The sequence below is a fragment of the Diospyros lotus genome, chromosome 12, assembly GCF_014633365.1.
Source record: "Diospyros lotus cultivar Yz01 chromosome 12, ASM1463336v1, whole genome shotgun sequence".
NCBI lineage: Eukaryota > Viridiplantae > Streptophyta > Magnoliopsida > Ericales > Ebenaceae > Diospyros > Diospyros lotus.
Genome location: NC_068349.1, coordinates 957,161 through 1,101,339, shown reverse-complemented (window position 1 = coordinate 1,101,339; position 144,179 = coordinate 957,161). Strand labels below are relative to the sequence as shown.

Below are 144,179 nucleotides of genomic sequence, written 5' to 3'. Positions count from 1 at the left end.
TCAGTTGAAAAAGTCAGACTAAAGGATATTGTTGTTGAATTCTTGATTGAGGATGTCGTATCGTTTCCATGTTCCCATGGAGCGTAAGTACGTGGCAGGTTCTGGTCACGTTATCGAGTACTAGCTTCTCGACATGCAAGGAGGTGGCTCTACTCCTGTCACTATCAGTTGTATCCGGAATTAGCTGCGTTCGCATTAAGCCTAGTGGTGCGAGTCAGTTTATCATTGGGATTGAATATCGCTGAATTTCGAGTTGTCTTTAGGTTTACATGTGGTTGAGAGAGTACCAAATGAAAGTGCGAAGAGCACACGGGATAGCTTGGGTACACGGTGAGGTTATGATATTATAATAGAAGAACATTGTAGTTGTATGTAATATGATTGCCGACGTTCCTTAAGTTGATTAAGGTATTAGTGGTCATATCGTGGTCCAATAGAGGTGATGGATTTGGGAGATGTGTTAGTGTGTTAAGACAAGTGGGATATATAGTGGACGCAAACTTGTGGGAACTGGAAAATGATGATATGGAATATTCTAGAGATGTTGATGAGTAATATCATGAGAATTGTGAGTGTATTTTGAGGACACGGACTGAGTGCGAATTTTGAGGACGAAATTCTATTAAGGAGGGGAGAATTGTAATATCCAAAAAAAATAATAATAATAAAATAAAAGAATAAACTAAATTACTTTAAATTAAATTAAATTTAGTTAAGTAAAATGTGTTAAAATGTGTGCGTGGAAGCCATGGAATGGCCAGGGGCCATGTTTTTCAAAGTGAGCAAAGGAGAGACAGGGGGAGGGCGAGAAGAGAGTGAGCAAAGAGTGAGAGAGAGAAATCGAATGAGGGAGATCGAGAGAGTGAGATCGGGGTTGATAGGGAAGGAGAGCAGCATGAGATAGAAAGCTTGAGAGGGAGAGAAGCTGGCCGAGGTAGCGGCTGGGGTAGCATCGGCCATGGCCGCAACGCGCGACAGAAGCAGGGAAGGCGGCGCGGAAAAGAAGAAGAAAGGGAAGAAGAAAAAGAAGGAGAAGAAGAGGAAGAAAGGAAGAAGAAGGAGAAGGAGAAAGGAAGAAGAAGAATAAGAGAAGAAGAAGAAGAAAGGTGCGCAGGAAGAAGCCGTGGGAAGAAGAAGAAGAAGAAGAAAAAAAGGAAAGAAAAGGTAAGAAAGAAAAGAAAAATAAGGAAAAAATAATAGGATTTTGGAATTATTTCGGCATGGAAAGTGACCAGGTACGTGGGTAAAAATTAATAGAAGCATGTTATATTTAAATTATAAATTTTTCGTGATTAAAATTAATTAATTTGAGTCTCGGTTGTATTATTTGCTAGGAAATGATTTAATTTACCTCGGGTGCTTGAGAGAGGTCGGAATCAGCTAGTTTCAGGCAAGTTCCTAATGCTTTCCTCGTATTCTTTAATTCCCGTGAGAAACCCTGTGATTTCTCATATTTTATACCCTCCCTTCGTCTGTTTCGGCTCGTTTATTAATTATAGACTTTTGAGTTGTTTGATTTAAATTTAATTTATTAAGCTGGCTTCGAGGATTTTATTAGCGTGATTTAATTTAAAATAAATATGAGACTTGTTGAGATTTTAATTATGGTGCGCTTATATGGGATTTTAAACGGCTAAATTAATTATATTACACGGTAGATTTATTTAATTAAAGCCGCGATTTTATTTATTGCCAGCGAACGTTTTACTTCGCAGCGGGTGCGCAAGAAAAGTAAGGAACGGCCGTGTAAAGGCAAGCTCTCAACCCTCTCTTCCTGATCTTTAATTCCCGTGAAAGACCTCGTGATTTCTTGTATTTTATCACCTCCCTTACTCTAATTCGACACCTAACCTTATTTGTTAAACTATTATTCATTTGTTTTAATTTAAATTAAAACCGAAACTTCGAGAGTTTTATTTGTTGAGCGCTTACGGGGGTTTGTACCCCCTACTCCTTTTGGGAATGATGCCAGACCCAACTTGGGAACTAGGGTCCTAGACATGCGGGTTTATTTACGATTTTATTAGGTTTATTTATAGTTTTTCCTGGATTTATATATGGTTCGGTTAGAGCTATCGAGCAGTAGGGCAGGGGTCGGTTGTTGGTGACAGTGGGGTAGACTATTGTATGGCCCTAAAGTGGACCGTCGGGTGGACACTCTTAGTCACTGGCCGTTGACCGGTGCCGGGCACTGCTGACTAGCTCTGCCGGTATGTGATTTATTGCATGATTAGATACCTTGTATTACTGTTCATGATTTGATATGCACATGGGTACGGGATGCATGTTGGGATATTCATTTATTGAGTATGCTTGGACACGGACATTCTAGCTTGGTTAGGTTGCATCTAGCGCGCCATATGCATGGCGTGTGGTTTACTATGTGGGCGAAGCATGGTCTGATGCCTGGATGTATGGGCGCCTTGTATCACGTTGATGCTCACTACGCCATTGCATTTCTATGTGCATTGCATGGATACTGGTAGTTTTTAGTTCTCGGACGAGAGTATCGTTCCGAGGGAGCCTATGGCTCGGTTGTCGGGAGTACAGACGGATACGAGTGACGGGAGTACCGACCCGGGATTGCGCGCATAGGTTTGTGGAGATATTTGTTGCCTTTCAGGGCAGCGGCAGGTTGGTATGGGACTTGGGTGCCAAGTGTCTTATGTGGGCCCCAAGGACCAGTATGTGCTTTTATTTTGTTATGCTATTGAGCTGTTGTGTTGTAGCGTCTCATGGATTGTGTGTACTTGGGGGTTTATTCTGGGGTGAGATTTCTGGTTTTGTGTAGCCTTCAGCCTTTTCTTCCCTATGCTTGCTGAGTCTCTCGACTCACCTTGCTTTCCATCATTCCAGGTAGTGGCGGCGTGGGCCATAGCAAGGGAGTCAGCTTTAATGGCAGAGTCGGTGTGGTGTACAGGCAGTCTCGTCAATTCCTATCCACTCTGATGTCTAAGTAGAATTTACTCTATTATTTCGTACTGTGCCAGGTGTTTTCTCGAATCTTGTGTATGTCGGCACATAAGTTTGTGTTTGTTTATTTATCTTGTGACCGCTGTGTTAGCGGGGTACCCATAGTGCATGCATGTCTTGAGCTTTGCTTCCGCTGTTTTTATCTTCGCGTATGCATGCCGGGGTGATCTTTGTCTCGTGTCTCATTATTTTACCCTCCCGTAGGCGCTCTCGTTCGGGTAGTCTGGGCGATTGGGAATATCTGGGCGGGGGTGCTTACATAATGTTAGGTAGTAGTTTAGATATTTTCTTGTATATTTTATTTTTTATTTTAGTTATAAAGTTTGAGGTATACCTTATCTTCAAGCTGTAGACAGTTGTTGGTTTGTTTCCAATCAAATTCTTATTTCGCCTCCATGTTGGACTGGGTGTGCAGCCACTCTGCCAAAATTCAAAATAATTGCTTCAACTATTTTCCTTCTAATGCTTGAATTCTTTTATATTTAATATTTATAAAAACATAGTGAAAGCCATTTAAATTAGTGCATTAAAAATAAAAAAATTCTATTAAAACAAAACCTAATTACAGAAATTATTATATAATTTTTTTATACTGTTGAAAATGGCATTTAATTGAATATTGTTCATTTAGGATGGGGGATGATTGGCTTGTTGTGTTTGGAGCGAGGAGGAAAAGGACGGCGGAACTGGAAGAGGAGGCGGCGGGGAGTGTGGCCTGTAGGCTGGGCCCAACACGAGCGTGAAGGGAACAAAACTGCAGTCCAGCCTTAACTTTGAGGCGGCTGCCGTTTCTTTGTCGTGATACCAATTGCATGGCTACACAAACAAACACGCCCTTTGACGAGTGGGTAATATTAATTCTCCCACCCCCGTCGCTATCCCAACCTTGCCAAAGTCATTGAGTGGCTCCCAGTTTTGAAAATATTTTCAAAATTGAGACAACAATTTTGAAAATATTTTAGATAATTTTAATTTTTGAATTTACAAACTTAAAAAAAATACGAATTTATTCTAATTATTACAAGACTCTTCATCAATTTTAATATAGATATATACTAGGAATAACCAGTGCTTAAAAGCACGGTGTAACTAAAACAAATCAAACATTGAATTTAAACGCAAAATAATCAAGCACTAAACTCGGATTCGTACCCCTCCACCTCAAAGAGCACTGTCATCTACTGTCGCCCCACCATCGCCACTCCCGATTCGCACTCGTCCCATCAGTCGCTCCGATCCATCGACCCCCCGCCGTTTGCACCGCCTGCTGTCGCCCCCCGCCGCCACACCACTGGACCAAATCTGCCATCGCGCCCGTCCCTTCATCTCATCCGCCATCCCCCATTCTCTCTCTCTCTCTCTCTCTCTTTCTCTCTCTCTCTCTCTCCACACACGTACTCTCTGTCTAAAACAACTCACTGCCCAAAGAGCACTATTCGCTAACCGTCGCTCTCCTCGCCCCACCACCACAGCGAGCATCGTCCATCGTCGCCCCGCCGCGAGCACCGGTCTGTCGCCCCTCCCTCTATGCTCGCACCTCCCTGTCCCCACCACCTCAAAGAGCACCGCCATCGCCCCCTCGTCTAGCCATTCCCGCTAGCATCGTCGGCCGTCAACCGCCCCTCCGATTCGCACCCCTCCCTCCGCTATCACCTCCTAGCCTTTTGCCCCTACCATTCGGCCCCCTGTCGTTCACACCGCCTGTTGTCACCCCCCGCAGGATGTCTGTAACACCCGAGAATAATCTTGAGGATAAAAATGATATCTGATGAAGGGCATAATTGAAATTTTGGGAAAAATAAGACTATAGGGCACACTAACACAGCTTTGGACGACTGAATTAATCAGAGGGAGTACCTCGGACCCTAGATAGCCAAGGAAAATGGTATAGTATCGACGAGAAATTAAAATTATGATTTTTAGTGATAAAAGAAATGAGATCGGGAACAGTTTTCGGTACAGCAAAAATACAGCTGCCAATTAGGTCGTATTACTGAATTGTTATAAACGATGTCCAAAAAGTCAACGGAGGGTATCAAGGACTAGTATTCGATGTATAGAACAACCCTTAAGTGGTTTCAGGTTAAATCGAGTAAATTTAAGGTCAAATAAATCAGTCGGGCCTAAGTGTAATTTCCAAAAAATGCCCGAGGGGGGTCTAAACGGCAATTTTTCAAAAGTTTCAAGGGAGAAATGAGAAGTACTAATCTTGAGGGTCTTAGTGAGGGTGTTAGAAAGATCAGGGGCTTGGGGTTAAGGGCCAAAATGCAAAAGAGAAATTTCAAAGGGCCAAAGTGCAATTTTTAGAAAATTGTACAAGCATGGCCGATTTGGCCAGAAAATCCGGCCATTTGGCAGCCTAGGATCATCAGGGCATGGCCAAGGACTGTCCTGGTGGCGTGTAGGAGGAGTTTTGGCCAGAAATTGGCCACGTGGGGGTCGAATTTTGGCTATAAATAGCCAAGGTTTCGGCCAAATGTAAATCATCAAATCGCTCAACTTTGAGAGCGAATCGAGGGAAACCAATAAGGGCTTTTGATCCTTGAGGGAAGAGTATTATTTCTGGAGATTTTGGGAATTTTTGGGGTAGTATAGAGGGTGTTTTCGCATATATATACATTCGGCCGTATATATATATATATGCATTTTGCGTGAAATACCAAATCGGGTTGTAGAGTGATCAATCAAGCGATCTAATAAGGGGATTTTGTTCGCAAGGTGATGGGTAACTGATCTGGAAAGTTTCCTGCCAATCGGAATTCGAATCGAAGGCCAATTTGATTCGCCGGAGTTCTGTGGCGGGATAGTTTCGGCCGACTGTTTTCGGCCAAATCGGAAGGCTTACGGTGATCTTTTCCGAGCAAGATGGGTACCATTGGGATCGACTAAGGGAGAGGAACAGCCTGGTGTCGTCGCTTCAATTTTCCGGTGTACCGTCGCCCGAGAAGATGACCGGAGGTATTTTTTGTGTTTTTTTAAATATTGAAAATATAGAAAATTCGATAAAAAATAGAATTAAAGGAATTAAAATTCTGGAAAAATATCCAGAAATTCAAGAATGATGAATAGTTTATTTTGATGAATTTTTATCTTAGAAATTTCTTGGGGAAATAATTATTTTTGATTTTTGAAAGGAAATGAAAATAGAAAATAAATAGGAGGAATTTTTAGAAAATTCTGAAAAAATTTCAGAAGGATAAGGAATTTATTTTATGAATTTTGGTGATTTTTCTTTAAGTATATTCGAATGAAATCAATGAGAAATAAATTTTCTCAAGGAAAAGTAATTATGGAAATTTGAGAAAATAGGAGAAAAATCTGGAAAATTTCCAGAAAATCCCAGAGGCTTATAAATATTGTTTTATGAATTATTATGTAAAAATATTTTATAAAATAGTTGTGTAGATATTTATTTTGGATTATTAGAGAAGAAAATGAGAGAAAAATAGGAAAATTGTGAGAAAATTAAGGAAAATTATAATTGTTGGATAAATGTGATGATTAGGGTGCCTTGAGGGTTTAGATGAAGTGACTCGTGCCCAGTTCGAAGAAAGCACGCAAATCGAGGCGTACCGCGCTTGTCGAGAAGAATTTGAAATTTCGCCAAAGGTGAGTGTTCGCCCCCAACTTTGTTTTGACTTGTGAGTGGTTCTACCCGAAAGGACCTTGAGTGACATATGAATGGTTTACTGTGAATGTTCATCCCTATGGCTTGGTTTATTATGGTTGTCCAAACAATTATTTACACATGCATTGAATTTCGTACGATAAATTGCATACATTGAGATGCTGATTTTATGCATGTTATGATTTTTCGGCATTGGCATATTGTGTTGTCCACGTGAGACGTGGGTTGGTAACCTGTGACGTAGCCCAGAGTGATAGCACTTGGGATGCGTACCTAGGATTAATGCTAGGTGACCCACTTGGGACGAGGCTGAGACGGACTTCACCCTACGGGACCCAAGTGGCGGGGCTGAGAGTGGACACCACCCCGGTTGTTGGCTCAAGTGGCGGGGCTGCGAGTGGACACCACCCCAGGTTCCTTTGAGCAATAGCATTAATGCCGAGGTGACGTCGATTCCGATGATAGTGCTGATGTGACACTCTTGGGGCTAGGGTTGCGTTGGGTTTTGGAATGCTTTTGAGTGGGAGCGTAAAGCCTAACAATGACAATGGAGTGATTCCCGGGTTCATGTGTCAAGGTTGTCCCTCTTAAGCATGATTGTATTTGCCAATGGGCCGATGGGGTTGTGTCGCCTTTAGAGAGATTGCATTTTTCCCGATTAGGGTTAAGTGCTAGGTGGGATTCTCTTAGGTTGGTGCATGTCGGGATTTATCGATTATGTATATGATTTTTCATATCTGCATGAAAACGTTTTTGAGCTCTCACTTAGATGATTCAGCATCTAATTTGGACTATGTCCCTGGAATATTCAAACGTTCCAGATGAAAGCAGTGGCGCCAAGGGAAAGAATGTCATCGAGATGTAGCTGCTATGTTTAGTTTTCGTAGGTTTTGTCTATGAATACGATGTTCAGAGGTTATGTAATATTTTGATATTTTCATGTGAAACATCGATTTGGTTATTATAAAGGAATTGTCGGTTATATATCATTGAGGTTTCGATCTTACTTCCACTGATGTGATTGTTAATACCTGTCTTAGTTCATTATTATTAAATTTTGATATGCTAAGAAGGTACGATCGAGATTGTCGGGAAATATCTATGATGAGAGGCTTATGTTGTGTGTATGATGATGAAAAAAAAAAAATATTCTCAAAATCTCGAGATAATGCTCGTTGTGGGAAAACGGGGCATTACATTGTCCCTCCCACTGTCGGCATGGGTGGGTGGGTCTGAGAGAGAGAGAGAAAAAAAAAAAGAGAGGTAGTGAGAGAGAAGGCACGGTGTAAATAATATTAAAATTAAAATTGAATAATGTTCATTAATATTGCAAAATAAATTGTAAATACTGAACAAAAAAACAGAAATTAAAGTTATTATATATACTTATTAACGTTTTATAATAAAAAAAATAATTAAATCTATATAATAAAGCACATCAGTAAGTGCTCTAAATTTGAATAAATTAAATTAAAGTTAAATATCAAACAATATATATCAACTGCCACCAACCATTGATATATATTTAAAATTCATCTCAGCCATTGATATATATTTAAAAAAGAGTAAGTGCCCTAAAGGCACGATGTAAATAATATTAAGATTAAAATACAGTTATAATTTATACGTATTATGTTGTAATAATTTTACTTGTATTAAACGCTCTATAAAACTCAAATAAAAAAACAAACATATAAGATTTATAATGTTTACTAATTTTGCAAATCAAAATATAAGAGCAAGTAAAAAAAAATATAAACACTCAACAAAAAAATAAAAATTAAACTTATTGTATACTTATTAACGTTTTATAATAAAAAAAAATATTAAGTACTTTACAATCTAAATAAATTAAATTAAAAATTAAATATCAAACAATATATACCACTGCTGCCGGTCGCCATGGTCACCACCATCAATGGGGGGAACCCCGGTTCGGGGTCAGAGAATCTTGAATTCCTGACCGTGAGTGGTCGGGAACTCTTGTATTCCTGAACCATGGATTCTCCAACCACGTAGGAACTCTTTGATTTTTATATTATTTTAATAAAAAATTATCGTGTCTAAAATAAAAAATAGAATTAATAAAATAAAAATAGAATTTAAAAAAATAATTTCTTTATGAATATTTGCATATTTAAGTAACTCAATAGCATAGATTAACCAAAGATAAATATTTAAGTATCAAAGATTCAATACCTAGATAAAAATATTAAATTTTGAATTAAACTTCCTATGTATTTTGATATCATTATTTAAATAAAGTTTTACACTAATACTAGTATTTGATCATCAAGTTTTACACAACATTGACATTTCTTTATTGAAGAAATCAAGATTATACATGTAAATACTTTAGAGTGATAAATAAAACTTGATACACATAAATAAAAAAAATTAGTAAACGGAGTCAATATTACGGTTCGGTATAAGTCTCCATCCACCTGTAAAGTATAAGAAAAAAAGTATTTTATTAGAAAAAAATTAGATATGATAAGTATTTTTTTAAAAAAACAAAATAGGCCTTACATTAAATTTATATGAAGAAAAAAAAAACTTACTTGACCAAAAATGGTAATATTGTCCATAACTGTTGCACTTCAACCTAAAAAACAAATCAGTTGCTACTAAATTAGATAATAAAATTTAATATTTTATTTAAATAAATAACTGCCATGGATAGAATAGATAATGAGAAGATGAAAAAAAATAAATAAAACAAAATGATAAATGGCGAACCTAATGTTTAGAATAGATATATTTTAATAATCATATTAAAATAATAAAATTAAAATCTAAGCACAATTTTATAGAAATCAGAGCATAATTTTTCTAGAGAGACTTAAATAAATTATAATTTTTCAATTTGAGAGTGGACCTATATAAACACATATCTTTGGAATCTAAGTATAGACACATAAAATTAAAAAATAAAATTATATAAATACAAAATTTTTACACATATAATAATTGTATAAACACATAATTTTATAAGAGTGGGATCTATATAAACACATATGAAAAAAATAAAAAATAAAATTATAGCTCATTTTCATCCCATAAAATTTTAAAAAATAAAATTATATATTTGGGTCCAACTTAATCGTACTAAATGTTAGAAATTGAATAAATTTTTTTGAGAAAATGTTTGGAGAGATTGTTTGAACAGTGGGTCCAACTCATAATTTTTTTTTTCTTTTTTTATGCTTCCAATACTAAATGTAAAAAATGAACAACACACAAAATGTAAAACATCTATACACATACACACCACACACACTGTTTGCAATGAATATATACATAAAATATATTATCATTCACCGTGTGTATTTGTAAGATTACATAAACACAATTTTATAAGAGTGGGACCTATATAAATACATGAAAAAAATAAAAAATAAAATTGTATATATACAAAATAAAAAATAAAATTTGTAAGATTACATAAACACATATAATTGTATAAACACATAATTTTATAAGAGTGAGACCTATATAAACACATATGAAAAAAATAAAAAATAAAATTATAGCTTATTTTCGTTCTATAAAATTTTAAAAAATAAAATTATATATTTGGATCCAACTTAATTGTACCAAATGTTAGAAATTGAATAAAATTTTTAAGAAAATGTTTGAACAGATTGTTTGAACAGTGGGACTAACTCATAATTTTTTTTCTTTTGTTATATTTTTTAGTACTTCCAATACTAAATGTAAAAAATCTACACACACGCACACACACTATTCACATCTTAGTGAAGGAATGAATCATTCACATTATATATTCATTGCAAATACATATATTCATATACACTGTTTTCAATACATATATTCCATATACATACACACGCACACATACTGTTTCCTATATATATATATATTCATTGCAAATACTTCACATCATTACATACGCACACACTGTGGGCTATCTCCTGTGTGTATGTATCATTCATTGCTGCAACTTCACTAAAAAATCCCATAGCAGAAACGATCCAAAAGCAGAGGTTTGAGACCAAAGAAAAGAAAACCCCAACCACCTAAACACAAAACCTTGTTAAGCATTAAAAACAAAAACCCAGAAACTCAAGGAGTTATATGCTTGCCATCAGAGTAGAGGTGTCAAAAGGGCCAGGCCAAAGAAATTGGGCCCACAGCCCAGCCCGGCCCAACCCGTCTAAGAGCCTGGCCCGTGGCCCGTTGGGCCTTTTTGGGGCGCGCCCATGAGGCCCTTATGGGCCAATTAGTTTGCCCTTTCTCATTTTTTTAAATTTTATTATTCTTTAATAATTATTGATATTGGATAGTCAAAAATATAATTTCGCAATATATATAAATAATAACCATCAATTTATTTAAAATTTTTAAATTAAATTTTTTATATATTTAAATTATAAATAAACATTCTCTTTTGTATATGTACATTATTTTTCATATCAATTCATAAAAAAATTTATAAGGCATATAGAATTTTGAAATATAAAATAATGAAATAATATTTAAAACTTAAGAATTAAGATGAAAAATATTTTAAAAATAAAAAAAAATTAATTTTTATATATGTATTATTTTGATATTTATATATGTATATATTATATGTATTATTTTTAAAAAAAATATTTTAAAAAAAAGAATAAAAGGGTCGGGCCCATCGGGCCCTGCCCGCTAGGCCCTGTGGGCTAAGGGCCCGGCCCGACCCTCTAACCCACGGGCTGGCCCGGCCCAGCCCCCTTGTAGGGGGGCCGTGGGCCGGGCCGGGCCCTATCCATGGCAAAAGGGCTTGGGCCCGGCCCTGCCCTTTTAAAAAGCCCGTGGGCCGACTCGGGCCGACCCTTTTGACATCTCTACATCAAAACTGGAAAACAAAGCAAAATACATACACACATAGATACATACACGCACGCACACTTCTACCTCTATTTTCAACAAATAGATCATGGACACACACAAAATACATACACGCTCGGAGGCAATGGAGCTGGAGGTAGTGCGGCAGCGAAGAGGTGGCGATGGAGAGATTCAGGCGGGTCGGCCACGATAGAGAGCTACCTGCTGCCTAATAGAGAGTTGCTTGTGGGTGGGTGGGTGGGTGGGAGAGAGAGGCAGTGAGTGAGGGAGGCAGGTGGGTGGGAGAAAGAGAGAGAAAGAGGAAGGAAGAGAGACAGAAAGAGATAAACAGATGGAAAGTAACTGGGCAGAAGATAATCGTAGGGGAAATTCTATTCGCAGCAAGCTTTTTACTTTTCTCAACCATTTTTTAATATACCTAAAATACCCTTAAACAAAAATTCAATTTTACCCTTATCTTCAATACTCAACCACCACCTGACATGTAACACCCGAGAATAATTTTGAGGATAAAAATGATGTTTGATAAAGGGCATAATTGGAATTTTGGGAAAAATAAGACTATAGGGCACACTAACACAGCTTTGGACGACCGAATTAATCAGAGGGAGTACCTCGGACCCTAGATAGACAAGGAAAATGGTATAGTATCGACGAGCAATTAAAATTATGATTTTTAGTGATGAAAGAAATGAGATCGGGAACAGTTTTCGGTACAGCAAAAATACAACTGCCAATTAGGTCGTATTACCGAATTGTTATAAACGATGTCCAAAAAGTCAAAGGAGGGTATCAAGGACTAGTATTTGTTGTATAGAACAACCCTTAAGAGGTTTCAGGTTGAATCGAGTGGATTTGAGGTCAAATAAATTAGTCGGACCTAAGTGTAATTTTCTAAAAATGCCCGAGGGAGGTCAAAACGGTAAATTTTTGAAAATTTCAAGGGATAAATGAGAAGTTATAATCTTGTGGGTCTTAGTGGTATAGTTGGATAATTAAGGGGCTTGAGAATAAGGGCCAAAATGTAAAAGGAAATTCAAAGGGGGCCAAATCGCAATTTTTGAAAATCTGCCAAAGCATGGCAGATTTGGCCGAGATTTTGGCCTGATTTTCCGGCGATTTGGGCAGCCTAGGGTCGTCAGGGAGTGGCCTAGGGTGGTCTAGGAAGCGTGGGGAAGAAGTCTTGGCCGGAAATCAACCACGTGGAGGTCGAATTTGGCTATAAATAGCCAAGGGTTTCGGCCGAAAATGAAGCATCAAATTGCTCGGTTTTGAGAGCAAATCGAGGGAAACCAATAAGGGGCATTTGATCCTTGAGGGAAGAGGATCATTTCTGGAGATTTTGGGATTTTTTGGGGTAGTTTAGAGAGTGTTTTCGCGTATATATACATTCGGCCGTATATATATATATATATATATATTTTGCGTGAAATACCAAATCGGGTTGTAGAGTGATCGATCGAGCGATCTAATAAGGGGCTTTTGTTCGCAAGGTGATGGGTAACTGATCTGGAAAGTTTCGTGCCAATCGGAGTTCGAATCGAGGGTCAATTTGATTCGCCGGAGTTCGGTGGCGGGATAGCTTCAGCCGACTGTTTTTGGCCAAATAGGAAGGCTTCCGGTGGTCTTTTCCGAGCAAGATTGGTACCATTGGGATCGACTAAGGGAGGGGAACATCCTGGTGTCGTCGCTTCAATTTTCCGGTGTGCCATCGCCGGAGAAGATAACCGGAGGTATTTTTCTATTTTTTTTAAATTTTGAAAATAAAGAAAATTAGAGTAAAAATAGAATTAAAGGAATTAAAATTCTGGAAAAATATCCATAAATTCTAGAAAGATGAATAGTTTATTTTGATGAATTTTTATCTTGGAAATTTCTTGATAAAATAATTATTTTTGATTTTTGAAAGGAAATGTAAATAGAAAATAAATAGGAGGAATTTTTATAAAATTCTGAAAATATTCCAGAAGTATAAGGAATTTATTTTATGAATTTTGGTGATTTTTATTGAAGTATATTCGAAGTAAATCGATGAGAAATAAATTTTCTCAAGGAAAAGTAATTATGGAAATTGAGAAAATAGGAGAAAAATCTGGAAAATTTCCAGAAAATCCCAGAGGCTTATAAATATTGTTTTATGAATTATTATGTAAAAATATTTGATAAAATAGTTGTGTAGATATTTATTTTGGATTCTTAGAGAAGAAAATGGGAGAAAAATAGGAAAATTGTAATTGTTGGATAAATGTGATGATTAGGGTGCCTTGAGGCTTGAGACGAAGTGACTCGTGCGAAGTTCGAAGAAGGCACGCAAATCGAGGTAGGCACGCAAATCGAGGCATACCGAAATATCGCCAAAGGTTAGTGTTCGCCCCCAACTTTGTTTTGACTTATGAGTGGTTCTACCCGAAGGAACCTTGAGTGACATGTGAATGGTTTACTGTGAATGCTCATCCCTATGGCTTGGTGTATTATGGTTGTCCAAACAGTTATTTACACATGCATTGAATTTCGTACAGTAAATTGCATACATTGAGATGTTGATTTTTATGCATGTTATGATTTTTCGGCATTGGCTTGTTTTGTGTCGTCCATGTGGGACGTGGGTTGGTAATCTGTGACGTAGCCCAGAGTGACAGCACTCGGGATGCGTACCTAGGATTAATGCTAGGTGACCCACTTGGGACGGGGCTGAGACGGACTTCACCCTACGGGACCTAAGTGGCGGGGCTGAGAGTGGACACCACCCCGGTTGTTGGCTCAAGTGGCGGGGCTGCGAGTGGACACCACCCCAGGTTCCTTTGAGCAATAGCATTAATGCCGAGGTGACGTTGATTCCGAGGATAGTGCTGATGTGACACTCTTGGGGCTATGGTTGCGTTGGGTTTTGGAATGCTTTTGAGTTGGAGCGTAAAGCCTACAATGACAATGGGATGATTCCCGGGTTCATATGTCGAGGTTGTCCCTCTTAAGCAGGATTGTTATGCCAATGGGCCGAAGTGGTTGTGTCGCCTTTAGAGAGATTGCATTTTCCCCGGTTAGGGTTAAGTGCTATGTGGGATTCTCTTAGGCTGGTGCATGTCGGGATTTATCGATTTTGTATATGATTTTTCATATCTGCATAAAAACGTTTTTGAACTCTCACTTAGATGATTCAGCATCTAATTTGGACTATGTCCCTGGAATATTCAAACGTTCCAGGTGAAAGCAGTGGCGCCAAGGGAAAGAATATCATCGAGATGTAGCGGCTATGTTTAGTTTTCGTAGGTTTTGTCCATGATTACGATGTTCAGAGGTTATGTAATATTTTGATATTTTCATGTGAAACATCGATTTGGTTATTGTAAAGGAATTGTCGGTTATATATCATTGAGGTTTCGATCTTGCTTTCGCTGATGTGATTGTTAATACCTGTCTTAGTTTATTATTAAATTTTGATATGCTAAGAAGGTACGATCGGGATTGACGGGAAATGATTATGATGAAGGTATATGTATTGAGAGACTTATGTTGTGTGTTCGATGTTGAAAAAAAGAAAAAAAAAATATTCCCGAAATCTTGAGTTAACGCTCGTTGTGGGAAAATGGGGCGTTACATGACATGCCATCTTTTGCCGACGAAATTTTGTAATTTCTTCTTGACACAGTAGTTCATATCCCAAGTAAACCTATTTTCTCATCAAATCTCTCATCCCTCTTATTTCAGATTCACACCCATATTAATCTATTTTCTCTCAAATCTTTCTTGTCGACGCAGCAAGATGCTCTTGAGACGAAGAAAACTGGCGAGATGAAGAAGTTTCACCTCTTCTACCACGTACCATACCTACAAAATAACACAAAAATATTAACAAAAATTATGAAGAAGCCATCGAACCATCGCGCCTCCGAACTCTAGAGTTCAGAGGCATTCTATGCCTCCGAACCCTGGAGTTCGAAGGGAGCGCATGCCTCCGAACTCTAGATTTCGGAGGCAGCCAGTGCCTCCAAATCCTAGAATTCATGGGGTTTATCTTTATTTATTTATTTATTTATTTTGAATTTTATGTATTGTACAAATACACACACAGACATCATCACTTACTTCTCCTACACACTACTCCTACTGCCACATCACTTCCATTGCATTCTCCCACTAGAATTCTTGATAACCTTTAAGAAAAAAAAATACTTTTCCACCATTATCTTCTGTGATGTCATTCTTGACAATCTTTCACAAGTAATTATTTAGTCATGAATGAATCTAAACTCTTTGGCCTTAGACTCAAATATTCAAATAATGTATGGACATTTTAAGCCCAATTAAACAGTTGATCTTGTGTACCCATCTTATTAGTTCAACTACATATTTATATATTTATATATATATTAATATTGATCAAGAACTCTTTTAAGTAAAGACTTTTTTGGTAGCATTTGTTTATTATAATTTAAGTATGATAAAAGATCATATAAATTTAAAACTTTATACATAGTTTTTATCTGATTAATGTCTCTTGCTATTCAAGTTCATGCCTGTGACATCACTCAATCATCATTTTTATGAATAAGCTTTTTATAAATATATTAATTTTCTTTCATTACTTATGAGAGTGAGGTATAAGAAAAAATTAATATACTTACGAAACAAATGGATGAAATGAATAAAATTTATAAAAACTAAAAATAAAAAGACCACAGAAAACTTAACATGAGATATGATTATCTTCAAAAGAAAAAAAATTATAAATAAAAATAATTAAAAATCTAAAATTTATATATAATTGATTGTATGCAGTGAAACTAAAATTAATGAATGTGGTGGTAGCCATGAGAGTGACGGAAAACCGGACTTGTGTATTGGTCGTTGCCACTTGAAGTTTTGAAGTTGAGGTTGAGGTTGCTTGTTAAATTATTTTAATATTTTGTTTGGATGGATTTATATAATCCAGAGTTTCGGAGGTGTTGGGCGCCTCTGAAACCTGGGTTTTTGAGGCGTTGGGCACCTCCGAACCCAGTTCGGAGACGCAGGCTGCCTCCCACTGCCTCCCTTCGATGGCGGTGACTGATCTAAACTCAGGGTTTGAAGGCCGCCATCACCACCTCCGAACCCAGGCAGCCATCACCTTCGCCTATCCAACCTCTCCCCTTCTAGCCTTTAAGTTAAAATCTTCTAACCCAAAAAATGTAAGAAAAAATTACCTCACCAAGCACACAGCAAAGAGACACAGTTGTAGGGAAGGCGACGGCGGCAAATTGCGATAGAGAAAGGGATGGCGCAATGTATGAATATATGAGGGCAATTTTGGAATATAGGTGGCTACAACAAGTAATAATTGTGGGTGTGAAGAGTAATTACTAAATTTATTTTAATTATGGTTGTGAAGAGTAAAAAGCTCGCTGTGAATAGAATTTCTCTAACCATAGAGGGAGAAGGAGAGAAAGAGAAGGGAAATGACTGGACGGGAATCAAATTGATCTGAACCATTAATCGGAAGAAAATTAATCTTAGCCATAGAAATGTATACATTTTAAAAAATAGTTGTGTTTTATTATATAGATATATATATTTGACATAATAGCGTCCTTGCATGATTGCATCCCACATGCCAGGAAGCCGCCGTCCTTTCTGCATGGAAGCTACTTATTTTATTTTATGGGCTAATCCGGAAATGAAACAATCCACCAATTTGTAACTTTATTAAAATTTTTAATTTTAGTAATTAGGTTTAAATTAGTTAATTTAGATATAATTTTATTTAATATATAAAATTAATTTGAAAAGAGTGTATTCATATTAACTTAACGTATCAAGTATTATATAATAACAATATTTACAGGATCTGCATGTATACATAAGTAAAAAAAAGAAAAATATAATTTGTAAAAATAAAAAAATAAAAGAAAATAATTGTTTTTAAAAGAAAAAAAATAATTATGGTCAATAAGTATATTTTTTATTTTTTTAAAAAAATTGAAGAGTGTTCAATCCATCCTGATCAACCCTAAATTAAATTAGAATTGATCGATAATGATGTTTTTAAGAATTTTAAATCAAAAATTGGATATCGATAACTAATTTTTAAATAATAATTAACTTTAAAGATAATTGTATTACTATACTAAAACTCTTTTTATTTAAAATTTTATCTAAACAATTACTATCAAACGCCAAAGAAGAAACGCTAACCAACAGTTTAACTAATGTAAGACCCCGTTTCGGCATAAGGTTGCCTCGTAATTTAAGTAAGGTTTGAATATCGAAAAATGAGCTTGACAACAGTTGTAAGTACCGAATCGATTGTAGGGAGTGTCTTGGAGTGAAATTATCTAAGGAAAATGATATGGTCTCGATGAGCGTTCTAAGATAAAATTTATGGTATCGAAAAAAATCGGATCAGAAACGATTTTCGGTACAACTAAAATACAACTGTCATTTAGGTTGCAAAATCGAATTGTCGTAGAGGACTTCCAAGAAGTCAACGAAAGTTTGAGGGGGTTTCGATTTTTCGTAATGAGCAACTCATCAGTGGTTTCAGAATGAAATGATACACCTGTGAGGACACTGGGGCAAAATCATCCAAATCAAATAACCTTAAAGTTATTAATTTTGCTTTTTCAGTATTGTAATGTAAATTAATTTGAAGTTTAAGGGCATAATTGCAATAAGGGAATTTTTCAAGTGATATTATGATAAAATTGTGTAATTTGAGGTTCGCCGGTCGTCGGCCATTTTTTCAACGATCAGAGACTACCCGGAGGTGCGCAGCACCAAGGAAAACAACATGCCCAAAAATGAGAAAGATCGGACGACTAGATCTTCATAGATTTAGAGTCGAACTCTCGGCCAAAAAGGGACAACCACACTGCCAACATCGCCGGCCACCGTGGTTGGTAATTTCCTGTGATCCAAGACCACCATCCAACTCTCTCAAGCAAACTGACCAACATATTCAAAAATCAAAAAAATCCAATGAAGATCTGACCTTAGACATCCGGCCATAAAACCCACATCGCGCCTATACATTCATCTCGCGAAAACAGCAATAAAAATCGACAAAATCGAGCCAAAACGCTTACCTCTTTGTAAATCGGAGGCGCTTTAACGGTGGAAATGAAGTCGGATCGAAGATTAAACGGCTCGATCACTTGAAATCAACAAAAATCTGAGAGATAGCAAAAGAGGAAAATAAGAGAGAGAGAGAGAGAGATTAATTCTGTTGGGGGGCTGCTCGAGCGCCTCCCCTTTTCTTTTATATTTTTGTTTTTTTATTATATATAAAATTTAATTTAATTATTATTTATTTATTTATTTATTTATTTATTTTTTTGTTTTCAGATCTTTACACCCTCCCTGCCACCCATATCCATTTCCCTTACAGTCGTTTGACTCTTATTACTCTTAACACTATCGCTTGAATTGCAACCCCAACCCTTTGAGGTAAAACTTTATTCCACATTTTTATTTTTTTATATTTAATTTTAATTAAACTAATGAATATAGTATATTTAGTTAATTCTTAATTCTAGGATTAATTTTGAAATTTAATATATATATGCATATATTACATAATACAAAATTATGTATATATGTTTTTTTTTTTTTTTTTACAAAATTACTGACGCCGAGATTCTTGCACTAGTAACAGATTCTATCAACCACAAACAACTCGTACATTGATCCTCATCAGTTCGCAATCTTCATTAAATTCAATATTTTCGAAGATGATCCTATATATAATTTCTTTTATTATATATAGATAATGTTAACTATTGTTCTAAAGTTAATGGTTAATTAGAAATAAATATAAATTTTTTTAAATAATAAATATTTATTATATGTTATTTTTAATATCTAATTAATTTTATTGATTGATTAAATGGTTCAAAATATGATGCATTTATAATCAAATAATATAATCATTTAAAAGTAAAAAACAGAATAAAATAAATACACTTTATCTCATTATATATATATTTTAGAAAAAAATAGAATACAACAAATTTTAATTGAATTTTAATAATTAATATATATTAAACTAACAAAAATATGATACGTGATTTTGACGTTACTGAATTTTTAAATCTAATAAATCTACTCATATTGTCATGTATCAGAATTGATCTCTTAATCACGTCGAGCATTCTTATGTTGCTTGACATGGCCCCCTCCCCCACATCACCCCTTTCCCCCAATAGAGGCCATCCACCCATACATACATGCATACATATATATAATTTTATATTTGTTTTAAATATTATTATAAATTATTATTTACATAAATTATTAATTCGATTTTGTTAGTTAAAATTATAATTACTTTAATAATTACAATTATAATCATAATTAATAATTTATTTATTTTTTTAATCATAACATAATTTATACATATTATATATATTTTTTAATTATATTTATTAAATAGGAGTGTACTCAAATCGATCAAATTACTCAAAGGAGATTTACGTAATTTAATTGGGGAGGGGGGCAAAATAGGGCGTCTAATTGGATAGGGGTTTTAAGTCTGTTATTGACTGGACTATGTCAGTGTCAAGTAACATAAACAGTTCGATATTTTTCATTTTTTAATCTATTTGATTCAAACTTCTATTCGATTGAGTTGATTTAGTTTTAGAAAAGAAATTGGTCTATTCAATTTTTTGATTACACTCTTATCTGATAGATACAGTTAAAAAAGACATAAAATATGTGTAAATTTTGTTATGATTAAAAAATAAATAAATTATTAATTATAGTTATAATTGTAATTATTAAAATAACTATAATTTTAACTGAACAAAATAGAATTAATAATTTATTTAAATAATAATTTATAATAATATTCACAAAAATATAAAATTATATGTATATATGCATGTATGTGGGGTGGGGGAGGAGTCCGGCAACATAAGAATGTTTGACACGGGCAGGAGATCAATACTATGTCATACATATATGTTAACCAACTTAATTAGGTCTTGGGATTTGGGAATAAATGCAAAGCCATAAAGAACTTTAAGTGCTACATGCGATGATGCAAAATAAACATTTTGAGGATATTGTTTCAGTATTTTTTAAATATAAAAAAAGCTAAAAAATATTTTTAAATCATTTTTATAATTTTGAAAAAGTTTCAAAATTGTTAAAAATGTGTTTCTATCAATAAAGAGGCTAAAGGTGAAAAAAATTCAGTCTTTTAGAGACAAAGTTCCATCTCGAACTCAAAATCTTTAATTTTTTTTTAAAATTTATTTGAATGTATTATGAAATTTATGTTTATTTTTAGATTGAATAACTATTTTTATAATCTTTATATTAAAAATTACATTAATAAAAAATTCTTATATATTTTTTTTTATTTCCCATTTTTGTTTCGTGTGATATTCATTTCCTATTTCTATTTTTGTGGAACCTAGCTTATATGGATGGGAGGTATAAATCCAAAACCCATGTGGAACAACCAAATTTATTAACTCAATACAGACATATGTAGATAGGTAGACATGTAGATCAGCATCAAGAACAATTGAATCATTCATAGGTCGACCAAATTGAAAGTAATTAATAAGAGACGGCAAAACCGGGGGAAATGTAAGATGTAAAGATGGGAAATTATAATAGCCATTCTTTTTTGGTAGAATTTGCGTATGGTCATGCTTTGTCTTTATTTGATTGATAGAGGGATTCATTGAAATTAAATATTTTCGGTTCAATTAATATCTTGTGCTCTTTGAAATTGGGTGAGATCTCTCAAGAATGATCAAAGAAATTGAGGAAAAGCTTGGGCAATTAACCATCATTATTTTTCTTTTACACACACACACACACGCACACATGTAGTATATGAGAGCGAGCCGTTGAAAGAACAAGATTAAAGTAATTAACAAAAAAACCAACTGTTATTCAAGCTGTGGCGAAGGTAAACATGTGTTTAAGCGGCACCGAACAATTAGAGTTGTGTTTGTGAATTGACGACGACAAAGAGTAGCGACGATTCGTATTGCATGTAAATTGTTGTATCGAGAAATTGTAGTTGTGAATCAATTTGTGTTACACAAAAATGACAGTATCGAGAATAGAATTGTCGATTTATGTTTGTGAATCGATGACACCGCAACACTAAGTAATCAGAGTTGTGAATTGATGATAGCATTGGGTAATCGAACAACGAAAGGAAACGATGATAAGGGAATTGCTAAAGTGATAAATAGTAGCTATAAACTGTGACAAAACAATGATAAGGGCTCGCAAAGGGAAACCTTCAACTCAGAATACACTGGTTTAATCCTTGTTGAAGAATAAGAAGACAAAAAATACAAGATGATCCAATCACATTTAAACACAAGAGATTTTACGTGAAAAATCCTAAAAAGGAAAAATCATGATCGTCAGGACGACAAAGAAAAATATCACTATGTAATAAAATTTACAACTATAAAGTCCAATATTCTCTCTCTAAACCCAAGTCCCAATTACACCCAATTCCTAACTCTCACTGGTCTCTCACAAGTGATTTGCTCTACTTGACTAACAATCCAACCATCTTATTTATAGGCTAGTTTTCTTGTTCAACAAAGTTAAGATTTCCTTGTCTACTAAGACTAAGGTTTGTTTACCTAAAAATAATTTTCAATTGGCTATAAAATAGGATTACAAATTAAACAAAAAATCAATTAGGAATAGAAAATAATCTTCAAGACTAATTAGGATTTCTCGCTAAAAATCCCAGCAAATCACCACCTCAGTGAGAATTCCTAAAAACATCCATCCATTCTCCAACAACAACCATGACTATCTGTTATCGATAATCATCATGATCTTTATTACCAAGATCACTGTACCTCACCATAAAAGGTACAACCAACTAAGCATATATAGCCTAAGATTTTCACAACACAATGTCGAAAAATGCATTGCTGAAAAACTATGGTGCAACCCCCATGCTTGATTTCCTTGGGAGCTCTTCAACCATCGACATCCTTTCCACCACATAGCTTGCATCATTGCCAAGCCAATACTCATGTGCAAACTTTGTGGACCTACTAAAAGTATCACATCCTCTTTCATGACAACTTTGGTGATCTAGTGGCATGTCATGAGGATGTATTCATCTTTTTAGATAACATCTTCATCTTCTACAAAATTAAGAGATGAACTTTCAACGTCATAATCTTTGGAGCCATTTGCTAGACTTGCTCTACCAAATTTTTTAGAGCTTTTAGGAGTTGGTTTGCTTTTCAACACCTTGTGTAACCTGCATTGAATCAAAATATCCTTCACTTGTATTTGCCACAAGCCAAAATTGATCTTCCCATCGAAGTTTTTAAAATCAAACTTCATCATGCTTAGTATATCTTTTGTATATTAGGCGACCGATAACCAAATCTCTAATACCACTTATTGAAGAATAAGAAGAAAAAAATACAAGATGATCTAATCACACTCAAATATAAGAGATTTTACGTGAAAAACCCTAAAAGGGAAAAATCACAGCCGTTAGGACAACAGAGAAAAATATTACTATGTAGTAAAGTTTACAACTACAAAACCCAATATTCTTTCTCTAAACTCAAATCTCAATTATACCCAATTCCTAATTCTCATTGGTCTCTCACAAGTGATTTGCCCCACTTGATTAACAAGCCAACCATTCTATTTATAGACTAGTTTCCTTGTTCAACAAAGTTAAGGTTTCATTGTCCACCAAGATTAAGGTTTCCTTACTTAATAACAGTTTTCAACTGACTATAAAATAGAATTACAGACTAAACAAAAAATCAATTAAGAATAGGAAATAATCTTTAAGACTAATTAAGATTTCTCATTAAAACTCCCAACAATCCTTATCCCATTTTATTCAGTATTTATTATTTTATGTATATCAAAAATAAAAAATAAAAAAACCCATATTCCATGTCCTTTATATTATGGCCAAGACCCAACCCAACTCCTTAAACTTTAATATATTTTAAAATTAGGACACCCTGTCACATCTCATATTTTTCTATCATATAAATACTTCAAAATCTCAAATTATTTCTGATATATACAAAAAGTTAAATAATGCAACAAGGCATTGACAATAAAATAATTTTGAAGATTTAATGAAATAATAAGACTACATTCTTTTTATTTTTTTAATTTTTAGTTTTTAATTTTAAATTTATTTTTAATTTTCTATTTTCTATTTTGATAGTCTGTTTTTAGAAAATTGAAAGCACATTCTTTTTGTTATTTTAAAAAATTATTTCTTAAAATAAAAAATTAGAAAACACGTTCTCTTTAAAATTTTGAAAATAAATTTTTAATGATATTTTATTCAATAAATTTGATTATTCAATAAATTAAAAATATTTAATGTTAATATATTATTAAAGAAATATATATTTTTTAAAGTTAATAAATTTTATAATATTTTTTTCATTACAATAATAAAATATGCATAAATAAATAAATAAATGTGTTTTGAATTTTGAGTTTGTTTTGGATGAAAATACTCAAAACAATTTTTTGTTGTTCTGAGTTTTTTTTATAATTTTTTTTATTTTTAAAAATATATTTTTAAAAATAAAAAAGAACGCGTTTCATTATTTTAGAAAATCAAAAACTTAAAAAGAGTTGAAAATAACAAAGAAAATGTAACCTAAATGTTTTAAAAATAAAATATCAATAGTAAAGTATCATAAAATTAAATTTGACAATGGGATGAGCTCAATTAAAGATTAAATTTTTATTTGAAAAAATATATATTGAGATAAGAAAATAATATTTTGTGTAATAAAATAAAATAAAACGATTCAAAAATTACATGAAACCATTCCTTTTTTCACCTTATTCAAAGTTATTTTTATTTTTTTAATTTGTGTACATTAAATCGAGAAAATTTAAGACTACGTTCTCTTTATATTTTTAATTTTTAATTTTAAATTTATTTTTAATTTTCTATTTTGATAGTCTATTTTTAGAAAACTAAAATGTGTTTTTTTTGTCTTTTTAAAAAACTATTTCTTAAAACAGAAATTTAAAAAATGCTTTTATTTTAGAATTTGGGAAAAATTATTTTATGATATTTTATTCAATGTATTTGATTATTAAATGATAAAATTAACTCTTTTAAATGAAATTTTACTATTAAAATAAAATAATAAATTTGATTAATAAATTATTGACATCTAAGTGATAATTTATATTAAATATTATTATACATAATATATATAATATACTTAATAATATGCTATATGTTATCCTATATTTTTAATTATAATATAGATATGCTATATTTTTTAAATTTTAAATAAATATAATTTTATTTTTAAAATTTAAGAATAATTTTTTCCTTTTCTTTTTTAGAGTCAAAATATAAAAAATGAATTGTGTTTTCCATGTTTTGGATTTAGAGATTGTTTTGACTAAAAACAACCAAAACAACATTTGGTTCTCTTTATATTTTTTTTTATTCTTAAAAATGACAAAGTAAACTCATTTTTATTATTTTAAAAAATTAAAAATTAAAAATAATCTAAAAACACCAAATAGAACGCAACTTAAAATTTTCAAATCTACCCATTTGAGTTGAGTTTGGGTTAGCTCATATCCATTATGGAATATAGAATTTTTTTTCTTTATTGTTAATATATTGATTACTGTAATTTACGTTGTGCTTGATTTTGAGAATATTTTGATAATGAGAATTTAAATGTAAAATTTTAATACACTTACAGTTTAATCAACTAACATTTAAATTTAGTAGAGTAATATTTTTTTAATCAAATAAGGAAATGTTTTAGTTGAATAACAAAGGTTGTACTTGACTAATCGTTATTTTAATCAACTAAAACCTAAAAACTTAAGGGATTAATTGATTATACACTTATATTACTTGATTATGTGATGAAATAACATTAATCAAATAATTAAAAAATTAATCAACTGAATGATAAACTAATCAAATAATTACATTCTTCAATAGTGTAATAAATTTGAGAACAAATTACAAGTTTCTATACTTATTTTATTAATCTACTAAAACAAAATTGTAATAAATACAAAATTACAAGTCTCTATACTTATTTTTTATGACACCTATAATGATATTCTATATTAATGTTTTATATTTTATGTTACACTAATTAAAATATCACACTTAGATATTTAAATAGCATTTAATCTTAGAAGCACCTTCCTTTATATGACGTCATAGTGAAATGATTATGTTACGTAAAGGATTCTATTTATTTTCTATTAAAAGATAATTATTATGTCTAAATAATTAATTTATTAAAGATATTATTTAAATATCTAAATTTTATATTTATTATAATATTTTACATTGATATCTTATATTATAACGTGTCAAATTTAAGGATACAAATAATATTTTAAATTAAAAGAATTAGATTCTAATTCAAACTACACTAAAAAAGAAATTAAACTAATCATTTTATTTCAAATCAATTCTCAATTTAGCCAAATGAAGGAACGCAGCTAAACCTGGACTGGTAAATATTTATGTTCGCACTCCAATGGCCTAAATCCATAATTTAACTTCTGTAGTTTCACAATTTTTTTATGCGATCATATTAATTTTTTTTGTTATTTCAATAATATTTTTAGATAATATATTTTTTTGATAATTTAATCTTTTATTTTTTTATATAATAATTTAAACTTCTGGTTATTTCAATTACAGTCTTAGACTATACATTTTAGAGTAAATTGCACATCTCACCAATACATGGTCTAATTGCATTTTTGTTCTTTCAATTGCATTTTTGAATTATGTAATTGACTCAAAAATACATGATCAAATGGTATAATTGAAATAACAAAAAATTTAAATTGTCACAAAAAAAAAAATTAAAGTCTATGAGTTAAATTATTCAAAAATGTATTGTCCAAAAGTATAATCAAATTAATAAAAAAATTAAGTGACCATATGAAAGAAAACGTGAAAGTGCATAAATAAAAATATGAATTTGACCCACTAGAAAGCTAGTGATGTAAACCCAATATGTTTGAAACAGCCGGTTAGCAACTTTAGCCAAATAAAACAATTTTTAAGAGAGGGGGATAAATTCAAATTATTTGAAATGTTTATTTTCTTCTGCTTTGGCTGGGAGTTAGATTGGGTTGTTTCATTTTAAAAATTATTAAATAAAGTATTATATTTTTAAATTTAAGATCAAATTAATCATTATATTTAAAAAAGATTATAAATTATTGTTTTCTTAAATTTGATATCACATTAACCATTATGGTATATGTGATCTTAATGTTTTTATCGATGTTTTAAAATCCTAAATTGAACAAAAATCTAGATAAAGCCCAAATTCAAATTTGAAGAATTTACGTAACAGTAAACAACCTCAAGACTTAAGATCCTAAATCACAACAATTGTTGTTCTGTTAACCAAGCAAAGCAGAGCGCGGCTGTTATTACTAGTGATGGCTTATTAAATCAATTACTAGCTAATTCTATGGTGACATGTGAATTAGTTTTAAAACTCTTACATAGAAGATACTTAGAGAGAGTATTCGAATCACCATGTGTCATTACCCCTCTTCTATGACCATTAGGAGCATGGTGATCAAGATGGCCCGAGGTATAAGAGTTTGGTATCACTCTTAAACCATACACTAGTCATATTACAAATAAGGGTTCTAGCATAAATTTTGCTCATGACATCTTAAATCGGGCCATATAAACTCTAAATTTCTTAAAGGTAAACAAGCTTTCGGATCTTACTCAACTTGTTAGAGAATTAAATTGTTCCGTATGCAATAATCAAAATACTTGACTATGACCACGATACTCTTATGGTAAGTTTTGAAATTAGAAAATATACACTTCAATAAGAGACCAAAATAATTATATCTAGGTAAAGTAGTGTTCAAATTTTGACATGAATTAGAAAATTGGTCCAAACCAACCAATTTGGTTTTTGTCTCACATTTTTACGTGAACTAGTTTTTGATCCAGTCTTGTTCGAGATCAGTCCAAGAGTCAATTGGTTCAAAATAATTAATATTATTTATTAATAATAAAATAATATGATATACATATAATGTAAGCTAGTTGATTTTTGTTTAGATTTTTTAAAGAAAAATTTTGTTTGAGTGATATATATAAAAAAATGTGTAAGAAAAAATTATTCATAAACGGCTAGGATTGGCCCAAATCAAACTAGTCTAGTTTTCGATTTGAGATTTTTAGAAATTTCAATCCCAATCTGGTTTAGTCCCGAGTTAACTCAAACTGAATAAATACCTTATCTATTAGTGCATTTAAGTAAAAAAAACATGAGATACAAACGTAAATATCTATCAATTAGAATAAAAAATAGAAAAGTGAAACTCCCTCGAGATTTTATTGCACTTCCTGATTGGACAATTAATTTATGGACATATTATTTAGACATTAATTATGATATTTTTAATAATACTCATACATTAATCTATTATATATTCATATAAATGTCATTAAAATTTTACAAATAGCACTTCAAATTAATTTAGGATGGTGAAGATAGTTTGCACCGCAGTAAGAGAGAGGAGAAGGAAGGCTGCGATGACAGAAATAATTGCCCACGGGTTTCTGAAATAAGTTTGAGTTAGATTGGCGCGCCATTTATGCCAACGCCTGTTGCAGTAGTGGATGAGATCCGTGTACATCTGGCCAAGGTTTTCGTTCAAATCCAAGACTAAACCCTTGGACATTGTGTTGAACAAATCGGCTGCCTCCTTGTCAGTCCCAATGATGTTGTCGATAATTCCTTTCGAGCTCAAAAGCTTGATATCTAGACTGTCGTCGATGATGCAGTCCATGAATGCGACGAAGGAAGTGATGTAGCTGCCAGCAGGATTGTGGCAACGCTCGAAGGCTATGAGATTCAAGAAAATTGATTCAGTAGAATCAGAAATCATGAAATTGGGAAGTTTCAAGGTGCCTTCGCCGAAGGTGATGTCCAAGAGACTTTTGCTTTCGCTTTTAACGAAGCGGACACCGGCCTCGTGGAGCTCTGTGGCTGGGCGAACGACGTTGTGGCCGACCCCCTTATTCTTTCTAACTCCTTGATTTGAAGATTGGGGGGCTGCATCTCCAGGCGTGTGTTGTGTGTGGACCAGGCGCCGGTAGCAGAGCTCAAGCTCGTGAAAACATTTTCCCATCTTTGGGTAGAAGCCTTCTCTTTCATTTGCAGATTGGGGGGCTGCATCTCCAGGTGTGTGTTGTGTGTGGACCAGGCGCTGGTAGCGGAGCTTAAGCTGGTAAAAACATTTGCCCATCTTTGGGTAGAAGCCTTCTCCTTCATTTGCAGATTGGGAGGCTGCATTTCTATCTTCGTTGTGTGTGTGGAGTAGGCCTTTGCGGTAGAGGTCAAGCACGTGTAAACATGTGCCCATCTCAGAGTACTTGCTAATGTCATAGAAGAGAAAAAAAAGTATGCTTTTGTTCAATTCTTCAATGTCAGACTGCACAATATTTGTGGAGCCGAGATCTAATGTCCCAATTGGTTGTCCCCTCTGTCCATCCAATAAAAATCAACCATATACTCAATTAACACACATCATTAAATAGTAATTAATTCAAAAAAAAATATAAAATCAAACAAAAAAATTATAAAATGGCATCACCTAGTTAACATACATCATCAAACAGTAATTAATCCAAAAAAATTATAAAATCAAACAAAAAAAATTATAAAATGGCATCACCTAGTTAACACACATCATCAAATAGTAATTAATCCAAAAAAATTATAAAATCAAATAAAAAAATTATAAAATTATACATATATGTAGCTGATTTTTATTAGATGAACAAGAAAGGAGACAACAAACTCAAATAACAGAACTCCATAATGTGAGGGGTAAGCAAGTATGAAACCTTGGACATGGATTCAGGACACGAGAACACACGAGATAAGCTACTTAAGTAAGACATGACATTGTGGAGAAATGTTAATTAATAAAATATTATTTTATATTTTAAAACATAGCAAAGTCTCAAAAGATTTCGAAATTATATTTTGAAGTGGTAAATATACATTTAAAATTCAAAAGTTAAAATTCTAAATGAATAACTTCAACATTTTAATTAACAATCACATATCTAGTCGAGGTTCTGGAGAATAAAAGCATGGAGATTATGAAAACCGAACAATCATGCAACCAAAACATGAAAAAATAAATAATTATGTAATTCCAAATTAATAAAAATGAAGAGTAGAAAATAAATAACACGTGTCTTACAAGTGTCCCTCCCATGCCCTTATGAAAAATTTTAAGTATTAGACAAGCCATGTGAGTCTGTCTTATACTTGTTATAGTATTTGATACCAATATGACAACCTATGGAAAGCGTATGTACTTTACTTTATAAGTAAACACAATAATATTTTGTTGATAATATTAAAAAAATAAGAAAATCCACATAAGATTAAATGTCAAGTCACAAAAGTTATTTTAAAAAGTCAAACTTTTTATCAACTTATGATTTGACTTTAAATACCCAATTAGCACGAGAAACCCAAATTTTGAATAAATTGTACTCCCAAATTACTTGAAGATGAATAAGGTGAAATCGCCAAAGTCATGTAGAAAATAGGCATCAAAAATATCCTCAAGGGTAAGATAAGAATAGTTGTTAGAAGCATAATTCAAACATAAGAAATTGTAACATTCTGCATCGAGCGATAAGAAGAACAAGAACAACTTACCCTGATAGACCTACACGAACTTTCCAAAAGGGTTATCTATCCTTGGATTACCCTAGGTCAAGCACGCTTAACTTACGAGTTTTTTGCCAACATTCAGCTCAAAAGATATCTAAGTAGTGTTATTTTCTTCCTTACCTATCCTCGATATATACTATTCTTCTCTGGGCTTTTGGGGTATTACAGAAATTTTCAAAATACTTATGTGTGAAGTTTTCTTCAGAGATAATAAGAAAATTCCTCAATATGAGACAATACTTAGGATTTAAGGTTCACAGATAAATCCAAGCCCAGTACAAAGAAACATAGAGCAGGCATCTCAAGATTCTTTTATGTCATATGTCCTGATAATTTCATAATTTCAATCCAAATTAATCTCAAACTCACAAAAGTAGGAGAAATCAGCTATATGGGAAGGGCCAACTAATTCCCCTTATGATCTTCATTATAAAGCTCAACTTGAAAGGTATAGAAAGATCTCGAGAGGTAAGTCAAATGTATGGTATTTTACGTTACTCTTATATGCTTATAAGCTATATATTTCCCAAATTCTTTTCTAGCTTAAGTATCAAAGTGACATCCTTATCGGTCAAGTCTTGGGATAATTAATTACTTTTGTTTGATTGTGTAAAAATCTGAAGTTTAGATTAATTCATAATGTAGTCCGAATCTCATATGAAATCTTATGAATTGAATTAGTTACTGACATTTAAATCTCATTTATATTTAGAAAATAATGAGAAAAGAGCTCAATGTATACCTTAACATTCTCTCGAATATATTTGAGGCTGAGCAGAAGCGACATTGGTAATTGATTCTCCAGCATCAACATGTCAGCCCTGACAAATGGCATGACATAGAGCTCCCCATGTCGGCTGAAGACGGGATCATTGTCAGAATAATAGTTGTCATCCTTATAGACATCTAATAATTCGAGCATGAAACACCCATCTAACATCATCAATTGCACGAAACTCTTAGTGTTATCTTGCCATTTAAAGTCGAGGGAATCGTATGATTCCTTCAACTCTTGAGCCATTTTCTCTACGAGGCGAAAGATCTCTTTCTGGGGTACCCCTAATTGATGGATATAGCGATTGAGAACGCGTTTCTTGTGAGCCTCCATCCATGCCAGTTGAGGCTCTCCATGGTGGTATGGCCCGAACGACACGACTCGGGGCTGGTAGGCTGTCTTGTTAATGTTTGAGATGAAGGGATGGACTTTGTAGATGGACTTTGTAGCTTGCATCTCCACCACCCAACTGCCCATTCCTCCGTTGGCTAGCTCTTGCTTGCAATATTTGTTTGTCAGCTTTGATAAACTATAACATTGGACAACTATAAATACACTGCAAGCTGGTTAAGTCAAGGTCAACTATAAATTAGAATATAACTACAAATGCACTGCAGATTTGTCATCTTTGATGAACTGTACCATTACAACTATAAATGCAAGGCAAGTTGGTTAAGTCGAGGTCATTTTATGGTCGTTGATGCTGCCAGTTGGTACTGTGTTTATGTTTACCGGGAGATGTTATATCCTAAAAAAAAAAAGAAAAAGAAATAGTCTGATAAATAATCTCCATAAATTGACTTAATTTTATAATAATTCCATACAAATTTATAATAGTTTTACCTAACTTCATAATAATTCTATTTAAAATTACAATATATAATTCTACTCATTACTATAAACTATTATCAATTTTAAGTAAAATTATTATGAATTGAATAAAATTATTATGAATTTACGTGTTTCATATCAAAATTTGTGAGAGTTATTTGTAACATTTTTTTATGTTTATTTATAAATTCATTTTTTATATATATTTTTTTAAAAAGTGAATCACAGGTTATCACGTATTTCACCAATTATAACATATTTTGTATTTTATAATCTAAAATGTGACATGTCACCTACTAACTCTATTATTTTATGAAGAAATGGTCTTCATAGACATGAGATATCTCCCTCATTGACCTAAATTTTGATTATTTTATGGAAAAATAATCTTCATAGACTTGAGATATCTCTGTCATTGACCTAAATTTTGTTTATTTTATAGAGAAATGGTCTTCATAGATGTGAGATATCTTCGTCATTGACTTAAATTTTGTTTATTTTATGGAGAAATGGTCTTCATAGACCTGAGATATCTTCGTCATTAACCTAAATTTTATTTATTTTATAGAGAAATGGTCTTCATAGACTTGAAATATCTACCTCATTGACCTAAATTTTATTTATTTTATGAAAAAATAGTCTTGATAGACCTGAGATATCTCAATGACGTAAATTTTGTATTGACAAATTTGGAGAAGTTAAGGCACGTGGTCACCATACTGCAAATTTATATTTATATATTAGTAGTTTATATTTTTTTTTTGTATTTTTTATTTTAGTTGTGAAGTTTGAGGTATGTCCTATGTTTAATATGTAGACGCTTATTGGTTTCTTTTCAATCAAATTCTTATTTACATAAAAAAAAAATAACTTTTGAAATTAGAAGTGCAAATATAATGTTTAAAAATTCAACAGATAACCATGTTTATTGAAAACAATAAAAAAAATTAAAAAAAGTGTTTGAAAATTCAATCAAGTTTTTGGAAATGAATTTACTTCAATGATTCAAAGATAAATTAGAAATTAATTTATTTTTTGATTCAAAGATAAAAGGGTGAATTTTTTTTAACATTATTTTTTAGACAAAAATTAAATTTACATGCCCCAAATAAAAGCCACAATGCCAAACAGAGAAAACTAGAGAAAAAGTACTATTTATTGTAAATTAATTAAACATAAATATCAAATATACTCTTAAATGGAGAAAAAAAGGCATTAATTGGTAAATTGAGAGCGAAAACTAGAGAAAAGTAGAAAAATATGTAACCATTAAGCCAAACAAGAAATAAGAGAACTTTGAAAGCCCAAATAACGCTTTGAGAAGTGTGATGGTGGATGGATTCAAACAGTAAATATTATGAAGATTTTTTTGTGACATTCGTGTGTGTGTGTGTATATATATATATATATATTCTTAATGTTAGGTAGACTGAATACATATATTAGTAGTTTAGATATTTTCTTGTATATATATATATATTTTTTATTTTAGTTATAAAGTTTGAGGTATACCTTATCTTCAAGCTGTAGACGCTTGCTGGTTTGTTTCCAATCAAATTCTTATTTAGCCTCCATGTTGGACTGGGTGTGCAGCCACTCTGCCAAAATTCAAAATAATTGCTTCAACTATTTTCCTTCTAATGCTTGAATTCTTTTATATTTAATATTTATAAAAACATAGTGAAAGCCATTTAAATTAGTGCATTAAAAATAAAAAAATTCTATTAAAACAAAACCTAATTACAGAAATTATTATATAATTTTTTTATACTGTTGAAAATGGCATTTAATTGAATATTGTTCATTTAGGATGGGGGATGATTGGCTTGTCGTGTTTGGAGCGAGGAGGAAAAGGACGGCGGAACTGGAAAAGGAGGCGGCGGGGAGTGTGGCCTGTAGGCTGGGCCCAACACGAGGGTGAAGGGAACAAAACTGCAGTCCAGCCTTAACTTTGAGGCGGCTGCCGCTTCTTTGTCGTGGTACCAATTGCATGGCCACACACACACAAACACGCCCTTTGACGAGTCGGTACTATTAATTCTCCCCCCCGTCGCTATCCCTACCTTCCCAATGTCATTGAATGGCTCCCAGTTTTGAAAATATTTTAGATAATCTTAATTCTCGATTTTACAAACTTAAAAAAAATACGAATTTATTCTAATTATTACAACACTCTTCATCAATTTTAATATATATATATATATATATATTGACGTAATAACATCCTTGCATGATTGGATCCCCACATCACGTGCCAGGAAGCCGCCTTCCTTTCTGCATGGAAGCTACTTATTTTATTTTATGGGCTAATCGGGAAATGAAACAATCCACCAATTTGTAACTTTATTAATTTTTTTTAATTTTAGTAATTAGATTTAAGTTAGTTAATTTAGATATAATTTTATCTAATATATAAAATTAATTTGAAAAAAGTATACTCATATTAACTTCAGGTGTCATAGAATAACAATGTTTACAAAATTTACATGTATACACAAGAAAAGAAAATTATAATTTGTAAAAATAAAATAAATAAATAAATAAAATGATTGTTGCTAAAAGAAAAAAAATAAATTATGGTCAATAAGTATATTTTTTATTTTTTAAAAAAAATTCAAGAGTGTTCAATCGATCTTGATCAACCCTAAATTAAAATTTAAGAATTTTAAATAAAAAATCAGATATCAATAACTAATTTTTAATAATAATTAACTTTAAAGATAATTGTATTACTATACTAAAACTCTTCTTATTTAAAATTTTATCTAAACAATTACTATCAAACGCCACCTGGGAAACGCTAACCAACAGTTTATCTAACTTCTCCAACCTTCTCTAACAATTATAATTGTTGTTGAGAGAAAGTAGACAAAAAATAAAAATAGTTTGAAAAATATTATTTGGACACTTAATTATAATATTTTTTAGTTATATTTTTACAATAATATTATATTTTATGTTATATTAATATAAATGTATAATAGACTAATATGAGTGCCTAGATAACATTTTCGATATGATTTTTACTAGCAAAAGAAATTCAGTTAGAATTTAGTAAATTTTATTTGGGTTCTAATAAATTTCAATATTTAGTAACTTTTTTTGAAAATTAATATTTAATACTTATTAAACTAATTAAAATATGACACTTAATTTTTATCTTGTTAAATTTGTGAACTCAATAAATTTATTGATTACTACTCATAAAAAAAATGACAGATTTTTTAAGATAGGAGATTAAATTCAAATTCTTTGAAATATTTATTTTCTTCAGCTTTGGTTGGGAGTTAAATTGGGTTCTTTCACTTTAAAAATTATAAAATAAAGTATTATATTTTTAGATTTAAGGTCAAATTACTTAAAAAAATGACTATAAATTATTATTTTTCTAAACTTGATGTCACGTTACCCATTATGGTATATGTGATCTTAATGTTTTTATTGGCGTTTTAAAATTTTAAATTTAACTAAAATCTAGATAATGCCCAAATTCAAATTTAGAGAAATTCATGTAGTAGTAATGTAAACACCTCCGCCTCGATATCCCAATCATCGGACTACCCAAACGGGAGCGCTTACAGAAGGAAAAAAAAAAGAAAAGAAACACAAGACAAGAACTACCCCGGCATGTATACACAAGAATTAAAACAACGAAAACAAAGCTATGTATATACATGCACTAAGAAAATATCGCTGGCATAGCGGTTACAAAATAAATAAATGAATAAAGACTCTTGTGCCGACATACATAAGACACGAGAAAAGACTTGGCACAGTAAAAATAATAGAGTAAATCATATTCAGACATCAAAGTTGATAAAGATTGACGGGACTGCCTGTACACCATACTGACTCTGCCGCTAAAAGCTGACTCACTTGCCATGGCTCACGCTACCACTACCTGAAATGATGGAAAGCAAAGTGAGTCGAGAGATTTAACAAGCATAAGGAAAGAAAGGCTTAAGGTTGTATAAATCCAATAAACTCTCCCCCAAAACACAAACCCCCAAGCACACACAAGCCATGAGACGCTACCACAGAATAGTATAGCATAATGAAAGCATGTACCGGTCATTGGTGCCCACATAAGACACACAACACATAAGTCAAATACCAACCTGCCGCTGCTCCTGAAAGGTAACATAAATCTCAAACAAATCTGCGCGCGCTATCCCGGGTCGGTGCTTCCGTCACCCGTGTGTCCGTGTTGGTACTCCCGACACCTGAGCCATAGGCTCCCTCGGAACAGTCCTCCTGTCTGAGAACTAATAACTACCAGTAATCATGCAATGCACATAAAAATGCAATGGCGTAGTGAGCATCAACGTGATACACTGGCATCCATACATCCAGGCATCAGGCCATGCTCTGCCCACATAATAAATCACACGCAATGCATATGCCCGTGCTAGATGCAACCTAACCAAACTAGAATGTCCATGTCCCAAACATACTCAATAAATGAATATCCCAACATGCAACCCGTACCCATGTGCATATCAAATCACGAACAATAATATAATGAATATAATTGTGCAGTAAATCACATACTGGTAGAGTTAGTCAGCAGCGTTTGGCACTGGTTAACAGTCAGTGAGTAGGAGTGTCCACCCAACGGTCCACTTTAGGACCGTACAATAGTCTACCCCAATGTCACAAAACAGCCGACCCCTGCCATACTGCTCGATAGCTTTAACCGAACCATAAATAAATTCGAGAAAACCATCAATAAGTCTGCACGTCTAGGAACCTAGTTCCCAAGCTGGGTTTAGCATCATTCCGAAAGGAATAGGACAGTACAAACCCCCGTAGGCTCACAATAAATAAAACTCTAGAAGTCTCAGATTTAATTTAAATTAAAACAAATGAATAATAACTCAATAAATAATACTAGGTACCGAATTAGAATAAGGGAGAAAATAAAATACGAGAAATCATGGAGTATCTCACGGGAGTTAAAGAACATGAGGAGATGGTTAGGAACTTGCCTTTACGCGGTCATTTCTTGTTTTTCTTGCATTCCCGCTGCGAAGTAAAACGTTTAATAGCGATTAATAAAACCGTGGTTCATATTAATTAAATCTAACCATGTAATATAAATAATTCAATCGTCTAAAATCCCACGTAGGCGTACCTCAAATAAAATCCCAATAAATCTCATATTTATTTTAAATTAAATCATACTAATAACATCCTTAATTTATATAATTAATATGCGATATCGAAATGAATTGAGGAAAGATGAGGGGTTTATAAAATGGAAAAAAATCGCAAGGGTAGAGGGATCTTGTATCATTTAAGCTATTTAAAATATTTTCACGCTTAAACACCATCAAATAAATACACACTGTAAAATAAATTAAACTCCCAAAATTAATAAAATGGAACCCAAAATTAATTTTCAATTGTACAGAATGATTAATACTAACTTCTCTACTTATCTAACTAATTAAATCACAATTAAACTGAATTTAATCCAAAATTCTCCATTTTCAGCGAGCTTCTTCTTCTCCTAAATTTCTCTCTGTTTCTGTCCAATTTCTCTCCAATTTTTTCTTGCAAATTGCAGCTTAAAAGGCAAAGGAATTGGCGGCCCAACACGCGCCAAGTGGCAGCCAAGGGCTGCCCACCGCATTGCCCAAAACGACGCCGTTTTGGGTAAGATTTTGGCTGAAAAATCAGCCAAAATCCCTCCAGCGCGCGCATCAGTCAAGATTCGATCCCGTGCCTACTCCATAGACCCTTCGTGCGCTTGCTACCTGCTCCACCTGCCACTCTTAAGATTTATATGCACTCACTTAATTTTAAATTAAACTCACACAGTTTCTAGAAATTACATTTAAACCCACCACTTCCAAAAACTTTCACACACCCCAATTTAAATTTTCACTTATTTCACTTCCATCCTGAAATTTTCAAAAATCACCCAATTTAATTAACTTTAATTTTTCTTTATTTCCATAAATATTCTCAAATAATTTAATTAAATACCTAAATTTCCTATTTTCTTAAAACATCATAAATTACTATTTTACTTTAAATTAACCAAATAAATAATTATTTTCCTTAAACAATAAACACTCAATAATCACCAAAATAAAAATTAAATCAATATTTCCTTTAAACCCACAAGTATTCAATAATCTCCACAAACACAATAATTAAAAATTAATATTTTTCTTAAACCTAAAAATATTTAATAATTATTAATTATTCTTGATTAAATTAATAATTATTTATTTAATTCCCCCATTTCAAGATGTTACAGGTAAACGACCTAAAAACTTATGAGTCCTAAATCACAACTATTGTTTTGTCCAATGCATGGGGGATATGATTTTGAGTACAAAATTGAAGTATAAAATGGGCAGAATTTGAAAATGAAATTTACAATTAAAGTATACAAATTATTTTTGGACTAAAATACCCTCATCCTCCATCCCTCCCTTCCACCCATATCCATTCCAATACATTCGTTTTGACTCTTAGCACTATTGCTTGAATTGCAACCCGAACCCTTTGAGGTATAACTTTATTCTAGCTTTTTATTTTATTTATATTTAATTTTACTTAAACTATTGAATATAGTATATTTAGTTAATTCTTAATTCTAGGATTAATTTTTAAATTTAATATATATATGTATATATTACATAATACAAAATTATGTATATATGTTTTTTTCTTTTTTAAAATAGTTTTTTTACTTTAATAAAATTATTATATTAAGTGTATTTTAAAAAATAAGAACAAATAAAACTTCAAAGTATGAGTTAATTCCAAATATAAATTTACAGAATTCAATTGAATTCCATATTTTAAGTTACTATATATCATTTCTGTAACATCCCGCATCGAGCGATATGAAGGACCAGAACAACTTATCCTGATGGGCCTACATGAACTTCCCAGGCGGGTCACCCATCCTTGGATTGCCCCAGGTCAAGCACGCTTAACTTGGGAGTTCTTTGCCAACATTCAGCCCAAAAGGTATCCAGCTGGTGTTGTTTCATTCCTTACACTATCCTCGATATATACTAATCTCTCTGGACTCTCGGGGTATTACATTCTTTCCCCCTTAAGCGCATGACGTCCTCGTCATGCGACCTTACAACTGGTCCCAGACCTTCTCCCCTTGGGGGCTGCCATCCTAGAAGCCTGCCAGAAGCCGCTCCTTGTACAGGCCCTCAAGCCCCGGCGCCACTCCTCGCCCTCATCGGACCGCCTTCGCCAAGGGTCGGCTCTGATACCATTTGTAACATCCCGCATCGAGCGATAGGAAGGACCAGAACAACTTATCCTGATGGGCCTACACGAACTTCCCAGGGGGGTCACCCATCCTTGGATTGCCCCAGGTCAAGCACGCTTAACTTGGGAGTTCTTTGCCAACATTCAGCCCAAAAGGTATCCAGCTGGTGTTGTTTCCTTCCTTACACTATCCTCGATATATACTAATCTCTCTGGACTCTCGGGGTATTACAATTTCAAACATAGGATTATTTACAAATGAAATGAATTATATGTATAATTCATTAAAAATGAATCCAAATTGGCGAAATTCACTCATTCCAGACAAATATTAAAGTTATTATACGCAATTTGGTTCTCCAGCTAAATACAATAATTTAGTTGATGCTTTGTCCATAATTTACTAACTATGCAACTCTCTAACAAAGTTTAAAAGTAAAATTATTTCAAAGTATTTATAATGAGATTAGATACAATAGAATTATACCACTTAACGTCTCTATAATGCCCCGATATTTTGAAAGATTAATTTCTAAATTTAAGATAATTTATTTGTAGTTGGATACGAGACTAGTGGGTTTGAGAATTTAATGGCAGAAATTATAAATTATTTTATTCCTTGAATAAGAAGATATTTGAAATATTTAGGGGTTTAAGTGTAATTTTAAAAATTAGTGCTGACATGATATAAATTTAAGAAAAATACTGCTTGTACAAATAATTAAGTTATTAAAAAAATGGTCAAATATGCCAAATAACCAAAATATTCTCATCCAATTTATCATTGCCACCTCTTGCCCAATCAGGTTTCGTTAAGCAAGCCCGATCAAACTTTATCTGAGCTTGATCGGGCTTCATGAAATCCAGAATTTTTTCGTTCATAATATTTTAATGATTGATGATGAAACTTAATCAAACTTCATCATCAAATAAAATTTGATTAAGTTATCGAATCTATCATCTTGTCAATTGTATAGAGTCCTAAATTTAAATATGACCTTAGTGACAGCCCCGTGGCCTCGCGAGCCAAGTTACGGCCTCAAAACAAGCACCTCGTGGGATTGAGTCAAGCGAAAGGTTTCACTTGTCGGAAAAGCAGATAGGCAAAACGACGTTGTTTGGCAGCATGTGCCATGGGCTGCCACACCCGCGCCTAGCGGCTTCTGCAGCTGCCGCCACCTATGTTTGTTGTTGCCACCTGTTGCGAAGTTCGGATTTTACAGCACAATTTCCCATCTATCTTTGTAAAAACTTCAGGAATCAAGAAGAGACGTGGGAGCAATTGGGCCAAGCACTTGGACTGAGGATTTTACAACTTATCTTGGGGCAAAATTGATTCTCCTTTATTTAAAAAAATTCTCAGAATTAAGGATTTGATGTGCAATTCGAGGGATTGGTGGATGCTGCTATTTGATTGCTCAATAGTTGGCAGAAGGGTGAGAATTTCATTTTAGGCAGCGCTTATGATTATTTTTGGCCCAAGGGTACGATGAAGATATGGGCCAAGGAGGTCTGAATTTTGCTATAACACCAAAACATGCTTTTGTTTTGTGGTTGAGTGTTCAAAAGAAGCTTTTTGACAAAAGATAAACTGCACTTATTGGATATGGACAGAACTTGTAGTCTGTGTGCCAGTGTGGTTCCTGTGAGAAATCTACGCAGCACTTATTCTTTCAATGTTCAATACAGAAATTTGGGGTCAGGGTGGATTAGCATTAGGAGATACATGTCTTCGATTCCTAATGCTCTCAAAGTGATTTAAGGAGGCTCATGATTCATCGTGACAATCTAAAGCCAAAAAGATTGTATTTGCTTGTGCTGTTTATTTCATTTGGACAGTAAGAAACTGTCTTATTTGTTATGATCAAATTTTTTTTGAAAATTATATTGTTAAAAAGGTTAAAACATATATATATATATAGAGTTATTTTTTCTGTACCTTGATGTTTTATCCCAATTTTTGAATCAAATTATGGATCAATAGCTTTGCTTGTTGATCGTGTTTGTCTGGATTTGTTTAGTGTGTCTGTATTATTTTTTTTTATTAATAAACATATTTATTTTTGATAAAAAAAAATTGTGAGGAGCCTAGGCTAGGGGCTAGGCCATGATGGAAATTCATAGCTATTGGGCAGCCCAATGAACCCTTAGTTTTCTGCCTAGCTACATACTTTGCTTAATTACATATATATATATATAGATATATATACACCATGGAAGGTAAATTGAGACGTAGACGGAATTGGAAAAAATTGGAACAAGCTTGAGTAAAGCCAACGCGAAACTAAAGAACCTAAGGTAAGTGAAAAAAGCTTAATTTTGGGTTGAAATTGATTATTGTAACAAGGACCGGCTCCAGGGCTTAGCGTCCTAAGCCATTATTAATTTATGGGCTCAACCTTTAATAAAAAATTAAAAATTTATTAATTATATTTTAATAATAAAATTAAAATAATTATTTATTAAACTAAAGGGGTTGAGACTATAGATAATTATTTCACCAACCTACCCCTTCAACCGATCCTGATTGTAACACCTATTTTGAAATAGTATTTTTTATTTATTTATTATGCTTAATTTTTGTTGAAGCGTAGCTTCAGTGATCTTTTTACTTTGGGGAGACTTGAAAAGAATGTCAAGAAGGATCATAAAAAGTTAAAAGCATATTTGTCAAAAGTTAATATACTTTTGTACAAATTACATGATTATGGTTTGCATGAAATTATGTAAAAATGTCTAGGTATGAAATCGTAGATTTTTGACTAAATAGATTTTGTGTCGGGTCTACTTTCAGATATGCCCGGTAGTATAGGAACATTCAAGAGAAGGTCCTTCCAAATGAGATATAAAATAAACATAATAAAAACTTCATATAATAAATATGTTCACTTCAAGTAGAAGCGATAATCAATCTTACATCATTTCTTAAGGCTTTGAAAGCCATACATTCTCAGAATAAACAAAAGGGCTAATAACATACAAAAAAAAAAAAAAAATCTTCGACACGAGCCCACTACACAAATCCCAAAACTTTTAGGTTGAGAGAGATCTCTATATATGTCTAAAATCAACTTTGAGCCCTACTAGACTCCCCTTCTATTACAAATTTGTCCTTATTTGGAATGACAAAAAATAAACAAGTGAGTCACAAAACTCAACAAGCATATAACAAACAAGGGAAATAGTAAAGAGATCGATATACAAAGGTATGCATAATATAAGAGTCAAGAAAAGAATCACTACTCGCGTATATAGAGATCATTAAAATCATGTCTTTGTCATTAAACCATGCTTCAATATATATATATATATATATCATGCTGTCTTTTCTTACAACAAATCACACACTTTACCATAAAAAATAACATTCACACACTTAGACCATAGTATAATGCCTTTTTTTCAACATAGCTCATAGTATAAAAATATATATATTATACATACAAAAATACAGACACATTATCCCTTTTTTTTAACCTTTCTTTTTTTTCGGACTAGCCGTCCTTTTTGTCATGGTAGAATTTGAAAATGAAATTTACGATTAAAGTATAAAGATTATTTTTGAACTAAAATACCCTCATCCTCCATCCCTCCCTGCCACCAATATCCATTTCCAATACATTCGTCTTGACTCTTAACACCATTGCTTGAATTGCAACCCGAACCCTATGAGGTATAACTTTATTCTACCTTTTTTATTTTATTTATATTTAATTTTACTTAAACTATTGAATATAGTATATTTAGTTAATTCTTAATTCTAGGATTAATTTTGAAATTTAATTTATATATATGTATATATTAGATAATACAAAATTATGTATATATGTTTTTTTCTTTTTTATAATAGTTTTTTTTTTTACTTTAATAAGATTATTATATTTAGTGTATTTTAGAAAATAAGAACAAGTAAAACTTCAAAGTATGAGTTAATTCCAAATATAAATTTACAGAATTCAATTGAATTCCAAATTTTAAGTTACTATATATCATTTCAAACATAGGATTATTTACAAATTAAATGAATTCTATGTATAATTCAATAAAAATGAATCCAAATTGGCAAAATTCACTCATTCCAGACAAAACATTAAAGTTATTATAAGCAATTTGGTTCTCCAGCTAAGTAGAATAATTTATTTGATGCTTTGTCCAACTAATTATTCAACTTTCTGACAAAGTTTAAAAGTAAAATTATTTCGAAGTATTTATAATGGGATTGGATACAAGATATATAGAATTATACCACTTAACGTCTCTATAATGTCCCGATATTTTGAAAGATTAATTTTTGAATTTGAGATAATTTATTTGTGGTTGGATATGAGACTAGTGGGTTTGAGGATTTAATGGCAGAAATTAGAAATTATTTTATTACTTGAATAAGGAGATAATTGAAAGATTCAGGGGTTCAAGCTCAATTCTGAAAAATTAGTGCTGGCATGGTATAAATTTAAATATGGCCATACTGATTAGTGACCGAGATCACAGCCCCGTGGCCTCGCGAGCCACGTTAGGGCCTCAAAACAAGCACCTCGCGGGATTGAGTCACGCGAAAGGTGACATTTGTCGGAAAAGCGAGACGTTGTTTGGCAGCATGTGCCATGGGCGGCCACACCCGCGCCGAGCGGCTTCTGCCAGCTGCCGCCACCTATGTTTGTTGTTGCCACCAGTTGCAAAGTTCGTTGTTTACGGCACAATTTCCCATCTATCTTTGTAAAAACTTCAGGAATCAAGAGGAGACGTGGGAGCAATTGGGCCAAGCACTTGGACTGAGAATTTTACAATTTATCTTGGAGCAAAATTGTGGCTAAATGCCAAGGAGTAGCCCAGGCTAGGGGCTGGGCCATGATGGAAATTCATAGCTATTGGTAAGCCCAAGGAACCCTTAGATTTCTGCCTAGCTACATACTTTGCTTAATTACATATATATACCATGGAAGGTAAATTGAGACGTAGACGGAATTGGAAAAAATTGGAACAAGCTTGAGTAAAACCAACGCAAGTTTAAGAACCTAAAGGTAAGTGAGAAAAGCTTAAGTTTGGGTTGAAATTGATTATAGTAACTCCTATCTTGAAATATATTTTTTTTTTTACCTATTATGCTTAATTTTTGCTAAAGGAACTTTGAAGCGTAACTTCAATGATCTTGTCACTTTGGAGAGACTTAAAAGAGTATCAAGAAAGACCATAAAAAGCTAGAAACAAATTCGTTAAGGTTTAATATGTTTTTGTGTAAATTATATGATCATTGCTTGCATGAGAATACATGAGAATGTCTAGGCATAAGACTATGAACTTTTGACTAAGTAGACCTCGTATTAAGGTTCAAAGGAATTATATGGGCCACTAAAACAGATGGATTTGGATGAGGTGGACAAGTCTATGTGCATGTTTATTTCATGTTTTCTATCTTTGTTATGAACTAAAATTTGTTATATTGCATATTACTTTTACTAACTCTTAAGACTCACCTCTTATAAATAATTATACAAAAAGATAGAGACCTAATAAGAGAAAGACAGTGATGGCGGAGTAATCATCGATGGATGCAGATGATGAGCCATGTTAGGCCAAAGAAGTATTTTGTTCTGAGCGGCCTAGCTGCTAATGAGTTTTATTTTTAATTCTTGCTTGTTTTTGGTTATTTGGAATATGAGTCAAATGGTTAAGCTTTGTAATAAATTTTAAGTACTTTATTGGAAAATGGATTTTGCTTAAAAGTTCCTTCCATCCCAAGGCCTCGTAAAACATGTGACTTGATCAAGATTGAGTGCTTTTCATTGCCTATTTACTTTTGGGACTTGAGTTTTTGATGAGTGAAGGACAGTAAAATTTGGATCACATCTAGGACGGCCAAACCTTTAGTGGCATAGCTGTCTTTCTATTCGGCCAGTGACCACGATTGTAACTGAGGGTTATGTTGGCACTCAGGATGTGGGACTAGGGGTGCCATAGCCTTTTCATAAGACCTCACCACTAGAAAATTATGTTATGCCCAACAAACACTACGAACCTCTCCACACTTAATCCATTTTGAAAAGCACACTGCCTATACTACAAATTGAATGGTGGGTTGCAGCAACGACGCCATCTGCAAAGCGATCATTTCGTGCCATGACACTTGAAAAACAACTACGGTCACCGTCCCTAGCCATTCTCGTAGCCATGCCAATTCACAGTCCCTGCTTGGTCAACAAGAAGGTAATCATCTTGGCCTATGCCACGGTCTTGATTGAGCCTATTAGTTGAAGAGATACAACCAAGAAGGCAATGGTGTTCACCAGTCACAAGACATAGTGGTTGACATCTCTTTTGGTGAATTTAGATATCGGTAATGGTTGGGACTAATTATCAGGATTTAAATTGATGTCCATATTATAAAAAGAAGTGGGATTGAATCTCTTAGTATAATTTTCAATCTCTAAGTTCATATGAATAATCACAAGTATATGGTGAACAAGATAAATTATATGTCCTTACCTGTGAAGATCATGGTTCTTATGCAGGTTGGGTGAGATTAGATACGTATTGTTTATTTTCGAGATTCTTGGGCTCGACAATAACGAGTTGATAGAGGATTTGTTCAGGTCAGATTATGATTAACAGTAAATCTCTTATATTTGTTTCAAAATTTTCAAAATTGAGATTGTGGGTCAACTAAAATGACACATGTTATTGTTTTATTATTTGGTAATAGGGACATGTGACAGGTCAAGATTCGTTGTCCACAGAGAGAATTTAATATCTCACCCCTTAAATGTTCTCTCATCAAATACTAACTTAAACATTGAATGATCATTTTATATTTGTCCCAATCAATTATAGAAAAATTCGAGCCAACTTTTAGTGGACTCAAATAATTGTGTCATTCAAACCAGGTCCAATTTGAGATTTTTTAAAATTTCAGTCCCAATTCGTCTTGATCCCAAGTAGATTAGACCGAATAAACACCATATCTACATGTTAGTGCATTTAATTTAAAAAAATGAGATACAAATGTTGATATGTATCAATTAAATACAAAAGGTTAGAATGAAAAATGGAAAAGTGAAACTCACTCAAGAGGTTTTATTGCTATTCCTGATTCAACAATTAATTTATGGACATATTATTTGGACATTAATTATGATATTTTTAATAATACTTGTACATTAATCTATTATATATTTATATGAATGTCATTAAAATTTTACAAATAACACTTCAAATTAATTTAGAATGGTGAAGATAGTTTGCACTGTAGTAAGAGAGAAGAGAAGGAAGGCTGCGCTCTCAAAGCATATGTCTAGTGGTTGGCTCACGATAAGTTGAGATTTACACCAATAGGTCATAGTTTCTACTCTTCGCCCTACGTAGTGACACAAAATCTCTACTTGCAATTTAACTTTTTTATCAAAATTGAGAGTCCGAACGACGAGAGGGCAATAATCCCAAGAGAAGAGAAGGAAGGGTGCGATGACAAAAATAATTATCCACGGACTTCTAAAGTAAGTTTGAATTAGATTGGCGCGCCATTTATGCCAAGGCCTGTTGTTGTAACCGATGAGATTCTTGTACACTTGGAGATGCTTGTCATCAGAATCAAAGGGCAAATCCTTGGACATTGTGTTGAACAACTCGGCTGTAGCCTCGTCGCTCCCAGTGAAGTTTTTGATAATCCCTTTTGAGCTTGAAAGTTTGATATCCCGACTGTCGTTGATGATGCAGTCCATGAACACGATGAAGGAAGTGATGTCTCTGCTAGCGGTGATGTGGCAACACTCGAAGGCTATGAGATTCAAGAACCTTGATTTAGTAAAGTCAGCAATTATGAATTTGGGAAGCTTCAAGACACCGCCGTCGAAGGTGATATCCAAAAGACTTTTGCTTTCGCTTTTTGAAGCGAACGCCAGCCTCTTGGAGCTCTGTGGCTGGGCGGATGACGTTGAGGCTGGCTTACCCTTTTTAATTATAATTTTTAAGTTAATTAGCGGTTAGCATAAAAGTTGTATAGTGTTTAATTTGATAACGTATTTGAATAAATGTGTTTTTAAGCTGTCAGTTAATAGTTATGTGTTTGGTTTGTAAAAGCTGATAAGTTGTCAAAACTGACAAAAAGACTAAAATAAATATGATGTTAAATAATACAAATAAAATTTATAAAAATAATATTTTTTATAAAAAATTATAAATTAATTTCTAGAGATTAATATTATACTTACATAATAATATTAAACTTACAGGTGTAATATATATATATATATATTGTATATATACTCTGGCTTCTATAGGTTGGGGACGCCACTGGCGATGGAGGAGGAGGCCGTGATTGAGGCTGGAGGCGGCACTTGATGGTGACGGCGGTAATGGAGGAAGGTTGATGGTGGTTGGTGATTTGTGGCGGCAAATTTGGAACCTGGTTATGCAACGATGGCGCGACTTGGTTGCAATGATGGAGCGACCTGGTTCTGTAGCGATAGCGCGACCAACACTTCGGCTGCTTGCAGCGGCCCAGCTAGACGACAGCGACCTGGTTATGGAGGAGAGGCGACGACGGCAGCGGCAGTAATGGCTAAAGCGAAGGGAAGATGGTGGTGTAGGGTAGGATAGTTTTTTACTTGGTCAACGTGGTAGTATTTTGTGCAAAAGTTTGGGGGTATCAACTTTTCTCAAACGCTATTATAGTAGCGTTTAAGCTAATTTGGGTTGCCAAACATTTCACTAAAAAATATTGCTTATCTTAAACGCTGCTTATGCAGCTTATAAGCAGTTAAATCGCTAAGCGAAACAGCCACGTTGTGGCCAACGCCCTTGTTCTTTCCTTCTCATTGATTTAGAGATTGGGGGGCTCCTTGGTCTGGAGACTGGGGGTCTACATCTCCGGGTTTGTCGTGCAAACATTTGCCCATCTTTAGGTAGTCGCCTTCTCCTTCATTTGTAGATTGGGGGGCTCCTTGTTCTGTGGATTGGGGGCTGCATTTCCGTGTTCGTTGTCTCTGTAGAGTAGGCTCTTGCGGTAGAGGTCAAGCACGTGCATACATTGGCCCATCTTTTCGTAGTTTCTAAAGTCATAGTTGAGAAACCAGAATATATCCCCGTTCAAGTCTTTAATGTGAAGCTTCCTCTTGTTCAGGTCTTCAATGTCAAGCTGCACAAATAATGTGAGGGATAAAACAAGTATGAAAGGCTGGACATGGATGCAGGACATGAGGACACCTGAAATGCTACTTAAGTAAGACATGGCATTGTGGAGAAATGCTAATTAATAAAATAATGTATTATATTTTATTAAACAATCACATATCTAGTAGATCAGGAGAACGAAGGATACGGAAACTAAACAGTTATGCAATTAAAACATGAAAAAGTAAAATAATCATGTAATTACCAAGTCAATAAAATTAAAGAATAAGAAATACATAACACGGTGTCTTACAAGTGTCCCTTCTCATACCCTTGTGAAAAATTTTAAGATAGTGTCGGACATGCCATGTGAGTTTGTCCTATATATGTTGGAGTGTCTACACCAATATAAAAACCCGTAGTAGTAAGTGTGTATTTTATAAGTAAGCACAATAATATCTTATTAATAATGTTAAAAAATATAAAAAAATTCACGTAAAACAAAATATCAAGTCACAAAAGCTATTCTAGGAAGTCAAACTCTTGATCAACTTATGATTTGACTTTAAATACCTAATTAGCACAAAGAACCCAAATTTCGAATAAATTGTACTCTCGAATTACTTGAAGATAAATAAGGTGAAATAGTCTAAGTCATGTAGAAAATATGCACCAAAAATATCCTAAGGGTAAGATAAGAAAAATTGTTAGAAGCATAGTTCAAGCATGAGAAAGTTTTGAAGTATTAATATGTGAAGCATTTCTTAAGAGATAATTTTAATCAGAAAATCTCTCAATATGAGGCAATACTTAGGATTTAGGGTTTATAGATAAATCAAAGTCTAGTACGAAGAAACATAGGGTAGGCATCTTAAGATCCGTTTATGTCACATGTCCTAATAATTTTGTAATTTCAATTCAAATTAATCTTGAACTCATGAAAGTAAGAGAAATCAACTACATGGGCAGGGCCAGCTAATTCCCCTTATGATCCTCGTTACAAAGCTCAACTCGAAAGATATAGAAAGATCTCGAGAGGTGAGCCAAATATATGATATTCTATGTTACTCTTACATGGAAAACACTACTTTGCTCAAAGGGAGTTACCGACGGGCTTACCGAATAGGGTCGAAAAGACCCAAATGCCTTCTCCAGCCTTCGCCTCTCTCCTCTCTCCCTTCTTTCATGGTTACGTATAAAGCCCTCGCCTCTCTTCTCTCTCCCTTCTCTCATGGTTATGCATAGAGCCCTCGCCTCTTTTCTCTTTCCCTTCTCCCATGGTTGTGTCACAGCCGACCGTCGCACCTCGCCTCGTTTCACCTCGTCGGCTGTCACTGCATCTAGGGACTGTCGGCAAGGCAAGGTGAGGCGCAGCGGTCGACGATCACGTGGCCTTGGGAGAAGGGAGAGAGGAGGGAGGCGAGGGTTCTGCGCTTGCCATGGTTGAAGGGAGAGAGGAGAAAGGTTGGGCTGTGTAGTGGCATCCTTGTAAATTTGTATTGGGGGCAAGGATATTTTGATCTTTTTGACCCTATTATGTAAGCCTCTCGGTGAGGCTGTCTGGCCCTGTAGTAGAATTCCTTTTACATACCTATAAGCTATCTCCCAAAATTTTTTCTAGCTTAAGTATTAGAGTGGCATCTTTCCGGTTAAGTCCCGAGATAATTACTTTTGTTTTGATTGTGCAAAAATCTTAAGTTTAGATCAATTCATAATGTTGTCCGAATCTCATATGAAAGTTTAAACTGTTAGAAAACCTTGATATGATCATACGCAGCGGAAAATAAAATCTGATTTTATTGGTATCACGTTTTTCAAATCTTACGGTTAAATCGAAGACATAAAACGAAAAAGTTACCTCGAAGCGAAATCTGATTTCGTTGCCTATAACCCGCCTGATATCTCCCACGCGTGAGATGCCGAGTCGGTCCACCCGAAATCGTCAAGACTTCAATAGACTTGAGAGAAAAAGGGACTCAGAAATTTTCTCTAAAATTTCCATTTTGATTCAACTAATTGATTAATTGGATTTTGGGTTTAATGTTATATTTATAAACAAGAAATCCTAAAACCCTAAATGCTATTGGGCCGGGCTTTAGGTGCTAGCAAAAAGCCCAAACCAAATTAATAATTAAATAAATAATCATATTACTTATTTAATTATTCTTATTTCTTAAATAATTGCATTTATAATTTAGTAATTCCATAATTACTAAATTTGCCCTCTTTTTCTTTTAAAAACGATTTCTATTGGGTGGGACTTTCTGGGTTCACAATTAAATTGGCAACGAGAATTATTCAATTATTAATTCTCGTAAATCACGAGTGACATCTAGCAATATGTCATGATTACCCAATTTAATGTGAAGCGGGAATGTGAACCTTGCATTACGGTGTCCTGCAATACAGTCCCTCTATCATACTATATCCCGACGAGATATGAGATCACGGTCAGTAGGTCAAATCTCTCGATCTCGTCGTATGACCAAATCCAATAATCACACTTGACTAATATGACACAACCTCTACGGAATCCAATTCCGTCGTCATATTACCTCGGCCAAGGATTTATCGTCAAGTGATCACTGGATCGCATAGAATATCTTCCTCGTATATCTCGAGATGATAGATTCCATGTCTGATGCACACATACCTCGTGTGTCACTGAACTAGGCACATAGATACGTACGGCTATCCCTGATTAGGACAACCATATAATATCGCTGATATCCTAATCCACTAACACACAGATATCCATGTCATCTCAGGTCTAAGGACTAATGCAAATCCGTAGTTAATATTAAATCATTGACCCGTGAGATAAAACCCATGTGATTCAATATTAATTGTCCCGTTCAGTGAACTCGTTCCTATAACGAGCACCCACTCGTCTTCCTTCTGTATCTTATACAGAGTGGTATGAGACCCACCAATCTTGTCTTTCGGTATCTTATACCGAACAAGAAAGAAGACGATGTGCCAGCCTTTGCGAGTTACTAATTATCCAAGTTAGGAACTCTATGGCCAGGAACATATTTATAGTATAACGTATTGTGGATTAACCGTCTCGATTATTCTTAACAATTAAGAATGGTATCCACTCCTTATTATACTAAAGGATATTTGTATGTTCAATTTAAATCATATTGCAATTTCAATTAAACATAAAACTTGCCATTAAATAAGGTTTAAAGAATTACAAGATCAAGCCCTATTGTGTCACTAGAACTGGTCTTAAGGGCTTATATCTAACAATCTCCCACTAGCCCTAAGACCATTCTGAATGGTATCTCATACCCCATCTATCTAGATGAGAATCTAGTTGCTTCTGGTTCATGGCCTTGGTCAGTGGATCTGCTGCATTCTCTGATGTATCTACTCTCTGCACATTGACATCTCATCTGCCAACAATCTCTCGAATGAGATGAAAGCGTCTCTCAATGTGTTTGGACTTTTGGTGAGACCTTGGTTCCTTGGCTTGCGCTATGGCCCCATTGTTGTCGCAAAACAAGGGCACGACAGACTCTATTGAGGGAACCACTCCAAGTTCTGTCACAAACTTCTTGATCCAGACAGCTTCCTTCGCTGCATCGGATGCCGCGATATACTCGGCTTCTGTAGTAGAATCGGCGGTAGTATCTTGTTTGGAACTTTTCCAACTAAATACTCCACCATTGCAAGTAAACACATAGCCTGAGATAGACTTTCTATCATCAATATCTGATTGGAAATCAGAATCTGTATAACCTTCCACTTTAAGTTCTCCCGTTCCATATGTAAGAATCAAATCCTTAGTTCTTCTCAAGTACTTAAGGATGTTCTTAACAGCAATCCAGTGTTGCTCACCTGGATTAGATTGATATCTGCTTGTAACACTTACAGCATGAGCGATATCAGGCCTAGTACATAACATTGCATACATTAGGCTTCCTATTGCCGAAGCATAAGGAATCCTAGACATGCGATCTCTCTCTTCTTGTGTTTTGGGACACATATCTCGAGAGAGGTGGATTCCATGTCTGAAGGGCAGCAGGCCTCTCTTGGAATCCTCCATGTTGAACCTCTTCAACACTCTTTCTATGTACTTGGTTTGGGAGAGCCCTATCAATCTCTTGGTTCTATCCCTATAGATCCGAATGCCGAGAATGTAGGCAGCTTCTCCCAAATCTTTCATGGAGAATGTACTTGACAACCATGCTTTTATTTTTGATAGCAATCCTACATCATTCCCAATGAGTAGGATGTCATCAACATATAAGACCAAAAACGCAATCGCGCTCCCACTAACCTTTTTGTATACACAGGGCTCGTCAATGTTTTGAATGAACCCAAACAATTTGACTTCATTATCAAAACGAATGTTCCAACTCCTGGATGCTTGCGTAAGACCATAAATGGATCTCTTAAGCTTGCATACCTTCCCTGTTTGATCCTTGGGTGTGAAGCCTTCAGGTTGTTCCATATAGATATCTTGATCTATATAACCATTTAGAAAAGCTGTCTTCACATCCATTTGCCAAATCTCATAATCATAATGAGCGGCAATGGCTAGTAGAATCCTAATGGATTTAAGCATGACAACTGGAGAAAAGGTTTCCTCATAGTCAACACCTTGCCTTTGACGATAACCTTTTGCCACTAGTCTTGCTTTGTAGGTCTCTACCTTTCCATCCAAACCTATCTTCTTCTTGAAGACCCATTTACATCCAATAGGTACTATGCCTCTTGGTGGATCTACAAGAGTCCAGACCTGGTTCGAATACATGGAATCCATTTCAGATTTCATAGCCTCTAGCCATCTTTGTGAGTCGATGTCTGACATCGCCTCTCGGTAAGTGGTAGGGTCATCTGAGTGATCATGGTCTCCTACTAAGAACAACTCTTGTTCACTTAGGAAACCATATCTCTCAGGTGGCCGAGGTATCCTCTCACTCCTCCTATTGGGAGGTGTAAGACTCAGCCTTGTCTCTTCACTTGGTAATTGGTCATCTTGTGGGATAGATTCAGGTTCGGCGAACTCTTCACCAAGTTCTATCTTCCTTTTTGTTCCACCTTCTTGAATAAACTCTTTTTCAAGAAAAATGGCGTTTCTGCTAACAACTACTTGTTGCAACTCAGGAATATAGAATTCATATCCTAAGGTATCCTTAGGATAACCTATGAAACTACCCTTTAAAGATCGAGTTTCAAGTTTTTCTGATTTAAGCTTTTTCACAAAAGCTGTATATCCCCCAATCTTAACATGTTTAAGACTTGGTTTCCTACCAAACCATATCTCATGTGGTGTTGTAGGAAATGACTTGGAAGGTACTCTATTTAGAAGGTATATTGCAGTAAGAAGGGCATGACCCCATAGGAACAATGGTAAGTCAGAATAACTTAACATGCTTCGGACCATATCTAATAGAGTCCGATTCCTCCTTTCTGAAACCTCGTTCAGTTGAGGTGTTCCTGGTGGAGTGCGTTGTGAAATAATACCCGAGACTTTAAGAAAATCTTCAAACTCGTGACTCAGATATTCGCCTCCACGATCTGATCGTAAGGCTTTTATCTTTTTACCAGTTTGATTTTCTACTTCAGCTTTAAAATCTTTGAACATTTCAAAAGATTCAGATTTATGTCTCATAAGATAAACATATCCATATCTAGACATATCATCTGTAAAAGTTATGAAATATTGATAACCCCATCGGGCCATTACATTAATTGGCCCACATACATCAGAATGTATGAGTCCCAACAATTCTGTAACTCTAACCCCTTGTCCAACAAAGGGTGATTTGGTCATTTTGCCTAGGATACAAGATTCACATGTTGGATAAGGTTCAGAACCCAATGGGCCAAGAAGCCCATCTTTCTCCAACCTAGTGATTCTATCATCCCCTATATGACCTAATCGATGATGCCACAGAATTTTGGGATTTGGGTTATCCCTTTGTCTCTTGTTATTATTCAATACACGCAGATTTTTATCATTATCAACAGTTACATTCAAAATGTAAAGACCATTGACAAAATTTCCAGAAGCAATCAATTTATTTCCAAAATTAATCTCACAAACATTATTTTTAAAAGAAAATTCATAATTCTCTTTCACTAAAGCAGGAATAGAAATAATGTTCTTAAAAGCTCCAGGTACACATAAACAATTGTTTAAAACTAAACTATGTCCATGCAATAAAGATAAAGTAACAGTGCCAATAGCCGTGGCTGCAACTCTTGCCCCGTTTGCCACCTTCAGCACGATCTCATCATCTCCGAGCCTTTTACTTTGCTCCAGATCCTGTACAGAAGCACAAACATGAGTTGTCGCTCCAGAATCTAGAATCCATAAAGTAGAACAATGAGCAATGGAAAAATACTCGTGAACTATCATCATACCTTCCGCTTCCTTCTTCAAGGAACTGAGGTAGTCTTTGCAGTTCCTCTTCCAGTGCCCGTCCTTGCCACAGTGGAAACATTTTCCTTTGGCAACAGCTTTTCCCTTCTTCTTACTTATTGTCTTGGCCCCCTGTGGTACTTGTGTGGCCTTTTTCTTGCCTTTCCCCTTCCTAGTCTTACTGGAAGAGGTAACAGCCATCACAGTACCTGTTTTCATGTTGTTTTGTGCCGTAATAAGCATGTTCATTAACTCAGCCGGAGTACACTCTATTTTATTCATATAGAAATTCGATATGAAATTTCCATACGAATCTGGCAAAGACTGAAGGATCAAATCAATTTGGAGGTGAGGATTCAACTCATCCCCCAAACCCTTCAACTTCTCTAACAAGGAGATCATTTTGAGAACATGTTCTCCCACTGATCCTCCCAGAGACATCTTTGCCCTAAATAGTGCCTTAGATATCTCATATCTCGCACTCCGACTTTGTTTGCCATACAACTCTTGTAGGCGTGTGATGATAGAGTACGCGTCAGGCATATTCGCATGTTGACGCTGTAATTCACTACTCATTGAAACAAGCATATAACTCCTAGCGGTGAGATCATCATCTCGCCACTTGGCAAGAGTATCTTGCTCCTCTTGAGTAATGTTTTGAGGAACACTTTCCCCTCCATCATCATTAGCATGCATGGGTACAGGAGCATCCAATACATAAGTAATTTTCTCCAAGTTCAAAATCAGTTTCAAGTTTAAGAGCCAATCATTGAAATTTGGTCCAGTTAATTGGTGCTTGTCAAGATTTCTTGTAAGTGGGTGCAATGAAGCCATTTGATGTATCTGCAGAAAATAAATAGATTATTAGATATCTTGTTTTTTCTTAACCATTTGACTTTGGTCTTTAAATCAAACAGTGCCTCCCACTAAGTTTATCAGATTCCTTACTCCCAATGAAGGAAAGTGCGAATTCACGTTGGCATGAATTCTAGTGGGTATTTGGATTCTTATCAAACTTATTATTCCTCACATAATAGATTCTTGGAATAATAAATTCAAAAAGTGGACAACTCTTGTCCAGTACATCTCATGTACGGCCCAAATATTATTTTGGCTCCCAGTCCAATGTACCTCACATAATAGTTTCTTGGCAATTGAACATGGTTAAATTATACCATCACGCTGACAAGTCTGCACAGTTGAATATCGATCCCCTCACATAATAGGTTCTTGGGTCTCAAAATTTGTGCATTCCCGTCTCATCAAATGATAAATAGAAATTAAAAAAACATTTTAACCAGTGTGCAACCCCTATGTATCCATAGCCGGTCAACACACGAATCAAAATGCCCTAATCTCTACCGTGATGGAGAGCCCCGATTAAATTGCCTTAACTCTTAAGGTCTAATCGGTTACAATTTAATTTTATAAATATGGGAGATTTTTCGGTCTAATTTTTAGGTCTCACTTTACACATGCAACGTTTTAATCATCATACATCAACTATGTAAAATAAACATTGCATAAAGTAGTCGATATAGTCATGGACTCAAACATGCATTCTAAGCACGATTCCAGCCATTGGAAACGTGCGGTGCATACATGGGTGCATAAAAAGAAAACTGCTTATAACTATTACAAGCATAACCCGTTTACATAGGGTCTTCGTTTCTTTGATTGTTTCACCTTTGATGACTCTATTCCACGTCGTGCCTCCATTAATTGAATCATCGCTTTTACATTTACTATAAACTACTTTTACAATAGAATAAAAGTAAAAATAAAATTAAACAATTAATTTTACAACCGTTATCCAAAAACGGCAAATCTCGGCACGCAGGCCATCAAATGAAATAATCCATACATCCACACAACACATACATCATCTATGTAGTGTCCTAAGTCCATGACCAATATCGAAATATGACAAGGCATTCACAACATGCTATTTAACAATTAAAAGCATATTATAAAATTTATATGATTGTCGGACATGTGTATAACATTTATACCTTAAGTGCTTTGAAAAACAATTTTTTTTTTTTGAAATTAAATTTGCTGGAAAATATTTAAAATAAATTAAAAAAAAAACAAAAATGAAAAAAGGAGGGGGGGTTGCCGCACGCGCGCGTGCAAGAGCGGCCCGCGCGCGGCAACGCGCGCCATGGGCGCACGCGGCCATGCAGGCCGCGTGGCCGGGCCCTTGGCCCGGCCCATGAACGCGGCCAAGGCAGCGCTCGCGGGCCAGGCCCGCGGCCCAGCAAAGGGAAGCGGGCCCAGCCCGCCTTGTGCCCTAGGCGGTCGCGGGCTATGCCCGCGCCGCACACCTGCACGCCACCGCCTTAGGCGGTGGCTCCCTTTCCAGGTGGCTGCCCAGCAGCCACCTCTCACCCCCGCGGCCACCGTCGCCGACCGCGACGGCGGTCGCTGCAGCGGCCATGGCCGCGCTGCCTAGCAGCGCGGCCTTCGGCCATGGGCGCCGCTGGCGGCGCCGATCGCAGCATCTGGCGCCGCCCAGCGGCACCTCTCCCTCTGGCGACGCTGCCCAGCAGGGCCGACCGGCCTGCCGGCACCGCCCAGCGGTGCCGCGGCCATCAGCGCCGCCCAGCGGCGGCGGCGGATCGAATCCGCCGCTTCCCTTTGCTGTTTCTGTTTTTTTTTTTTTTTTTTGCTGCAAATATATATATATATATATCGTATATACATACATATATTGTTTTGTATTCCCAGCAAACAATGAAAATACAATATATTTATTTGAAAATTTATTTTGTTCTTCCAGCAGAATATACATATGTATATCTCATATACATAAGTTTATTTTTGATTCAAAACACAAAATAATATCCGACAAACAAATAAATTAAAACCATAAGTTTGGAAAAACGATGGCTCTGATACCACTGTTAGAAAACCTTGATATGATCATACGCAGCGGAAAATAAAATCTGATTTTATTGGTATCACGTTTTTCAAATCTTACGGTTAAATCGAAGACATAAAACGAAAAAGTTACCTCGAAGCGAAATCTGATTTCGTTGCCTATAACCCGCCTGATATCTCCCACGCGTGAGATGCCGAGTCGGTCCACCCGAAATCGTCAAGACTTCAATAGACTTGAGAGAAAAAGGGACTCGGAAATTTTCTCTAAAATTTCCGTTTTGATTCAACTAATTGATTAATTGGATTTTGGGTTTAATGTTATATTTATAAACAAGAAACCCTAAAACCCTAAATGCTATTGGGCCGGGCTTTAGGTGCTAGCAAAAAGCCCAAACCAAATTAATAATTAAATAAATAATCATATTACTTATTTAATTATTCTTATTTCTTAAATAATTGCATTTATAATTTAGTAATTCCATAATTACTAAATTTGCCCCCTTTTTCTTTTAAAAACGATTTCTATTGGGTGGGACTTTCTGGGTTCACAATTAAATTGGCAACGAGAATTATTCAATTATTAATTCTCGTAAATCACGAGTGACATCTAGCAATATGTCATGATTACCCAATTTAATGTGAAGCGGGAATGTGAACCTTGCATTACGGTGTCCTGCAATACAGTCCCTCTATCATACTATATCCCGACGAGATATGAGATCACGGTCAGTAGGTCAAATCTCTCGATCTCGTCGTATGACCAAATCCAATAATCACACTTGACTAATATGACACAACCTCTACGGAATCCAAATTCCGTCGTCATATTACCTCGGCCAAGGATTTATCGTCAAGTGATCACTGGATCGCATAGAATATCTTCCTCGTATATCTCGAGATGATAGATTCCATGTCTGATGCACACATACCTCGTGTGTCACTGAACTAGGCCCATAGATACGTACGGCTATCCCTGATTAGGACAACCATATAATATCGCTGATATCCTAATCCACTAACACACAGATATCCATGTCATCTCAGGTCTAAGGACTAATGCAAATCCGTAGTTAATATTAAATCATTGACCCGTGAAATAAAACCCATGTGATTCAATATTAATTGTCCCGTTCAGTGAACTCGTTCCTATAACGAGCACCCACTCGTCTTCCTTCTGTATCTTATACAGAGTGGTATGAGACCCACCAATCTTGTCTTTCGGTATCTTATTCCGAACAAGAAAGAAGACGATGTGACAGCCTTTGCGAGTTACTAATTATCCAAGTTAGGAACTCTATGGCCAGGAACATATTTATAGTATAACGTATTGTGGATTAACCGTCTCGATTATTCTTAACAATTAAGAATTGTATCCACTCCTTATTATACTAAAGGATATTTGTATGTTCAATTTAAATCATATTGCAATTTCAATTAAACATAAAACTTGCCATTAAATAAGGTTTAAAGAATTACAAGATCAAGCCCTATTGTGTCACTAGAACTGGTCTTAAGGGCTTATATCTAACATAAACTGCATTCTCTTTGTTGTTTTCAATTTGTTTTGAGTTTTTAGTTTTTCAAAATATTAAAAATGCATTTATTTTGCTATTTTCAAAAACACAATTTTGAAAACCCAAAATAACATTGTTGTTTTGGGTGTTTTCAGCCAAAACACGCTGAAAACACCAAAACGCGTACCCCCCCCCCCACCAATTTTGATAGATCTCTCGTCTCTTTCTCCAATCTCTTTTCTTTTTTCTTTTTTCTTTTTTCTTTTTTCTCTTTTCTCGTCTTCCTTCTCAAGCTGCCGTCGACCGTGCTTGCCACTGCCATCACCACAGTAGCCGACTCCTATTTTCTCTTTCATTCTCCATTACCGGCGACCACATGAAGCCGACGATGATGGCTTAATGATCGATGCCGATGGCCAAGTAACATCCACTACCATGGTAATGGCAAGAAATGACGGCCATAGCAGAACAATAAAGACCGACGACCATGGCGATGTATAAGGCCATAGTTGGCGACGTGAAAAGAGGCCTCTGATTGCCGGAAACCACTGGCCACGATGGCCGGTGGTGACTGACAATGAATTTTTTAGTTTTGTCCAAAAATTAAAAATTAAATTTATGAAAATTCAACTGTTAACCACCTTAGTTTGGTGTTTCTAATGGTAGGCTATGATCGTATGAATCTTCGGCCGACGGTGGTCGCTAACGGTGGAGAAGGTGCAGGCACTTGAGAGAATAGAAGAAGAAAAATAAGAGAAAAAAAAGAAAAATTTATTCTTAAATTTTGAAAATAAAATTATATATTTATTTAAAATTTTAAAAATGTAGTATGTCTATATCTATATTATAATTAAAAATATAAGAAAACATATAGTATATTATTAAATGTATTACATATATTATGTATAATAATATTTAATATAAAATATTATATTATATTAAAAAGAGTTTGTTTTATTATTTAATAATCAAATTCATTGAATAAAATATCATAAAATATTTTTTTTCAAAATTTCAAAATAAATGAGTTTTATAGTTTTCTATTTTAAGAAACAATTTTTCAAAATTACAAAAAGAACGTGTTTTCAAAAATTTCAAAACAGACACTCAGAAAAACAAACCTAAAAATGAATTTAAATCTGAAAACTAAAATACAAAAAGAACATCACCTTATGGATTCAATTAGTGACTAACTTTTAAATCTCATTTATGTTTAGAAATAATAAGAAAAGAGCTCAATGTATACCATAGCATTCTTTTGAATATTTTAAATATGACCAAAAGCAATATTGACGACTGATTCTCTAGCAACAACATGTTGGTCTTGATTAACGACATGACATAGATTTTCCCATGTCGACTGTAGACGGGATCATCGTTAAAATAATAGTCTTCAGATTGGTACTCAACTCGTAGCAATTCAAGCATGAAACACCCATCTATGAATCCTTGAGGTCTTGCGCCGCTTTGACAATGGAGTTGAAGATTTTGTCTAGAGACACCGGCGATCTTTCAAGGAGATGGAGGAGAGCTCGAAGCTTGTGATCCTCTATGGGCATTAGGTGAGGCTTCCCGTGATGGTAGGGCTCGAACGACACCGCTTGGGGCTTGTTGTGGTCGGAGTAGGGGGGAAGGAGCATGTAGATGGACCGCTTCTTCCTGCGCTGCTGTTCTTGGCTTTGAGCATTGCGGTGGTTTTTGAGTTTAGCATTGATGTCGATCACCCAGTTGCTCATCTCTCTGCTTGCTCTAAATGTCACTCAGCTTGGAGTCTATAAAGGAAGCGGCCGCCTGGCAGTGTGTCCAGCACTTGGTGTGCAGAAGTTGGGATTATAAAGAGAGAGCCTACATTCCTCAGCAACTGAATGTTCTTTGTTTTCTTGTGGCCTAAGCCTTTCCATTAGTTTAACGGTCAAGCAGAGCAGAGAAGCCTAAGCCTTTATTCCATTAGTTATTATCCACTTAAACGGTCAAAGCCTCGCATTTTCCATTCATAGTAGAATTTTTGTTTCACTTTAACCACGAAAGCACTGATTCCTTCTCACCCACTTAAGAAACAAATAATTTTTTGTTTCTTTAGCATCCCATCCTCTCCTCGTGTTTCATGTTCACTTGCCAATAGCTTGACATCCACGCCGTAAGGCCCATGGGATTGGAAGTTCAGATCAATCTGTATCTCTAGTTAATTCTAAAATGGGCAGCCTTGGTCCATGAGCTGCACTGACCGGTCCTGAGAGCCTATGGGCTGGGCTGGTCTGTCTGCACAGCTCGTTGCCCATTTGATTACTTCAATGACCAAGCCCAATATTGAAGAGGTCCAATCACCATCCAATTACTCCCTTCGGCTAACTCTCTTGCCTACCATCCATTTGATGTTTTTTCTCTAACCCAATATATTTAGAATGTTTTCTTTTTTTGATCGTCAGTTTTTATCTCTATTTTCATGTTTCCATTTTTATAAAAAATCAAATAAAAATGAAAAATGTATTTATTTCTATTAAATATGAAATCAGTTTTAAGCTTCAAAACATAAAAGAATGTGTTCAAAATCATGCAAAAGAAGAGATATAGAGATCAACAACAAATGAAAAGGTAAATGATCAAAGCAATTTGAGAAAAAAAAGAGTTGTCGTTGTCGTTATGGTAGATAGAGACATGGCGGTGCTAGTTGAGAGATGAGAACAATAAAATGAGTGAAACAGGGCAACAGAAAAAAGGACGTCAATGGTGCTCATCGTCGCAATGATAGAGATGAAAATAGTAAGATAAGAAGGTAGTGGGGAAGAGGAGATGACGGTGTGGTTAGTGGGTGGACAGATACGAACGAAATGTTAGGAAAAAATTGTTGTTGACAGAATTTAAAATAAGGCTCAAATTAGAAAAATTATTTTCTATTTTTAACTTTAATATCATTTTAAAAATAATTTCTAATTTTTATTTAAAATATAAAATATATATTATGTACAAAATACATAATATATATTTAAAATACAGATTAATTTTTAATATATAAATTTAAAATACAAATTAATTTCTATTTAATTAACCCTAGATTGAATCGGAACAGATCGAAAATTAAAATTTTAAGAATTTCATATAAAAAATTAGATCGATAACTAACTTTTAAAAAATAACTAACCTTGAAGATGATCACTGTGCTAAAACTCTTTTTATTTAAAATTTTGTCGAAACAATTAAATTTTAAATAATTACTATCAAAAGCTACTTAATAAATGTTCCCTTAAAAACTTTTTATTTTTTTTTCACATTTGAAACACTAATCAAAAGCGTCTCAATTAAATGCCTAAATAACATTTTAGTTACAATTTTGACTAGACTAAGAAATCCAGTTAGGATTTAATAAATTTTAGTATTTAGTAATAATTTTGAACATTAATATTTAATACCTAATAAACTAATTAAAATGTGAGACGTAACTATTACCTCATTAAATTTTTGAACTCAATAAATTTATTGATCCATGCTCACAACAAAAATGGGATAATTTTCTATACAGCTGTTTATTCTGTCTTGATTGAATTGATTTTGATCTAGTCCAATTTTAATTGATTCTAAATATTTTTTTATTTTTAATATAAAATTTTAAAAAATATTCATATTATTGGTCCCTTGACACACAATGATCACTCAAGAGGAGGCGAATTGAGTGATTATAAACTTATCAATCGAATTCTTCCCTTATAAAAACTCTTGAGTTTTTCTTATACAAAGTAAATACTTATTATAAATATATATGTTGTTTAGTGTGATAACAATATAAATATGCAAACAACAATAATCAACACAAGAATATATAGTAGTTCAGTATCTCCAACACCTACTCCACTCTCTCAAGATCAACCCGACACTAGGTTTTCTCCTTAGCTCACTCCGAAAACTAATACAACGAATACACCTAGATTACTTAAACTCTAAGAGGCCACTCACAATCTACAAATACAAATAAACAATCATATGTCCAACAAACTTGGACTAATATGGATATGAATACAAGAACAAATATTACAAGGCAAATGAACAAGTATAATGATATAATTTTTACCACACTTGGAGAGAATATCTCCTTTACCTTGGGATCCAAATATTCGACTTTAAAAAGTCTTGGATTGCTTAAAATGGATGCTTGAGAACTTGGGTGTGCTTTAGGATGATGGATCTTGATAGAGTATTAGTTTTCTCCATAAATTTCTTCTTGATATATATAGTGGAGCTTCCAACGATTCTATAATGGCTAAAAAAAATTCGACCGTTGGACCCGAGGAGTTGTTTCTCTAAAACAGGAGTCGACTCCCATTTTAAGTGAGAGTCAACTCTAGTTATACAAGAGTCGCTTCTTCGAAATACACCAATACTGTCAGATCGACTCTGCATAATATGCTATTGGTTGGGTCGACTCTAACTTTTTAAGAGTCGAGTTCAGCTTAAGGGGAGTCGACTTCACTAAACCAAGAGTCGACTTTTGAGACTAATTTAATAGAAAATAAATTTTATACATATATCAATTGTTTGAAAATATAATCTATATAGCATGTACACATTACAATATATTTACATTTTTTTAGTTTAAGTAAATGTCCTCATTTTCTTTAATTTATATTTTACTTAAAATAAATAAGAAAGTACTCTCCATTTGAATTCAATAAAAATATCTTAAAAATTAAAATCCAAAACAATAAGAAAATAGAATTTTAATTTTAGTATAAATTCGGGATTTAACAATTTTACCACCCTCAAAATATATACTTTCTATTTCTTGAAAAGTTCATTAAAAATCATTTTAACAACAATGAAGGTTAGCTATCGAAATACCGGGAGATTATTTTTCAAAATAAAAATATTTTCTTATATGTTACCTTATAGTGCGCTAATCTTTCAGACTTAGAGAAATAACATTTCTTGATTCATTTTGATAAACAAAATACTATAATACATATCAAAAATTTATTAGGGATTTTAAATATATCAAAAATAATTTTATTAAAATTATATTTTATCAAATATCAAAATACTGATTGATTAGAGCAATTTGGTCAACACATATATATCAGCCAAATATTTAAAAAAAGTGTATATTATGTTATTATTTTATTAATAATAATAATTATTTAATTTCAAATAATATTAAATTAAATCTAAATTACTTAAGATTAACAAATAAACATAGGACACGTCACCACATCTGCAATGCCTGTGTGTGTGTGTGTGTGTGTGAGTGAGAGAGAGAGAGAGAGAGAGAATGAGTGAGAGGGAAAGGTTGGAGAAGCTGAGACACAAACTAGCTACATCTTGCCACCCACCAGCGGGCCTCAAATTAATTCTCTCAACGTCTCTGGCACAAATATCATTTTTTACCTATTAAATAGTATAAATAATCATGTAATTTTATATTAAAATATATAAAAATTATTAAATTTTAATTTAATATATTACTATATACTTATCTCGTTAAAATAAACTAATAGGATGTTAATATAGTTAATAACGTGAACGATTAAATAATATAAATAGTCATTAAATTTTTTTATATTAAAATAAAAAAAAACGTTAATATTTTATTAGACTCTTTTAATGATAATCAACAATAATTATGAAATTATATATAAATTTTTAATATATCATTCTATTTTTACTTGAGTGTAACAACTGGTTCGATTTAATGGTTACATTTTTTCATCTTTTTTTTCTATTTTTCCTCTCATATCATAGATGCCACTTTCCTCCCCTCAAGGATAAATTTGATATTTTTATTTTTAATTAATTTATAATAATAGAATTATGCCTAATTATTTAAAATTAATTAGAATATTATAATCATTTTATTTTTTAATATATAAACTTAAATATTTTAATTTAAAAATGATGTCAGAGGGCTCTCAGTTAATTATCCCAAACGGTAATATTTAAAATGATTTAGTAAATTTTACCCTAAAATTTAATTACACCAAAGACACATACTATAAGTAATTAATTAATTATAAAAGAACACTTAATTAACTCACCCCCCACCACCATGTGAGCCCCAGCCCCATCTTTGCTTGTGCCCACTTCATTACTGCAATCTAATATTTGCATAATCCACCCCCACTTGCCAGCCTCCTAAAATATCTCCTTTCCCACATGCATGCTTATCCATATATAAAAGTTCAGTTTAATTAAAATAATTAAATTGAATTGATTAAAATTGTGACTTTGGTTCAATTTCAACTTAGAGTCAATTTGATTTAATTATCAAATTTGACAATTTTAATTATTTTATTTTGATTTGATTTTTGTACCAAACTGACTGAAATTTTTACTTTTTTTCTATTTTTTTGGGGTTTTTTTCTATTTGTTTGGCTTTTTAGTTTTTATTTTTTATTTTTCTCAATAGGTTCAATTTTTTCATATTTGTTTGATTTTTTTTTTTTGCTTTCAATTTACTTGATTTTTTAAATTATTTGGTTGGTTAAGTTCTATTTTTTTTTTTTATATAATTTCAGTCTATTCAATTTTATTATTTCGGTTGGTCAATTTGATACTGGACCAACCAATGCTCACTCCTATTATCAACTTACACACACACACACACACACACATTATATATATATGCTGTCCATTTGGGTTACATTTAAATTAATACTTAGATGATGCAAAGTTCTTAATTTTTTTATTATATATAGATAATGTTAACTATTGTTCTAAAATTAATGGTTAAATAGTAATAAATATATCTTGTTTTCAAATAATATATATTTATTGTATCTTATTTTCAATATTCAAACAATTTTACTGATTAATTAAATGGTTAAAAATACGATATATTTATCATCAACTAATAAAAATATTAAAAAATTAAAATAAAATACAATAAATGCACTTTGTTTCATTATATATACATTTGGAAAAAAAAATAGAATGTAACTGTCTAACTAATGTGTCATAGCCAAAAACTCATTAAAAGATCAAAAAAATTCAAAACTCTGAAATAATTTTTTGGATTAAAAATATATAAAATTTCCCTTAGATCTTGAATAAAGCGTAAAAGGAATAATTATAATTTTCGAAAATCCCTCCACGTTCTTATAACGCCAATAAATTCACCCATATTGTCACGTATGCTAACCAACTCAATTAAATCTTGGGATTTGAGAATAAATGCAAAGCCATATTAAAGGACTTTGAGTGTTCCACGTACGGGAGCTATAAACCCAATGAAATGGCAATTTACTCAACACAGGGGAAGCTTTATCCAAGCCACAAAAGAGGACCCCATCAAGTAGCTAGAGACCAGTAATGCAGCGGAAGAAGCAGGAAGCTACAAGTGTAGGGTGGAGAGAGAGGCCAACATGGCTAATCCCCCCATTATCCCCCCCTAATTAATCACTTGACATCCATAGCCATTAGCCCCCACATGGGCAGCTTATATTTATATATATGAGTGTGTGCGTGAGAATAATCCAACCCCATTACCACTGAGAACCACAAGCCAACCAGCCCCCACTCACTGCCTCCCTGTCTCATCTCATCCACCCATCTCAGATCTCAGATTCCTCTCCTCAACTCCCATCTTCTCATTAAAAAAAACCCCTTCTTCTAGCTAGCTAGACAAGAATCTTTTTAGGCATCCAGACAGCACAGAAAGATCTCTTCTGGGCTGTCCATTTGACCAAATTATAACATCTTTCGCTCAAGTCCAAGTCCAAGTCCAACTTTTAGTAGCAAACCCTAACATGCAGGTGGGTTTTTTTATTTTTTTCAATTGCAATTCATTGGATCCAAGTCATAGGTGCAATCATCAATTTCTCATGTTCAATCCCATGCATATACATATATATATATATATGCATATATGACAGATACTTCAGAGGCTGTTCAAGGCAGCAGATGAACAATCAAGACAGCCCACTACTGCTACTACTAACGGTAAGAGAGATGTGTCTTAGTTGTATCTCTTTAATTCATATCAACTGATCCAGAGCCAATTATCTCAGCAATGAATTGCTTGTGTTTTGATTTCCAGATGAAAGGGCTGCCAAGTCAAAGGTAGTAGTTTGCTTCAGGAACTGCAAGGCTAACCGCAGGCTGAAGAGATCAGCGGAAGAAGCCAACTTGCACCACCCAAAAGTGAACCCATTCACCATCTTCTTGCGCAGAAGAGACATTGCCAAGACTTGCTTCTACGGCACGCTTAATTTTAAGAGGCTGGGGAGCTTCAACAGGCGGCAGAGTCGGATCTACTCCATGAAAATGAAGAAAGAAGGCATTGCCAGAGGGCTGGGGGTCGGCAACAAGGCGGATACAGCAGCTGGGAGCAAGGTGCTCCCGATCAGCGAACCGGCATTGTCGGCCCAAGGGAAGAAGGAGCAACGTGAGATAGAAGAAAAGAGAGACGAGCCCGCCACGGGTGAGAAGAGCAGAAGCAGAAGCAGTAGCAGCTCTAGAATGAAGGAGCTCTTGAGATGGGCTGCTGCTGCTAAATCTGAGAGAGGAAAGTATCTAGGTCAAATGGTAAAGTTCAAATCTTTTGATTGAATTTGTTCGCAAATGATTGATGATTTGGTCTCTGATTAATGCTTTGCCACAGATGCTGCAGTTGAGGAATAGGGCAAGCCTAAAAGCAGTGCCTGATGATGACCAGTTCAGCAATAATGAGTCTCCGAAGATCAGCTTCAGATGGGAAGTAGAGAGCTGTTCCACCCCTTCCTCTGTTTGCTCTGCGATCTCAATGGCTTCTTCTCATTCCAAGATTAACATTCTTAATGATCGGCCCATTAACCTCTCTTCTTTGAGTTCAACTCCTCTCCATGACTTAGAATTGGGCAGCTCAAGAAGAGGGAATTGGATCACCACAGACTCTGACTGTAAGCCCTTCTTCTTCTTCTTCTTCTTCTTCTCCTCCTCCTTCTTCTTCTTCTTCTTCTTCTTCTTCTTCTTCTTGTTTCAGAAGTTAACAAGTATTTGGTTCTTTGTGTCGGTACAGTTGTGGTGCTGGAGCTCTGAAGATCATCAGCCTCCAAAGATGAATTTTCGGTGTACTGCATGCAAAATTAGTTAATTGTTTTAATGGGTCTTGTTGTCCATATCCAGCTTAATTAGCTACCAGTACTGTTGAAGAAGATGCAGGAATTAGTCAAATGTAGGAATAATTCCAGGATGTGAAGTGCAGCATCCATTAAGTGTTAGACAAACTTGGCCCTTCCTGCAAGCCAATCAAAACTCACCAGTTCCCAACTAATCGTAAAACGAAAGGAGAATGTTTGTTCCGCCTCAATTTAAAAAAAAAAAAATGTACTCATGGAAAAGTCGTCAATAATAATAATAATAATAATAATAATAATAATAATAATAAAGTAAGTAACAGTATTATTCTTCTTCTAACACAATAATAAATTTATTAATTAAAAATATTATCGTCAATCTACTTATACTCTGCAAGAACAAAACCAATCAAAGGAAAGAAAAGTTACTGCGTAAACACTTTGATATTTAAGCTAAATACTAAAAATTTAAATGTTCTACTAAAACTAATATTAGAGATATATATATTTTTTAAATAAAAATTTATTTATTAATTTATAGAGTAGCATGGAGATTTTTCAAATCCCATAATATTAAGATTTTTTTAAATAATATTTTATCTTAATCTTTCAAAATTAAAAGGATTTAAGCTTTGGATCCCTGTTATTGCACAAGTTTCACACTAGTTTTATAATACAATAGTCTAGCTAATCTCCTAGTTACAGTGTGAATAAAACTCTATCCCAAAGACCAGGGATAACATCTACCCATTCAAACTATTTCAAATGTATAACACACGGCTGAATTCGGTTTGTTATCCTAATAGAAATCCACTAGGATTATAATTTTTATGGATAACATCTTTATTGATATTTTGAGATCTACTAAAATTAAGATTTTTATGAATAACATCTATTGTGACATTCTGGAATCTATTAGAATTAAATTCTTATGGATATATAATATTTAATCTAATATTTTATTATCCACTACAATTAGAATTCTTATGAATAATATCTATTTTTTTGACAAAATTCTTATGGATGATACATAATTAAGTGAAAATTTATATTTTTAGCTCAAATTATTATTTTGAGCTTTTTAATTTTTTAATAAATTTTTATCTAAGACACATCAACGACAATTTTAAAGAAAGATAATTGCTACAACTCTCTAGAGACGTAATTAACACATCAATTTATAATAGAAATAAGTATTGCTACAACTCTCTAAAGTATTTTAATTATTTATAATATACACCAAAATAAGGTGGGGATGATTGCAAGAGGAACAATTTATTTATCGAAGAAATGGCGAGAGCGATAAGGAGAAAGAGAGAGAAGTGTTTTAAAGATAATATCATTTTAGTTATTTATGAATATTTAACTAAAATTAACAAATAAAAAAATTATAACATAACATTAAATTTCAAGAATACTAATTTTTTTCCTCAAACATGCAATTATATTAATCTTCAGGGATCTGCAGGTAATTTTCTCTTGTATAATTTCATAAAATTAAATAACAAATATATATATATATATATATATATTTATAAGTAAGTAATTTAGAAATTCAAAGGCAGCAGAACTACTAATTGTTAAATACTTACTATTCAAAAGATTAACACTAATTGTGAGTGCCTTTACAAATTATGAGCACTAAGACAAATTAAGAGGTAATTATAATTACTTCTTTAGATTTTGGTAAAATTATATGTAGTACTCCTGTATTTTTAAAAATTATGAAAACCTCCATCGTTGCTAACAATTCTTGTAAATTTACCATTTTATCTCTAATTCTTATACACTTATCTCCACTCCCTTCTTTCTCTCTCTCCTCCCTTGTCTAAAATATATTTTAATGATAGAAATACATCTTAATTGCAAAAATATAATCATAAACTAAAATATATATTTTCTAGAACACAAATATAAACTAAATTATATATATACAAAAAAAATATTGTTTAATTAGAGAATCACATTTTCTATCATATGTAAATAAAAAATAAAACTTATCTAAATATAAGTTAAATATATATATATTTATATAGAATATATATGTGAAAGATATTTTCCAAAATAAATATAAATAAAAGCAATATATACATAAGGAAATATTTTCTAAAAATAAACACATTATTATGATTAACGAAGACTCTGTTAACTAATACTAGATACAATAATAAATTTATAATTGTAGATGAGTGTCTATTGCGAGATTCTAGTCTTTAGGATGTCTACACAAAATAGAAGACGATCAAGGGTTTAAAGTGTCTCTTGTGTGGGCCGTTAAATGCTTAAGTCAACTTTTGAAAGATTATGTAACGTTCAGAGATTTTGGAGACGATAATAATTATTAAATTATGATATTTGAGGTGAGTATTGAATATTCGAGAATTTAAGGTAATCAAATAATAATAAAAATAATACCATTAATAATAGAAATCATAAAAATAGTAAGAATAATACTAATAAGAGAGATAATAATGATAATAATAATAATAATGATAATAATAACAACAATAATAACAATAATAGGGATAATGCTAATAATAATAGTAAATGTGTAAATTATATTAACTTAACTTAAATTAATGAATTAATATATAAATATATATATATAGGTATAGGTGCGCAGGGGGCATTTTGGTCCAAAAGGTGAAATCGCTCACCCCGGGTGCCCCCACACCCCGGGCCGATAGAATGTGAAGGGGTTAATCATGGTGACCCATCCGGACGTAGTGGTTAGACCCGGGCTCGCTGCACACAAGGAGCCTTCCCCTTTGGAGGAAACTCCCACACTGTCGCTGACGAGACTCGATCCTCGGTCTCGGTCCAAGATTCACCACGGGAGGCACTTTGTGCCCCCCTTCTTAACCAACTAGGCTGCCCATGCGGGCTGCGCAGGTGGCATTTTGTTGTTAAAATCAAAGGAGAAAGAGAGGGAGTTCAAGCATTATATATATATGTGATATGGTGTGTGGGGGGGGGGGGGACACGTGGCATGCTGAGGGCCGCCCAAATTGCCTTGGCCACCAAGCTCCTTCGTTGTGTCATTTTTAAGGCCAATTCGGCCATTTCAGAAGCCCAATTCGGGCAAAATAAAGGTAAAAAATAGAGAAAAAATAGGAGAGGAACGAGAGAAATAAAGGAGAAGAATGAGGGGGCGCACGGCAGCTGAGGAATAGAAGAAAAAAGAGAAGAAAGGTGAAGAGGTTAAGGGGTTTTTGAGGTTATTGAGTGTTTAAAAATATTTTGATAAGTGGATTAGATTACTGGAGGTGTTATATATGCTATATACAAATCATAGATTTTTCACGGTTAGATTATGTTGATTATACGGTTAAATTTAATCAATTTGAGCCGTTAACTTGTTATTTTATGTAGAACGTTTTACTTCGCATCGGGAGCGTAGAAAAGTCAAGAATCAACCGTTTTCAGGCAAGCTCCTAACCCTCTCCTCATGTTTTTCATTTCCTACGAGAGTCTTCGTTATTTTTGATATTTTAAACCCTCCCTCACCGTGACTCGGTTCCACGTATCAATAATATTAATTCGCGTGGTAACCGCTTTATGACGTATATTTTATTAATGGGTTTATTGTTAATGGATTAAGTTAAACAGTGATATCATGGTGTCGTTCATTTCGACCGTCACGGAGTCTCGTATCGCTCTGCTTCCCTTGGGAATGATGCCGAACCTATTAGGGCTAGGTTTTTAGAAGTGTTGATTATGGTTTAATAGGGTTATGTTAATAATTTATTATGAATGTGGAGATAGCCTCCTATGTATGAGAAGAGATGAGAATAAGAACGATATAATGGTGTTTATGTTTTCATGGAGAAAGTTTGTGAAATGATAAGCTTAAAGTGACTAAGTATTGTGTTATCGACTTGTGTCTCTAAGGGTATGGGGTACAAAGTCACTGACTGTCGAACGTGGGTCGTGGCAGTTGATGGCTGGATGTATCGGTCTCAGTCATCAGCTGATACGATAAGCGTTAGACGGGCCAAAGGAGCTAGTACTTCCAGATTCCCGTCTTGATTGTGTGCATAGCATGATGTGTGTGTTGCATATAGAGATTGAGTTGCATTCATTTGGGGACATGCTTTGTGTGTGACGGGATGTGTGAGTATCTGCATGACCCGGTTGGTCTAGAGCTAACCCGGGTTTTTTAAGTGAGCCGATGCATTTAGAACATTCCGCATGTGTGTATTCCTATGTGGGCATAGCATGGCCTGATGTTTGGTTTATGAGGGTATTGTCATCACGTTTATGCTACAAAAGCCGTTGCATTTCTTAATTATTGCACTACATGGTGAGAATGTGTCGCTATAGGTGACGAGTATGGGGCGTGGACGTGGCCACGGTAAGACCTTGGGGTGAGACCCACGACGGCGTGATTCATGACGTGGCCATGGTAAGACCTTGGGGTGAGACCCACAGCGACGTGGTCCACGATAAGATCTTAGGGTGAGACCTACAGCGACAATAAGACCCTAGAGTGAGACTCACGGCAACATAAAGACCTTGGGGTGAGACCCACGACAGCAGATTATGATGTGAGCGACAGGAATGGACATGTAAAGAAAATGGTATGAAGGTAGCTTATAAAAGACTGCTAACAAGTTTGTGTGTTGGACTTGGGTGCCAGTGTGTGTTTTATGTGGACCCCAAGGACCATTTATGTGAGATTTATTATATGTTGTGTATCTAGAAATAGGATAGGTATTGGGGATGGCATGACATAGCGTTGCATTGGCATGAATTGCATGGGGTGTCATGAGAATAGTCCTATATGTATCCTCTAGCTTTCTTTCTAGAGCTTGCTGAGTCTCGAGACTCACGTTTGCTTTCCATCATTCCAGGTAAGAGAAACGCCTGTGATAGCAGGTACGTTCAGCGGGGTTTGGGTCCAGCCCGTCATGTTATGGTAGCAATTATATAGCTCTCCCAAAACTAGATCATGGGTGTCATTGTGCTTGTGTTAAGATTAATGTTTTATGTTTGAGATATATGTGTATTTTGTAAGTCTAATGGGCTCACGATAATCAGCTGTATAAAGACGATTATGAGATGTTATATAAAAAAAAGATTATGATTTAAATAAGGGTTGTTTGTGAGTTGTAGTTGTGTTATTGTTCGGTATCATTTTAGTAATAACCATCTCACGGATCCTCTATGCGAGCGAAGGCTCTGGGAGGTGAGTCGTTACAGATTATATAGAAATAATTAAAATATAATTTAAGTGAAGTTTTGCTCATATTCCAATCGAAGAAATCACTTTCTACTTATAAAGATCGAGACTATCATATGAATGACCATCCGAGTTATTTGGGATTGCCTGTTACAGATTCCCAAGCAAAGATCTTGGAGGCTAATTGATGTGTTCTTGGACTTGAAAAAGCCTCTCGGGGCACCTAGAAGGGACCTTGAGAGGATTTTTCGAGGTACTTGTGAATGGCCTCTGAGAGATTTTTCCAAATATTGTTAATCTCTTAAACTTCATTCTTTAGGATTTCTCCTCTTGAACCTATCTTAAGCATGGATCTACTTTCACGGATAGAACATGTATCTCAAACAAAACCAAAGTTTGGAGAAATCTATTGGAAACCCATTTAAGTAAAAATGTAACACCCCAATTCCTGGGAGCGTTAACGTAACGTAAGATTCCGGGGATAAATTTTTTTTCAAACAAAAACCCATCACAAAAACCATTCCCCGAAGATCCCGTTGCACCTTCTCAGTATATCAACTATGAACCATTAATAAACCAAGACAGGTTCACCAACTCAAATGCGGAAGCTAAATCGAAACCTTAACAGGTCATAACCGAAACCACTTTATTTATATATAAAGTTGCACCAACGTTTACATGACGTTTTTAAAAGTAAATAACATAGCTGAAAAGACATAATGTAAACTATCCGTTAATCGCCGTCACTCCTCGACGATTTCTTTCCCTTTTGCACCGCTGCCTTCACTTGGAACGTTTGAATATTTCAGGGACAAAGTCCAAATTAGATGATGAATCATCTAAGTGAGAGTTCAAAACACATTTTTCATGAATAATGCAAGATATGAAATAAACCAATATACCCGGTAAGCCCTAGCTTAAGAGAATTCCCACGCGCTTAACCCTACCACGGGAAAAGAGCAATCTCTCTAAAAGCTATGCCACCACACCGACTCGACGACATGACGACGCGACGCGATTCTAGCTTAAATGGGGCTGCCAACGCATCTCACAAGAATACGTTCCCACCTTAAGCATCCAGGAACCACCATACAATCCCAACTCCAAAATTTCACATGGACCACCTAGTCGTCCTAGTGCAACTTCCTTGGCCAAACGGCCTGGCACGGAAATCAAGGCGGCTATCCTGACATGCACACCTAGCATCAAATACCCCTATTATTCTGTCACGCCCTTGGAGAATTACGGCTACACTATCCAGACAACATCCTAGGCTGACATCCCACATGAACAACACAGTATGGACCACCTAGTCGTCCTAGTGCAACTTCCCTGACCAAACGGTCTGGCACAGAAACCAAGGCGGCTATCCTGACCTGCACACCAGCATCAGATACCCCTATTATTCCGTCACGCCCTTGGAGAATTATGGCTACACTATCCAGACAACATCCGAAGCTGATATTCCATACGTACACATAAAACTCAAGACAATGCCACAATTCACAATTCAATGCATCGTATAAACAACATTTATAAAATGCAATGCACAGTTCAAAACGTTTAGGGACAAACCTCCCTCATAAATCCAATCGTCACCGGTTACCATTTTAATGCACAAAATCATTTTGCATGAAATCACCATATGTTCAGATAGAACAAGCACAATAAATCAAGTTTCGGGGGCAAACACTCACAACTTAAAACCAAGTTTTTCGGTAGAACACTTATCTTGAACGAAACTCAGAACACCTCGAATCTTGTGCCTAACCTTAATTTTCGTGCAACTCCTCAAGTCTTTTAACGAAACCACCTCCTTACAGGTCCTCATGCGCTGCCTAAGTGCTCTACGCGTGTGATGCCTCGCGTATGCTTTAAAAACCCTTTATTCACTAAACCCGAAACACTCTCGTCTAGCACAAATGTATCACAACTTCGAATGAGAGAATACTTAGCCTTGAGCCCCTATTTCTATGTTTAGGAAACTTAGCCACCAAGAAATATATATTCTGCAATCATTTCAAATCTTTCAAAATCTTTTCCAATTATTCCAAATCTTCTAATATTTTCTATAATCATTCCAAATTTTTTGATATCTTTTGCAATCATTCCAAAATCTTCTAAGATTCTCTGCAATCATTGTAAATCTTCTATAATCATTCCAAATCTTCTAATATCTTTTGTAATCATTCCAAAATCTTCTAAGATTCTCTGCAATCATTGTAAATCTTCTATAATCATTCCAAATCTTCTAATATCTTTTGTAATCATTCCAAAATCTTCTAAGATTCCCTGCAATCATTGTAAATTTTCTATAATCATTCCAAATCTTCTAATATCTTTTATATAATCATTTCAAAATCTTGTAAGATCTTCTGCAATCATTGTTATCCAAATCAAATCTTTTCTTATCCAATCAAATTTTATACAAATCTTATCCTTAAAGTCATCATGAGCCTTTATCTTATCTCTAACGTCATCATGAGACTTCATCCTTATCTCTAAAGTCATTTATGAAGTTTTTTTCTGAATCTCCCAAATGCCCCTAGTAAAAAGATTTCAAGAATTACACTTTGGCCCGAACTTTTGGATAATTGCACTTAGACCCTTTTCAACATGGTCCCCGGGCTAATTTTTAATTGCATTTTAGTCCCTAAAAAATGGACTAATTGCCCTAATATCCCTAATTTTTAGGTAAATTACACTTTTACCCCAACCTCAAAAATTACGATTTTGCCCTTGGCTCAAAAACTGAACTTCTCTTTAAAGACCTTTATAACCCTTTGAAATATCCTAAAACATTCTCTTTAAAATTCCAAAAAAATATCGTTTCGATCTCCCTCTGTCAATTTCGAAAAAATTGCACTTAGGCCCGAATCTTTGTTTTAGCTACAAACCCTTTTGTTTCTTCCAAAAACTACTGAAGGGTTACTCTATATGCCAAATATGAACTTCATCGGGGTTCCATTGACTTCTCGGATGCCCCGTACGATAATTCGGTATTTCAACCTAAATCACAATTGCCTTTTTTTAGCTGTACCGGGAACCGTTCCTGATCCAACTTCTTTTGATGCCTAAAATCATAATTCGTATTACTTGTTGATACTATACCATTTTCCTTGGCTATCTAGGGTTCAGGGTACTCCCTCTGACTAATTCGATCGTCCAAAGTTGTGTTAGTGTACCCTATAGTCTTATTTTCCACAAAGTCCATTTATGCCCTTCATCAAATATTATTTATGACCTCAAATCATTCTCGGGTATTACAAAAAATATTTAATTAATTAAATTTAATATCTAATATCTTAATATTTAATAAATTAATTAAAACTTGACACATCATATAAGGCCCATTAAGCTTCAAAACACTATTCTTCATAGAATCACAAACACAACCTCGTTCAAACAGCTCGCCCTAGACCTTGGGCAACCCAATATTAGACAACACTGTATGTATACATATATATGTGTGTGTGTATATGTATACACACACTCAACACTCAAAACCATCACAATAATAAAATCATGGTTTTATTCGTAACTTAATTACTGGCTTTTTTTTAATGTAAATTTAACCATAAAAATTAAGATTGATAATAAGATCTCATTATTTTTTTCTTTTATTTTTGGGAAAAAGTTTATCTTGTTTAGGAGATATCACTCATTTACCCTTATGATAACTCATGACGGCGTAGGAAGCCTCCATTGCAGTGAGGACGAAGATGATGATGGCGGCAAGGGTAGAGATAATGGCCCACGGATGCTTCAGATAGGTTCCATATAGGATGCCCCAGCATTTGTTGACATATCTACTGCTGTACTTAACCATGGCAGCACACACCTCCTGAAGCTGTTTGTCATTCCGATCGAACGTCAAGTCCTTGGACATCCTATTAAACAATTCAGCGGCGTCGGCGTCGCTGCCAGTGAGGTTGCGCAGGATCCTTTTGTCTCTTAGGAGGCCGATGTCCTTGCCATCGTCGATGATTCGATCCATGAAACAGATGAAGGAAATGATTTCATGGCCAGCACCGACGTGGCAACACTCGAACGCTATGAGGTTGAGGAACATTGATTCGGTGTCGTCATCAATTGCGATCTCAGGGAGACTCAGGGTTCCGGGGAAGCCGAAGGATATGTCCCTAAGGCTATTGGTCTTGCTTTTCCTGAAGCGGATGCCGGCCTCACCCAGCTCCATGGCCGAGCGGAGGACACTGTAGGCGCTAGTGTTTACTCCCGAGTCATGGTTGCTGCCCTTTTCAACGTCGTGATGTTTGCCGGGTTTGTGACCAGCTGGTATGTAAATCAGGCTCTTGCGGCAAAGGTCTAGCACGTGCAGGGTATTGCCGCTAGTACTAGTAGGATCGTGTTTATAAGCATCACGTAGACAGAACTTGATTATCATCTCCTTCAACAACTTAAAGATCTCTCCCTGCGCAAGACTTGGGCGAGTTCAATTACTAACTAAGCAAACACTACTGAGCTGATGGTAATTATATGTTTATATATACCTTGGCCTTCCCCGTTGCGATGACACTGAGCTCCAGTAAAAGCTGCATCGGCAACTGATTTTCCAGTAACAGCATATCGCTGTTGATTAGCGGCATGACACAGACATTCCCATGGTCGCTGAAGATGGGGTCATCCTGGGGATAACCAAGATCACCAAATAATTGCGAAGACTTCGGGGAGGCCAGTATTTCAAGCATGAAACATCCGTCCAAGATCATCAGCTGCACGAATTCCTTGGTGTTGTCTTGGCCTTGCCATTTAGGGTCTAGTGAATCGTACGAGCCCTGCAGCTCTTGCGCCACACGCGCCACGCACTTGGAGATTTCGTCTTGAGTTTTCCGGGTTCTACTTAGGAATTGGCGGAGAGCGCGTTGCTTGTGAGCCTCCATCGGCATCAGGTCACGCTCGCCGTGATGGTACGGCCCGAACGACACCAACTTGGGCTGGAAGGCTTCTTTTTTACGCTGTAAGATGTGGGGAGGGACTCTGTAGATGGAACTCTTCTTCAAGTGCTGCTGGTCTTGGCAGCCCGGCATTGGAGTATCACGGCTTTGCTTGTTCGGAATTTCTCCCTTTGCTAGCTAGCTGAGGAGCCGAGTAACGGTGTGTCTGGACTGTGGACACCATAAGAGTTTCTGCATACAATATTAATACTACGAGGATCAGAAACCAAGAAGCACCTATTCTTTCCCACTTCGCCAAGGAACCAAAATTACTTTAGTCGATGCTCTCTCATGACTCAGGACCAACGTTAATCAGTCCCCCACCTCTCTCTCTCTCTCTCTCTCTCTCTCTCTCGTGTTTCATGCATGAAAGTGACAGTTCGATTGACGGAGAATCTGTTGGATACACTGCAATTATGTGTGCTAATCTTCTGTGACACATAATCTCAAACTTAAATATTTAAATAATATTTTTATATATAAATAATCATCGCATCAAATAAAGATATATATATTTAAAAGGAAAAATAATTCAATTCTTTTTTTGTCAATTTGTAATTTCATATCATTTTAATTTTGTCAGTGAAGTCCAAATTGGCTCAACATTATCCAATATGTAAAATTAATTTAGAGGAGATGTATTGTGTCATATAATAATAATTGTCAAACTCACATGTATATATAATTAAAAAAATATAATTTATTACACATAATCTGATTGCTATTTTTCTATTTCTCTTCTTTTTTATATATATTTTTTTCATTTTTTTACTTATGTGTACATATGAATCCCTCATATATTATTATTATATGACATCTAGTACCCTAACTCAATATGAACACATTCTCTCTAAATTAATTTTATATATTGAAAAAATTGCAATCAATTTGAACCTACTTGTAAAATTAAAAGTATTGGATAAAATTATAAATTCATGATTGGATTATTTTCATAACTAGCCCTATTTAAAATGTTATTTGGACATAAAATTTTAATAATTTATGTGTTACTCAATATTAATGATCAAAAAATTATCTATAATTATTCACTAAATGGTGATTAATCACTATGCAATTGTAATGGTAATTTTTAATTATTAATATTGAATGTGAAAAAATATCAAAATTTTATGTTCAAATAATATTTCCCCATACATACTAGATGGCAATTCAGTAGAGAATCTAAACCAAGATTAATTGCGAAAACCATTCAAATTGGGGTTCATGTGGTTGAATTTTTTAGGTATTGTGTCTCATGTCTCTTGTAACTTGGTAATATCCGATCGTATAGATGATAAATTTAATGTTTTAAGTTCTACATTCTTCTCAAAGTACCTTTTTATACAAAGGATATTTTCTAAAATTAAACTTGTTTTACGGAAGAAAAAATACAAAGAAAATCACAATAAATTATGTTCACAAAGTAACGTTTTATTTAACACAAAAAAAAAATCAATTAAAAGAAAATTAACATTATTGTCAAACAGACATGATGCATTTATCATATCTTATTTTTAACATCAAAATAATTTTATTAGTTAATTAAATGACTCAAAACACAATACATCAATTTAGTATTAATTGGACCACAATTATTTACCCATGACATCGTAGACAGTCGACACTGTAGCCAGGGCAAAGAGGACGACGGCGGCGACCACAGAAACAATCGCCCATGGGCTTCTAAAGTAAGTATGAATCAACATGGCGCGCCATTTATGCCACGGCTTCTTCCAGTACGAATTGATGCTCATAGTCACCATGTTAAGGTCGCTGGAGGAATCCATCATCAAATCCTTCGACATTGTATTGAACAAATTGGCCGCAGCCTTGTCAGTGCCGGCGACGTTGTGGATGATCCCTTTGGAGCTTAGCAGGCTGATGTCGCGATCGTGGTCGATAATGTTGTCCATGAAGCAAATGAACGAAGTAATGGCGTGGCCGGCTCCAACATGGCACCTCTCGAATGCAATGAGGTTTAGGAAGGTTGATTCGGTGGTGTCGTCGACAACAAATTTGGGGAGACTCAGGACACCGCCGTCGAAGGAGATGTCCCTAAGGCTTTCGCTTTTACTCTTCCTGAAGCGGATGCCGGCTTCACGCAACTCCGTGGCTGAGCGGACGACGGTGGTACTGTCGTGTCCCTGGCTGTCCTTTGGCTTGGTTGATTTGGGGGGCTTGGGCCCCTTGTAGAGCAAGCTCTTGCGATAGAGGTCTAGGATGTGGAGGCGTTTGCCCATTTTTGAGCCATGAGCGCCATGGCCACAGAATTCGAGTATCAACTTGTTCAAAGTCTCCATGTCATCCTGGGTGAACCATGCAAGTTTAATTAAATAAAATAAATATTGCATTATTAACCCAAACGTTATTTGAACACTGAGTTGTCAAACTCTTGGTGATATTTGTTAATATATTATATATGCAAGAGCATTATTAAAAATGTCATAATTTAGCGTATAAATAGCTTTTTTATTATAATATCATAATGCAAGAAATACTTAAAAAGAATTAAGATGTGACTGTGCACCTATATATTTGTATAAATTTTGTTAAATGAAATATTCAAAGAGTATTATTGAAATTTAAAAAATTTTGACAGAGAGCTTCAAAGGGTATTTTTTAATTTGTTGTATTGAATTTTGTAATACTGTTATACTTATAAACTAAATAAAAAGCTAACTTTGATACGATAAGATAAATGGATACAACACAAAATGAAAACGAAAAAGTAATTTTTTTAAAAAAAATAGAAAATAAAAAAGCAGAGAAAACATGTAAATAAAAAATATATTGGGACATTTTTGTAAATATAATGTTTAATATAGAAAATTATATATAAAAAATTAATATGTAATATATAATTTTTATATAATATATAATATAAAAAATTTCCTATATTTTTATATTATATAATATAAAAAAAAAATTCCTTCTTCAATCTCTTAATGGACCGAAACGTACTTTTGATATTTTTTAAATTGCAATATGGTTTCAAAATATTTTTCAAATTATAAAAACGGCTAAGAGTTTTTTTTTCTCTACTTTTCTATATAAGAAATGTTACAAAAATAGCGAAACCACACTTCCAATGTATTTTTATGGTTACATTTGTTTTTATATGAAACATTTTATTATCATATTTTGGTAACATTATCTTTAAAGGGGGCAAGGGATTATATTTACAATAAAGTTATGATAATTAATATATTTGATTTAAAAGTCATAATAAATTATTAATTGATAATTTAACTCTTTAATTAAGAATGGAGAGATAGAATTTACTTCTAACTCTTTGATTAAGAAAACATATTTTAATAATGAATTATTTATGATAAATTAAATCTTAGCATTTTATTTTTAATTAAAAATTTAAAATTTAATAAACATAAACTTTGATGTTACTAAGCGAGAGAAATCAGATTTGTCTATTTATACCTCAGCATATTCTTCAATACCTTTGAGTTTGAATAACACGAGCATCGGCAATTGATTCTCCAACAATAACATGTCTCGCCTGATAAACGGCATAGCATAAAGCTTTCCATGAGGGCCAAATATGGGATCATTATTAGAATAATCACTCTCAAACTCGGGTGACGTCGCCCGTAATATTTCTAGCATGAAACACCCATCCACAATCATTAGCTGCACAAATTTTTTAGTATTGTTTTGCCACTTGCGCTCAAGCGAGTCGTATGAATCCTTGAGCTCTTGCGCCACTTCAACCATGGAGTCGAAGATTGTGCCCAGAGACACCGGGGATCTATGGAGGAAATTGAGGAGAGTGCGTTCCTTGTGATCCTCCATGGACTTTAGGTGAGGCTTCCCGTGGTGGTAGGGCCCGAACGATACTGCTTGGGGCTCGTAGGCTTCCTTCTTGAGGTCGGAGATGAGGGGAGGGAGCTTGTAGATGGACCGCTTCGTCCAGCACTGCTCTTCTTGGCTTTGAGCATTGCCGAGGTTGTCGAGTTTAGCGTTGATGTCGATCACCCACTTGCTCATCTCTCCGCTTGCTCTTAATGTCGTCGGCTCAGTCACTCAGCTTTGTGTCTATAAAGGAAGTGGCCGCCTGGCAGTTTGTGGAGCACTTGGTGTGCAGAAGTTGGGGTTATAAAGAGAGAAGCCTATATTCCTGACTTGCAATGCCGATAGTTATACAGCAACTGCATGTTCTTTGCTTTCTTGTGCATTTACCGTTCAAGCAGAGCAGAGAAGCCTAAGCCTTTATTCCATTAATTATTGTCATTGAATCACAGGTTTGATTTAACAATCAGCCTATAATATATTTTATTGGAACATAGAAGGCTTCACCTTAAATCGTTCTATTATAGTGGAATTTTTCCTTTCACTTGAACCCTGACAGCACAGATTCTCTCTCACCCAATTAAGAAAGAAATAATTTTTTATTGCTTTAGCTTCCCATCCTCTCCTCTCTTTCATGTTCACTGGCCAATCGCTTGACACAGCCCCGCCGTATGGCCGAGACATGGGATTGCAATTTCAGATCAATCTGTATCTCTTTTAAGAGCCCAGATCAGATCTGCTGTCCCGTGGCTGTCCTCTTTCCTGTCCATCTAATGAAAGTCAGTCATACCACTCATTTTTAAATAGTGATTTTTAAAAAAAAAATATAAAATTAAACAAAAAAATTATAAATGACATATATATTAATTATATATGTATTATTATTTGATTTTATATTTTTTTATTTGATTTTATAACTTTTGTTAAAAAATCACTATTTAAAAATGGGTGATGTAGCTAATTTTCAATAGATGGATAAGGAAGGGAACAGCCACTAGGGACAGCGGATCTGGGTTCCTCCGACTGGCCCTGATAGCCTGTGGGCTGAGCTGGCCTGTGTGAACAGCTCATTGCCCATTGATACTTCAATGACCCAGCCCAATATTGAAGAGCCTATGGGCTAGGCACCGCTGCCGTCTGCGAGTTCTGGCATTCCATCATCGCCTCTTTCGCCGCCTTGGCCTCCACATCGGAGAAACCCTGGTTCTTTCTCTACGGCCAGAACAACATCTTTTTCCAGAACGGTTAATGATAACAAAATCATATACTTTTCATTTTTTTTTAATTTTATTAATTTAATTTTTTTTTTTTTTTTAGATTTGACGCTATTACTCACGCAGCGCTGCTTGGCCCATTCTATCAATTCACTTTTTATCAATAAAATGGTAAAATATGAAAAAACCCTTTAATGTTATCATGTTATTATGTAACCGGTCATCCTAGAGAATGACCGGTTGCCAAGCCTATGGAGGTGGATTTGAATAAAATAAAATAAAAAAAAAAGAAGAGTAAATGACATGACAGCTCCGTTTGGACAATAATGAATGACCGATCTCCGATGAAGATCACCTCCAACATCAAAATACCCCTAAATTATCATTCACTTGCTGCCATTAAAATAAGATCGAGCAGATGAACAAATGCTAATTCATGTAAATATGAATCTTTGCGGGTTCGTTTGAGAAGCTCGGCGCCACTGGCGAGGAGTCCTTGATTACAGGAATCTAGGGAATTCCCTTCAACAACAGCCCCTTTGTTACAGTTTCCATTTATATGATCGCTGGAAATGCTTCCACTCCACTCATCTTCATTCCCTTCCCTTCCCTTCCCGTCCCTGTCCCCATCCCTTCATCTACTGGTAATGTTGCGGCAACGTTCCACACTTCTTTCAGTGCTCTTGCCTTCAAGGTTGCCGCCCCGCGCAATGCTGCACCCAAGGCATCTTCATTTCATTCATTTTCATTGGGTTGCACTCACTGCCTGTCTACATCTTAATTTTGTGATTAGGGATCGTGTCTGAATTCTATACCTGTAGCTGCAGCGGCAGTAAGAGTGGTGATATAGCCGCAAGACCGGACATTAATGGCCTCCGGCAACGCGGCCGCTGCCAGGGACTCACCGGCCACTCATTATGCCGGTTCCCTCGTACTATGCGATCGGACGGCGACGCATCTTCGGCCATGGCGAAGCTTAAAGCCACGGCCAAGAAGACAGTGGAGTATGCGGCAGACGTTTCAGCCACGACCGTCGACGGCGGTAACAACCCACGTGATGAGGTCAGAGAAGACGAAGGGTCGCGGCTTTCACCGCCGTCAGTGCATCGGTTTCCGCTGTCAACCGCCATTAAGCTTTTCGGTAAGTTTTGTTAATTCTTTACGCATATACAGTAATTAAACAACTTTAAACGGAAAAAACCCAAGTTCCTAAAACCATAAGCTCTAATATCATATGTAAGCAATAATATTATCCTAGTGCATAGCTCAAGTGATTGATAAGTAATTCATTGAGATTAGTACCGATGAAATTTTTAAGTATTGTGTCTCATGTCTCTTGTAATTTGGTAATATCCGATCGTATAAATGATGAATTTAATGTTTTAAGTTCTACATTCTTCTCAAACTACCCTTTTATACAAAGGATATTTTCTAAAATTAAACTTGTTTTACGGAAGTAAAAATAAAAAAATCACAATAAATTATGTTCACAAAGTAACGTTTTATTTAACACAAAACAATTAATTAAAAGAAAATTAATATATTATTGTCAAACAGACATGATACAATATTTATCATATCTTATTTTTAACATCAAAATAACATTATTAGTTTATTAAATGACTCAAAACACAATACACTAATTTAATATTAATTGGACCACAATTATTTGCCCATAACATCGTAGACAGTCGACACTGTAGCCAGGGCAAAGAGGATGACGGCGGCGACCACAGAAACAATCGCCCATGGGCTTCTAAAGTAAGTATGAATCAACATGGCGCGCCATTTATGCCACGGCTTCTTCCAGTACGAAGCGATGCTCATAGTCACCATGTTAAGGTCGTTGGAGGAATCCATCATCAAATCCTTCGACATTGTATTGAACAAATTGGCCGCAGCCTTGTCAGTGCCGGCGACGTTGTGGATGATCCCTTTGGAGCTTAGCAGGCTGATGTCGCGATCGTGGTCGATAATGTTGTCCATGAAGCAAATGAACGAAGTAATGGCGTGGCCGGCTCCAACATGGCACCGCTCGAATGCAATGAGGTTTAGGAAGGTTGATTCGGTGGTGTCGTCGACAACGAATTTGGGGAGCCTCAGGACACCGCTATCGAAGGAGATGTCCCTAAGGCTTTCGGTTTTGCTCTTCTTGAAGCGGATGCCAGCTTCATTCAACTCTGTGGCTGAGCGGATGACGGTGGGGCTGTAGGGTCCCTGGTCACCCTTTAGCTTGGTAGACTTGGTGCGTTTGGGTTCCTTGTAGAGCAAGCTTTTGCGATAGAGGTCCAGGATGTGGAGGCGTTTGCCCATTTTTGAGCCATGAGCAACATGGCCATAGAAGTTGAGTATCTGTTTGTTCAAAGTCTCCATGTCTTCCTGGATAAACCACGTAAGTTTAATTAAATAAAAATAAATATTACATTAACCCAACTGTCGCATTTGGACACCGAGTTGTCAAACTTTTGGTGATATTTGTGTATTAATATATTATATTTTGGGTTATATCAATGCAGGAGTGTTATTAAAAATATCACAACTTAGTGTGACACATTGTTGATTAGAAAAACATTCATATAGTATCACTAGATCACTCTATCTAAATTATTTATCAAAATCATGTGATAGACCATATCTGAACAATTATTTTTTATATTTTTCGTGAAACTCATGTATTAATGTTGTTATTATCTAGATACAACGATATAATTCATATATTGAGAAATAGTCTTCAAACCAATAAATTCTCACAAGAAAAAACACCGTCAAAGAGTGTAGGGCAATCACTGAGTAAATTAACACTTCTATACTAAAATTAGATTATTAAGAATACTTAAAAAAGATGCAGAGCTTTGAAATCAATAATATTAGTAGCATGCCTTTTTTGGAATGATGGCTTATCTAATTATAAAAAAACCTGAGATTTTTGTCTCATATTATTCCAAATTTGACTAGAATTTAGATTTTTTATATATAAACCTTATCTGTTACAAGTTTTCCAAAGACTTTTGTCTCATATTTGTGCATTAATTGGGCCTTTGGGCAAGGGTTTTTTTTTTTGGTGGGCTTATGCTCATGACACATCAAATTATTTTTTGTACTAATTAATAAAAATTATTTTACAAGGAGGATAATTAATCATTGCCATTTTTAAATATATAATACTTATTTATTATATCTTTTAATTATATTATTTTATAGATACGTCTCTTATCTTAAAAATGAGACTAATTTGGTTGTCATTACCCTCTTAAAAGCAATTCTAGTGATATATAAAAGAGAAAGAAACAATCTTTATGGTTTAAGATTTAATGTTTTAAGTTTATTAACATGAGAAGTAATGTTAATTAAATTTTAATTATTCGTTAAGAATTGAGGATTAGAAAATATAGTTTAATCATGAATTATATGATAAATTAAATCATAACACTTTATTTTTAATTAAAAATTTAAAATTTAATAAACATGAACTTTGATTTTACTAAGTGAAGTTTTGATATTATTAAATAAAGTGAGAGAAGTTAGATTGGTCTATGCATACCTCGACATTCTCTTTGATACCTTTGAGTTTGAATAGTACAAGCATCGGTAATTGATTTTCTATCAACAACATGTCTCGCCTAATAAAAGGAATAGCATAAAGCTTCCCATGGGGGCCAAATATGGGATCGTCGTTAGAATAATCACTCATGTACACCCGTGCTGCCGCATCATTCCCTGACTCCCGTGCTGCCGCATCACTCCCAAACTCCTGTGTTGCCTCCTGCAATATTTCCAGCATGAAACACCCATCCACAATCATTAGCTGCACAAATTTTTCAGTATTGTCTTGCCACTCGGCCTCGAGCGAGTCGTACGAAGCCTTGAGCTCTTCCGCCACTTCAACCATGGAGTGGAAGATTTTTTGCAAAGACACCGGCGATCTTTTGAGGAAATGGAGGAGAGCGCGTTGCTTGTGATCCTCCATGGGCTTCAGGTGAGGCTTCCCGTGATGGTAGGGCCCGAACGACACCGCTTGGGGCTGGTAGGCTTCCTTCTTGAGGTTAAAGATGAGGGGAGGGAGCTTGTAGATGGACCGCTTCGTCCAGCACTGCTCTTCTTGGCTTTGAGCATTGCTGAGGCTGTCGAGTTTAGCGCTGATGCCGATCACCCACTGGCTCATCTCTCCGCTTGCTCTTAATGTTGTCGGCTCAGTCACTCAGCTTGGTGTCTATAAAGGAAGTGGCCGCCTGGCAGGTTGTCGAGCACTTGGTGTGCAGAAGTTGGGATTATAAAGAGAGAGCCTATATTCCTGACTTGCAATGCTGATACAGCAGCTGCATGTCTTTACTTTCTTTTGGGACCCAAATCCTCCCGTGCATTTATTGTTCAAGCAGAAGCCTAAGCCTTTATTCCACTATTGAATCACACGTTTGATTTTACAATCAGCCTAATATGTTCGATTGAGACTTAATGAATACTATCCACTGCAAAAGGCTTCACCTTAAATCGTTCTATTGATAGTGGAATTTTTCCTTTCACTTGAACCACGAAAGCACAGATTCTTTCTCACCCAATTAAGAAAAAATAACTTTTCATTGCTTTAATTAGCTTCCCATCCTCTCCTCGTGTTTCATGTTCACTGGCCAATCGATCGCCTGACACCCACGCCGTATGGCCGAGACATGGGTTTGGAAGTTCAGAGCAATCTGTATCTCATTATTCATGGGGTAGGCTGGCCTGGTGTCTGCACAGCTCATTGCCCATTTGATATCCCAATGACCAAGCCCAACATTGAAGAGGTTCAACCAATTAGTCCCTTTGGCTAACTCTCCTGCCTGCCATCCATTTGACATGTTATCTCTAAGTCCGTCAGTGGCGCTAGCTCCACGGGCAAGTGGTCATGAGACGTCATGTTTAATTATTAATTTTAACTGTCACATAAAATATCAAAATTTTATGTTCAACGGATAATCAAAATCAAAATTAATTGTGAAAACCCATTAAAATTGGGGTTCATTTGGTTGAATTTTTGAGATATTATATTTTAGGTCTCTTGTAACTTGGTCACATATATCCAACCATATAAATCACGAGTTTAATATTTAAGTTCTTCTTTCTTCTCAAAGTACCCTTTTAAAAAGAGGATACTTTCCAATCTAAACTTGTTTTACAAGGAAAATAAAATCACAATAAATTATGTTCACAAAGTAATGTTTATTTAACATGAAAATGTTATTAATTAAAAGATTATGTTAAATATTATCACACAAATTATTCAAAACACAATACATTAATTTAGTATTAAATGGATCACAATTATTTACCCATGACATCGTAGGCAGTCGACACTGCAGTGAGGGTAAAGAGGATGATGGCGACGATGAGAGAAACAATCGCCCATGGGCTTCTGAAGTAAGTATGAATCAGCATGACACGCCATTTGTGCCATCGCTTCTTGGAGTAGGAAAGGATGCTCATATACACTGTGTTAAGGTGGCTGGATGGATCCATCATCAAATCCTTTGACATCGTATTGAACAAATCGGCCGCAACCTTGTCGCTGCCGACGACACTCTGGATTATCCCTTTGGAGCTTAGCAGGCTGATGTCTCCATCATGGTTGACAATGTTGTCCATGAAGCAGATGAACGAAGTAAATGTCGTGGCTGGCTCCAACGTGGCACCGCTCAAATGCAACGAGGTTCAGGAAGCTCGATTCGGTGGCATCATTGACAACGAATGTTGGGAGCCTTAGGACGTTGCGCTCGAAAGAGATGTCCCTCAGGCTTTTGCCTTTTCTCATCTTGAAGCGGATGCCAGCTTCATTCAACTCCATGGCTGAGCGGACGACGGTGGTGTTGTCGAGTCCTTAGCTGTCCTTTTGCTTCGTAGATTTGCTGGCTTCAGGCTCCTTGTAGAGCAAGCTCTTGCTATAAAAGTACAAGATGTGGAGGCATTTGCCCATTTTTGAGCCAGCAGCGCCAGCGCCATTGCCACAGAATTTGATCAGTATCAGCTTGTTAAAAGTGTCCACGCCTTCTTAGACAAACTATGCAAATTTTATTTTTAATTAAATAAAAATAAATATTACATTAAAGAAAATATTATTTGAACACGGAATTATCAAACTTTTGGTTATATTTGTATATTAATATATTATATTTTTTATCTGCATGAAAGTTATTAAAAATATCACCACTTAGTGTGACACACGACCTATTAGAAAAACAATCATACAATGTCACTCAGATCACTTTATCTAAATTATTTTATCAAAATTAAGTCATAGACCATATCTAGACACTTATTTTTAATATTTTTGTGAAACTCGTGAATTAATGTTCTTGCTGTCTAGATAAAACATTATAATTTATCCCTAGACTCTTTAATTTTTCTATTAAGGTCACCATCTCAAGAACATACTCATGCATAGTACAAAAATTGTCATATTTCACGACGGTCAAAGCACTTTTTAATGTAATAGCAAAATATTTATTAGCAGTCTTAAAATGTTCTTCCACAAATTTCATAAATTTCGTAGAATTATAAATTTTAGGAAGAGTTGTTTTTAAGTTATTTGCAATTGTCATCCCCATAAACATTAGTCTCAATCTGTTCGATTTTTCTCATATTTTATGGAAAATCGTTTAATCATTGTTACTTTTATCAATGAGATTATCAGGTTTTTCAGTTTAAAATGCCAAGTTAAAATTCAAAACAGCTAAGTGAAAATGAATTTGTTCACTCCAATAAAAGAAATTTAATCCGTTAAATAGAGGAACAAATGAAATGTGCACATGCATGAATGCATTGAAACAGTTACAAATACTTACAATTAAAATACTCATACATTAATACTTTGAATCTTAAAATTTCACATAACTTCAATTTCAAATATTCAACATAATATACATCAAAGTTCTCCTTTAGATGATACTAAGATGTACAAAATAATAATAATTGATAATTATATATACACTAATTAGATCTATTTTGCTATCTTTGAATATGCAAAATAAGATTAATAGAACATATTAATTATGGCATTCATATTTGACAATTACAAGAACAGATAATTAATCTTTGGGTTAATCTTAAAGTATCTTATAAAGCAAATTTTAAGTTACCCCAAACAAATATCATGTTTAATGTCATCATCAAATATAAGGTTTATAGGTAATTGAAAATAATTTATAACTCAAAATTTATTTACTTTAAAATTTTGACCACTTTGGTCATTAATAAATTTTTTTTAATATAAATTTCAAGTTATAAATAATAATTTAAATTTTTTTAATGGAGAACTGTTATTAGGTCTGGATTTTGATCGCACAATGTCGAGACCGCGTGGGTCGGAAACGTTATGGGGCGGCTATCAATTGCAGATCTAAACCGGTTAATGGTCCCGATAAATGTGGATCCAAGCCGCTTCACTGGGTCGGGTTACTTGACCGGGACACTTTGATGGGCGGATCCAATCTTTCCGGCTTCTTTCCCCTTTATGGCCGCCGCCGCCGCGCCACCTCCTTCTTCTCCATGTCTTTCATCCGCAAGAGTCATCGCCGACGGCTTTGGCTGCTGGCCTTCCTCCTCCTTCGATCACGCGACAGGGGCTTTCAACGGCCACTTGATGCCGGCAACCAGGCGAAGCCAGATGCGACGGTCGGCTGATCACGACCCACTGCCATGGCGAAGGACAAGGACCAACATGAAACCCAAATCCGATACCAAGGCGAAGGGCTTGAACCGACGGCCGATCGGTGACACGAGACGTAACAGCCACCGTCGGCGACAGAAAAACCTAGCCAAGATCGATGGCCGTCTGATCAACCTCAACAAAATCCAGATGGGATTTATTCTTGTTTTGTTTCGTCATTTGATTTGAATAAACAATTTTGGAGCGAGCTCCAGACTATGCGGCCTCCAGGGGTATTGTTTTCGTTCTTGGTTGCTTGTCAGGACCAGCTTGTTTTGGCTGGACTGTGCAATGGCCCTCGTGGACCATTGTTTAACTCGTGGAGGATTGATGAGGAAAGCATGGATGGAGTTCAGTGAGATAGCAATCGTGCCTCAGGACTTGCTTTATTGTTTGTTTGATAGCAAAGGGGAAGATAAGTTTGAAAGTCTGAAATGTGTTGGACCTAGGTAACCTAATATATGTGTTCAATGAGGAACATCACAGGAACTACCCAGCTTGTGTTTGTGAAATTAGCAGTGATTCTGGTCAGTGCCGTTGGAGGAGGGTTCCCAATTTGCCCGCCCCAGCAAATAAGTTCCACAAGGTCATCAGCTTTTGTTCAACTGTCTTGCTTGATGATATTCTTAAATCACAAGGGCAAGAACTTGGTTTGGAGAAGGCAAATGTAGTGAGGGCAAAGAGGATGACGGCCGCGGCGACAAAAACACTCATCCATGGATAAGTATGAATCAGTATGGCGCGCCATTTATGCCACGGCTTCTTGTTGTAGGAAGCAATGCTCATATGCACCATGCCAAGTTCGCTGTAGGGATCCACTGTCAAATCCTTCGACATCTTATTGAACAAATTGGCAGCAGCCTTGTTGTTGCCAGTGAAGTTGTGGATGATCCCTTTAGAAGTTAGCAGGCTGATGTCGCGATCTTGGTGGACAATCTTGTTCATGAAGTAGAAGAACGAAGTAATGGCGTTGCTGGCTCCAACGTGGCACCGCTCGAATGCAATGAGGTTCAGGAAGGTTGATTCGGTAGTGTCATCGACGACGAATCCGGGGAGCCTTAGGACGCCGCCGTCGAAGGAGATGTCCCTGAGACTGTCGCTTTTGCTCCACTTGAAGCGGATGCCGGCTTCATTCAACTCCGTGGCTGAGCAGGCAACGTTGGGGCTGTCGTGTCTCTGGTTACCCTCTAGCTTGGCAGATTTGGTGAGTGGGGGCTCCTTGTAGAGCAAGCTCTTCCCATAGAGATCCAGGACGTGGAGGCATTTGCCCATTTTTGAGCCATGGCACTACGGCCGCAGAAGTTGAGTATCAGTTTGTTCAAACTCTCCATGCCTTCCTGGATGAACCATGCAAGTTTAATTAAATAAAAATAAAAAAAATGATGTTACTAAGGAAAGTAAGAAAAATGATCAAATTTCTCTATTTATACCATATCATTTTTTTTAATGCCTTTGAGCTTAAATAACGCAAGCATTGGCAACTGATTCTCCAATAACAACATATCTCGTCTAATAAACGGTATGGCATAGAGCATCCCGTGATAACCGAATATGGAATCGTATGCGGAATAATCACTATGAAACTCTGTTGCCGCCACTCGCAGTATTTCCAGCATGAAGCACCCATCCACAATCATTAGCTGCACAAATCTTTCAGTATTGTCTTGCCACTCGCGCCTGAGCGAGTGGTACGAATTCTTGAGCTCTTGTGCCACTTCGACCATGGAGTCGAAGATTGTATCCAGAGACACCAACGATCTACCGAGGAAATTGAGGAGAGCGCGTTGCTTGTGATCCTCCATGGGCTTCAGATGAGGCTTCCCGTGATGGTATGGCCCGAACGATACCACTTGGGGCCAGTAGGCTTTCCTGTTGAGGTCCAAGATGAGGGGAGGGAGCTTGTAGATGGACCGCTTCTTCCTGCATTGCTCTTCTTGCCATTGAGCGTTGCGGTGGTTGTTGAGTTTAGCCTTGATGTCGAACACCCACTTGCTCATCTCTCCGCTTGCTCTTAATGTCGTCGGCTCAGTCACTCAGCTTGGTGTCTATAAAGGAAGTGGGCGCCCGGCAGTTTGTCGAGCATTTGGCGTGCAGAAGTTGGGATTATAAAGAGGGAGCCTATATTCCTTACTTGCAACTGCATGTTCTTTGCTTTCTTGTGGGACCCAAATCTTCCTATGCATTTACTGTTCAAGCAGAGCAGAGAAGCCTAAGCCTTTATTCCATTAATTATTGAATCACAGGTTTGATCACCAACTTAACAATGAAGGAAACTTGAGATGAAGGAAAGATTTGGAATGACTTAGCAAGACTTAGCAAAGAAGGAAATACTTGCAAAGACTTAGCAACGAAGGGAAGACTTCCAAAGACTTATAAGCAAGACTTAGCAAGGAAGGAAAGCCATAACACACACTCACTTCCAACATAAATTTGTGTAATTGATGTATTAAAATTTATATTTCAAATTTTGATTCTTTAAATCACTTTATACAATTTATTATTTTAACTCCTAAAATTTTCATAACAAATTGACATGCCCATGCCCGACCCCAAAGAAAATGTCACAATATTTGGGAGTTTAGTTTGAGTGTCACACAACCATTTTTCTCCATCTATGTCACCCTTGTTTTATTTTCACGTAGGGGTAGATTGGTCATCTCAACCACTTGCTTTGATTGTCACTAAGATTTTAGATAAAGAGAAATTTTATAGGTAACCATCTCTTTTTACTCTCTACAATAATATTCTACACTTGCTCTTTGCAGTCATGCTCAATTACTCTTTGTAGCTATTTTTTTCTTAAATTATTATCTTACACACAACCATCCCACACATAGTCATCCCACAACTTTTTCTCTCAAATCCTAACAAACCAATCAAACCAACAAATGCAACAAATCGATGGTCATGGCGAGATCCACATGGAGAAGACAACAATAGCAAGTGGAAGGCAAAGGGTCGCCACCATAGCGATCGTCAGTGACTCAAACAGACCTTCATTGGCTGCGACCATCGTAGCTGCCCATCACAACAGCAAAATCAAACAAAAAAAAACAAAAGAAGGCAAAATACGAGTGGCCGCCCATTACATCGGAGAAGCCAACAAGACATCGGATCGACAAACGTTATCACCTATCATGTCAAAGAAGACGGCAACATGCCGGAGAACAACACACCCAGACCCCAGGGTATGGGTGCATGCAACGCTCCAGAAACCTTAGGTTAGAGTGTGCTCCGAACCCTAATTTCAGTTTTTGTATTATAATTTTTTTTATTTAAATATATTTTTTGTATTTATAATTTTCATTTTAGGATTTTTTTGTTCTTAAAATGTATTTATACCTTTGTTTATATTTTTTTTAAGTATTGATATTTGACCAAGAAGAATTACATGCCATACGTAATTAGTTTTCTGATTGGCATGTGTTCTGTTGAGGCACACCAAATTTAAAAAAACACTGATGATGAAAAGGAATTCTCTAATTGACACATAATGAATTAAAGAGACTCTAGGTCTTTAATGGCAATCATATGACCTGTAATTCTTCCTGGTCGTTCGCAAATTTGAGCTTTTCATTTATAATTTTTATTTTTAGATTTTTTGTTCTTAAATATATTTGACGTTATTATGTTTTGTAGGCTGCATTGTATACTCTTCATCACATCATATCAACTGGATTCAATTAGAATGTCGTGGATGCGTGAAAACAAACGTGTCTCGAGATATATGGTATCCTATTCATTTTCAGTGGTTCTCATGCAATGACATTGTCACATAGTGATAGTGATGCTGAACCGTTGACATCTAAGAAAATTTAAATTAATATGTAAATTGATATATTTGTCTCTAGTCAAAATTATAATTAAATTTTGATCAATTTTCACTTATGTTTTTTCAAATCATTCTCTTCCTCATCCAACTCCTACCATGTCGTCATCATTTGAGTGTAATCATTCATGGCACAACTCACTTCTACGTAAAAGAAAAGAAGAATAAAGGAAAATAGGAAAAGTAAAGGAAAAAGTGGCTATGATAATGGGTGAGTTGCGGTTACATATTTAGAAGAATAGAAGGTAAAAATGAATTTTTATTTGAAGTTATTTTAATCATATTGAATCCTAATATATATTAAAATAACAGAGTTCTTGTACATAGTTTTTCGTTAAAAAATTGCCTCTAAAATTTGCATTAAATTTGCATGGATTTTTTAATAAAAAATAAATATTATTTCTAAGAAATATGAATAAACAACTTAAACTATTAATTAAGTCATAAAAAATAGTCTTTTTTATAAAATCTTATATTTTCTTTATACCTTATCTTAACCTTAATCTTAATATATATTAAGATAGCAGAGTTTCTACACAATTTTTAGCCAAAAAGTTGCCTCTAAAATTTGCATTAAATTTACATGTGTTTTCTAATGTTATTAATTAATCAAAAATAAATATTTTCGGTCATATCTTCTCATCAATCTCAATCAATAAAAAATAAATATTATTTCTAAGAAATGTAAATAGACAAGTTAAACTATTAATTAAGTCATAAAAAATTATCTATTTGTATAAAATCTTATGTTTTCTTTATATCTTATCTTAATATCTTAATCTTAATACATATTAAAGTAGCAAAGTTCATGCACACGAGTATATGATTTTTGATTTTTTTAAATATAATATTAAGATTTTGTATAACTTTACACATAATTTTTTACCTTTCACTTCAAGCAATATAAATAAATAATAACATACAAATATACATAATTATTTATACATAAAATAATTATAAAATACATAAAATTTTATGTTTTGTATGAATGATAAAGAGAAAAAATATAATTGGAATTATAAATTATTTAAACTTGTTTGAACAGATGAGGGAATTTTAAAAGAAGTCAAACAAGTGAAAGAATAGTGGACAAGAAAAAATAAATTTATTTAATGCAACTCTCATAGACACATTTGGCTTTTCCCTTGTCGCGGAGTGCAATTTTGTTCACCTCCTTTAACGAGGGTAATTTTACCCCCCGTTAGTTTGGGGGGTAAAAAAGTCGTTTTCGGGGGCTGGCTTCACCCATCCGTTCCTCTTTCTCTCTCCTTCTTCCCTTCTTTTGCTCTCGCCGCCTTTCGCTGCACCGCCCCGCCTAACCGCCTTCTGCCTCGCCTCTGCATTGCCTCGCCGCCTTCCGCCTCTGCACCACCGCCTCACTTCGCCTCACCCCGCCGTACCTCGCCTCTGCACCACCACCTCCCGGCTGCGCCACCACCTTGCGGTCGGCAAGACGTGTAATACCCCATGTTCATATGAAGTTGCCACGTAATTTCGAGGAGTTTAGGATACTGAAAAATTGAATTAATAGCAGTTACAAGTACCGAATCAACTACAGGGAGTGTCTCGGGATAGAATTATCTAAGAAAAATGATATGGTTTCGATGAGCATTCCGAGATAGAATTTATAGTATCGAAAGAAATTTGATCGTAAACAATTTTCGGTACAGCAAAAATGCAGTTGCCATTTAGGCTGCAAAACCGAATTGTTGCAAGATGCTCCTGAAAAATTAACAGACCCCTAGGGGGGCTTCAGTTTTGCGTAATGAGCAACCCTTTACTGGTTTCAAGATGAAACAAAAGTCTCGAGAGGACGCAAAGGTAAAATCGTCTATTTCGAGTAAAATTTAAGTTATTAATTATGAATTTTCAGTATTATAATTCAAATTAAATTGAGGTTTAGGGTCGTAGTTGCAATTAGAGAATTGCACAAGTGTAATAGGGATGAAATTGGGGATTTAATGTGTAATTTTCTTAAATTAAAGTGTAATATATAATTTATATATACATATATATATGCATGTGCGCATGTGTGCATGGCCAATTTCTGAGAAACTTTAATAGCCGTGATTTTGGGTTGCAATTGGATGATAATTGCAGCAGGATTTGAGAAAAATAGTTGCAGCAGAATTTAAGGAGATTGGCAGCAAGATTTAAAGGATTATGTAATTAATGATGTACAATATAGATATATATATATACACGCAATGGCTGCCTATAAATTGGCAGCAGTCTTGGCCGAAAGAAGCAGAGCTCCAAGAGATTGGGAGAGAGCGAGAGAGGGAGAGCTGGAAGCAACCAACTTGCAACAGCCATGGCCGCAAGCTCGAGCGGCCATAGCTGACGGGCAACGAGCAGGGCAGCATCGAGGAAGGCAGTTGGGGACGCTGGCGGCGGTGTAGCAGTAAGGGGAGAGCTCGATGGAGACTCGAGAAGCGGCCGGAGTGGCCAAAGGCGGCTAAGCCAGCCGCACAGCAGCGGCGGCCATGGCAGCCGCTGCAAGCAACAGCGGCAGGGGCAGCATGCGGGCGCTGCAACGCACATAGGAGGTTGCGACAGCGGCGGCTCGCAGTGGAAGGCATGGCGCAAGCAGCGGCGGTGGTGGCGTTGGTAGTGGCTCACGGCGGCGGCAGTGGCAGCGAGCTAAAGCTGGTGCGTTGCAGGTGTTCGCGCGGGAAGCAGGGGAGAAAAGAAGAAGAATAATGAGAGGAAGAAGAAGGAAGGAAGAAAGGAGAAAAAGAAAAGAAGGAAAAAGAGAAGAAAAAGAAATAAAGAAGAAAGAAAAGAAGAAATGGTGGCATGGTTGCTGGAGAAGAAGCAGAGGCGCGAAGAAGATGAAGTGGGGAAGAAGAGAAAAGAAAAAGAAGAAAAAATAGAAAATTATATTTTGGTGATATCCCGGAGATTTTAGTGAGAAAAACGGCCCAGACACGCGTTTCAAGGATAGGGCACGCATACCGAGGAAATCAGATATGCTAAATTAATGTGAGTAAAATTTTCTAGAAAATTTTAGAAATTTAAGAATATTATTTTATGAATTTCCGTAATAAAATATTCAAGGAAATATTTTAGAAATATTTAATTTGGATTTATTGAGGAAAAAATAGGAAGAAATAGAGAGAAAATTATAGAAAATGCCAGAAATTTTGGAAAAATAGGTTTTAATGTTTATTTAAATAATTATGGTGATTAGAATGTTTTGAGGCTGAAGTTGAAGAAATTCGTGCAATTTTTTAGATTGACACGCAAATCGAGGCAAGACACAAATATTGAGGTAGCCAGATAAGCTTGAGAAGGTAAATGGTACTCCCCAATTAAAGTTAGTTTTATGAAAATTGCTTGGTTCGTAAATGGTTTATGTTCCTCGAAAATGTTTCACCATATTGACATACCCTAATATGTATCCATCACGTAAACTACATACATGACATGACTATGAAATGCATGAATACACGTTGATATCATTGATCACTCGCATTTGAGGTCGTAGGGAGTACGAACTAGCACTGCTGCTTTACCAAGGGTGCACTCATACACCTAGGCTTCGAAAGAGGTGACCGCAAAAATGGTAGGTAGCATAAGGGGTGCAGTTAACACCTACGATGAAAAATATTGCATACACACATGACATAACATTATGTACTCTTACTTGGATGATTCATCATCTAACTTGGGTTTTACCCCTGTAATATTCAAACGTTCCAGATAGAGATTGTAGCAGATTCGAGGACAAATAAGGCTCGAAATGGCACTTAGCATTGTGCATGAAGAATGAAATGTATGTTATGTAGCCCTTATAATTAAGTTTTGCTACTTTAGATTCTGAACGTTTTGAGGAATGTTGGAGATGTAAGAATTTATGATTAATGTTAAAATATCAGGTTTCGATTTTTGCTTCTGCATTTGATGTGTATAATAATTCTCTTTCAAGATTAATGTATGAGAATTCTGGGACCTATTCGAGGAATGATATGATTTAGCTTTAGTGTAAAAAAAAAAAAATTATTGTCCTGAAATTGTCCCAAGTTATAATGCTCCCGGGAAAGCGGGGCGTTACAGTGAGGCGGTCGACACGAGAGAAGAGGCGGCGACGACACAAGGGTGGCTGGAGAAGAAGAGGAAAGGGGGGAGAGAGGAGAGGAAATGAGGAGACTTGGAGAAGAAAAGGGAAACAAAGATGAGAGAAAAGAAGAGGGGAAACAGAGACGAGAGAGAAGAAGAGAGGGGACCTGCGGGCAGCAGTGGCAGCAGGCGATGCGAAGAGGGGGGCAACGGTGGGGTATGCCAGTGGTGCAAACGGAGGGGGGCCGACAGCAATGCTCACGGCTATGGGGGTGCGACTGCAGTGGCGGGGCGAGGGCCGGTGGTGGGGGGGGTGCTAGTCAGTGCGAGCGACAGAGGGAGGGGCGACGGCCGACGATGCTCGCGGTGGTGGTGGGGCGAGGGGAGCAATGGGCGGTGGGCGGTGCATTTTGGGTGGTGGGTTTGAGAGAGAGAGAGAAAATGAGGGAAAAATAATGGGCGGTGAGTTTGCCTCCATATGGGTTATTTTTTTAACCCTCACTAACGAGAGTTACGTTTACCCACGTTAAAAGGGGTGAACAAAATCGCACTCCTTGTCGCGGGCGAGTGGGTGGGGATAGAATTTTAAAAGAAGTCAATTATTCTAATTAAGTGGAAGAATAATGGACTAGGAAAAATAAATTTATTTAATGCAACTCTCATAGACATATTTGACTTTTCCGCCGGGGGTGATTCATGTTATTTAATTGTTATTTTTAAAAATTTTGGCTTATAACATATTAAAACTTTTAAGAGTATAGTTTGACTTGCTATTTTTAATGTAATTTTGTTTTATTTTTTAAGTTATAAAATGCAAATCAAACTATAAATCATAATATTATAATATTTATTTTTAATAGAAAGATATATTCTTATATCCATCATAATACAATTAACTTATTTAATGATATTAATTTTGAAATTAATATTAGTTGAGGGAAATGAATATTATTTTTATTTTATTTCATTGTTAATTCAAATAAAAATTTATAAATTATTATATAACAGTGAAAAATTATGTTCTTATTTTGATTTTAATTTGTTATCTTTTCAAAAAATTATTAGTTAAATTTTTACTAATATTAATATTAGTAAAAATTATTATGATATGTTTAAATGTAATTTTTAGTTATTTTAGAGTATCATAAAAGTTAAATTTATATTTGTTTAAATAATTTAAATTTAAATGTTTAAATTTCTTAAATAATTTAATTTTTTTAATTATTTAGCGATAGAATATTTCGTCGTTAAATAATTTTAATTTTTAATTATTTTTAAAATTAATTAAGTTAAATTTTTTATTTTTTATTTATTTTATTTATTTTTTAGCTACAGGGTGATCCATTCACTAAATTTTAAATTTTTATTTAATTTTTTTAATTTCTAGAAACGGGTGTGATCCCGTCGCTAAATTTTAATTTTTTATTTAATTTATTTTAAATTTTTTTGCAATGGGTCAAACCTATAGCTAAATTTTAATTTTTTATTTTTATTTTTTAGCAATGGGCATGATCCCGTCACTAAATTTTATATTTTTTATTTAATTTTTTTTATTTTTTAGCTACAGTGTGATCCAGTCGCTAAATTTTAAATTTTTATTTTTTAGTGACGAATGTAATCCCTTTGCTAAATTTTATATTTTTTATTCAATTTTTTTTACTTTTTAATGACGATATAATCTCGTCATTAAATTTTAATTTTTTTTATTTTTTAGCAACGAGGTCATCCTATCACTAAATTTTATATTTTATATATTTTTTATTTTTTATTTTTTGGAGACAGGTATGACCCGTCGCTAAATTTTAATTTTTTTTATTTTTTAATCATGAAATTTTTATCGTTAATTCTATTACTAAATTAAAAAAATATTTAAAAATATTAGCGATAAAATTTCTGATGCTATCGGTCACTAATTAGTAACAAAATAATTGCAATATTAAATTCTGCCACTAATCATTTTTCTTGTTGTAACTCCTTTCCATCTTTTCGTCCGCAAAGGGACAAACACCATGTCGCCATTTGTCTCTCTCTCTCTCTCTCTCTTTTCTCGCTGCCTGCCTGCCTGCCTGCCGCTACTCTCAACTACAACCAAACTCTGATTTGATCCCCATTCCGTCTGTAATCCAACCAGCCAATGGATTGGCCGATTGATGAATCTCATGGAAGGTTTATTCCTCACGACTACTTCTTCTAGATTTATCATTGGCGGCGTTAGGTTCATTGGTGGATTGATCGATATATTTATGCATACCTATAAATGTAAAACATAAATATTTAAATAATTTTTCAATACACAGAAAATTATCGTATCAATTACAGATACATATATATTTAAAATGATATTTTGGCGTTGAATTTTGACATTTTATGTGTCACTCAACGCTAATCATCAAAAAATTAACGATAATTATTCACTAATCAATGCAATCGTACCTAATGGTAATTTTTTAATTATTACTATTGAGTTCACATAAAATATCAAAATTTTATATTCAATTAACATTTATGTATATGCAGGATGACAGCTGGATAGTGAATCTAAATCAAAATTATTTAATTGCAAAACCCCATTCAAATTGGAGCTCATTTGGTTAAATTTTTAAGGTATTATGTTTCAATCTTATAAATAATGGCTCCGTTTGTTGCAACTTAATTAAAGAAATTATAACTTCTAACTTCTTATATTATAGTTTATAAAATTTAAAATAAGTTGTGCACCTATTTGTTGCAACTTCTTAGAAGTTGTAGTTAAATAGTTGTAGTATTTGATATCATAAGCTGTAAAATAACTTATTTTTGTATAATTATCCATAATACCCTTAGTAGTTATATAATGATAATTTAAAAATTAATTAGTGTATATGTATAAGTTTCAAGTTTAATAAAAAAATTAATTAGAGTATAGAGAAAGAGGAAGATGGTGAGAGAGAGGAAGGAATCTGAAAATGGAAATGGCGGTAGAGAAGAAAAATCATGATTGCGTAGACAAGAGGGTAATTCTTTGTTAAAAATAAGGGTAAAATTGTTACAAAAATATAATTATTTAAGCAGAAGTCGTAAAAACTGGGGTACCCAGTTTTAAAAAAACCAGCTTCTACTCCTTCTAAAAGCTAGTAAAACCTATAAGTTAGAATTCTTTAAGTTAAAACAAACACTACATCCCAACTTTTTTAAAACTAGAAGTTAAAAGTTACAAATTTTAAGTTGCAACAAATAATCCCAATGAGTTCAATATTTAAGTTCAACTTTCTTCTCAAAGTACCCCTTTAATTTATGCGAAGGATACTTTTTAAAACTAAGCTTGTTTTACTGGGAAAAAAATAAAAAAACAATACAATAAATTATGTTCACAATGTAGCTTTTCTAAAATAAAAATATTAATAATTAAAAGATAATATTAATTATTATTATTACGCAGAGCACATCTATTAATTATATCTTATTTTTAATATCAAAATGAATTTATTAATTAAATAAATAATTCAAAACACAGTACATTCATTTCGTATTAATTGGATCACAATTATTTAAGCATGAGATCGTAGACGGTGAAGCCAGTCTGCAATATGGTGAGGGCAAAGAGGATGACGGCAGCGATGACAGAAACAGTCGCCCATGGATTTCTGAAATAAGTACGAGTCAGTTCGGCGCGCCATTTAGGCCACGGCTTCCCCCAGTAGGAGGCCATTCTCACAGTCACCAAGTTAAGGTGACTGGAGGGATCTATCACCAAATCCTTCGACATCGTATGGAACAAATTGGCCGCAACCTTGTCGGTGCCAACGAAGTTGACGATGATCCTTTCGGAACTTAGCAAGCTGATGTCACGATCGTGGTAGATAATGTTGCCCATGAAGCAGATGAACGAAGTAATGGCGTGGCCGACTCCAATGTTGCACCGCTCAAATGCCATGAGGTTCAGGAAGGTCGATTCAGTGGTATCATTGACAACGAATTTGGGGAGCCTCAGGATGCCGCCGTCGAAGGAGATGTCCATGGGGCTATTGCCTTCACTCCTCCTGAAGCGGATGCCACCTTCAATCAACATCGTGGCTGACAGGTTGAGGGGGACTATCTGGTTATGGATTCGCTTGAAATTACGTTCAGTGGGTTTGGACCGCTTTACAAGCAATCTCTGTCGATAGAGGTCCAGGATGTGTAGGCTTTTGCCCCTTTCAAAGTCACGAGTGCGAAAGCCGAAGAAGTTGAGTATCAGCATGTTCGTAGAGTCCACGTTATACTGGATGAACCATGCAAGTTTAATTAAATAAAAAGAAATATTATATTATTAATCAAAATATTATTTGGACACCCAATTATCAAACTTTTGGTGATATATGTTATTATATATTATATTTTGTGTCACGTCAATGCACGAACATTATTAAAAATGGCACAATTTAGTGCACAAATATTATAGTATTATAATGCAAGAAATACGTAAAAAGAACTATACACATATATTTGTATAATTTTTTTAAATAAAATATTCAAAGGGTATTATTGAGATTTAAAAAAAATTAATAGACCTTCAAAGGGTATTTTTTAATTTATTGTATCAAATTTTGTAATGACATTATACTTATAAATTAAAAAAAAAAAAAGAAGAAGCTAGATTTAATAGGGAGACCTTTATCATGGCTGCAGTTGTTTTGATATAAAATATTTTATTATCATATTTTGGTAATGTTATCTTTGAAAGGGGCAAGGGATTAAATTACAAGAAAATTATGATAATATATTCAATTCAAGTCATAATAAATCATTAATTGATTAAAAATCAGCATTTAGTTCACTCTATCCAAATTATTTTATCCCAATTATGTGATATTTCTGTGAAGCTCATCTATTAATGTATTATAATTTTTATTATATTAATAAAAAATAAATTATTAAATAAAAATTAATTTTTGTACTAATTTAAGATACATGAATGAATCAAATTAAATTGAATTCTATTTGAGATGATAAATGAACGGATATTCACACAAAGCTTAATTACAAAGAGGGTAATTAATCATTGCAAATTTTAAATAATATTTATTTACTATATCTTATTTGTATTTATATTATTTTATAATTAAAAATAAAACAAAATAAAAAGGTCTCTTATCTTAAAAATGAGACTGATTTGATTGTCATTACCCCCTTAAAAGCAATTCTAGTGATATATGAAAGAGAAAGAAACAATCTGTAGGTTTAAGATTTAGAATTTAATAACATGAGAGGTCATGTTAATTAAATTTTAATCATTGGCCAAGAATTGAGGGTTAGAATTTAATCCGAACTCTTTGATTAAGAAAATATACTTTAATGATGAATTATAAAATAAATTATATGTTAATTTTTTTAATTAAAATAAGAATTTAATAAATATGAACTTTGATGTAACTAAGTAAAGGGAGAAAAGTTAGATTTGTGTATTTATACCTCGACATTTTCTTCAAAGCATTTGAGCTTGACTAGTACGAGCATTGGCAATTGATTCTCTAACAACAACATGTCTCGCCTGATAAATGGCATGGCATAGAGCATCCCATGATAGCCGAATATGGGATCATCGTTAGAATAATCACTCTCAAATGGCTGGTTTGCCACCCGTAATATTTCCAAGATGAAACACTCATCCACAATCATTAGCGTCACAAATTTTTTAGTATCGTCTTGCCACTTGGGCTCGAGCGAGCCATACGAATCCTTGAGCTCTTGAGCCACTTCGACCATGGAGTCGAAGATTTCGACTTGAGGCTTCAACGATCTTTTGAGAAAATGGTAAAAAGCGCGTTGCTTATGATCCTCCATGGGCTTCAGGCGAGGCTCCCCGTGATGGTACGGCCCAAACGACACCGACTGGGGCTGGTAGGCTTTTTTGTTGTGGTCGGATATGATGACGGGAGGGATCTTGTAGATGGACGGCTTCTTCTTGCTCTGCTCTTCTTGGCTTTGAGCATTGCCAAGGTTGTCGAGTTCGGCTTCGAGCACGCAGTGGTCCATCTCTCCGCTTGCTCTTAATGTCGTGGGCTCAGTCGCTCAGCTTGGTGTCTATAAAGGAAGTGGCCGCCTGGCAGTCTGTGGAGCACTTGGTGTGCCGAAGTTGGGATTATAAAGAGAGAAGCCTATATTCCTAACTTGCAATGCTGATAGTGATAACAGCAACTGCATCTTCTTTGCTTTATTGTGGGACCCAAATCTTCCTCTTCATTTACTGTTCAAGCTTAGCAGAGAAGCCTAAGCCTTTATTCCATTAGTTATTGAATCACAGGCTTGATTTAACAATCAACCTATAATATGTTCTATTGAAACGAAGCCACTATCATCCACTTAAACGGTCAAAGGCTTCAACTTAAATAGTTCCTTTCATATAGTGGAATTTTTCCTTCACCTGAACCACGAAAGCACTGATTCGCTATGGTGCATTTGACGGTTAAATGTTTGGCTTAACATTTCAACTTATACGTTATCTCACTAAAAAGCTGCTATAGTAGCGTTTAGCAAAAGTTGGTGCCCCTCAACTTTTCCAAAAAACGCTGATAAGTTGACCAATAAAAATATCAAAATATCCTCAAATATTTTTTACATTTACACGCGTACCCTTTATTACCGTTATATGATACATCTTCTCTTCCAAAGCTCTCTTCTCCCATCATGTTCTCCAAAACCTCTGCTCTACCATTATTGTCGTTGCGCTATCGCCCCTCTGATCCACTGCCTTTACTCTTCTCCAATTCGCTGTTGCTGCCTCCTTTTCCAGATCCGGGTTTGTCGCGCCATCGCCGCCTTTGCTTCCAGTCGGGCCGTCACTAACCACCCATCGTTGTTATCTTATTATCCAGCGACCTCTTTCTTCCAGATTCGTCCCCTTCGGTATATCTCCTTCTTTCGAGGCTATTTGGCTTCATCAATTTATATATATATATATATATACACGTGTGTGTGTTGTGTATTATTTTCTTTTTCCTATATTTATATATATATATTTTATATACATATAAAAAAATATGTTGTGTATTTTTTGTATGTTAAGTTTCTCTCCGTTTCTTTTGTATGTCAAGTTTTATATGTATGTAATTTTTATTAATTTTATATGTATATATTTTTTGTATGTCAACTTACATAAAAAAACTTTCATTTCCGTTTCTTTTTTTGTATGTCAAGTTATGGCAACTCTCTAAAGATAATTATTTAGAAATGATATTACAAAAATTATATATTTAAAGTTTTACAAAATTATATGAGTTTCCAAACATTTAAAAATGATATTACAAAATTATATCTAACGTATTGAAAATCAAATTTCATAAAAATATCTATCCAAACTAAATAATATTAATTAATTTATAACTGCCTACCTGATATTAATTAATTCATTTAAATAATAATATATAAATATATTTATATGTAGTAAGACATTGAATATTTTTAATTGAATAGGTAAGCCACATACAATTGTAAGTATTTTATTAATATTTTATTAATATTTATGTATAATTTATCAACTTATAATTGTAAGTATTTTACATAAAGTATGGAAAAATTAAACTTCAATCCAAAATTTGTGTCTTATCTACATTTAGATTTTGTTAATATTAAGTTTATTTAATTATCAATTAAATAGTCTTATCTAATTTTATAATTTTGTAATATATATCAAATTTATGGATGAAACAAATCCCACATTTTAGAAATAATTTATTTAAATATTAATATTTTAAATGTATTGATAAAATATAAAAATAAATAATTTTTTATAACGTGTCAATATATATATTTAATATTTTTATGCACTAAACCTAAAGTATTGTATTAATATTTTTTTGATAATTATATATAATTTATTAACTTGTAATTGTAAGTATTCTATTAATTAGAAATTAATTTATAATTTATTTGATAAAAATAATATTTTTATACTTTTTAATTATATTATTATTCAGTATCATGTCTATTTTAGTCTTTTTTTCAAGTTCTGACAGCTTATTAGCTTTTACAAACTAAACACATAACTAATAATTGATAGCTTAAAAGCACGTCTATCCAAATACTTCAGTTAAACAATATCAAACTTTTAAGTTAAAAACTAAATCACTTAAAAACTATTGAAAAAACCGCTAAGTCCAGAGCCTCTTAATGTCGTCGGCTCTCGGGCTGAGTCACTCAGCTTGGTGCCTATAAAGGAAGTGGCCGCCTGGAAGCTTGTCGAGCACTTGGTGTGCAGAAGTTGGGATTATAAATAGAGAGCCTATATTCCTCTGCAACTGCATGTTCTTTGCTTTCTTGTGAGACCCAAATCCTCCTCTGCATTTACCGCTCAAGGAGAGCAGAGAAGCCTAAGCCTTTATTCCCTTAATTATTGAATCACAGGTTTGATTTAACAATCAGCCCTATAAGAAACGAAATGAACATTATCCACTTAATCGGTCAAAGGCTTCACCCTAAATAGTTCTATTCATAGTGGAATTTTTTCCTTCACTTGAACCACGAAAGCACAGATTCTTTCTTCCCCACTTAAGAAATAAATAATTTTGTATTGCTTTAGCTTCCCATCCTCTCCTCGTCTTTCATGTTCACTGGCCAATTCCGGCCAAATATATATTTTTGTTCTTATACTCTCGTTCGTGTTTCGTGTTCACTATTTTTCAATGTTTATATTTTTACCAAACCAACCAACCAGCCAGCGGACTTCCCGACCGAATGAAAACCAACTTTCGGGCCGGGATAACGGAAAACCACGTTAACCGACGTGTGAAGCAAACCAAGTCGAAGTGGGGGATTGATTATTTGCAGAGAAGGGGAGAAAGGACTGGATTATTTGTCGGATTGAGGATTGAGCAATGAAGAAAGGTGGCTCCGGCCTTCCCGGAGTAAGCAAAGCACGCGATTGGAAACTTCTTGATTCGCCTACAGAACGTATATGGATGCCTCTGGTAGCTTCAAGGCTCATTCTTTTCTAGAATATAATAGAATTCACCCCACCAGAATCTTTTTTTTTTAATGATATTTGGCCCTATTCCCACGAGTTCATCGGGTGCGCCCAATTCTTCTTCGTGACTACTTCTTCTATGTTCATGCTACATGCCCATCCTCAAAGGCGCCTGGCTGAGAAACGTCACCACTTTGATTCTCTCGGTGCAATCATGTCGTCCGCATGTTCAATCATAGATTTGAATTACCTAGATTTAGTGTTGTTGGCGGCATTAGGTTCATTGGAGAATTGGCCCATATATTTATATGTATCTATAAATTGTCAAATTTAAATATTTAAATAATATTATTTGCATAAAAAAATTATCATATCAATTATAGATATATATATATATATTTAAAATTGTATTTGGACATAAAATTTTGATATTTTCTATGTCGCTCAACATTAAAGATAAGAAAATTATTGACAATTATTCACTAATCAATGATTAATCGTTATGCAATGCAATTGTAATGGTAATTTTTTAATTATTAATATTGAGGGTCACATAAAATATCAAAATTTTATGTTAAAATGTCATTTTTGTATATAAACCAAACTTAATTGCAAAAATCCATTCAAATTGGGATTCATTTGGTTGAATCTTTGAAGTATTGTGTTTCTATGTCTCTTGTAACTTGGTGATATCCAATCTTATATGAGTTTAATGTTTAAGTTGTACTTTCTTCTCGAAGTTCCTTTTTATATAGAGGATACTTTCTAAGACTAAGCCCGTTTTACATATAGGGGAAAAAACAAGAAAAAAATCCCAATAAATTATATTCACAAAGTAATGTTTTATTTAACATAAAAATGTTATTAATTAAAAGAAAATGTTAATTATTGTCGCATACATTTATTATAACTTGTTCATAACATCAAAATAATTCTATTAGCAAATTAAATGATTCAAAACACAATATATTAACTTAGTATTAATTAGACCGCAATTATTTGCCAATGACATCATAGACAGTCGACAGTGTAGCGAGGCCAAAGAGGATGATGGCGGCGACAACAGAAATAATCGCCCATGGGTTTCTGAAATAAGTATGCTTTAGCGCGGCTCGCCATTTATGCCGCGGCTCCGTGCAGTAGGAAAGGATGCTCTCATGCACCATGTTAAGGTGGCTGGAGGGATCCATCATCAAATCCTTCGACATCGCATTGAACAAATCGGCTGCAACCTTGTCATTGCCGACGAGGTTCTGGATGATCCGTTTGGAGCATAGTAGACCGATGTCGCGATCGTGGTCGACAATTATGTCCATGAAGCAGATGAAAGAAGTAATGTCGTGGCCGACTCCAACGTGGCACCTCTCAAATGCAATGAGGTTCAGGAAGGTCGATTCAGTGGCGTCATCGACAACGAATTCCGGGAGCCTCAGGACGCCTTGATTGAAAGAGATGTCCTTGAGGCTATTGCTTTCGCTCCTCCTGAAGCGGATGCCAGCTTCATTCAACTCCGTGGCTGAGCGAACGACGGTTGCGTTGTCGGGTCCCTTGCTGCCCTTTTGCTCGGTAGATTTGGTGGCTTCCTCGCAGAGCAAGCTCTTGCGATAGAGGTCGAGGATGTGAAGGCATTTGCCCATGTTTGAGCTAAGATCACCACGGTCATGGAATTTCAGTATCTGCTTGTTCAAAGTGTCCGCGTCTCCCTGGATGAACCGTGCAAGTTTAATTAAATAAAAAAAATATTACATTAAACCAAATGTTATTTGGACATCGAGTTGTCGAACTTTTGGAGATATTTGTTAAAAATATCACAATTTAGTGTACAAATAACATTTTAGTTAGGCTACATTTGTTTTGATATAAAATATTTTATTATGATATTTTGGTAACATTATCTTTGAAAAGGGAAGGGATTATAATTATAAGAAAGTTATGATAATCTATTCAATACAATTCAAAAGTCAAAATAAATCCTTAATTGATAAAAAAAATCAGCATTTAGTTCCCTCTATCCAAATTATTTTATCACAATTATATATGTCCCTTTATCCAAAAAGTTGAAAAATCGTCGGTAAAATTTTTACCGACGATAATTATAACCGCCGGAAATACCGTCGTCAGAAAAGGTTTTTGGCAGTTGAAAACCGTCAGAAAAAACTATTTACCGCCGTAAAAGTAACCTTTGCCGACGGTTTTGAATAATCGCCGGCAAAATTCTCCCTTTGCCGGCGATTTTAAAACCGCCGGAAAAATTCTGCATTAATATCTTTTAATTTCTAACCCAATCAAGAATAACAATGAATCAATCAGGCCATCTTTTCCCATTACTTGTTCTTCCCCACAAATCCCAGTTACGAACACATGACGCCAATATCTAATCACCTAGGCCTTACTTTCCTCTATGGTTAAAGAAAAACTAAAACTGACAGCCTAAGCAATTACTTTCTTCGCACTGAAAATGAGTCATTTTCCGTCACAGGTCTTCCATGATTGAAAAGAACTCAACACATGGATAGCAATAGAAACGAAGCCACATAAGACACAACGAACAGAACAGACACGGACCTCGGAGATCGGAGAAGGATTGGGTGTGGCAGAAGAGTCTGATAGTAGAGTCGGACTCGGCGACGAATCGGAGGAATTTGAGGATGCTGCGGAGGCCGCGGACTCGGAGGAAGAAGAACTCGGCGCGAGCGTCCTTGAGGCCGGTGCGGAGAGCAAGGGTGACTTCTCTGTACACTCGCTGGCTGTCGAGTGAGTTCACGAGGTCTCCGACAAGCGACGGGAGGCAGCGACGAGAGCGAGCGAGAGAGGGCTAGGGTTTGCAGGGGAGATTTTGAAAGAAAAGAGGGTGAGGGGAAGATTAATTTGGGTGGGGGTGAGGGCTGGGGCAGGGGCATGCGGGGGTATATAAATTATATATCCCTGGCGGTTTTAAAAATCGTCGGGATGGGCCAACATCACCGGCGGTTTTGAAAATTGCCGAGAATTATGTTAAATCGCATGCGGTTTTAATAATCGCCGGGGATTATGGTGTTTTTCCGACAGTTGTTCAAACCGTCGGGAAAAGTTCGCCGACAATACCCCTTTTCTTTGTAGTGTGTGATTCTTTGTGAAACTCATGCATGTATGAATGTATTGTATTTTGCGTTACATTAATATAAAAATAGCATATTATTAAATAAAAAATATTGTTTATATTAATTTAAGATACATGAATGAATTAAATGTAATTGAATTCTATATGAGGCGATAAATGAACGGATATTCATACAAAGCTTAATTACAAAGAGGATAATTAATCATTGCCAAATTTAAATAATATTTATTTACTATATATTATTTTTAATTATATTATTTTATAATTAAAAATAAAACACAATAAAAATGACACTAATTTGGTTGTCATTAGCAATTCTAGTGATATATAAAAGAGAAAGAAACAATCTTTTGGTTTTAAGATTTAGAATTTAATAATACAAGGGGTCATGTTAATTAAATTTTAATCATTCGTTAAGAATTTAATCCTAACACTTTGATTAAGAAAATATATTTTAATGATGAATTATATAATAAATTAAATTTATTTTTTTAATTAAAAAATTAGAATTTAATAAACATGAGGTTTGATGTTATTAAGTAAAGGTAGAGAAGTTAAATTCATATATTTATACCTTGCGATTCTCTTTAATGCCTTTAAGTTTGAATAGCACGAGCATTGGCAATTGATTCTCCAATAATAACATATCCCGCTTAATAAATGGCATGGCATAGAGCTTTCCGTGGGGGCCAAATATGGGATCGTCATCGAAATAATCACTCTCAAAGTCCGACGCCCGCAATATTTCTAACACGAAACACCCATCGACAATCATTAGCTTCACAAAGTTTTCAGTTTCAGTTTCGTCTTTCCATTTGGGGGGGAGTGAGTCGTACGAATCCTTGAGCTTTTGCGCCACTTTGACCATGGAATCGAAGATTTTGTCCAGAGGCTTCGGCGATCTTTTGAGAAAAAGGAGGAGAGCGCGTTGCTTATGATCCTCCATGGGCTGAAGGCGAGGATCCCCGTGATGGTACGGCCCGAACGACACCGCTTCGGGCTTGTAGGCTTTCGTGTTGAGGTCGAAGATGAGGGAAGGGAGCTTGTAGATGGACGGCTTCTTCCTACTCTGCTCTTCTCGGCTTTGAGCATTGCCAAGCTTGTCGAGTTCAGCTTTCATGTCGATCACCCACTGGCTCATCTCTCCGATTGCTCTTATTAATGTTGTCGGCTCAGTCACTCAGCTTGGTGTCTATTAAGGAAGTGGCCGCCGGGCAGGTTGTCGAGCAATTGGTGCGCAGAAGTTGGGATTATAAAGAGAGAGTCTATATTCCTGACTTGCAATGCTGATAGTGATACAGCAACTGCATGTTCTTTACTTAAACGATCAAAGGCTTCACCTTAAATAGTTCTATTCATAGTGGAATTTTTCCTTCACTTGAACCACGAAAGCAGGCACTGATTCTTTCTCGCCCAGTCAGGAAAGAAATAATTTTTATTGCTTTAGCATCCCATCCTCTCCTCGTGTTTCATGTTCACTTGCCAATCGCTTGACAGCCACGCCGTAATATTTATTTTGACATTTTATATATCAATTACAGATACATACATATTTAAAATGGTATTTGGGCATTGAATTTTGACATTTTATGTGTCACTCAACATTAATGATCATAAAATTATCGATAATTATTCACTACCCAATGTAATTGTAATACTAATTTTTTAATTATTAATATTGAGTTTACATAAAATATTAAAATTTTATATTCAAATAACATTTATGTACATACAAGATAACACTTGGATAGAGAATCTAAACCAAAGTTAATTGAAAAAAACCCATTCAAACTGGAGTTCATTTGGTTAAAATTTTAAGATATTATATTTTTGATTTATTATAATTTGGTAATATTCAATCTTATAAATAATAAATTTAATATTTAAATTCTACTTTCTTCTCAAATACCTTTTTACAGAGAGGATACTTTCTAAAACTAAGGTTGTTTTACTGGAAAAAAAATTACAATAAATTATGTTCACAGAGTAGCTTTTTTAACACAAAAATATTATTAGTTAAAAATAATGTTAATTATTATTACATAAAATACATGTATTATATATTATTTTTAATATCAAAATAAATTTATTAATTAATTAAATAATTCAAAAACAGCACATTCATTTAGTATTAATTGGACCAAAATTATTTACGTATGACATTGTAGACAACAAACAGAGTCTGCAATCAGGGTGGATCTAGGAGGGGGCAGGCACGGGTTGCAGCCCGTGCCCGCTCTAGCTCTCCCCCATATCTGTCATGGAATCTGAATCATTGGAGGCTGAAAGTGTCTCTGGATCTAGGGGTCAGCCCTCCCCAGATCCATCACTAGATTTGCCCATGTCTGCAATGTAGGGTTGTAATTGGCTCAAGATTCACTAAGCTCATACTCGAATTGATGAGTGATGAGTCACCGTATGAACTCGAGACAGCCTATGGGTAGGGTCAGGTGGACCCTCCCCCGCAATTTTTTAAAAAAGTGGATCTGTAGGTCTAAAATTTTATTTTTTTTCAAACCCACACCCCAATTGGCCAACCCAAATATATTATCAGCCCAAATCTACAATAAATGTAAGCACCCCCGCCCAAATATCCCAACTGCTCGGACTATCCGAACGGGAGTACTTACGGAAGGGAAAAAATGAGACACAAGATAGAAACTACCCTCGCATGCATACACAAAAATAAGAACAACGGAAGCAAAATTGAACACCTGCATGCACTACGGGTACCCCGCTAGCACAATGGTCACATGATAATTAAATAAACACAGACTCCTGTGCCGACATACACGAGACTCGAGGAAATACCTGGCACAGTACAAAAATAAGATAATAGACCCTACACAACCATCAAAGTTGATAGAGATTGACGGAACTGCCTGTACACCATACCGACTCTACCGCTAAAAGCTGATTCCCTTGCCATGGTCCACGCTGGCACTACCTGGAATGATGGAAAGCAAAGTGAGTCGAGAGACTCAACAAGCATGAAGAAAAGAAAGGCTGAAGGCTGAACATAACCAGAAAACTCTCCCCAAAATAAACCCCCAGGTACACACAAAGCATGAAACGCTACAACACATCAAAATAGCATAATAAAACATATATCGGTCCTTGGGGCCCACACAAGACACACGGCACCCAAGTCCCATACCAACATGCCGTTGCCCTGAAAGGCAACATAAATCTCCACAAACCTGCGCCCGCGATCCCAGGTCGATACTCCCGTCACCCGTAACCATGTCGGTACTCCCGACAACCGAGCCATAGGCTCCCTCGGAACGGTACTCCCGTCCGAGAACTATATACTACCAGTAGCCATGCAATGCACATAAAAATGCAATGGCGTAATAAACATCAACGTGACACACTGGCGCCCATACATCCAGGTATCAGACCATGCCCCGCCCACATAGTAAACCACACGCCATGCATATGTCCGCGCTGGATGCAACATAGCCAAGCTAGAATGTCCGTGTCCAAGCATACTCAATAAATGAATATCTCAACATGCATCCCGTACCCATGTGCATATCAAATCATGAACAGTAATACAATGTATCTACTCATGCAATAAATCATATACCGGTAGAGCTAGTCAGCAGTGCCCGGCACCGGTCAACGCCCAGTGACTAGGAGTGTCCGCCTGACGGTCCACTTCAGGGCCGTACAATAGTCTACCCCAACGTCACCAAACAGTCGACCCCTACCCTACTGCTCAATAGCTCTAACCGAATCATAAATAAACTCAAGAAAACCGTAAATAAACCCGCACGTCTAGGAACCTAGTTCCCAAACTGGATTCGGTATCATTCCAAAAGGAATGGGGGCGATACAAACCCTCGTGGGCACTCAACAAATAAAACTCTAGAAGTCTCGGATTTAATTTAAATTAAAACAAATAAATAATAATTTAACAAATAAGGTTAGGTGCTGTTATATGTATTTCCCGCATCACCCCGCATGGGCCAGACTCGATCCGATAGACCGGCCCAATCACCCAAGGCCGAGAAGGCCCGGACGACCTCGTCAAGGAAGGTCCAGCCCCCACCAAAGATCCGGAACTCGTAAAGCGAGCATATGGCGAGTTCCCGGTAATCCCCCAACGAGCTCGGAGCAATCGACTAACGAGCTCTTGAAATATCCTCCAGATCGCTGGACCATCCAGGTCGCTCGCCCAAAACCTCCAGCTCGCATGAGTGGCAAAGCTGCTGAAAAGTCAGAGGTAGGGTCCGATCACTTTATCTGTAACAGCCCATGCCCCTCGTAATGAGGATCCCACTCCCGGTCTTGCGAAGGGGGTAAGAACTTTCTGTCCCCCATTATACAAACACTGTATTTTTATATATTATCTAGATTGTAAAAGCCCCTCAAGATAAATGGAAATCAAAGAGACCATGAGGGGCAAGAAAAGACGAAAGAGAATAATCAGATACCGCCACTCTGGGAGAATAATCAGAGGGCGGCCGTGGATTAGGCATCGTTCTGGCCGAACCACGTAAAAGATTCTGGTGTACACGCTTGGAACTTTGGGGGGAGGGGTTTTCTTCCTTCCTTCTCGGTATTTTTGGATTGACTCACCGCGGCCCAAAACGAATCACGGTCGGCCGAAATCAAACGTCGACATTTTGGCGCTAGAGGAAGGGGCCGCTCTGATCAATAGCCATGGCTAGAGGAAGGCATACTAGAAGTTCCGAGGCGGCGGTCGACCCACCTGAAAATCACCACGACCGACCACGAGACTTACCACCAAATGGAGGACCTGTTGCCCCGACAGCCGATACTCCTTTGCCGCCGCCCGCCGGAGACGCTCCCGGCATACCACCACGGGTCCCTGTCCAACCTACTGTCCAAATCACTGGGACAGGGACGATCCGGGACTGGCAGCAGCGCCAGGAAGCATTGGAGAATACGGTAATGCAACTCGCTGACGCGGTCAGAATTCTGGCCCAAGCTCAAGCACGGGCTGTCCACGACCCACCGGCGTCGCCTCGCAGGGTCCGCCAACCGCGGGAGGAGAGACACCCGCCCGCGGAAGAAGATATCGGGGATAACTATCCGTCCCCAATTCACCGCTCCCCAGTCCGAGAAAGAAGCAGGCGATCGCAAGCCCAGCAATCAGTAGGACCGGACTCAACTGTGGAAGAGCTGTATCAGAGGGTGCGACAGCTGGAGGAACGACAAGGAGTCCGCAGCCAGAATAATGGCCGTGGGGATAGGACGCCGTTCGCCAGAGAAATTGAGCTCGAACCCCTGCCCCGGAGGTTTAAGGTCCCGAGCATGCCACAATATAATGGGGACAGCGACCCCTATGATTACCTGGATGCGTACAACGTGCAAATGGATTTACAGACAACCAGCTCGCTGGCTAAATGTCGCGCCTTCCCAGCAATCTTAGGAGACATCCCCCGAGCTTGGTTCAGGAGCCTTCCGCCTCGTAGCATCAACAGCTGGGAGGAGTGCCAACAGAGGTTCCTTAACCAATACAGGGCTCTAAGGAGGTAGCTCGCGCCACCTTGCCACCTCGCCACCGTATTCCAGAAAGCAAACGAACCATTAAGGGATTACATCGCCAGGTTCAGGCGCGAGGTGAGCAACGTCGAGGATCCCTCGGATGAAAGTATCCTAACGGCGATCTCCGCCGGCCTCCGAAAAGACGGAAAGCTCTACGAGAGCATCTACCGAACCCCGGTCAAAGACCTGGGGGAATTCTATGAACGAGCTTCCAAGGAAATCCGATGGGAAGACGCCTTCGGGACGAAGAAGCCCGTCGGGTCGAGAGAAGAAGTTGGGGGCTCCAGCCAGAATAAGAGAAGGCACAACGGAGATGCCACAAGAGAAGCTCGGGGGGAGCGCTCGAGCAATGAAGTGTTCAAGCGAGCTCGGAAGGCAGAGGGAGATGAGCGACCTCATAGATCACAGCGCTTTGACAGCTACTGTGCCCTGTCAGACCCCCAAGAAAGGATCTTCGCCATCGAAAAGAACAAAGAGGAATTCGGGAAGCCCAACCCGTTAAGAACCCCAAACAAATTCCGAAACAAAGAAAAATTTTGCGCGTACCACAACGAGGCGGGTCACAACACCTCGGAATGCTGGGCCCTAAGGGACGCCATTGAAGATCTGATAAGAAGAAGTCGCTTGAAAGATTACGTGGTGCGGCCGACTAATCAACCAAGCCAGCCGCCGGTGCAGCAGCAGCCTCCCACCGATGACGACCAAGCACCGGCTGTACGAACCATCTACACGATCCATGGCGGGCCCCACCTCGCTGGTTCCTCCCACAAATCCCGCGACAAATACATACGAGAGGCCAACCATGTCTTGCTAGCGAGATCGGGCGAATAGCCGGTTCCCGCGAAGCGGCCTAGGGGTAACCCAATCCCAGAGAAGATGTTTTTCTCGGAAGAAGACGCCAGAGACGTCCATTGGCCGCACAACGACGCACTCGTTATACGAGCCCAGGTCGGCAACTCCGAAGTGCGGAGGATAATGGTGGACACGGGCAGCTCGGTAAATGTAATGTACAGAGCATGCTTCGATCAGATGGGTTTGGGACCGGAACAGTTGAGTTCGTCCCTAGAGCCACTCTATGGGTTCACGGGAGACGCAGTGATTCCCGTCGGTCGGATCAGCCTTCCCCTCACCATCGGGGATGCGAACCGCCAGGCCACTACTTTGGCAGAATTCCTAATAATTGACTGCCCCTCAGCATACAACGTCGTACTCGGAAGGCCGGCGATGAACGACCTGGATCTAGTGACCTCAACCAGGTCACTTACGGTGAAATTCCCGACCCCCGACGGTGTAGGGTGTGTACGAGGCGAGCAGCACCTCGCAAGACGTTGCTATGAGGACGCCCTGAAAATGGGAGCAAAGGGAAAGAAAGTAAATATCATCGCAAAAGTCGGCCCGCGATCAACCGGCCGATGGGAGGACCTGGATCCACGCGAGGTCGACTGCGAAAAGCCCACCGGTCCCATGGAAGAGCTCGAAGATATCTCAGTTGGCGAGGCAGACGAGGAAAGGCACCTCAAGCTAGGCAAGAGTCTAGCCCCCGAGGTAAAATCCCAACTTACAGATTTCCTTAAAGCTAACCTTGATGTATTCGCATGGAACCACGAAGATATGGTGGGAATCGCCCTAGAAGTCATGTCACACAGGCTCAACGTAGATCCAGGCTACAGGCCAGTGCGCCAGAAGAGGAGGCCAATGACTCCGGAGCGTTATACCGCTCTTAAAGAAGAAGTGGACAAACTCTTGGCGAATAATTTCATCAAGGAAGCCCACTATCCGGTCTGGGTGGCCAACCCGGTCCTAGTAAAAAAGAAAAACGGGAAGTGGAGGACCTGCATCGACTTCACCGACCTGAACAAGGCCTGTCCTAAAGACAGCTTTCCCCTCCCCAGAATCGATCAGCTCGTGGATGCAACGGCTGGTCACCGCCTCCTCAGTTTCATGGATGCCTATTCAGGCTACAACCAAATTCCCATGAACCCAACGTACCAAGAGCACACCTCGTTCATAACCGACCGGGGGCTCTATTGTTACAAGGTCATGCCCTTTGGATTGAAGAATGCTAGCGCGACCTACCAGAGGCTGGTCAATACGATGTTCGAAACACTGATCGGAAAAACCATGGAAGTATACGTTGACGACATGCTGGTAAAATCCGAGCAAGTGACGGACCACGTTTTCGATCTAAGAGAAACGTTTGGAGTCCTCAGGAAATATCGGATGAAGCTCAACCCACTCAAGTGCGCCTTCGGTGTAGCCTCTGGAAAATTTCTTGGGTTTATGGTAAACAACAGAGGCATTGAAGCCAACCCAGACAAAATTAAGGCTCTGCTCGACATGAGGTCGCCTATAAGAAAGAAGGAGGTGCAAAGCCTCAATGGTCAGGTCGCGGCTCTGAGCCGTTTCATTTCAAAGGCAACTGACAAGTGTGCCCCGTTCTTCGAGCTTCTAAAAAAGGAGAAAGACTTCAGATGGACAGAAGAATGCGAGTTCGCATTCCAACAACTAAAGGAGTACATGCGACGGGCCCCACTGCTCGCCAAACCTAAGGAGGGAGAGAGGTTGACCTTGTACTTAGGAGTATCCCAACAGGCTCTCAGCGCGGCCCTCGTTCGGGGGGAAGAAGGGGTGCAGCACCCCATTTATTACGTCTCCAAAAGCCTAATCGATGCAGAAACAAGGTACGCACCAATCGAAAAATTAGCTTACTGTCTAATAGTGGCGTCAAGGAAGCTGCAACCCTATTTTCAAGCTCATGAGATCGAAGTCCTGACCAAATACCCATTGAAACAAATCCTCCAAAAACCGGATACCTCAGGCTGTTTACTAAAATGGTCTATTGAGCTCGCTCAGTTCGACATAAAGTACAAACCAAGGACGGCGATAAAGGGTCAAGCGTTGGCAGACTTCATTGCCGAGTTTACTGGGCCAATTGACGAAGAGCCGGAAAACCTGAAAGGACCGTCCTGGGAACTATACGTCGATGGATCATCGAACGAACAAGGAGCGGGAGCCGGGGTTATGCTAATAAGCCCCGAAGGTCACAAAATCCTCTGCGCCCTGAGGTTCGGTTTTTTAGCCACCAATAATGAATCCGAGTATGAAGCCTTATTAGCAGGACTCCGCCTGGCAAAGGAAATATGAGCTGAATTCTTGGAGATCTTCAGCGACTCTCAACTAGTTGTCAACCAGGTACGGGGAGAATACTAGGCCAGAGACACGAAGATGGCAGCATACTTACAGAAGGCACGCGAACTTTTAGCCACTTTCGAAAAATATGAAATGCATCAAATCCCCCGTTCCCAGAACTCTCATGCGGACGCTCTGGCTCGCCTAGCAACTGCCCGGGACGCAGAATTCTTGGGGGACATACCTGTCGATTTCTTGGCCACCCCGAGCACAGAACAACGAGATGAAACGCTACTGATCACGGTGCCCCAAAACTCATGGATGACGCCCATCTTGGAATATCTGCAAGACGGGAAACTACCGGAAGACAAGCTGGAAGCACGTCGCCTGCGAGCTCAAGCCGCCCGATATTGCATCTACGATGAAAGACTGTACAAGAGGGGATTCTCAGCCCCACTCCTGAGGTGCATTGACGGCACCGATTGCCAGTCTGTGCTAGAAGAAATTCATGCAGGCCACTGCGGTAATCATGCAGGGGCACTCTCTCTGGCACAAAAGGCCCTCCGACAAGGGTTTTATTGGCCCACCGTGAAGCAAGATGCCATAGAGACGGTCAAGAAATGCGAGAAGTGCCAAAGGTTCGCCAAGGTTCCGCGAGCTCCGCCGGCTTACCTGCAGCAGATGAGCAGCCCTTGGCCCTTTGCCATTTGGGGCATAGATCTAATCGGGCCGCTGCCCACGGCTCGCGGAGGATGCAAACATGCCATAGTGGCAGTTGACTACTTTACCAAATGGGCAGAGGCCAAAGAGCTCGCACAGATCACCAGTGCGAAGACACAAGCTTTTACATGGGATAACATAATCTGCAGATTTGGAGTGCCACAGCAAATAGTAACGGACAACGGAACCCAATTTACCAGCGAGCAATTCATCCAATTCTGCGAGTCAATGGGGATTCAAAAGAGTTTCACCGCCGTTGATCACCCCCAGGCCAATGGGCAGGTCGAAGCAGTCAACAAAATAATCAAGCAGACCCTGAAGACAAAGCTTGAGGCTAGAAAGGGGGCTTGGGTGGATGAACTGCAAACAGTGCTATGGACCTATCTAACAACAGCCCGAAGCAGCACTGGAGAAACCCCATTCTCAATGGCGTATGGGTCGGAGGCTATGATCCCCGCTGAGAATAAAGTGGCCAGCCACCGAAGGGCCACCTTCAGCTCAGATCGCAATAACGAGCTACTGGCGGCTAATCTGGACCTGCTCGAGGAATCAAGAGATGTAGCTCGCGTGAGGATCGCCATTTATCAACAAAGAGTGGCACGATACTATAACAGGAAGGTCCGAATCCGACGTTACAACGTCGGAGATCCGGTACTACGCCTAGTACTACCAGGAGCACGGGCGGCAAGCGATGGCACCTTAGGGCCTAACTGGGAAGGTCCATTTATCATCAAAAAAAATTTGAATAACGGAGCATATCATCTGGCAAACATGGACGGTCTCCCTCTCCCACGAGCTTGGAACGCAGAACACCTTCGTCCTTACTTCAGATAAATGTAATCGTTCTTGCCTATGCTCCGTCTTTTTCATTACGAATGACTTTCATGATTCTGGTCAGAATTTATGAACTTTCATTACACTTTATTCTTATTGGTATTCGATTGAATGCCCCCGTAACGAGGGGTCGAGAAGCCATGGTTTGCGAGCTGAGGCCTAAATAACCTAGCCGCGGCGCTACGGTCAACGGCTTAACCGAGCATTCACCTTGGTCCCTCCCTCAGGTCGTGGTTTGCGAGCTGAGAACCAATCATCTTGACTTTATGTCATGGTTTGGAACCTACTGAGCAACCACTTCCACAAGTAACCCCGAGCTTGGGTTCGCTAGCCGAGGTCCTTTTATCTTGGCTTAAAGCCATGGTCTGCGACCTACCTGGGTGTTCCCTCTCAGTTCAAATAAAACTTGTAGAAGCCACTGGGTGTTAGCTGAGGACGTAACGCGACCTACCTGGACACATATCCCGGCCGTACAAGTCAAACGAAATAACAAGCCATGGTGTGTTAGCTGGGGTCACTCTATGACCCGCCTGAACATATAACTTGGTGCTACAGGCTGCGCTTTCACTAGCTGGGGTCCTCCTATCTTGGCTTAAAGCCATGGTCTGCGACCTACCTGAGTGTTCGCTCCCAATTTATTGAAAACTTATTAAAACCTCAACATGCCGGCCGAGGCCATGGCATAAGCTCATACCCTAGCAAACTTTGCGTATTGGACCCTATCAGCTGAGGTCCGTCTTAACTTGGCTAAAAATAAAGCATTCGCGACCTATTAGGCACACGCCCTATAACGAGCTTCTCAGCCACCGCATGTTAGACAAGATCACAAGGCCGTCCGACTTTACATATATCTCGGGAAGGCTCTCGTTATTTCGTCAAAATATGCCGAACGGGGTTTCCTGGAAATTGCCTAGGTATGAGTGTTCGCGCTGATTATTACAACTATCATCAACGAGCTAGTTAAAGAGCGTTAGTCTACGAGCTGATAAAACTCCGGATCTACCTGGACCTATGTTCGAACAGTTTATTATCAAGTTACATACTCAAAAGTTCCTTATCAGTGGTCCTTTCAAAAATACGGGAGCTTTGTTGAAGAAATTTCAAGTTATACCGTGAAGAAGTTACTTTCAAGTCATGATTCAAGAATCGTCATCAAAGATAACTTGAATTCGCTAAGAAATCTGAGGCAACGTGCACAAAATGCCAATTTTTTATTATGAGATGAAGGTCACATTACAAAAAAAAATAAAAAATAAAATAAAATACATGTGGGAATCCTAGCTAAGAGGGGCGTTTGGTTCTGCAGAATCAACCTCGACAGGGCGAGCTTCAGTAGGTATGGTCGGCTGGAGATCGACCTCGACAGTCCCGGCTGGGAAAACCTCGGTAACCTCCACAGGAGGCTCCTTGGCAGTCTCACCAGGCTGAGCCGCGGCGACCCCGGATAGCTCGGCCCCGACCTGAGGAGCTTGCACTGCGACCAAAAACGAGTCAAGGGGACTGGCATCATCAGCATCCTCCGCGGCCTCGGCAGCATACCGAGCCACCTCCTCGACAGCCTGCGCACCGAAGAAGGAGAAATCCATCTCAGGATGGTTCACCCAAAGGGTGTACAGAAATGCCGAGCAGGTGTCGGATCTGGTCTCCCTACGAGCCACGTCCATCCGCTCTCCGACCTCCGCCCTTATATCGTCAATGGTCCTCTTGGCAAGCTCCTCGCATCGGACGGCACGATCATCCGCCCGTGTCCGCTCCTCCTTCGCCGCCCTAAGCTCTGCCTCGGTTGATTTGAGTCGCTCCTCAGCCCTCCGCAACTCCGCCTTCGCTCCATTTAGCTTGCCGGTGAGCCCGGAGTTGGCTTGCTCCCACATGTTCTTCGACCTGCGAAGCTCCTCGTCGAGATCTTTATTCTTCTGGATCTCCATCCTCAGACGCGTCAAGCAACCCTCCACCTCCTTTTGAGTGGCAAGAAGCTCGACCTGGAGATCTCTCTTCTCGTCCGAGAGCTTCGTTATTTCGGCCTTTTGGGCGTTCTTCTCGTCCTCAAGCTTCGCGATTTCGGCCTGACGGGACATGCTCACCGACTGAAGCTGCTCCTCAAAATCTTTGTACTGAGCTCGGAGCTTCACGGCAGCAAGAGAAGTCTGCAAAAGAAGAAATGTTAGGTCATTAAAAAAGTAGGTTAAGAAACCAAGGTACGAAGAATTCCTACTTACCACCAGGCTGTGACGGGCGACAAAATCACAAAGGGGGATTCCCTTTAACTTCGGGTCGTCAAGGGGCTTCGAGTTCGGACCCAGGAAATCGGGCACGGAATCCAGGAGGGGACCAACAAAGACCCCTCCTGGCAGGGCCTCCACGGCCAGCTCCTTCTCACGGACCCTGACCCGTTTGGCCCTGATATCCTCCCCCTGTTGCAGCTGGTCCGATCTCCGTTTCGAGCTGGCAGCAGGAGCGTCTCGAACCTCCACTGCGACCTCCTTCCCACGGGCTCCACTCGAACCATGGTCTCGGGAGGCAGGGGGCCGATGCCCCAACTGCAGATGAGCTTGCTTTGACTGTTGGGGCTGACGGGGCAGTGTTCTTTGCCGCTGCTCCTGCTGCCCCCCCCGCGACTGCTGGGTTTGCTGCTGCTGGGGGCGTGATTGCGGCTGCGGCTGCTCCGACCTGCCATCCCGCGAGCTATAGCTCGGGGTTATGGAGGACGTAGTGCTCGACCTCGCCCTATGACGCTTCGGTTGAAGGAGCTCGAGATCAACCATATTATCGTCTTGGTCGGCTTCCCCTCTTGAACTGTTCGTCTCAGCGAGCTGTAAGCCGGAAGAGAGAACCTCCGCACCCAAGTCCCTGAAATGATCTCCCTCGATAGTCTCGGTGCCAAGAGGAGGGGCGAGCTCGTATTCGCGAAGTAGCTCGTCCGAAAGTTCAAGAATCTCCGAGCTCGACTCCGCAGCCATAAGTTTGCCAAGGATATCAGTCTCCTCGGCCGATAAAATCTGTTTCTTCCCCCCAAAATCTGCATCAAAGCATGAGCAAGTTAAAACAAGCACTTTCGGAACAAAGGAAAGATTTGTGAGAGCTCATCTCCTCTTACCAGGGGTCAGTGCGAAGCTACAATTCCTAAGTAGAGAAAGGGAAGGGCAAGACACGAAGAACCAACTGGACTTGTAATCGCCCACGTTGGACTTCCCCTTTGCTTTACCCTGAGGAAGGGCGGCCTTGTACGGAGAAGGACGAGCCGCCAGGTAATACAGCCCGTCCTTGGCGTTTTTGAAAGAAAATAAAAATCTTATCAGTTTTGGCGAAGGGAGAGGAAGTTTATTTATAAGGAATAAAACGGGCAAAGAAGTAAGTTGGGCATACAAATTCGGTGTTAGTTGGAAGGGGGCGAGCTTGACGTTGTTCAAGAGGGCGATAAGGTACGGAGCTATTGGGAACCTAAAGCCAGACTCGAGGTGTTGGGGGCTAATAGCTATGAAATTGGCTGGCGGGTAGGCTGCATGGGAGCTCGATGCAGGGATGTATATTCGGCAGGTCCTGGGGAGACGAAACTCCTGAGCACAAGTCATCACCTCGTGAAGCTTGGCCTTGGACGAGAATCTCTTGAAGACCGCAAGATCAGCACTCCCACCAGCGATCTGATCTTGAACCTTCAGCTCGGTTTCCCGAGAGGTCGGGACGGCGACCTCCCTGCACCCCGAGCTCGCACCCCCAAGATTTTGGCCCTCCATAATGAGACAATCTTTGGAGCTCGAAGTGTCGTTTTCTCCTACGATATAATTGCAGCGCTTTTGACCTGAATTTCCACGGTGTTGGTCGGACATCTACAAAGGAAAAGAGAGAACAGTCAGGTCGCAAGTCGCGAACCAGATCTCAAGAAACTAGAAGAAAAAACCCTAAAACGTCCCCTAGGTCTTCCAGGCCGAGCGCTTCGCAAAAAGGGTAACGCCTAGGGCGGAGGGGCTGCAGCCGCAAGCCCGGTGTTCCATGAAAAGCTAATCCTAAGGTCATTGGACCCAAAGGCCCAGCAAACGACAAACCGAATCGTGCCATTTCTCCAAAAATGAGAACGACATCGATCGACGAAGCCAGAGAAACCACCGACGGCTAACCAACGGTGGACGGCCTCACAAGAAGAAGAAGAAAGTCACGACAAACTTACCTAAAAGCTGCGCTTGACGACTGAATGGGGACTCGTACCAAGCACCGGACAAGAACGACAGACGTCTGGAAGCACGGCGATAACGGAGGCCTCGAGAGAGGAAAAAGAAAGCAGGGAGGCAAAGGTTTGAGGGAGTTTCAAAATAGCGTGAAAGAAGAAGCGGGTGGACACTCCCCACTATTTATACTGACGGCCTGGTCCATCCCAACCGTCGGATCGAATGACGACTTATCACATGCTCCGCATCCAGCGGCCGCACAACAGCTTGTGGGTCCCACGAGTGTAATCATGCGCAGAAATGGGGAGGGGGCGGGCATTAAATGCGCTGCCGACAAAGCGTGCTGCGTGGAACGACGAGACTTAAGGTGATTGGACAGAAGTCGGAGGGATGGAAGAACAGCTGGCACGCGTCAGTTCCCAGCACGAAGATCGTGCCGCGAACTGGGGGGCTTATGTTATATGTATTTCCCGCATCACCCCGCATGGGCCAGACTCGGTCCGATAGACCGGCCCAATCACCCAAGGGCGAGAAGGCCCGGACGACCTCGTCAAGGAAGGTCCAGCCCCCACCAAAGATCCGGAACTCGTAAAGCGAGCATATGGCGAGTTCCCGGTAATCCCCCAACGAGCTCGGACCAATCGACTAACGAGCTCCTGAAATATCCTCCAGATCGCTGGACCATCCAGGTCGCTCGCCCAAAACCTCCAGCTCGCATGAGTGGCAAAGCTGCTGAGAAGTCAGAGGTAGGGTCCGATCACTTTATCTGTAACAGCCCATGCCCCTCGTAATGAGGATCCCACTCCCGGTCTTGCGAAGGGGGTAAGAACTTTCTGTCCCCCATTATACAAACACTGTATTTTTATATATTATCTAGATTGTAAAAGCCCCTCAAGATAAATGGAAATCAAAGAGACCATGAGGGGCAAGAAAAGACGAAAGAGAATAATCAGATACCGCCACTCTGGAAGAATAATCAGAGGGCGGCCGTGGATTAGGCATCGTTCTGACCGAACCACGTAAAAGATTCTGGTGTACACGCTTGGAACTTTGGGGGGAGGGGTTTTCTTCCTTCCTTCTCGGTATTTTTGGATTGACTCACCGCGGCCCAAAACGAATCACGATGGGCCGAAATCAAACGTCGACAGGTGCCAAATTAGAGTAAGGGAGGTGATAAAATATAGGAAATCACTGGGTCTTTTACGGGAATTAAAGATCAGGAAGAGAGGGTTGGGAACTTGCCTTTACACGGCCGTTCCTTACTTTTCTTGCACACCCGCTACGAAGTAAAACGCTCACTGGCAATAAATAAAATCGCAGTTTTAGTTAAAATAAATCTACCGTGTAATATTAATAATTTAATCATCTAAAATCCCTCATAAGCGCACCACAATAAAATCCCAATAAGTCTCATATTTATTTTAAATTAAGTCACGCTAATAAAATCCTCGAAGCCAACTTAATAAATTAAATTTAAATCTATCAACTCAATATTTCATATTTAATAAACGGGCCAAAACAAACGAAGGGAGGGTATAAAATATGAGAAATCACAGGGTTTCTCACAGGAATTAAAGAACACGAAGAAAGGGATTGGAACTTGCCTGAAATTAGCTGCTTTCAGCTTCTCTTGTACTCCCGATGTGAATTAAATCATTTTCTAGCAAATAACACAATCGGGACTCAAATTAATTAATTCTAATCGCGCAAAATTTATAATTTACACATATCATGTTTCTACAAATTTTTACCCACATACCTGATCATTTCCCATGCCAAAAAATTCCAAAATTATTTTACTTTTCTTTATTTTCTTTTCTTTCCTCTCTTTTCTTTTCTTTCTTCCCTTCTTTTTCTTCTTCTTCTTCCTTTCTTCCTCTCCTTCCCGCGCCCTCTGCTCCCTACGCGCTGCTTCTTCTCCCTTTCTTATTTCTTTTCTTCTTCTTCTTCTTCTTCTTTTTCTCGCGGCCGAACCAGCATCGCCGCGCACCAGCTTGGTGAGCTCACCACCGCCGCCGCGATTGCCGCTGCAACCGGCCGCCTCTCGGACTTCCACCGCCGTCACTGGTCGCTGCTTCGCCCCCCGGCCCCTTGCTACTACCGCTTCGCTCGGCGGCCATGGCCGAGCTTCACTCAGCAACTTCCATGGCCACCCTGCAACTCGTCTCTCTCTCTTTCTATCTCTCTCGCTCTCTCTCTCTCTCTCCCCCTCGGCTAAGCTCTCTCTCTCTCGATCTCTCCCTTCCTCCCTCACTCAGCCGAGTCTTCTCCCTCTCCTAATCTCTCGGCCCACTGATCTCTCCCTCTCCTCTGTTTTTGTTTGAAGCCATGGCCACTGTAGATAGCTTGGCCTCCAAGCACGCGCACCACAGCCACAAAAATACACAAATTAATTAGTTTAATTTAATTTAAATTAATTAGGTTTATTCTTTTATTATTATTATAAATATATATATGTGTATTTAGATATTAATTCACTAACTTAAATTAAGTTAACATAAGTTACACGCTTACTATTATTAACAGTACTATTTTTACTATTAGTTGATTACCTTAAATCATCAAATACCTATATTTAATAATTATTTTTATCTCCAAAATTTCGAGATATTACAATAAATCTCTAATCTTTTTAACTCTCAAATCTTAAAATTAAACCTAAACTCAATCCTTCAAATTAACTATGTAGACTGCGACGATCTTCTTCTTCTTGCCTCAGCAATCAGCAGTCAACTCTCTCCAATCTTCAGCTTCCTGAGGTAAGCCATCTCTTCTCTCTACTTCTTCCATTTATATATTTCAAAATATGTTCTCTCTACTCCTTCAATCTTCGATTCTACTTCCGAGTTCCGACCCCAGCGGCCTGCATCGTTGGAGTTGTTTTACCGGGGATGGCCACGTCGAGCGGCTGTTGCGCGTTGCCGCCGCTTTTGGCGCCGGTAGCCTGCATCGCTACAGCGCTGCTACTGCTTCGCATTCGCTAATTCGCTATGCAACTAGCTATGCATAATACTTGATAGTTAATAGTTAATACTCAATAGTGGATGTTTGGATTTGATTTACACCCAAAAAAAAAACTAGATCTGCACCGTTACTTGCTTGCTTACTATTTTTCCTATACATTATGTGAAATTTGCATTGAATAAAAAAAAAGGGGCAAAATGAAAGAGATCATTTTTGTTTTTATTTTGTCTAACAGAGATCATCTCCATTAAATATCTTTATTTCATCTATAAAAAGTCAACACATCATTTAAGATATAAATAAAGAAAGTTGCTTCTGCTAATAGCCTAAGAATATTTGGTAACAATAGTAATATACAAGAGTTGATTGCCGAAAATTCTTGTTCTTGGCAGAAAGAGAATGGGCATCCCTTCATTCTCTACAGATTAAGAGACTAGAGGTAAGTTATAATTATAAGAAAGTTATGATAATATATTCAATACAATTCAAAAGTCAAAATAAATCCTTAATTGATAAAAAAAAATCAGCATTTAGTTCCCTCTATCCAAATTATTTTATCACAATTATGTGATACTTTGTGAAACTCATGTATGTATTAATGTATTTTATTTTGTGTTACATTAATATAAAAATAGCATATGATTAAATAAAAAATTTTGTTTATATTAATTTAAGATACATGAATGAATTAAATTTAATTGAATTCTATATGAGGCGATAAATGAACGGATATTCATACAAAGTTTAATTACAAAGAGGATAATTAATCATTGCCAATTTTAAATAATATTTATTTACTATATATTATTTTTAATTATATTATTTTATAATTAAAAATAAAACACAATAAAATTTCTCTTATCATAAAAATGACACTAATCTGGTTTTCATTACCCCCCTTAAAAGCAATTCTAGTGATATATAAAAGAGAAAGAAACAATCTTTTGGTTTTAAGATTTAGAATTTAATTATAACATGAAAGATCATGTTAATTAAATTTTAATCATTCGTTAAGAATTTAATCCTAACTCTTTGATTAAGAAAATATATTTTAATGATGAATTATATAATAAATTCAATTTATTTTTTTAATTAAAAAATTAAAATTTAATAAACATGAGGTTTGATGTTATTAAATAAAGTTAGAGTAGAAGACGAATTCGTATATTTATACGTACCTTACAATTCCCTTCAATGTGTTTGAGTTTGAATATCACAAGCATCGGTAATTGATTCTCTAATAACAACATATCCCGCTTAACAAATGGTATGGCATAAGGCTTTCCGTGGGGGCCAAATACGGGATTGTCATTGGAATAATCACTATCAAACTCCGGTAATGACGAACGCAATATTTCTAGCACGAAACATCCATCCACAATCATTAGCATCACAAATTTTTCGGTTTCAGTTTCGTCTTTCCATTGGGGGGGGGGGGGGGGGGGGGGGGGAGTCGTACGAATCCTTGAACTCTTGCGCCACTTTGACCATGGAATCGAAGATTTTGTCCAGAGGCTTTGACGATCTTTTGAGAAAAAGGAGGAGAGCGCGTAGCTTGTGACCCTCCATGGACTGAAGGCGAGGCTCCCCGTGATGGTACGGCCCGGCGAGGCTCCCCGTGATGGTACGGCCCGAACGACACCGATTGGGGCTGGTAGGCTTTTTTGTTGTGGTCGGATATAATGAGGGGAGGGAGCTTGTAGATGGACAGCTTCTTCCTGCTCTGCTCTTCTTGGCTTTGAGCATTGCCAAGCTTGTCGAGTTTAGCTTTCATGTCGATCACCCACTGGCTCATCTCTCCTCTTGCTTTTAATGTCGTGGGCTCAGTCACTCAGCTTGGTGTCTATAAAGGAAGTAGCCGCCTGGTAGTTTGTGGAGCACTTGGTGTGCAGATCGAAGTTGGGATTATAAAGAGAAAGCCTATATTCCTGACTTGCAATGCTAATAGTAATAGTGATACAGCGACGTCGACTGCATGGCGTATATTCCTGACTTGCAATGCTAATAGTAATAGTGATACGGCGACGTCGACTGCATGGCGTATATTCCTGACTTGCAATGCTAATAGTAATAGTGATACAGCGACTTCGACTGCATGGCCTATATTCCTGACTTGCATGCTAACAGTAATTGTGATACAGCGACGTCGACTGCATGTTCTTTGCTTAAACGATCAAAGGTGAATAGTTCTATAATTCTATTCATAGTGGAATTCTTCCTTCACTTGAACCACGAAAGCAGCACTGATTCTTTCTCCCCCAGTTAGGAAAGAAATAATTTTGTATTGCTTTAGCATCCCATCCTCTCCTCGTGTTTCATGTTGACTTGCCATTCGCCTGACAGCCACGCCGTAAAATTTATTTTGACATAAAATGTATCAATTACAGACACATATATATTTAAAATGGTATTTGGGCATTGAATTTTGACATTTTATGTGTCCCTCAACATTAATGATTAAAAAATTATAGATAATTATTCATTACCCGATGTAATTGTAATAGTAACTTTTTAATTATTAATATTAAGTTTACATAAAATATTAAAATTTTATATTCAAATAACATTTATGTACATACAAGATAAGAGAATCTAAACCAAAATTAATTGCAAAATTAAGCCCATTCAAACTGGAGTTCATTTGGTTAAAATTTTAAGATATTATATTTTTGATGTATTATAACTTGGTAATATTCAATCTTATAAATAATGAATTTGATATTTAAATTCTACTTTCTTCTGAAATACCTTTTTATAGAGAAGAAAGTAGCTTTTTTAACTCAAAAATATTATTAATTAAAAAATAATGTTAATTATTATTACATAAAATACATTTATTATATCTTATTTTTAATATCAAAATAAGTTTATTAATTAATTAAATAATAATTAAAAAACAATACATTCATTTAGTATTAATTGGACCAGAATTATTTACGTATGACATTGTAGACAGCGAAGATAGTTTGCAATGTAGGGCTGTAATTGAAACAAGATTCGCTAAGCTTAGGCTCGGATTGATGAGTCAGTGTATGGGCTCGGCATGGGCTCGGAGAATGGTTGCAAGCGGTCGCAAGCAGTGAAGAAGGTGAATGGGTTGCAGGTGTCATTTCGGTCGGAGAACGCGAATCGGTTGGAGAAGGCGAATAGTTGTCGCCTCAGGTGATCACCTTTAACTTAAAACAAACAGTCCTATGTAATATGTTCCAACGATGATACCATAATAATAATCTACTGCAGAAGAACTTCAAAGTTAAAACATAATTGCATTTTTCATATCAATGCAAAGTTCTGTCATCACCTTAATTAAGAGGGTTGAAAATAATTATATATATATATATATATCCCTGAGAGTCATACATATAATCATATCTCTCTCACATTTGGAATATAAGTTCCAGAAACATCTTATTCTCTATCACCTAACTGAAACTAATGAACAACAATCCCATTATCAGCCGCTTTGAAAATTTAGCTTGCAACTGAAAAAATAGACTCAAAATGGAAAATTGGGCTCTTACTTATTGAAGAAGAAGAAGAAGAAGAAGAAGAAGAAGAAAATTGGCGGGTTAGCTTCTGCAAAGTTTTATATTTTGTCATCAGCATCAACCTTAATTATGCAACCAAGTATGTAGCCTTAAGTTAAGCGCCACCAGATCCATACTTCTTCCCGAAGACGATCATCTGCAGTTTATCATAACCGGCAAGCACTCCAGACCCAGCGATGGCACGGAGAATGTTTTCACCGGCACCCTTGAAGAGAGACTTGGCACCCTCATTCTTCAGGATCTGGGAGAAAGCATCCATGGAACTCTTGTACTTGACGGCTTCACCGGAGGTCATCATCATTCTTCTCCGCACTAAATCTGACTCCCGTCCCTGCCACTACTAGTGTCGAAAGGAGAAGAATAGGAGAAGCCTCATGCAAAGCTTTGACGACTACTGCTGCCCCGGAGAAGAAGAGGAACAGGCGAATGCAAAGGGCAAGAGGTAGAAATAAATAGGGTAAACTTGCTTCTTCTCCCTCGCCGCCTTAGTTGCTCAGTTGCATGTGCTTCTTGCTTTTTCTAGAAGTGACTTTCTCAAACTTTCAGAGTAACTAGGGGTGTGCAATTGATTATAACTGAAATGAACTGTCCAAAAATTATTAATCAAACCGAACTGACCAGCCTATAATAACCGAACCGACCAACCCCACTAACCGAAAACTAAAACATAGTAATTGAACCAAACCGAAAATTGAATTAACCTAGAATACCGAAGAGATTGAACATCTGCTGTCACTGGCCACCAGGTGGCCGACCGGTGATTCCAATGATCGGAACTAGTCATTGGATTCCCCCAACTATAGTGATTCATATATCCAAAAATAAGTTTGATCAGACGGTTGATTTTTTGTAGATCTAAAAATTTATAGTTAAAAAACTCTCACGTTTCTGGAAAAATAGAAGGCGTTTCTGGAAAAATAGAAGTTGTAGAGCAGAAAACTTATCGAAGGGCGAGCATTGGTGAAAATTAATCGGAGGAGAAAGAGATGCACCCATAGGCGTTGAAGTCGGCGTTGCTGTGTCGAAGGTCCAAGTCGGCATCGGCGTTAAAGTGAAAGCGTCGGAGGTGGTTGCTTCGACGGAAACAACAATTGGCGTTGGAGACGATGGGGGTCGAGCAAACGGAAGGACCAAGGATCGATTCGGTCCTTCCGCCTTCTGGGTCTTCTCTCTGATCTACCGTTTACGAAGCATCGAAGTCAAAGAGCCTTCGTCTTCATCTTCTCTTCGCCATTGGCGACGGGTGGAGGGAGATTTGGGATGAAAATGAAATGGCGAAAGAGAGAGAGAGAGAGAGAGAGAGAGAAGGACAAAGAGGGAAGGAGAGAAGGACGAAGTGATGGTGGAGGGAAATCTGGGGACCTAGGGTGACGCGCCCCCGTGAGGGAGGAGGCTTCACGGTTCGGTTTGGAAGGGTTATTACGCTCCACGGTTCGGTTCAGTTTTCGATTATTTTTATCAAAATAACCGAACCGAACCGACTAACCGATTTTTTGCTAAATGAGTAACCGAAATCGAACCGGTTATTATGCCTAACTGAATCGAACTAATCGAACCGATCAGTTTGGTTCGGTTAAATTGATTTACCCAATTTTTTGCACACCCCTACTTATCTCCTCTCCATCTCAATCTCTTTCTCTTTGTGTATTTATGATAAGTGTCTTTTATACACTTATTTTGGTCTATAAACTTAGCATTTATACATTCAATAAGCATGATTTCTACTTGATTTAGTTCTATATATGGTTATGTAGATGTGGAGCATGTGTTAAAGCGGACATGGAGCAAAAAGAGTGATTTTTGGTGCATGATGGGAGTGAAATGAAGCTTGGAGGCATGGTCGGGTTTCGAATTAAAAGAAAGCAAAAGAGTATCGAGAGCAAGAAGTTGAAGATGATAAAGTAAGAGACCAAAGAAGAAGGCTAGCGGGCTTATAGCTGTATGCATACCGCTGTAGCACCACTATAAAACTTAATTTCTGGAGCTCACGGTCTTACAGCGGTATGCATATCGCTGTAGGACCGCTTTAGGAATTATTTTCTGGAGCTCACGGGTCTGCAGCAACAAGCATACCGCGATAGGACCGCGGTAAGGTTCAAAGTTTCGTGACAAGGCCGTTTTAAGCCCGTTTCAATCCAAATAAAAGAGAAATAGACTCCTTCAAGGTGAAGGACTTTGATAACCTAAAGAGGGCTATATAAAGTCTTATTTTTGGGAGATTAGGAGCTTTTGGAAGGAGGAGAACACGGCAAGTTGGGGCAAAAAGAGGAGATTTTCTTGAAGATCTTCGGTTTTGGTTTTATTTTTCTGTTCTTTATTCTTTGCAACATCATGAACTCCGTTTTTATTACTCTTTCGTTGGTTGAAACTCTGTTAGGCTAAGTACTTTGTGGCTAGGGTGATTGATGAAACCTAGTTCAATGATGGTTTAATTAAAAAGTATTCAGGTTTTATTTTATTCTTGTCTTTTGAGTTGATCGTTTATTATGCACTACTTCCATTTTGATGCTTGGTCGCCATTAGAACGTGTTTGTGATTTATATTGCTTTCGAGAGATTCAATATAGATTAGCACTTGATAATAAATGACATAAGGTTCAATAATAGGTAGAGATACCGTTATGCCTTGTGAAATCTTATTTTGATGATCATTGTGGATAAATGCATGTTTGTATATTTGCAGATTAATTAGAGATAATTAATCTCATATGTGAGCATAGATTCAATTGACCATCAAGAGAGGTTTTTAATTAACATAGGATCATCGATTTTCAGCTCAAAGCAAGAATTATGAAATTACTGAGAGATTAAACCAAATATAGAGCTACGGTGGATTTATGAACCCTAGTGCATTAGATTTCTATATTTAAAACCTAAATAATCGGCTTGTGTTTTCCTTTTGGTGAGTTAGTTTTGACTTATATAAAACTTCCATTGAATATTCTTTTAATTGTGTGTGACTTATTAAAGTTAATAGTGGTTAAAGTAGGGACCAAAAGCTAATCCTCGTGGGAACGATACTTGATTTATCATTATATTACTTATTACGATTTCGTACACTTGCGGAAAGAAAAAGTCGAACAAGTTTTTAGCGCCGTTGCCGGGGATTGGTTATTTTGATTACTACTTTAATTAATATTAGCTTTAACACTTGTGTTGAGTTTCCTTATTTTTGACGCTGAACTATTTCAATTTTTGATGTGTTAGGATTGAGATAGTACATGCGGCGTTCGGAACGTCTTGATCTTGTCGAGTTTGATCCAGAGATTGAACAAACCTTTCATCAAAGGCGTCGTGAACAAAGAGCAAAAAGAGAACAACAGTAAGGCATTATGGCCGACAATGAAAATCAGCTTGTTCAAGTGGAGCGTACTGTTGAGAACAATGAGAGAGATATCTTGATGGGGGATTTCATGATGCCTCCAGTCGTTGAGAACCGGTCGAGCATAGTTTATCCTCCATATGGGCACGATAACTTCCAGTTGAGACCGGATGTGATAAATTTGTTCTCCAACAACATTTTATTCTATGGGAGAAGTGATGAAAATCCACACTACCATCTCTCTCGTTTTCTAGAGTATTGTGGCAACTTTAAGTATCAAGGGATCAATGAAGAAGCAATGAGGATGCGACTTTTTCCTCATACTTTGAAAGACAAAGCTCGGGAGTGGTTGGATTCACTATCACCTGGTAGCATCACTACATGGACTGATTTGGTTCATAACTTCACACTTAAATATTTTCCACCAGCCAAGATCAGCAAATTAAAGTATGAAATTTCGACTTTCCAGCAAGCTAAAATTGAGAACTTTCATGAAGCATGGGAATAGTACAAAGAATTGCTAAGGAAATGTCCAAATCATGGGTTTTCTTTACCAGCTCAAAATCACTATTTCTATGCCGGGTTAACTCCTTACAACCGTTCGGCGGTTGATTCTACAGCAGGTGGTTCTATTAGAAACAAATCGGTTGGAGAGTTACATGATCTTTATGAAACAATGAGTGAGCAATTTGTAATGTGGCCGGATAGGAGTTCAAATAGGAGAGCAGGTGGAGTACACGAAGTGGATATGAATACGTTAATGTTGGCCAAGATTGATGCTCTTTCAAAACAGATGGAAAACTTAAAATACTCTCCATCAGTTAATATGGTGTAAGGATCTCTTTCAGTTTGTGTAACTTGTAGGGCAAACCATCTGTCATCCGAATGCCCATTGACCGTTAGGGATCATTCACTCATAGAGCAGGCTGCATATGCGCAAAATTTCCCGCGTCAACAAAATTTTCAGCATCCACAAAATAATCCATATTCTCCAACATACAATCCCGGCTGGAGAAACCATCCTAATTTTTCATATGGCAACAATCAGGGAATTCAAAACCCACCAAAACAAGGAAGACCACATGAGGAAAAAGGAGGATGGGAAGCAACAATTTCAAAACTTCAAGAACGAAATGAGCGAACCGATGCAGCCATAAAAAATATAGAGACTCAAATTGGGCAGTTAGCTAAAATTCTTACTGAGAGGCAACAGGGCACATGGCCAAGCAATACCGAAGTTAATCCTAAGGAGCAAGCAAATGCAATCACTACAAGGAGCGGGGTGCAATTACCAGAGATTCATGTTAAAAGACCAAGTGTGGAAAAGAAAATTGATATTGAAAAAGAGATAACAACTGAGAATAAGGAGCCCGAAGATATAGCTGAACAAGAGAAGGTGATTCTACCAACAGTCAAGCCTTATGTTCCACCTATCCTGTTTCCTCAAAGATTGCGCAAGCACAAGTTGGATAAGCAATTTGAGAAATTTTTGGAGGTATTCAAGAAGCTACAATTTTTGGATAAGAGTTTGAATAAATCAAATTAATTAAATCGAATTAACAAGTTCAGTCGGTTTGATTCAATTTTTTATGTGCAATGGTTCAATTTGGTTATTTCCTTCAAGATTTTCGGTTATTTAATTCGGTTCGATTTGATTATTTTTCTCAAGAATTTTTGTTATTCAATTTTATTTTTTTAGTATTATTAACCGAAAAACCAAATCAAACCAACAACTCAATCCTCTTTTATTAGGTTCAGTTCGAATTTATTGGTAAGAATTTTGATTCAATTTTCGGTTCAGTTACAAGGGCTCAAAATTTGGTTAGTTCAATTTTGGTTATTTCAATTAATTTAGATGACTCGATTGATTCGGTTTAATTCAGTTATATGTCTCGATTTGATTTGGTTTGATTAGTAATTTTTAATTTGATTATATCTAATTGCACACCTCTAGAAAAGAGCAAGGGATTATAATTAATTATAACAAAATTATGATAATAGATTCAATTCAAAAGCCATAATAAATCATTATTTGATAAAAAAATCAGCATTTAGTTCACTCTATCCAAATTATTTTTATCCTAATTATGTGATTACTACAACAAATTTTAGATTAAGAGGCATTTAAAAATGCCTTAATAGATACTTTATTGGGGCATTTTAACTATTAGGGCACTTAAAATAATGCCCTATGTAACTGTGCCCCAAAAACGTATTGAGGCATTTACAAATGCCTTAAAAATAACTAGAAATTTAAGTTTATTGCAACACTTAAAAATGCCTCAAAAATCACTATAAATTTATTTTTTATATCCCCACAAGGCCTTTTTTCTCTTAATTCTAACTTACTTCTCCCTCGGCTCGAACCCTGAACCTTTCCTTCTTTTTGCACATGCGTGACCACCTAATCTACACATCATCTTATTAATATATGTGCCTATGTTTATTTTATAGTATATCTAAGTTTCATTAGAATTATTCTATTGGGGCACTTAAGATTTGTCTATTAGGGCACTTCATCAGAGTGTCTCATTAGAATTATTTTAATGAGGTATTTCAAAGATTCTACCCTATTAGATGTATCTATTAAGACACTTATATTTGTTTATTAGGGCATTTCATTATCGTGCCTCATTAGAATTGTTTTATTGGGGCACTTCTTTAAATTGTGTTTTAAAATAGTATTTTATAGAGCATTTAATTGTTGTGCCTCATTAAAGTTATTGTATTATGGCACTTTTTTAGATTATGCCTTAAAATAGTATTTTAGATAACACTTTCTAAAAAATGCCCTAAAAAAAAAGCCTCAACAAATCATTTTTGTTGTAGTAGATATTTTTGTGAAACTCATCTATTAATGTATTATATTTTTGTGTTATTTCAATATAAAAATAAAATATTATTAAATAAAAATTACTTTTTGTACTAATTTTATATTCAAATAACACTTATGTACAGACAGAATGATTAATAGATAATCTAAACCAAAATTAATTGCAAAAACCCCACTCAAATTGGAGTTCATTTGGTTAAATTTTTAATGTATTGTGTTTCAGATCTATTATAACTTGGTAATATTCAATCTTATAAATAATGAGTTTAATATTTAAGTTCTACTTTCTTCTCAAAGTACCCTTTTATGGGGAGGATATTTTCTAAAACTAAGCTTGTTTTATTGGGGGAAAAACAAAAAAAATCACAATTAATTATGTTCACAGAGTAGCTTAATATTATTAATTAAAAGATAATGTTAATTATTATTACACAGAGTACATTTATTATATCTTATTTAACATCAAAATAAATTTATTAATTAAATAAATAATTCAAAACACAATACATTTTTTTCTGTAAATAAAATGGTAAATTATATGAAATCTTTTTACACTTAGGGTCACGTGCAACTTACTCTCTTGTGCTTTCAATTGTATCAAAACATCCCCTTACACTTTTAAAATATTGCAATCAGCCACAATTTATTATTATTTTATATAATTTTGTATAATAATCTATATATAAAATATATAATTCTACATATATAATTTCAATATATCAAAAAATATATAAAATTTTGTATTAATCAACCAATAGATTGCATAAAATTATATAAAATAATAATAAATTATGACTAATTGTAACATTTTGAAAGTGTAATGGGTTTTTTGATGCAATCGAAAATACAGAAGAATAAGTTACACATGACTCTCAGTGCAGAGGTATTTTATATAATTTATCCTAAATAAAATTACGTTAAAAAAAAAAGTACAAAGCAATTACAAGATACAGCGAGCACATGTCCTGCAAACTCGGAAACAACACAAATCGAACCCTAAACCCTAAAACACATTACATTCATTTCGTATTAATTGGACCACAATTATTTACGCATGACATCGTACACAGTGAAGCCAGTCTGCAATGTATTGAGGGTAAAGAGGATGACGGCGGAGACGACAGAAATAATCGCCCATGGGTTTCTGAAATAAGTACGAATCAATTCGGCCCGCCATTTACGCCACGGCTTATTGCAGTAGGAAATGATGCTGTCAGTCATCCTGAAAAGGTCACTGGAGGGATCTATCATCAAATCCTTCGACATCATATGGAACAAATTGGCCGCAACCTTGTCGGTGCCGACTAAGTTGAAGATGATCCCTTCGGAGATTAGCAGGCCGATGTCACGATCGTGGCAGATAATGTCGCCCATGAAGCAAATGAACGAAGTAATGGCGTGGTCGTCTCCAATGTGGCAACGCTCGAAAGCTATGAGGTTCAGGAAGGTCGATACGGTGGCGTCCTCGACAAAGAATGCAGGGAGGCTCAGGATGCCGTCGTCGAAGGAGATGTCCATGCCGTAATTGATTTTGCTCTTCCTGAAACGGATGCCAGCTTCATTCAACACCGTGGCTGATATGCTGGGGTGGAGTCCTTGTCTAGAGGGTAGCTTGGAAAGAGGTTCAGTGGATTTGGACCGCTTTACAAGCAAACTCTTTCGATAGAGGTCCAGGATGTGGAGGCTTTTGCCCATTTCAAAGTTACTGTGATCTTCAAAGAAGTGAAGTATCAGCCTGTTCAACTCCTCCATGGCTACCTAGATGAACCATGCAAGTTTAATTAAATAAAAAAAAATATTACATTATTAACCGAAATGTTATTTGCACACTCAGTTGTGAAACTTTTGGTAATATATGTTAATATATTATATTTCATGTCACTTCAATGCACCAGCATTATTAAAATATTACAACTTAATGCACAAATAACATTCTCATTATAGTATCACAATCAGGGGCGGATGCAGAAGGGGACTTGAGATTGGACTATATTTGGGAATTTATATATTTATATATATATTATTATTTATTATATATTTTTTTATTATTTATTATATATATTTTTTACTATTTAATTGGGGCTGGCACGGGCTTCAGCCCGTGCCAGCCCCCCCTATATCCGCCCCTGGCCCGTGCCAGTCCCCCCTATATCCGCCCCTGATAACAATGCAAAAAATACTTAAAAAGATCTAAACATGTATATTTTTGTGTAAATTTTTTTAAATAAAATATTCAAAGGGTGTTATTAAAATTTTAAAAGAGCTTCAAAGGGTATTTTTTAATTTTTTGTATCGAATTTTGTAATAACATTATACTTATAAATTAAATAAAAAGCTAGCTTTAATAGGGAGATCTTTATCATGGCTACAGTTTTTTTGGTATAAAATATTTTATTAACATATTTTGGTAATGTTAGTCTTTGAAAGGGGGAATGGATTATAATTATAAGAAAGTTATGATAATATATTCTATTCAATTCAAAAGTCAAAATAAATCCTTAATTGAAAAAAAAAATCATCATTTAGTTCCCTCCATCTAAATTATTTTATCACAATTATGTGATACTTTGTATTATATTTTGTGTTATATTAATATAAAAATAATATATTATTAAATAAAAATTATTTTTTATATTAATTTAAGATGCATGAATGAATCTAATTTAATTGAATTCTATATGAGGTGATAAATGAACGGATATTCACACAAAGCTTAATTACAAAGAGGATAATTAATCACTGTCAATTTTAAATAATATTTATTTACTATATCTTATTTTTATTATATTATTTTATAATTAAAAATAAAATACAATAAAAATGTCTCTCATCTTAAAAATCAGACTAATTTGGTCGTCATTACCCCCTTAAAAGCGATTCTAGTGATATATAAAAGAGAAAGAAACAATATGTACAGTTTTTAAGATTTAAGATTTAATAACATGAGAGGTCATGTTAATTAAATTTTAATCATTCGTTCAGAATTGAGAGTTAAAATTTAATCTTAACTCTCTGATTAAGAAAATATATTTTATTAATGAATTATATAATAAATGAAATTTTATATTTTAATTAAAAAATTGAAATTTAATAAACAAGGGTTTTCATGTTACTAAATGAGACAAGTTGAATTCGTATATTTATTACCTTGTCATTCTCTTTGATGCCTTGGAGCTTGAATAGCACAAGTATCGGTAATTGATTCTCCAAGAACAACATATCTCGCCTGATAACCCACACGACATAAAAATCCCCTTCAGAGCCAAATAAAGGATAGTCATCGGAATAATCACTCTTCCTTTCCGTCCATACCCGCATTATTTCCAACACGAAACACTCATCCACAATCATTAACTTCACAAATTTTTCAATATCGTGTTGCCGCTTGGGCTCGAGCGAGTCATAAGAATCCTTGAGGTCTTGTGCCACTTCAACCATGGAGTTGAAAATTATGTCCAGAGACACCGGCGATCTTTCGAGAAAATGGAGGAAAGCGCGTTGCTTGTGATGCTCCATGAGCTCCAGGTGAGGCTCCCCGTGATGGTACGGCCCAAACGACACCGCTTGGGGCTGGTAGGCTTTCGCGTTGAGCTCGGAGATGAGGGGAGGGAGCTTGTAGATGGACCGCTTCCTCCAGCCCTGCTCTCCTTCTATTTGAGCATTGCGGCGGTTGTTGAGTTCAGTTTTGATGTCGATCACCCACTGACTCATCTCTCCGCTTGGTGTCTATAAAGGAAGTGGCCGGCCGGCAGTTTGTGGAGCACTTGGTGTGCGAAGTTGGGATTATAAAGAGAGAGCCTATATTCCTGACTGCAATGCTGATAGTGATACTGATACCGCAACTGCATGTTCTTTGCTTAATTTCTTCCCAAATCTTCCTCTTCATTTACTGTTCAAGCAGAGCAGAGAAGCGTCAGCCTTTATTCCATTAGTTATTGAATCACAGGCTTGATTCCTAACTCTGATTTGATTTCCATTCCGTCTGTAATCCAACCAGTCAATGGATTGGGCATTGCAAAGCCGATTGATGAATCTCATGGAAGGTTTCTTCCCCGCGAGTACTTTTTCCAGGTCCAGCTACACGCTCATCCTCAAAGGCGCCTGGTGAGAAACGTCCCCGCTTCGATTATCTCGGTGCAATCCTCTCGTCGGCATGTTCAATAACGGATCTGGATTACCTAGATTTATCGTTGGCAGCGTTAGGTTCATTGGTGGATTGGTTGATATATTTATGCCTGCCTATAAATGTAAAATATAAATATTTAAATAATTTTTCAATATACAGAAAATTACCGTATCAATTACAGATATATATATATTTAAAATGACATTTCGACGTTCAATTTTGACATCTTATGTGTCACTCAACCCTAATGATCAAAAAATTATCGATAATTATTCAATAATTAATGCAATCGTAATGGTAATTTTTTAATTATTAATATTGAGTTCACATAAAATATCAAAATTTTATATTCAATTAACATTTATGTACATGCAGGATGACAGCTCTATACAGAATCTAAACCAAAATTAATTGCAAATACCCATTCAAATTGGAGTTCATTTGGTTAAATTTTTAAAGTACTATTATGTTTCAGATCTATTATAACTTGGTAATATTCAATCTTATCAATAATGAGTTCAATATTTAAGTTCAACTTTCTCCTCAAAAAGTACCCTTTTACATGGAGGACACTTTCTAAAACTAAGCTTGTTTTAATGGGGAAACAAATAAAAAAAACAATACAGTAAATTAGGTTCACAAATAGCTTTTCTAACACAAAAATATTATTAATTAAAAGATAATATTCATTATTATTACATAGATTTATGATATCTTATTTTTAATATCAATACAATAGAAATTTATTAATTAAATAAATAATTCAAAACACAGTACATTCATTTAGTATTAATTGAACCACAATTATTTATGTTTGAAATCGTAGATACCGAAGACAGTTTGCAATGTAGTGAAGGTAAAGAGAATGACGGCGGCAATGACAGAAACAGTCACCCATGGGTTTCTGAAGTATGAATCAGGTCGGCGCGCCATTTATGCCACGGCTTCTTGTAGTAGGCATCAATTCCCGTAATCACCTTTGCAAGTTCGCTGGAGGATTCCAAGATCAAATCCTTCGACATCATATTGAACAAATCGACCACAGCCTTGTCTCTGCCTATCAAGTTGAGGATGATCCCTTTGGAGCTTAGCAAGCTGATGTCGCGATCTTTGTGGACAATGAAGTTCATGAAGCAGATGAACGAAATAATGGCGCGCCCAACTCTAATGTGGCACCGCTCGAATGCAATGAGGTTCAAGAATATCGATTCGGTGTCATTATTGACAACGAATCTGGGGAGCCTCACGACGCCGCCGTCGACGAAGGAGATGTCACTGAAACTTCTGCTTTCGTTCACCTTGAAACGGATGTTGGCTTCATTCAACTCCGTGGCTGAGCGGATGACGATGGGCCACTTTTTGGGTTCCACGCCGCTGGCGTATATGCTTTCCCCGTAGACCAAGCTCTTGTGATAGAAGTCCAGGACATGGAGGCATGTGCCCATTTTGGGGCCAAGAGGTTCATGGCCATAGAATGAGGGTATTTTCCGGTTCAAAATCCACAAGTTCTTCTGGATGAAGAATGCAAGTTTAATTAAATAAAAAAAAATATTGCATTAACCCAAATGTTATTTGGACAATGAGTTTAATCTTTTTGGTTTTAAAACTAAATATAATAAATATATCTCTCATCTTAAAAATGAGGCTAATTTGGTTGACAGTATTCTCATAAAAGAAAATCTAGTAACATGAGAGATCATGTTAATTAAATGGTAACCCTCTAACTAAGAATGGAAGGATAGAAATTAAGAAAAAGTATTTTAATAATGAATTATATGATAAATTAAATCTTAACCTTTTAATGTTAATTAAAAATTTAAATTTTAGTAAACATGAAATTTAATATTTAATATTATCAAGTGAAGTGGGAGAAATTGAATTTATCTATTTATACCTTCTCGTCGTCCAATGTGAATGTTATAATCTTGAGTAACATGAGTAACACACGTATGGGTAATTGATTCTCCAATAATAACATATCTCGCTTAATAAACGGTATGACATATTGTATCTCATTGTTGTCAGAAAAGGGATCATTCACTAAAATATCACCATCAAATGATTTTTTCGCAGACCAAAATATTGAAAACATGAAACATCCATCCACAGTCATTAGCTTCACAAATTTCGTGGTATCGCGTCGCCACTCGGGGTCGAGCGAGGCATACGAACCCTTGAGCTCCTCAGCCACTTCGAACATGGAGTCGAAGATTGTGGAAAAAGGCACCTCCGATTTATGGAGGAAATTGAGCAGAGCGCGTCCCTTGTAAACCTCCATGGGCTTCAGGTGAGGCTCCCCGTAATGGTACGGCCCGAACGACACCGCGTGGGGCTGGTAGGCTTTCTTGTTT

General features: G+C 36.4%; 10 protein-coding genes, 1 non-coding gene and 2 pseudogenes across 11 annotated transcripts; 3 read left to right on the top strand and 10 right to left on the bottom strand.

Annotated features, from left to right (window-relative positions):
* Positions 1-27,840: 27,840 nt before the first annotated feature.
* On the bottom strand, positions 27,841-31,439 carry LOC127813954 (UPF0481 protein At3g47200-like). Its single transcript, XM_052355111.1, has 2 exons — positions 30,902-31,439; positions 27,841-28,948 (listed from the first exon to the last, which is right to left on the bottom strand). The coding sequence occupies exons 1-2, from the start codon at positions 31,409-31,411 to the stop codon at positions 27,935-27,937; spliced, it is 1,524 nt and encodes a 507-aa protein (XP_052211071.1). The 5' UTR covers positions 31,412-31,439; the 3' UTR covers positions 27,841-27,934.
* A 16,467-nt stretch (positions 31,440-47,906) lies between these two features.
* LOC127786759 (secreted RxLR effector protein 161-like) lies at positions 47,907-52,259 on the bottom strand. The gene is made up of 2 exons (XM_052314406.1): positions 51,657-52,259; positions 47,907-48,143 (listed from the first exon to the last, which is right to left on the bottom strand). Exons 1-2 carry the CDS (start codon positions 52,170-52,172, stop codon positions 47,907-47,909), a joined length of 753 nt encoding a protein of 250 aa, XP_052170366.1. The 5' UTR covers positions 52,173-52,259.
* Positions 52,260-66,366: 14,107 nt separating this feature from the next.
* On the top strand, positions 66,367-68,220 carry LOC127813956 (uncharacterized). Its single transcript, XM_052355113.1, has 5 exons — positions 66,367-66,630; positions 66,751-66,817; positions 66,915-67,402; positions 67,479-67,755; positions 67,875-68,220. The coding sequence occupies exons 1-5, from the start codon at positions 66,625-66,627 to the stop codon at positions 67,892-67,894; spliced, it is 858 nt and encodes a 285-aa protein (XP_052211073.1). The 5' UTR covers positions 66,367-66,624; the 3' UTR covers positions 67,895-68,220.
* An 8,247-nt stretch (positions 68,221-76,467) lies between these two features.
* On the bottom strand, positions 76,468-78,226 carry LOC127813955 (UPF0481 protein At3g47200-like). Its single transcript, XM_052355112.1, has 2 exons — positions 77,626-78,226; positions 76,468-77,546 (listed from the first exon to the last, which is right to left on the bottom strand). The coding sequence occupies exons 1-2, from the start codon at positions 78,160-78,162 to the stop codon at positions 76,776-76,778; spliced, it is 1,308 nt and encodes a 435-aa protein (XP_052211072.1). The 5' UTR covers positions 78,163-78,226; the 3' UTR covers positions 76,468-76,775.
* A 1,431-nt stretch (positions 78,227-79,657) lies between these two features.
* LOC127786758 (UPF0481 protein At3g47200-like) lies at positions 79,658-82,130 on the bottom strand. The gene is made up of 2 exons (XM_052314405.1): positions 81,505-82,130; positions 79,658-80,375 (listed from the first exon to the last, which is right to left on the bottom strand). Exons 1-2 carry the CDS (start codon positions 82,069-82,071, stop codon positions 79,662-79,664), a joined length of 1,281 nt encoding a protein of 426 aa, XP_052170365.1. The 5' UTR covers positions 82,072-82,130; the 3' UTR covers positions 79,658-79,661.
* Positions 82,131-84,644: 2,514 nt separating this feature from the next.
* Positions 84,645-87,744, bottom strand: LOC127813967 (UPF0481 protein At3g47200-like). The gene is made up of 2 exons (XM_052355126.1): positions 86,629-87,744; positions 84,645-85,466 (listed from the first exon to the last, which is right to left on the bottom strand). Exons 1-2 carry the CDS (start codon positions 87,247-87,249, stop codon positions 84,753-84,755), a joined length of 1,335 nt encoding a protein of 444 aa, XP_052211086.1. The 5' UTR covers positions 87,250-87,744; the 3' UTR covers positions 84,645-84,752.
* Positions 87,745-90,122: 2,378 nt separating this feature from the next.
* On the bottom strand, positions 90,123-92,905 carry LOC127813968 (UPF0481 protein At3g47200-like; annotated as a pseudogene).
* Positions 92,906-102,179: 9,274 nt separating this feature from the next.
* On the bottom strand, positions 102,180-104,694 carry LOC127786757 (UPF0481 protein At3g47200-like). Its single transcript, XM_052314404.1, has 2 exons — positions 104,087-104,694; positions 102,180-102,896 (listed from the first exon to the last, which is right to left on the bottom strand). Exons 1-2 carry the CDS (start codon positions 104,648-104,650, stop codon positions 102,180-102,182), a joined length of 1,281 nt encoding a protein of 426 aa, XP_052170364.1. The 5' UTR covers positions 104,651-104,694.
* Positions 104,695-108,571: 3,877 nt separating this feature from the next.
* LOC127786756 (UPF0481 protein At3g47200-like) lies at positions 108,572-111,870 on the bottom strand. The gene is made up of 2 exons (XM_052314402.1): positions 111,251-111,870; positions 108,572-109,279 (listed from the first exon to the last, which is right to left on the bottom strand). The coding sequence occupies exons 1-2, from the start codon at positions 111,815-111,817 to the stop codon at positions 108,572-108,574; spliced, it is 1,275 nt and encodes a 424-aa protein (XP_052170362.1). The 5' UTR covers positions 111,818-111,870.
* A 23,009-nt stretch (positions 111,871-134,879) lies between these two features.
* Positions 134,880-136,415, top strand: LOC127786754 (uncharacterized). The gene is made up of 3 exons (XM_052314399.1): positions 134,880-135,263; positions 135,378-135,625; positions 135,734-136,415. Exons 1-3 carry the CDS (start codon positions 134,880-134,882, stop codon positions 136,413-136,415), a joined length of 1,314 nt encoding a protein of 437 aa, XP_052170359.1.
* LOC127787762 (small nucleolar RNA R71) lies at positions 135,309-135,415 on the bottom strand. The gene has a single exon (XR_008020226.1). It is a non-coding gene; the product is annotated as a small nucleolar RNA R71 (small nucleolar RNA).
* Positions 136,416-138,746: 2,331 nt separating the features above from the next.
* Positions 138,747-141,413, bottom strand: LOC127786753 (UPF0481 protein At3g47200-like). The gene is made up of 2 exons (XM_052314398.1): positions 140,850-141,413; positions 138,747-139,460 (listed from the first exon to the last, which is right to left on the bottom strand). Exons 1-2 carry the CDS (start codon positions 141,411-141,413, stop codon positions 138,747-138,749), a joined length of 1,278 nt encoding a protein of 425 aa, XP_052170358.1.
* A 241-nt stretch (positions 141,414-141,654) lies between these two features.
* The window catches only part of LOC127787133 (F-box/kelch-repeat protein At3g24760-like), a 7,340-nt pseudogene continuing 4,815 nt past the window's right edge, over positions 141,655-144,179 (top strand).

What these genes read in the sequence shown, in the direction of transcription:
- LOC127813954 (XM_052355111.1), bottom strand. Translation starts at nt 31,411, where the DNA reads ATGGGCAGTTGGGTGGTGGAGATGCAAGCTACAAAGTCCATCTACAAA. An exon ending in ATATTCGAGAGAATGTTAAG is followed by an intron (nt 28,949 to 30,901) that starts GTATACATTGAG and finishes TTGGATGGACAG; the next exon opens with AGGGGACAACCAATTGGGAC.
- LOC127786759 (XM_052314406.1), bottom strand. Translation starts at nt 52,172, where the DNA reads ATGGAGGATTCCAAGAGAGGCCTGCTGCCCTTCAGACATGGAATCCAC. An exon ending in TTGTGACAGAACTTGGAGTG is followed by an intron (nt 48,144 to 51,656) that starts GTTCCCTCAATA and finishes TTATTTGTGCAG; the next exon opens with CTTGACATTGAAGACCTGAA.
- LOC127813956 (XM_052355113.1), top strand. An exon ending in CACTACTGCTACTACTAACG is followed by an intron (nt 66,818 to 66,914) that starts GTAAGAGAGATG and finishes TTTGATTTCCAG; the next exon opens with ATGAAAGGGCTGCCAAGTCA. An exon ending in GAAAGTATCTAGGTCAAATG is followed by an intron (nt 67,403 to 67,478) that starts GTAAAGTTCAAA and finishes GCTTTGCCACAG; the next exon opens with ATGCTGCAGTTGAGGAATAG.
- LOC127813955 (XM_052355112.1), bottom strand. Translation starts at nt 78,162, where the DNA reads ATGCCGGGCTGCCAAGACCAGCAGCACTTGAAGAAGAGTTCCATCTAC. An exon ending in TCGCAACGGGGAAGGCCAAG is followed by an intron (nt 77,547 to 77,625) that starts GTATATATAAAC and finishes AGTCTTGCGCAG; the next exon opens with GGAGAGATCTTTAAGTTGTT.
- LOC127786758 (XM_052314405.1), bottom strand. Translation starts at nt 82,071, where the DNA reads ATGAGCAAGTGGGTGATCGACATCAACGCTAAACTCGACAACCTCGGC. An exon ending in GTATTGAAGAATATGCTGAG is followed by an intron (nt 80,376 to 81,504) that starts GTATAAATAGAC and finishes TGGTTCACCCAG; the next exon opens with GATGACATGGAGACTTTGAA.
- LOC127813967 (XM_052355126.1), bottom strand. Translation starts at nt 87,249, where the DNA reads ATGAGCCAGTGGGTGATCGGCATCAGCGCTAAACTCGACAGCCTCAGC. An exon ending in GTATCAAAGAGAATGTCGAG is followed by an intron (nt 85,467 to 86,628) that starts GTATGCATAGAC and finishes TGGTTTATCCAG; the next exon opens with GAAGACATGGAGACTTTGAA.
- LOC127786757 (XM_052314404.1), bottom strand. Translation starts at nt 104,650, where the DNA reads ATGGACCACTGCGTGCTCGAAGCCGAACTCGACAACCTTGGCAATGCT. An exon ending in GCTTTGAAGAAAATGTCGAG is followed by an intron (nt 102,897 to 104,086) that starts GTATAAATACAC and finishes TGGTTCATCCAG; the next exon opens with TATAACGTGGACTCTACGAA.
- LOC127786756 (XM_052314402.1), bottom strand. Translation starts at nt 111,817, where the DNA reads ATGAGCCAGTGGGTGATCGACATGAAAGCTGAACTCGACAAGCTTGGC. An exon ending in GCATTAAAGAGAATCGCAAG is followed by an intron (nt 109,280 to 111,250) that starts GTATAAATATAT and finishes CGGTTCATCCAG; the next exon opens with GGAGACGCGGACACTTTGAA.
- LOC127786754 (XM_052314399.1), top strand. Translation starts at nt 134,880, where the DNA reads ATGGCCGACAATGAAAATCAGCTTGTTCAAGTGGAGCGTACTGTTGAG. An exon ending in TCACTACATGGACTGATTTG is followed by an intron (nt 135,264 to 135,377) that starts GTTCATAACTTC and finishes GCATGGGAATAG; the next exon opens with TACAAAGAATTGCTAAGGAA. An exon ending in CACGAAGTGGATATGAATAC is followed by an intron (nt 135,626 to 135,733) that starts GTTAATGTTGGC and finishes TGTAACTTGTAG; the next exon opens with GGCAAACCATCTGTCATCCG.
- LOC127786753 (XM_052314398.1), bottom strand. Translation starts at nt 141,413, where the DNA reads ATGAGTCAGTGGGTGATCGACATCAAAACTGAACTCAACAACCGCCGC. An exon ending in GCATCAAAGAGAATGACAAG is followed by an intron (nt 139,461 to 140,849) that starts GTAATAAATATA and finishes TGGTTCATCTAG; the next exon opens with GTAGCCATGGAGGAGTTGAA.